Source organism: Uloborus diversus, chromosome 3 (assembly GCF_026930045.1).
Source record: "Uloborus diversus isolate 005 chromosome 3, Udiv.v.3.1, whole genome shotgun sequence".
Lineage (NCBI taxonomy): Eukaryota > Metazoa > Arthropoda > Arachnida > Araneae > Uloboridae > Uloborus > Uloborus diversus.
Window position 1 is genome coordinate 155319027 of NC_072733.1, and position 112234 is coordinate 155431260.

The window sequence follows — 112234 nt, forward strand, 5'->3', positions numbered from 1 at the left end:
GTTAATCGATCGCGTGACACCTAATGATCGAGTGCTTCATATTAATACGGTAACCGGTTGATGATAGAACGCAGCGCTTAGCAACCGGTTACTCAGTGGTCGACCGGCTAGGATCGCCGAACAAAACCAATTACAGTACATTGGCGAAATGAGAAATAAAAACGAGCGCGTTCTATTAAACAGCATGGTAACCTGGATACATTAAAGCAACCCCGAGTAAAATGTAAACAGAGCCGCCCCTTTAAATTGTGAGGTATAAATTGCAATGCGAAATATTGTTGTTTTAAGTTTTAGTTCGTTTTAATTTCACGATTTACAGTTTTTTGTGTTGTGTCTTTATTGTTAGATTTCGAACCCTTTCCCCCGACTACCAATCACTTCTGAAGTGCTCCAAATTCAGAGTTAATTACAATACAATATGAATAGCAACCCCTTCTGCAAGTTTTCCGGATTGCTTCACATGCCATGAATGTAAGGGAAAAAAACGGAAACGAACAAGTTCAAAGGGTGCAAGAATGCACTAGCCAAGTGTACTCACTTTGGCTCCCCTCCCCCCTCTAACTTAACTATCACAGGTGCTATGAATTCAAAGTCAATTATACAATATTTGCTGTAAACTCCTTTGATAGGGAACATTTTAATATAATTAAGATTTTGGTGCAATCTGCAAATTGTTATCAATTATCAGTTCATTCAGGCAAAATTAACAAGGCCAAAAAAAAAAAATTTTTTTAGAGCTCTGAATATATTATTATCATTAGCATACAAATGAACTCACACCTATTAGACTATAATGATTTAGTACAGTTAAGGAGAGACACAAGCTCGGAACATAAAACAATCGAAATGGAACAGATTGCGAGTAGTTGTTGGTAGCCAAACGTGTCATTTTAATTTTTTCTAGGAAATGGGGGGGGGGGGAGTGTGCAAAGACTGACACTGGTCGCTCAAATTCTCACGAGCCCCACAGAGTATAGGAGCAGTGACTCAACATCTTCACACCCATCCTTTCCCCTTTTTATTTTTTTTATAAAACTAAAAACTGAGACAGATGAAGGTGAAATTAAATTAAATGAAAAGGATTATATTCTTTCCTGAGATAAAATGTATTTCTTAGATCATTAAATGGTAGTATTTTTTACAGATTTTCTCACGACATTTTTATTGTTAAAAAACTTTATGAACTAACCAAAATCTTCAACGTATTGTTCAGAGAAAACCAATAAATTAAAACATCAACAACATAAGAGAAGCACATTTAGATTGTATTTCAGTTACTATTCTCAAGAATATATATATAAAAAAAAACCAACAGTCAATGAAACTCATTTTGAAACAGCATGTATTATCTACCATGTTAAAATCTGATCTGCGTCTCTTTCAATGTGAGTTTATTGCGAATGTTTATAGCCCAAGTAGCATTTTATCTTGGCTCAATATTGGCGTGAGATTGTTCACGTTGGCAATGTCTTGGCCAATATTGGCACGATTTTTGCAATGTTAAGCCAATATTGGCTTCCCATTGCATTAACAATATTGTACTTAGATTGGCAGATAATCTTGTGCCAATATTGGCATCTCATTGCATTAGCAATATTGTACTTAGATTGACATACAATCTTGTCCCAATATTGGCTTAACAATGCGCAACCATTATTGTATTTAGACTGTGAGACAATATTGGCAAAAAATTGGTCAAACTCTGGAAAGCCAATATTGGGCGGAAGATGGCTCTTTGATGTTCAACCGATTTTGAAACAAATCTGAAAAATGATTCATTTTCCTAAGTGAGCAATTAAACACTGAGCCTGATTACCTGAAGCTCCACAAACTGTTTTAGAATGCTAAAATAAATTTTGAACGTAGAGAGAGTCCTCAAAAAATGGAGCTATTTGAGTTCACTTTAAACACATTTGTATTTTTTTAAAAACCGGCGAAAAAGAAACTTCAACTTTGTCTGCACATTTTGTGTTTTGTTGCTCTTCCTCGCCGCTGCACATGGTAAATGCTTTTGTCCGAATATCGGAGATACTTTCCTTAAAATTTTATTGTTGCCTTCATTTCTTAAATGATATTTTATCATTCTCATCAGTGAATTTTTTTAACTATGTCTAATCCACTCTAAAATTTCAAAAAGCGAAAGAGAAAAGCGTTATTGGAGCAACTCAATGAGAAAGCTTTCCTTTGCAGTGATGAACTTTGTCTTCCAAAATAAAAGTAATGAAATAAGGCAAAAATTTTTTGAAGAAATATTAAATGCTGAATAAAATTCTGGGTAGATATCTAACATTGAAGAAATTGCTGAAACGATGTGAAACAGTGAAAATTTTGGATCGACATTGTGTTTTCAAAACTCGAAATCATAATCGAACAGTGACATTCTAAATTGCGTCGAACATTGAGAATTCTGAACTAACATTTGAAACTGGAGTAAATTCTGGATCGATATTTGACTTTGAAAACACTGGATCAATATATGATGAAGATTCCAGGAGTTTTATTTTCATGATTCTACATTGTGGATGTGGCAGGAACTCTAAAAAAAAATCTGGGAAAAAGTGAGAATGTATCATGAGAAAAACTTTCCGTGAAAATTCAAATTTCTACTGGAAAACTGCATTCTTTTTCACAATGCTCTATAACACCTAATTTTATTGACAATAATCAAGTAAACTTTTAGAAGTCTGAATGCAAAATCTGAAAGAAGGTTTTAGGGACTAGTTTTATGCTACCAAGTTCATTTCTCTACAATGACTTGCGTTTTGATGATCATAAGACTTTTGACTCATTACGGAATGAGAATTAAGTTCCATGGTCTATTTTCAGCTGAGCATGTACAATTAAATGGCGGTAAAGGTAGTGTAAACTATTTAGCGTCAACCATTGTTACGGAAATAATTGAAGTTCTATTGATAAAGTAGACAAGAAATGTATCCAAAGTCGAATAAAACCAAGATGCTTTGATTAACTCTGATTTTACACCAGTGTTGAATTTTTTGTGCCAAACCCTTATTTTTGACGTGACATGTCAAGAATCTCTTGAATGTATGTTCAACACCAAGAGGTTTTTCATACTTCAAGTTAGAACTTTTTTCTAGAAATTTCGTAGGTTTTTTAATTGTTTCTACATGCATAAGTATTGAGCAAAAAAAAAAAAAAATGGCTCTGTTTGTCTAGAAAATCTGAACTTTTATTGATAAATGTTGTGCAAATTCTAGGTCCAACACCGTGGAATTGTCCATTTGCTTAACAAATAATTCTATTTATACCGTTGCCTGTATCAAACTGTTCTAGTGAATGTTCCTTTTCAACCTTAAAACAAATTATAAATTGTTCCACATCATCGCTTTTGCACAAAAAAATTTAGTGTTCATACTCTTTCGTCTATTAAAAGTGATATCAAATAGATTAAAATTTAATAATGTTGAAGAATTTGGAAATTTAAAGGTGAGGGGAAAAACATGTAAAGTAAGCTGTAAGTTCTTTTGCATTATGTTTGGAATATTTATTTGTTTATAAATAAAAATAAATGTTTTTATTTTTTATAAAAACTAAGACAATACAGAGCTAAAAAGTGATGTCAAAAGTTAAGCCAAAATGCAAAGGGTTTAATAATCATTTTTAAATTTTCCTTTCATTATGGTAAGTGGAAGTATTTTTTTATGTGTTTTAGTTTTCAAACATATGTACTAGACAGCTAACTGCTTGTCCATTATTTCATTGCAATAAGTGCAACCTACATTTGCGTCAATAATAAATGATTTTCAGATTATTCTTTGTTCATTGTCACCTACATTACATCCATTTTAAAAAAGAAAAACTTAAAAACTTTATTTGCAGCACACTCAAACCTGTTTCTGTGGGATCCTTTTTCTTTGTGGTAGTACATGAAAATTTCAATCAAATTGTGACTCAATTGACTAACTTGTCTATAAAACATGTGCTCGGTAGTATTTTTAAGTGATGAATCGTTCTCTGATGTATAGTTTAAAAGCGGATTTAAATGGTTGGCGAGATTCAAAGTAGTTGCAAAAGCAGAGCTGTCTTCAGGGTCCCATCTAACTGGTTAAGCCACAAAAAGTGGTAGGTACGGGGAACTCTGAAGTGAAAAGTGTCTTGAATTTGTTTAAAGAAGAAATTCCTACAGTTGTTTCGTAAGTTTGGGTTATTTTCAAGTGAGACTGTTTTATGAAAGCATTTTATTATAGCTAATAGTGAAGTTTTGAGTGAATTTTTTTATGCGGTCCCTATCTACCACACAAAACTAGGTTTGAGTGTAGTTTGTTTCCTTATTTATTATAATGAATGCCAATTTTGTGAAATAGATCTTATTATTTTTCTTTGACAATAATTGTTAGTTCATTATTGAATACTTTTTGTTTATGTGAAAATATTAGACATATGCTGGAGTATTTGATAAAGAAATTTTAAAGATCTACTTACTTTATTTACATAAACATGGTCAAACATTTTACTGAAGGAGTTAATTCTTGCAAAATTGAGTTGCTATTTCTGAACTATCCGGGTCAAAGAAAAAGGTACTTAAAAATGATGTTCATATTTAATTTTTTTAAATAGGAATAAAAATTCCTACCATTAATTGTTCAATATTGAAAAATAACTTTACTAATCAGTTATTTCAAATTGAAAAGTTTATTATTAATTTGAATGACAATGAAAACAATCAAGCAAAGATTTTGAGCAACTTTTGCACTGTACTTCAATTACATTTACTTTCTGTGCAACCATAGAATTGCAATGAAACCAAATGTGTACAAATTTTCTATTTGTTCGTCGAGGGAGAATTAACTCTAATCTGAATTCTGCTCAGGAACTTTTGTAACTAATATTTAGCAATGTTAGTAAGTTTTGAGCAGAATTCGGAAATATCCGATATTTTCAATTAGCACAAATTAAAGTCTTTAAAATAGTAAATGCTTCCTCAAATCACTCTTTATTTTCTTATGTTATTATTACAAAATGTAGAATTAAAATTAAGTTTTCTTTTTATTATATTTCATTTTACATTTTCATCAATTTTTATGGAGTTAGCATTGACTGTTTCATTTTTCTTCTGTTAGCTACTTTTACAGTTATATGATTCAAAAATAAAATATACATTAATTGGTGCACAGTCATAAGAAATTCTCTTTTTTTCTGACCAACATTTAATAACTAGGCACTTTTGATGATGTTGTGAGATTTTGGGCTGTTCTGCTGTGGTCTGAGTATTGTTACCACAAACGTTTCAACTGCATCTGTGGCAGTCATCTTCAGTGTTTACGTGGTCGAAGCTTCCAGGAAAGCGACTTTTAATTCCTTCTTCCTTTTCGTTGAAATTGTTGGAATCCTAACAATTTCAGTCCTGGTTAAACTGTAACAGCTACCTACGCTGCTGGCCACACGAAATGCAACACCAAGAAGGATAGTAGTCAGAGTGAAATGAAATTTTATACACGTGATGGCAACCTTACTATCAGAAAGTGATTACAAAATGAGAACAAATTGATCATTTATTACTGGAAAAATCCCAAATGAATGGAGGTTTAAGTCTCCTGTCGAGCTACCTATTGCGTGAATGTATGAGGTAATACAGTCAAACATTGAAGCATATATCAGTCTTGTAGGAATCCTACTACACAGGTACTAGAAATGTGCACCTAATTCCATCAAGCTCATAGTCTACGCAATTTACCATCTCAAGTGTCCCAGATATGCTCAATTTGTGACAAAGCAGGGTGACGCACTGGACATAGAAAGTGGAAAAGGAAGTCCTCTCACACCCTTGCTGTGTGTGATCAAGCAGTGTCTTCCTGGGAGCCCCGCCATGAGTGCCAACACATGTGACTGAATAATGATATTACCGCAGGGTGACCTGTCGTAGTGCTGTGGATCAATATTAGAAGTGACTATGTTTTGTACATGATTGCAACCCATAGAGGCATCCCAGCTGTGGGTGGGGTATGCCGCTGAAAAGCAAAAGCATTATTTGGTAGTTCGCATTGTATTCTCCATAACCTTACAAAAATGTTATTTTTGCGAAATTCGATCTGGATTCAACGCTATGAGAGCAATCAGGAACCATTCGGTTGCTAGCAAATCGATTTGAACTCGAACCTACTCCAAGTGTATGCGACCCTAATAAAGCCTGCTGTTTAGGAGCACACCACATCGACAGCTGTAGTGATGCTATGGTGTGCTATATTGTGTGTGGGACAGGATCACCTCTAACATTGACTCGCTGCTCTATCACAACCTAATGATATATTTTTGTCATGTGTTGAGACTCGTGTTCAATAGGGCAATGCACCGTCACACACAGCAGGGAGGGGGGGTTCCTCTCCCACATTATCACCTTTTCTGACCTGCGTGATGTCATGATTTGTCACAAATTGAGCATATCTGAAATGACTTGGCGGTAAATTGAACAATCTATGAGTTTGATTGAATTAGTAGTGCTTTACATTAACTGATAGGAATTGACCTATTACATCATATGAGACTAGTATACCTCAATGTTCGACTGTATAGTGTTGTACATTCAAGCTAGAGTTGATTCAACAGGGTACTTAAACCTCCATTCATTTGGGATTTTTCCAGTAAGAAATGTTCTTTTTATTTTCATTTTGTAATCAATGTTGCCATCAAGTGTAAAATTTTGTATCATTCTGACTGCCCCTTCTTGATGTCGCATTTTATGTAGACAGCAGTGTATATAACAATAACAATAATGGAAGCCACTACTTAACCAATATTGGCTTAAAATCGGCATGCAATAATGGCTCAAGAGTGTGATTGCAATATTGGCCAATATTGTCAAAATGTATCCCCTCCGTGCTTCAGCCAATATTGTGAGCCACTATTTAGCCAACGTAACGCCAATATTGGCCTTAGATCGGCATGCAATAATGGCTCAAGATTGCAATATCAATATTGGCCGATATTGTCAAAATGTATCCCCTCCGTGCTTCAGCCAATATTGTGAGCCACTATTTAGCCAACGCAACGCCAATATTGGCATTAGATCGGCATGCAATAATGGCTCAAGATTGCAATAGCAATATTGGCCGATATTGTTAAAATGTATCCCCTACGAGCTTCAGCCAATATTGGGTGTAAATCGTACGCCAACATTCAGCCAACCAAGTACAATATTGCGCCAAGATTCAATGCTACTTGGGAGTAAGCAGAATTTTCCAAACATAACAACAATATAGACGTAAATTAAGATTCAGAAGAAACCCTACGAAAACGGAAATATTTCACAACACAAAAAACTGTAAATCGTGAAATTAAAACGAACTAAAACTTTAAACAGCAATATTTCGCATTGCAATTTATACCTCACAATTTAAAGGGGCGGCTCTGTTTACATTTTACTCGGGGTTGCTTTAATGCATCCAGGTTACCATGTTGTTTAATTGAACGCGCTCGTTTTTATTTTTCATTTCGCCAATGTACTGTAATTGGTTTTGTTCGGCGATCCTAGCCGTTCGACCACTGAGTAACCGGTTGCTAACCGCTGCGTTCTGTCATCAACCGGTTGCCGTATTAATATGAAGCACGTGATCATAAGATGCCACGTGATCGATTAACCGGTAGCTACCAGTTGAGCTCGGCGAACGCAAGCATTCCTTGCGTTTGATGAACCTCACCGGTCGACCGGTTACTAACCGCAGCGTTCTATGATCAACCGGTTACCATTCTAAGCAGTTGATTGGAGCACGTGATCATTAGCGGTCACGTGGTTAACTAACCGGTAGCTACCGTAACGTAAGCATTGAGAGCGTTTTAAAATTCGTCGCCGGGAACATTGGGCGCCGAGATTTTGGACGCCGGAAACATTGGGCGACGAGCATTTTAGACCCCGGGAATACTGGGCACAATATGCTCGGCGCCCAAAGTTCCCGGCGCCCAAAGTGCTCGGCGCCCAAAGTTCCCGGCGCCCAATATGCGGCGCCCAATCTTCCCATTTCGAGTAACTTCTTACTTTAATTATCATAAACAGATCATTTCTCTTCTTAAGAAGGAAGAAGATGATCATTATCAGTGGTTACATATAATTTTATGTATAAAAATAAATAAGAAACACAATCTATTCAAAAGTGTTTGATGAATAGTTAAAATGTTTCTCGTCTATCATGTGTCATTATGACACAACCCGTTTCTTGGAATCAAACTTTAGAAGCAGAATTGAGTCAAAGTTTAAAATAGAGCATGGGATTGCGCGAAACGCGCAGAAAATCGGTAAATCCTGCGCAATCCTAAGGTCCGTGCGGGATTCCCCCCCCCCCCCCCCCCATAAATTCTTAAACTCGATAATGAACTCCATTCCGAAAAAGGGGAGAAGATTAAAAAAAATTTAAAAATCCATTTTTATTTTGGAAAGAAGAATTTAATCTAGCGTCAAACAAACTGGTAGCTAATGTAGAATTAGCACTGACCAGACGAGTGACCGAACCATTGCTTCGGTCACTTGTCTGCTAGCTAGTTTCACAGCTAGTGAAACAAAATGTAAACAATATTATATAGTGAATTTCCATATATCACATCTTTTTAAACTTTTGGTCAACTTATCAAAAAATTCACGTCTTACAACTGAAAACAATCAATATAAACTGATAAAATTCTCTATTAGAATCCTATAATATGCTATGAATCAAGTCCTTCAGAGCATTTTTTAACATAGGGACTACGCGACACCAATGTCGCCTAGTGAAAAAAATCTGTCGCCTAGAAGATGCGAAATCAAACCACTGGGCGACATTGGAAAATCTAAAATTGGCTCACTCATTTTTGTAAACAGATTTCAAATCTTTGTAAAAATCTTAGGAAGACCCTAGCCTTCTTTTTTTTTTTTTTTTTTTTTGAAAAAACCGTCGACTCGTACATGACGAAAGCCTTTTTTTTTCTTCCCTGGTGGACCGGCCCACCACGCACTCGGCGCCAGATTAAGCAATCGATTAGCACCCCACCTCATTAGCCCTTTCACTGATGATAGCCGATAACCATTTCACGGCTATCTGTGTACAGGGTACAGGGACCAATACAGGAACACTACTTGGGAACGAGACGGCAAAAGCAGTTTGCGGAACAGAAACAGCTGTTTTTCATTCGAAGATGCAAAGAGAGAGGTATTTTTCCGAAAAAGCCGAAGGCTGAAGGGTCAGGATTGTTTGCTGGAATTCTTTTCAGTAATTTTTGCTTTAGGGTAACTGAAGATTATACTACACCTACTACTTCCTTTTTTATGGCTTTGTGAATAAAAGGGATTCACGCGTTGAAACTTGTAGGCACTAGCAATCTATTTATTTTTTCTCCAGTTTCGAGGCAACAGGACTGAAGAATGGTGGAGACATTTGTAACACATTTCAGTTGTAATTAAAAATCCTTTTAAAGTTATAATGAAATTGAAATTCATTTTGATGATTCAAACAAAGGATTTTGAAGGGTAAGTTTAGTTCGTAAAAAAATTTACTTATTTCTAAACTTTTACTTTAATTATCCATTACCTCTTTTCATTTGTAAAAATGTTTTTGAGACATTTGTTATTTATACTATCATTTCCAGGGCCGGATTTACATTTTAGTTGAAAGCTATTGGTTATGACGAAAAGTTGTGTGAATTGTCGTTCCTAAAAGTACATGAAAATACTTGAAAAAAAAAATCAATTTCATTTTCAAATGCTTGAAATTTTGCAAAAATGTGGCTACAAGCCTTGAATATTAAAATTTCTAACAAATTGGAATTGATAAGAAGGAGGAATACCAAAATATGTTAAATTCAGTGTGTGCTTCAATGTATGTTCGTCAAAAACCTTACCGAAGATAGTCCAGAATGCGTTTTTAAGTCTATGCATTAGAAAATTTCCTGGGATGGGCCTTTTAATCTCTCCTCCCCTTAACATCACCAAAAATCGTCTAAAACAGCCTTTTTACCTGACTACGGCAACGCCAAAAGGAAGGGTTATGATTTTAGCAGTCTATGTCTGTTTGTATTTACGATTGTTCCACCGTAGCGTCTAAACTATTCATCCGATTTTGATAAATAAGGTGTCATTCGTTTCGTAATTCTGACCCGGGTAACATAGGCTATATGTTTACAGACTTCAGCAATAGGAAAATTTGATTTTACCTTATAAAACCTGATTTTAACCAATTTCATTCCTTTCTCTTTTTAGCACGGGTTTTAAATAAATATAATAAAAACTGTATCCATACTACGGAAAAAACACTATTAGGTAAAGAACAATTTAGGTGTTGATTAGTAAGAGCAATCTTTTATAATCTAAGTTGTTTACCAGTTTTATGTAGTAACACTGTAATTTCATTTATCTTTCATGTGTTTCAAACTAAGATGCTTGCTTGCAGGTATATAGTGCTCAAGCTATTGTCTTATTCGTTTTCACCCGACTACTGCAAAGTCGTAAGAAAGGGTTATGATTTTAGCAGTCTATGTATGTTTGTATTTACGGTTGTTTCACCGTAGCGCCAAAACTATTCCTCCTATTTTGATAAATAAGGTGTCATTCGTTTGTTAATTGTAACCTGGCTAACATAGGCTACATCTGACACATACAGCCCTGAACCTTTTAAAAATATCTTCGAAAGATACGAAAATTACCCACGAAACTTGGATGACTATACTAAAAAAAAGGCCGAAGTTACTGGCTATTTCAGTGGAACGTTTCGGGATTTCACAAGTTTTTATCCACTTCCTGAGAAAATCGAGTATATTTGTCAAAAAGTTTCCTGAATAGCCAAAACCGACACGAATGCAGACTTTTCACTGTTGTGAAAAATATTTTTTCGCTACCAGTTTGAAGACTGACTGAGCTTATTTATTAAGTGTGTCGGCTTTAGCATGATTACTGTCTGTTTAGACTGACTAATGTCTCGGTAAGAGCGAATCAGTCAAGGATCGCTTCAGCTTTGCCAAGTGTATGCTTAGTTCTTACTTGCAGTTCTGTCATGTCTGCTTTAATGCTTCTGGAGCTCTGTTGGTGGAGCGGCAAGGTTCTAATTAATTAAATAAATATTGGGCAGAATGTTTGCGTTTGAACGTTTCAATTTCGAAAAACGGGCGTGGGGCGTGGAGAGGGAGTCGCACCCGAGCGCATAATATTACGAAAGACAGTTAAAATGCATTTCTAAGATTACAAATGAAGAAAAATTTCCCGGGATATGGGCCCTCAAATTTCTCCTCACTCTGACATCATCAAAAAATTCGTCTAAAACTGCATTCTTAGAGCTACAAGTTTGAAATATAGACAGGTGAGCGACACCGAACCTCTTCAATCCTAACATTAACAAAGATCGTCTAAAATGTGTTTTCAAGACTAAAAATGTCGAAAAATTTCCGAGGGAGAAACCCTCGGACCCCCTTTACTTCGGAGTTAATACTATGCTTAAGGTTTGGTTCATGTCGGCTTCCTTTTAAATCAGAAGTCCTATACAGCCGGCACATTACAAACAGTACTTAGAGAAATACCACTCTGAGGTGACGATTATGCATACATTTGTTGAGAAAAAAGCTGTAACCTTCCAATAATTTTTACTCTTATGATAAACTTGTGTCGCCTAGTGAAAAGTCCTTAAAAAATGCTCTGAAGTCCTTAAATGGTATCTTGAGAAGTTTTTTCAAAGAAATGTCGGGTTCAAAGCTATGTGGAATACCACCGAAAGGCAAGATTGTCAGATTTTGTCCACCCTGGGAAAAACCGCCCTATCCACCTTTTTTCAGTACATTAAAATTTTCAAATCTAAAACGCTGAGCTTAATAATAATTAATAAATGTGTAATCTGTGTAAATGATGAATCTGTAATGTAGCAGTTAAATTGTCAATTAATGCAATTAAAAATTAAATCATGATACAAAAAAATCATAAATTTTGGGTCCAGTATCAAAAGTTATAAAATGAATTAAAAAGTTGGTGTTGAGAAAGAAAATATTATAGCGTGGCTCTGATAAATGCAAGCTTGACCTTGACTACTTCTTTTTGGGAACTTCACTGAAAAAGGGACGTGTAATTGCTGCACGGATTTGGGTTGGAATACTTTTGAGAAACTTCTACAAAAGCAACCCAACTCAATATGGTGCCAATTACCCTTCCTTGATATCCCAAAAGAATATAAACATTATCAAGGTCAAGCTTAAACTTATCAGAGTCACAATATACATTGAAATGAAACCAGTACTTAGTATGACATTAATGTAAATTTAAAGTTAAGCTCTTTTGTTCCGGTTCAAATTTAATGCATTTTATATGTTTTCACTTTTGGTTCAATATCTGAAGCAAACTTAATGAATCATAACTTCTTGTGGTATCAGCCTAGGCTGTTTTAAAGTGAATATGGATTTAAATGGAAAAAATAAATTCATTAAATACAAACAAATATTTTTATTAAACAATACAATGATACAGACATGTACTATTTTTACGTTTGATTGCATTATGATTCATAAAAACTAATGTAATACTAGCTTTCAATAAACAGATTTCAATGAATATTTATTTTCCAATACTCATGCTATGAGAAAAACATCCTTTCTTTTTCTTGTAATAAGCAATAATATATGAGTTTTAAAATTAAGGTTGATGGTATTATCATAAGATTTAAGAAAAATATAAAAGCAACAAAATGTAACACTGCATCATGCAGAAAAATCTATTATGCCATAGACATTTTGGAAGGTTAAGTCATTATTGGATGGTGAAATTGTAGAATATAAGTAGGCTTGCCAGACGTCCTGGTTTGACCATGACTCCCAGTTTTCAAACAAAATCTCGGTGTCCTGGCTGGCTTCACGTCGCGGAAAAAGATAAATTTGATTACAGATGACCGAAAAAGTCCAAAAACTCATTTCTGTACCTCAGAGCCAGACTGACACGAGTCTATAAATTGCGATTTTCTGCATTGTATGTATAATCCTAGTCCATATCGAGTCATGCAAATGTAATTCTAAAAAAAAAAAAAAAAAAAATCCACTAATTATTTACCAGTGTTAAAAGAGCGCACCCCTTATCCTTTGCATGATCCAGAGACAAATGTTCCTTCTTTTTCCTATAAAGTAGCGATTGTGGACTTAAGTTAGTCTTGCTCTGAGGTAAAGTTGACTTGTAAAATTAATATTGGATTAGCTTGTGAGGAATTTTCACAGCGAGATTTAAAACAAAAAAGACTTTCTAAAACAGTCCTGGCCAATGCAAAGAATGCGTAAATACTGTTCAAATTTTTATTCCTCAATCAAAGTTTTCCTTCCTACTAAAGTAAATTAAAAATATTAATGTGTAGGAACTAAAATATTTAAATGTATCTGATTGTGTCATGTATTATTTATTATCCCTGATTTATCCTTAGAATTAGTAACCATTTATTCATAGCATTGAGAATGAACCACCCTCTAAAACTCTAAAAATCAACCAGGGGTGGGCAATGTCATTCTTTTTAATGATCTGTTCACACACACATCAGAGGATCGTTCATTCAACTCGTTCATTTGAACTACTTCGTACATTTGAAAAAGTTGCAGATGATCTCTCTGCACAACATATTCACTTAGACTCGAAATGTTTCATTAGATCAGTAGTATTCTTTGAAGAGAAAATAACTAAAATTATTTTAAAGTAATAAAAAATGCCTATGAAAAATTGATCAAAAATTTTTATTCAGGTTTAGATGTATAAAGCAATTATAAATTTTTTTTAGAGACGTACCGAGTACTCGGTACTCGGCCAATTTGCCGAGTACTTGGTACTCGGCCAATACCGAGTATTTGCAAAAAAATTGAATATTGTCCAAGACAGATACTAAAATTTATAAAAAAAAAGAGCAAGCACTATATTCTGCAATCATTTACAATTAAAATTTATAAGTCAAATTTAAATTTTTGAGAATAATGAAGTTTGTAATGCTTCAATGGAATAAATCTTTATTTTAATGTCTCCAAAGTTAATAAAACTTATTTATTAAAAATTATGCAAAAAAGGTAAGTATAGAAAATATGGAATTTTTAAAATAAAAATGGATTTTTGCTACAAACAAAAAATAGTTATAAAAAATATAAAAATACCTTTGCTTAAAAAATAAAAGGAAATAAAAACGTTAAAAGCACAGTGAAGAAACACTGCAGAGGACGTGTTTTGGCATTACAAGGAATTCCTTTTTCAATGCACTAAATGGGAGCTCGTGGATTTAAAGGCATCCGACAAAAGTCGGATTTTTTTGTCAAATGTCTTTACATTCTTTAGCTCACATGTTATGACTGAAAAAGACGTTCCTTGCAATGGGAGGAGGGGGGCAGAAACACGTGTCTGCAGTGTTCCTGCACATTTGTTTTATCTGCTTTTAAAATTTATTTATGTTTGGCGGACTAAAACTATAATTGATTGTTTTACAGTGAAGCCCCTCCTAACGGACACCCCCTCTTATGCGGACAATTTTCAATTTCCCAGTTCCAATGCAAATAACATTATTAAACCCCTGTCCTGCGGACACCTCTCTATTGCGGACAAAAAAAATTGTCCTGTTAATGTCTGCATTAGATGGATTTTACTGTAATTTGTTTTAATTCCAACTTGATTAATCATACCTTTTATTTATTTATTTTTAATTTTAAAAATAATATTTTGCAAAATTTTTGACACAAACAAAATTGTTTATATAATGCGTAATTAATTTTCAGCAGGAATTTAGTTTTAAAAATTATTATATGGACAAGAAGGTCTATACTACTATTCCAATAATTTCAAAATTCATCACATGTGTGTCGCTGGTTCTTCTTAAAACATAATTGGTACTTGGTAACTCGGCGGAGTAGTGAAAGGTTGAGTACTCGGTAACTCGGTACTAAGTCGTGTACTCGGTACTTGGCTACTCGGTCAAAGTGCAACTCGGTACGTCTCTATTTTTTGTAAGTCATTTCTCAGTTCCTGAAATGAAAAAAGTAACAAGAAATGCATCGGTAGCTCAGCCGCAGTACCGAAGAACTTAATTTTAAAAAAAGTTACTCACCTAAATATTAGAGAACTTCAAAATTATTCCACAGTACTGATGGGAACAGAAGAAAAAAAGGCAACACTTTTTTTAATGGGGAACTAATTATACAATCTTTATTAAAAATCCCTGGATATTGAATTTAAAATAAGCGAGTAAAAAATAAAGTAAAATCAATATAGAATGTAGTTGATAGGAATGTTATAGAAGATAAAATGATCACCAGAAAAGTGATAAAAAGTATTTTTAGAAATAACTTTGGCGACAGAAAGCGTGAGAAGGATTTTAGCAAGTGCGTGGGACAAGAAGTGGAATGTCCAAACATTTTGTTAGTAGCCCAAACCAGTTACACAAAACATTACTAATGAATACTACATTGGAAAATAGCAAATTAACTGCAATGGTTAAAGAAAAATGATGAATAACGCAGAAAATAAAAAGGTTCGAAAAGAAGATATTGTACTGCATTGAGAAAAAGGAAATTTGAAATTGATTGCCCGTTAAAAAATTAAAGATGAATGTATTTTCGCGATTAAAATGCGATTTTATCACAAATGCATCAGTAAAATTTTCCAAATGCTCACCGTTCAAAGGAATGGTTGTTCACTTTTTAGTGAACGAACGGATCTGTTCATTTTAAGAATTCATTCTTTTTGACTCGTTTGTTCATGAACAAATCCCTACCCTTTTGAATACTTGCTATGCTGAAGAGGGGGGGGGGAGTTTTTCGATGTTTCGGTTGAACAGTACAAAAATCTGGCTCGCCTAAACATAAGCCACATTAAATTCAAAAAAACTGAGGGTTCTCCGCAACAGATTGAAAATTGCTTAGCAAAAAACAGTTTGCAGAATAATGATAATGATCTGCTAGCATCATTCACTGCAGTTTGAATTTTTCAGCTATCAAGAAATAAAGTCCTTGTAACATTGGCGTAGCCAGAAAAAAATTGGAAGGGATGTCGCTGCATTTCAGTGGGGGAGGGATGAAGTTTGTTTCAGTTGTTTTGTATGGTCATAAAAGAAACATTTCTGCTTTTCCGAGGGATGGATAATCACCAAATGTCACTGTAACGTGACTGCCTAACGTCATCCATTACAAACTAGTTACAGAACAGAAAAAGTGGTTGACTTTGAAACACAAAACCAGCAGAGAAAAATAGGCAACTTGTTTATTAGTTATCCATTTCATCATAAAATCAAAATTCTTACTCTTTAATGCTTAGAATATCGTCAATAAAAAAGACACTGTTCATAGAGTAAATAAGAAACCTCATGCACTATTTACTTTTGTATATCGATTTAGAACTCTAAAAAAACATTATATTGGTTAGGAACAAAAGATCAACTATTTATTTGTGATCACATGGCAGTTCTTTTTTATTTTATAAGGATGTTTGCTTAATTAAACACTTAATATCATCTCATGATTCTTCTGTAATGTATTAAAAAAAAAAAAAAAAAGGTGCAAAATCTCAGGAAGAATAACTTTTCATTATTTCCGTTCGTAGTTCACTTAAATGCTGGTTCAAAACAAACTTTTCTTTACAAACTTCCAAGCCTTTCATTAGTTTTGCAAATCATATTCATTTCGTATGCATCGAAAAAATTTTGCTGAAGTTTTCAGAATGATCATGTATTTCTATTGATCTAAAATCTTTCAAATATTACGGCGAGACTAATAAAATGCTAGTTTTACCCAATTTTTCACTGGTGATGACAAGTAGCTGAAGCTGGATGGTCAGCAATGGCTTCCAAAACAAAGCAGCAAAATCTGCATAGATCACGTGTCCTATGCTAAAGTCACGTGTCTTATGGACAACAAAGCTGCTGTGACGTCACGTGAAAGTATCCCATTGGAGTGGGGGGGGGGTGAGAAAGGATCCCCGCACGGGGGGATCCAACGGCCAATGAAATTGAAGAAAAAAAAACTAAAAAAAAAAAAACCTAGCACTATAAGACTTATTTAACGTTCCAAATATACACTGATGGCCTCTGGTGAGGGCCATACACATTTTTGTTGCAGGGAGGCCCAAAATGTATAGATCCGAGCCTGGATAGGATACCTTGTTTTAAGCTTCTACATATTTCTAGTCAGTGGCGGATACACCCGGCGGGCAACCGGGCATTTGCCCGGTGGGCCGGTCATGTTCGGGCCGATCAGTTGCCCTGTCTACATACAGTAAAATGTAAATACCACTAAGTAAATTCTCTAGCCCATGGATGGAGGGTGCAAGGCCGTTGCTAAGGGGGCCGTGGGGCTCCCAGTTTTTCAGAAATGGGGCCGCCAATTTCATTTTAGTAATGCAATAAAAAACAAAGACAAGGACAGTATTTAAAAGTTAAAATACTTTTGTCCATTTTTCAATTTCATCTATGAATTGCAATTCACATTTACCTTACTTATGAATGGCAATTCACAATTGTTATGAATTGTAGTTCATAACAATTGCAATAAAAGTGACAAAAAGTATTTTTTCATTAAAGCTTTAACAGAAAATGCAATCTTAAAACACAGTTTGGAGCATCCAAAATTCTGTATTATAAAGATTATTTAAGTAAAAACCACCTAAATGTGCGTTTCTAACATTTTTTTTTGCGAAAAATAAAATATTCAGCTTCTCTCACTCAATATCCCTCGAAGGGTTCAAACCCACGGTTGAAGACCCTTCAGTTTAAAAGTGATTATATATATTTAAAAAAAAATGATTCCCAGGGGCCGCCGACACACCGACCTTTTCTACTTTCTACCTACTACCTACTACTTTTAGCTTACCTATTTTTTTTAATGAAGAATATCATCCTGAAAATCATAGTACAGTAAAACCTGTAAAGTTGACCACCTTTGTAAGTTGACCACCTGTCTATGTTGGCCGCTTTTGTCAGGAACGGAATTAGTCCTATCTTGTATAATGAAGGAAAACCTCTGTAACTTGACCACCTTTCTATCTTGACCACCTGTCTATCTTGACCACTAATGTACCCCAAATTTGGTTTGGAGTATTGTAAAAAAACCCTTTGTAAGTTGACCACTTGGTTTATTTTTTAAAATTTAATTTAGCAAGTTATTTTATTTTATTATTATTTTTTTATAGCTTTCCAAGAATATTTTTGATGCCACTTTTATTCTCAAAACTTGTTTTTCTTTTGTTGTTTTATTTGAGATTACCTTTTGTACTCTCTGTTCAAGTAGAAAAGTACAAAGTATTTTTTTCCAGTTGCAATATTTTGTGGCAACACTGGAATTGTGCTGTGTAAAAGTTACTTGCGTTGCAAGTATTTCTGGTGCAAGGGATTAAGAACTAGGACATTTTCATATTCAACTGCCTTTTAGAACTATGAGAGCCCAGCTTGTTGCTCTTTGCGTTATAGTTTTACATAAAATGGCTTCAAAAAGAAAGTTAGTGGAACTTGAGATTGATAAAAAGTGTGAAATATTAAAATTAATTTAAAAGGGAGAAATCCAGAGAAAATTAGCTGACACATATGGAATTTCCAAAACTAGTGTCTAATAAGTTCACCAAATTCAATAAGGAGTTATTTTGTTGAAAAGTAGATCATCATGGTTATAAATGTATTAAATGTATATGAGGAAAAAAAAAAAAGCAAAAAATTTGTTATTTTTGATTAGCTATGAATTTTTAGGAACTATTAATATCAAATAACTTTTTATAAACAATATTTTTTTTTTTGGATCAATTTGCTGAAATTTTAAATTTACATGACACATTATATGTCATTCTGAGAAAATAACCTCTAAAAATATTTGAATAACATTTTAAATTATTGTTTCAAAGTAATGTTAAACAATGAAAGTGAGTTGAACGGAACGGAAAGGTAAGTGTCAGTTAGTCAAAAAATGAATACATGGTGCAAGAAATGACAAAAAAAAAAAAAAAATCATTACTCCTTTTATAAGTTGACCACCTGTCTAAGTTGACCACCAAAGTACTGCACCGCAAGTGGTCAACTTACACAGGTTTCACTGTATATAGAAAAGTACATAGGCCCCAGAAATACGGTTTACCTAGGAGAAAAATTAAAGTTTAGCGAGAGTGTTTGAAATTAATAGTCACACCAGTAGTTCTAAGTGTTTGAATGTAAAAATCACGTACGAATCGAAAACTGAAACAAAACTTTATCAAGAGGTGAAGAAAGGAATGATATTTAAAGTAAAATAGAGTGAAAAAAAGACCAAAGATCATTAAGGTTATTTAAGGTCACCAAAGCACCAGATCAGGTCAAGAAAAGTTTTTTTACTTGGGGCAGCAGATGGCTTGCATTCCAAGCAAATAAAAATACTAGGCTGTAAATTGAAAATTTTAGTATGGAAAATTTAAATGTAAATGGTTTTTAAGGAGAGCAGTGTTTGAGGGTGTTTCATATTTTTTATCAATAAAATAACTAAAAGAAGATTGGGACGTAGCCAAGAGGTGGGGAAGAGAGGGATCCAAAAGAGCTTATATCTTCCTTTTTAGTCACCAAAGCTTGCCTAAAGTGCGTTTTTGAAACTTAGCTTTTTAAGGAATTCCTAGGAAAAACTCCCGAACCCCATTCCTTAGTTTAACGTCATTAAAGATAGCCTACAACAGCGTATTTGGTATTTCAGTTTCGAAAAACTTCGAGGAGTATATTTCCGCCACAATCGACCTAGAAACGTCCCCACCCCATCATTAAAGAGCGTCAGAAATTGGTGTCGAAAAAATTTCGGAGGCCCCTTAATAGCATCTCCTTCCCATAATATCATAGAAGATCGTCTAAAATTACCTTTTTTGGGCTTCAAAAAAAAAGTACGAAACCTCCCCTAATCCCCACTTTTCCCATAACATCATGACAGAAGATTTTTTGACCTATTCTCAAAAATTAAATTAAAACCTCAAATTTAAATCTAAACACCACACACCAAGCAATTTTTGTAACTGAATCGATCTACTTCGTTTCTCACTTTCAGATTCTGTATCATGTAAAAATTCATCATTAAATATTACCCCTCTGATTTCTCTTTCCGAAGTTTGAAAGCTCTCAATCCTCTCTTCTTAGTAACACTATGAAAGATAGTTTAAAACAGCATTTTCGAATATACAGTATCGAAAAATTTCAAAGAAAGCCCCCCCCCCTCCTTCCCCCTTCGTCATCATCAGTAAAGCACATCAGAAATCTCGTTTTTAATGCTTCAATTTCAAAAAAATTCCAAGCAGAGCATCGCCATAACTCCTCCTAAAATCATCGAAGGTCGATGAAAGTTTCGTTTTTGGAACTTAACTTTTGAATAACTGTCGATGTCCTAGTTTTTATCAAAAAAAAAAAAAAGCTTACAATTATACCTTTTTAAGATTTCAATTTCAAAAAAATTCTTGATGGATGTTGCTCGAATCTCTTCTTTCCCTAGCATCACCCAAAATCTTTTAAAACTGCGTTTTCAGAGCTAATATTTTGACATTTTCTCGGACTTCATCTTCCTAACATGATTGAAGATAACATATAAATGCAAGTTCGGAGTTTCACTTCCAAAAAAATGCCGAAAGAGGACCCTCGAACCTCCGTTCTCTCTAACTTCACCAGAGATCATCTAAAATTGCATTTTTAGTACTACAATTTGAAAATTTTTCCGGGGGAGAGTTCCCAGGACCCCATATTTCTGACTCAATGTTAAACTTACAATTAAGTTTCTAATGTTAATATTTAATAACTTCCATCCCTCGTCTCCCTAATAATCTCCCTATTCTGACTGAAGTAATGTTAGAAGAGATCATTACGGAAATAATCAATACAGCACCAGACACTTAAAAATACTTAAATAGTTTAGTACAATCACCTTTTTTTTTTTTTTACAAACAAAGGTTTAGCTTATCTTGTATCAATTGTTCACCATTAAAACACAGCAAAGAATTCCATCTGTTAAATTTTATTTAAAAGAAAGTATTTAATTTTTTTCAATAATTTCCTCATATTTAAGTGATATCGTTCCCCAATCATTTTTGTGAAAATGAGTATCTATAGGAACTATGGGGTCGCGACATCCCTTTATGCCAGGGCCGATTTCTTTCACCAATCCGCCACTGTTTCTAGTATTACTCTTTCAAACTTTCCTTTGCATATACATCGGTGACACACCCCTAACAGCACCCCACAACCCCCCCTTCCCCCCTAGGTGGGCATCCCAGGCATATATTTCCCTTCGGAATTTTTAAGCTAATGCTAAACTTTTTTTCCATTTAAATCAGATAATTGTATTTTTTTCCCCTTTATAGAAAAAAAAAAGTATGCTTTTGATATCAATATGGGAAATATTTCTATGTTCAAAAATCTTTATAACGCTTAATTTAATGAAGCAAAAACAAGCAATTTTTTATGTTCGTTATTTGTTGCTTATTTATTAATTTTCATTTTCTTAATCAGTTTTTATTGCTTCAATCATTTTGAATCAATTAAAACTATATAATTTTCGTTGTCTCTAAATCTTTTGATTAAATTAAAATTAATCGTATTAAAGAGAATAAGGTTTAAGAAAAAATCTGCTTTTAATTCTGCTAACACAGGACCATTTTGTCTTTTTTTAATGTTTGAATCAAAATCGAGCGTTTCATTTATTATTGACAGCATGCATTTTCGAATCCGCGTGCTTGCATCCTTCAGAACCCGTTTCAGCCACTCTTCCCGCTCCCGCTTGTGAGTATTTTTTTTAAAGGAAACTCGAAAGCGAACAAGGAGCCAATCTTGCAGCTCGGCGGCAACCCTATCTTCCCCTTGTAACCGGTTGCGCTTTCCGAGCGTAGCAGAGGAAATGACAAATGATTCAAGCTTCAAGTGAAACTACACAATCGCAAAAAAGACAATCGCAATCGACGAGATTTACAATCGCTGTTGGCAGTCGAATTCAAGTGAAACAATTTGGACAATCGCAAGTGAGAAGTCGGGGTAGGAGCTACTGGTCGATGATAATCGCATGTACTTGGAACGATTAACTGATGTCAACCAATGAGAGAATTAGGTTTGAGCTCCCTGGGTTTGAGATGGTTAAAATCGTGATGCAATATTTGTTTTGATATTGAATTCATGTTCGCTCGCGTAATGGATATATTCCGTGCTATTTTTTTTTTTTTTCAACTTTCAGTTCTACAGTTGGAAAAGAAAGCAAACTGGATAAAAAATGTTGCCGTTTAAGAAATGCTCTATATGTTCCACATGCACATTGTATTTGTTTTGAATAAAACGCATGATGTTTAAAGGAAAATTACGATTTGATAATCATCCGATGAGAATGAATCTGATGAGGACCAAAGATTTTCAAATAATTTTCTCACAACGACAATTGAATAATACTTAGAGAATTTTGAATTTAAACTGCCTATTGTAATATCTGTTTGATTTGAATATGTTTTTTTCCCCTACGTTGAATACATTTGCACAAGTAATAAGTAAAAATATGTTTACTTATGAAGCAAAATGAGAGTTTTTGTTAATAGTTTGGGTTATGTACAAGTTTAAATTCAAAAGTTGGAGCCAATTTCTAGAATAGTTACAAATAATCACATTGATAAGATACATCCAGTTTTGAAATGCTGATACACATTGTGCAGAGATAAGTTCTTTTTACTTCAACTAAACACATTTTTACTGTATTTTACTTATTTTAGTTCATCTAGATCATAATAGGTCTCTTTGATTTCGTTTAAACAGGTGTGATTGCAGTACATCTTCTTTGTTATTAAGGGAAGTCAGTTGTTTTTTCATCAGTAAAATGTAAACTAATTTCTTGTTACCCTGAAATAAGTGTAGCTTCAAAAAAGAAATTTTATTCAAACACAAAATTATAAAACTAATTACACCTTCATGTACTGTAATACGAACAATGAAAGAACACAGTATGACCAGGGCCGGGCCCGAATCTATAAATTTTGAGGCCCCCTGCCAAAAATCAGCACGGCGGCTAACTGCCTACTAAATTTCTATGTCACTAAGGGTCGGGGGGCACTTTCAGTGGCATGCCCCCCTCCCCACACACACTGCAGGGTCTGCGAGTATGTAGATCCGGGCCTGACCAAGGCCGCACAGAGGGTAGGAAAGCAGCGGCAGGGCCGTCCGAAGAGACTGACCATGTTATCTTTCCTTTTATTAAAAAAGACAGGAATGTGTTAGTATTTTAAATTAAATCTGTACTAATAATAAAGCTGAAAGTCCTTCTGTCTGGATCTCTGTGACTCGCATAGCACCTAGACTATTTGGCCAATTTTCATGAAATTTAGCAAAGTTTGTAGCATGAGGCAGCAAAAGACCTTTTAATTTTCTACTATGGGCAAAGCGGTGTGGGTACCACTAGTACTGAATAAAAGTAAAAAGAATACATTTTAATGAAGCTAAAGCTCAGTTTAGAGCTCGTTGTCATGTCTTCACTCCCGCCCGGTGGGGGATGCCCTGCTCATCCCTCTCTTTGGACAGCCATGTGCCAGGCAAAAACTTTGAAGCTGACTCACAAGGGGCCTGCTAGCCCTGGAAATGGACACAAAGGGGGTGTTTTTGGGCATTGTGGCATAACGAGAAATTTTTTATATGGAGGTGAAGGTTTACTTATAACCGGGGTTGCAGTATCAGGCCAATTTTAGGTTAGGAGATACGAGTTGGAAGCTTTGAAATTCTAGAATTTGGAATCTTTTTCCCTCTAGACTATAGCTGTTTCAGGGATACGGAGTAATAGTGGGAATTGGTTTGCTTTTGGGGTAAAAGCAGGGCAGCTGAGAGCCAAGGCGAACCTGTTGTTAGTTTGGTCCCCAGCCCCCACTCTCCTCATAAAACTCTGAGCTGTGACCCCTAGTTTTCGACTAGGCTGCAATGGTCTCTCGTTGGCCCTGCGTAAACAAGTCTGAGATTTAAAAATTCAAATGCATTGCTGTAATACAATTTTCCCATCACCGCCGCACGTAAAGGCATACATTGGCCTTAAAACCAGCCATGTACTTCATGTAGTATTACGGAGCTACATACTGTATAACCCGCCACAAGTCGAACCGCACCATGCTGCGGACACCCACTGGTGAGATAAATTTACTTTGTCTACCAGTTTGTTGGCGCTCTCAGCTCCAATGAGTTGATATTTGCCTCCAGCTCGGTTGTTCACACTATTCCAGACTGATGAGTTCTAATAAGAACCAAACTGCAGTCTTTGGATGTGATAACCGGACTGTCTGGTACAATTGCAGGTTATTCTCTCGTACATCAAGTGCCGGATCCAGGGCGAAGGAAGCATGTTGTAATATAACTAGATGCAAAACTCAGCTGCAGCCACCGACTATGCAAATTTTGAAGTAAATGGGCAAAAGCATAGCCAACGAGGATACAATGCTGTTTCCATCCTATCAGAGGCTACGGCAGAAGTTGTTTCTGCACATCTTGTTCGAGCACTTGTCTATTTACTAAAAGGTCTAAATTACCTATGGAACCATTTCTTGTAGTGTATCTGGTTAATACAGTCGAATTTGCTTATAACGAGCCCTGATTTAACGAGAACTTTGATTTAGCGAGGGAATCAAAAAGCTTTGGCTGGTACAATGTTAAGCCTATAAGAGCGTAACTCACCTTATCGAGCAAACCCCGCTTCAAGCGAGCAATATTTTTGTCAGTCATAAAATTTCTGTCAATTTCCACTGCAGAAAACATTATTCTATTTCTCGAAAAATTTCATTAACATTTTGAATTAAAAAAAAAGACATAAATCCTGAGAAAAAGTGACACAGCCTTTTTTTTAAAAATTTGTGGAGTTTAGGAGGATTTAGAAATTATATTTGTTGAAGCAAATGTGAAATCATTTCCGAGATATACTTCCAAGGATATTGTAGCTCTAAGCCTTAAGCCTTGAACATACTGTCAGAGCGGCTTAATCGAATATCGTCGGTTCCAAGAAATATTATTTGATTAAGCGGGGAAATTTTATTTACCTTTTTAAATTAACAACTTGTCTTAAAACATAATAAAAAAACAAGTTTTTAAGTGAAATAATTAGTGTTATTTCTTAAGTTTTAGAAATAAGCTAAATAAACAACAAAATAATTTCTTATATAAACAAGTATATTACAAGTATGTATGAAAATTATAAAAAACAGCTTACAACTTCAGTTATGAAATCTTTATTTTTGGCACTTTTTTTCAGAACAACATTGTTTTTTGAAAAATTCCATAATAGGCGATTGCTCGCTCAAGATCTTTTGGGAACACTTTCTGACACCCTTTTGCCCGTCCTTGTCTACCATATCTCACATTAAATATTTGTCAATTTATCATCGTCTAAATTGTGTACAATATTTATTTGTGTTATTTAATCAGGTTATCGACTGCGCTATTTTTCTTAATGTAAAGACAGTTGGCAATAAATATTACTTTATAGTTTAACTCGATGCTTGCTTGCGACCGGCTCAACCAGTTAACCGATCACGTGCTTTAATCAACCAATCAACAGCTCAAAATGGTAACCGAAAGATGATAGAACGTTGCGGTTAGTAACCCGTTACTCACCGGTCGACCGGTGAGGTTCGTCGAATGCAAATAATAAGTGTTCTTACTTAATTTTTTTCTAATGAATTCAAAATGTTTCTCATCAAAATTGTTTGTGAAAGCTGATTAATATTTTTCGATTATCCGGGGAAATTATTCGATTAAGCGGGGATCTTTAGTATTGCATCTATGGGGAAATATTCGGTTCCAGGAGGTTTTATTCGTATAAACGGGTTATTCGTTTATCCTTTACCCGATTAAGTGGGGCTTATAGTATTCAATAGTTTCTAAAGTGCAGAAAAAATTCGAACTATTTTAAGCCGCAGATGCCATTGGCGATGTTCTTCATATCACGAAATCCTTGAAAAAATAACAAGAAAGAGAGAAATAAGACAGTTCAAAGAAAATAGCTAACTTTGGTGTTATATTGAAATATAAAAATAACTCAGTATGTATAAATTTTCATGATTTTTTCCACAAACCCTTTTTTTACGAGCACTCTGGTATATATAACAAGCAAATGCTGCGGTCTCTTTGCGCTTGTTTTTAGTGAGATGGACTGTACTACATATATGGGAGCAAGCCCTTGCTACAGGCGGCAACTTCTGAAAAGTGGCAAAATTCACCATAATTATTTTCTTCAAATTTGTTCAAACTTGATATAAAACCTTGAAGGTAGACGGGTAAGGACTAGTGATGGGCATGATCGAATCACTCGAGAACTCTTATTGTCACGAATTCTTGGTTATTGATTGACTCAGCTGGAGGCTGGAGTTCTCGATTTCAAAAGATCTGGATTATCAATCGCTCAAGTTCTCGATTTGGAAAGATATTGATTCTCAAAAGATCTCGATAATGCCCATCACTAGTGATTGCATCAGTTTCAACATTTGCCACAGACATATAAAAATAACAGAAAAATTAAGCATCTGACACTGCTCGCTTTTCACTATCCCCCCTCCCAAACCTGTATTAAACGACTGAATTCGAAATTTGCCCCCCTTGTCTGACTACGTTTTGCATATGCACCTTTGTGAAGTACTGCCATTATTTTTTTCCTCATTGGAAAAAAAACAACGGGATTTGGATCGTCATTTATTTTTTTCATTTATTAACAGTGAAATGTTTCTGCCAATTACTTTTTTAAAATCATGTATATGCAGTACATATATGTTACTGTAAAACACCAAAATTAAAGAATGTCGACTTTTACTGGCGATTCACCAGAAATATTAAGTATATCACTGATACCTTTGGTATGTGTATGTTGATATGCACTGACTTGTGTCGACATTTACCAGATTTCAGACTTTCACAGTTTAACTTTTAACGGGAGTACAATGCATGTCATAGTAGGAACTTATGCCGGGGGCCATGTAGCTAAGTTTAATGCATTTTGTTATTGTACCATATTACGCAAGTAAATGCAATTTTGGCTAATAATTAAAAAATACTAACCTAAAATTGAGATTTTATATTAGTAAGATAGTGAACGTTAAACAAATTTACTCACTTTCAACAGTCCCTTTTCTTTTTCATTCTCAACTAGTATAGTAATAACTAGTAAAATTACAACAATAAAGAGAATTTAATTGTAATTTCTCATCACAGTCGTAATTCAACTTGTATTGTTGTTCAGCCGGAAAAAAATTCAGTTGATTTCTTCAAATACAAATACAAATACAAAAGTGACGACCAGCAACAGGCTCTGAGCCCAGCTAGATTGGTCCTAGTCAATTTACAATCCCCAGTGAAGATCATTGGCCCTCTTAAAACTGTCTACTCCTTTGCTCATTACCACCTCTTCCGGTAAGCTGTTCCAAGGTTCCACTACCCTGCTAAAATAATAATTTTTCCTAATATCCATGTTAGCCTGAGATTTAAATAGCTTAAAACAATGACCCCTTGTCCTGTTTTCAGTGCTAAACTTTAGCCCCGTAACATCTTTAGTTTTAATAAATTTAAACAGCTGAATCATGTCCCCTCGGTCTCTTCTTTGCTCAAGACTGTACATTTTTAGCCTTCTAAGCCTGGAATCATAATCTAAGTGGGAAAGTCCACTTATTAGCCTTGTAGCCCCTCTTTGAACCCTTTCCAATACATTAATGTCTTTCTTAAGATAAGGAGACCAAAACTGAACAGCATACTCCAAATGGGGTCTTACCAAACTTCTATATAAGGGCAGAAGAACTTCTTTAGATTTATTTGAAATAGATCTATTGATAAACCCAAGCATCTTATTGGCTTTGTTGCTAGCAATGCTGCACTGTTGGTTAAACTTTAAATCCTGACTTATTAGGACCCCCAGATCAGTAACTTTGTCTGCCTCACTAATGACTGAACCTTGCAAATAATAACTTGTACACTTATTTCCATGCCCTAAATGTAGCACTTGACATTTCCCAACATTAACAGCCATACCCCATTTATCAGCCCACTCCGTAATATGATCTAGATCCTCTTGCAGCTGATTTGCTTGTTCTTCATTTTCTACAGTCCCCATAACTTTGACATCACCAGCAAAACAATTCATGTTCCCAGAAATATTTTTGTGAATATCGTTCATAAAGACAATGAACAAAACAGGGCCTAACACTGATCCTTGAGGAACCCCGCTTAAGACCTCACTCCAATTAGAATAATTTCCCCTTACAACTACTCTTTGTTTCCTTCCGGTCAGCCATTTTTTTACCCAAATGAAAGTTTTCCCTCCTATTCCTATATCAGCTAATTTGCTAAGTAGAGCAACATGCGGTACCTTATCGAAAGCTTTTTGAAAATCAATATAAACAACATCTACAGGCTTCTTATTGTCCAAAGCCATGGTAACTTTGTCATAGAAATGTAATAAATTAGTTGCACAAGCTTTACCTTTCCTAAAACCGTACTGAAAACTAGTCAATAGATTATTAGTCTCTAGAAAATTTACTATCTTAATTTTCATCAATGTTTCAAAAATTTTGCAAACCACCGAAGTTAGACTCACAGGTCTATAATTTCCCGCACTCCCTTTAGACCCTTTCTTGAAGAGCGGTGTAATGTTAGCCAGCTTCCAGTCCTCTGGCACTGTCCCCGAATTATAAGAAGCATTGAAAATGTTTGCGATTACATCTGCTAATTCCTCTGCACATTCAACTAAAATTTTCGGATAAATATTATCTGGCCCCGGAGCCTTAGTCTCTTTAATTTTTTTCAAATGAAGTAAAACGTCATCCCTGGAAAATACAAAGTCCTCAAGCTGTACTATAGCTTGTGTCTTGTTGGTGTCAACTGTTGAGATACAGTTATCGTTAAAAACACTCGAAAAAAGTTATTAAGAACATTAGCAATATCGTCCTGAATTAAAATTCCGTGCTCATCAACCAGTGGCCCAATATGACTATTTCGAACTTTCCCCGAATTAGCGTATGCAAAAAACCTCTTGGGATTCCTGTTTATGTTATCTGCCAGTCTTTGCTCCAACTCTCTTTTCTGAATCCGTACCAAATACTTAAATTTACGCCTTGACTTACAATATTGGAGCCTATCTGCACTGTGACCTGTTTCTCTAAACCTATGAAAAGCAGCTTGCTTTTAATTTAGAGCGTCTTTAGTTTCCCTGGAGAACCACATTGGCCAAATTTTAGTGTTGACACCCTTTCTCCTAAAAGGAACATGATCCCTAACCGTATTCGCTAGATTTTCCTTAAACTCTGCCCACTGAAGATTCACATCGCTATTGTCCAATCCAGAAGAAAAAACTGCTTTCAAACTCTGCCGAAGTGCCACAAAGTCAGTATTTCTGAAATTGGGCACAAACCTAAAATTCTCTACTTTGTGCATATCAAATTTAATCCCAAACCTAATACTGTTGTGGTCACTATCTCCAATGTGTTCCCCTACACATAACCCCTGAACAGAGCCTTCCATGTCGCAGAAAACTAGATCTAAAATCGCGTCCTGTCGAGTACCCTGAGTTACAATTTGATCTAAGAAACAGTCACCAATTACTTTCAAAAAATCCTCTTCTCTGCTATTATTATGGAAAAAATTATTCCAATCAATTCCTGGAAAATTAAAATCTCCCATTATGATGACTGACCCCTTGCTAGAAATGTCACTAATAATACTAAACATCTGTTCGTCTTGACCCTGGCTTAAGTTGGGTGGCCTATAAATATTCCCCAAACGTAGTTTTTCGCCCTTATTACTAATCAACTCCAGCCAAATCATATCAATCTCATTAGGTTTATCATTAATTACCAATTCATTGCAAATTAAAGTGTCTCTGACATAAAATAAAACCCCACCACCTCTTTTACCTACTCTATCTTGTCTAAACAAATTATACCCAGCAATAGATAATAAATCATCATCACTTTCGGTAGCCCATGTCTCGGTAACTCCAATAATATCCAACCTCTCGTCTATAATTATGCTTTTCAATTCTTCCATCTTGTTCCTAATACTACGAGCATTTGTATAAAAAACCTTAAGTAAGTCCATCTTACTTTTATTTAATGCTGCACGATTGTTTGAATCCCAAGTGTTAAAATCTTTTCTCTTATTAGCCACCCTATTTCCGTTTCTACTAAAATCCCGATAGTTAGTACCCTTTCGAATTCTGCTCCTTAAACCATGCCACCCATTCCAACTTAGTTTTTTGATTCTGAAGCCTCTAAAACCAAACCACTAACTATTTTGAACCCTGTAGAGCTCAGATGTAGGCCATCCCTAGCAATCCAATCTCGTTTACATCTACTCCACACATCAATAAACCTGATACTACGCTTAACGCAAATTTCCTTGAGTACCAGGTTCATACACCTAGCCCGTTGGTTTAACCAACTCCTATGCACTCCATACCTGGGAAGCAAACCAACCACTTGGACATTTGCCGAACAGTTGGTTGCTTTGTCCTACAGGGAATCCCATTCCTTTGTAAACTCATCATTGTTACTATGGCCTACATCATTAGTTCCCACCCACAAAGTAACTACATCCCCTTTATTAAAAACCCCCTTCTTTTCAGCAACCCTATTTACATCTCTCACCCGAGCCCCTGGGAAACAACATCTAGCCACCTTACGTCTAACTCTGCCTGTTGAGTTTCCCACCTCACGCACCATTGAATCTCCCAAAATTATACCCTTTGTTTCCCAGTCAGTCGCCTCAGCAATAACTTTCCCCTTTACCTCTGGAATTTTCCCACTATCTAACACACAGCTAATTCCTACATCCTTTTTACTAACTTCCTCCTTTAATTCTGGAATATTCCCACTATCTAACACACAGCTAATGCCAACCTCCTTTTTGCTAACTTCCCCCTTTCCACCTGGAGTGTTTACCCCATCTACACGCCTACAGCCTAATGCTAACTCACCCTCCAAAGTAAGCATCCTAACTCTGATTTCTGAGAGTTCAACACAATTTGTGCAAATGAAATCCTTCTCAGACTCATCCTTCCCCTTAAACAAGCAGAACATCTGACATAGGTCACAAGAAATCCACTTGTCCCCTTTACCACTTTTAACCTCCTTCATTATGCATATAACTCCCATTCTGGCTCAAAATGGTACACTTAAAAAGTCAATACAAAAATACAAAATTGGAGAAATAATGCTAAATATTAGAATTAGAAAGCATTGGAAGTAAAAGATACAAATATTACTAAATCCTAAGACAAGCAGTAAATTAAAATAAACAAGTTACACCCTAAACAGAGCAGTCAGGCTTAACAAGAAATCAGCACAATTTAGGCTTAGCTACACAGAATAGAAAAACACTTTAAGAAAGCAAGTAAATCAAAAATAAGACTTAAAAGCACAAGAATACTTAATTATATGATAAAATACAATAAAAATACTGAAACTAAAGTAGTAAAATAAACAATTACAGTAAAAAATCACTTATCTCAGGAGCAGCAAAAACACTCCCCAGCAACTGTAGCGCCCTCTAGCGGCGGATCCCCAAACGACGAAGTAGTATAATGACTATGCAGAATATTATGCCATCAAGTTTTAAGTTATATTTAAAATAAGTACTGCATTTGTGGATGAAAACAATGTTAAATTGAAGAAGTATCGCATATTTTAAGTAAATAAAACCAATTATACTTCCAATGTAAAATGAAGGCTACTGCAAAAATGCTACGGTAAACAAAAAACGAGTCTTGCATTGAGTTACCAATTAAGAATTGAAAATTCTCAACAATAACATTCCATTAATTCTAAAATCAACTTTGCATTCAAAACAGACGCCATTGATGTTTTTCTGCACTTGCGAGGGATTTTCCAGACTTACAAGAGCTCGAGAGCAATTGCAAATTTTGTGAGGGAATCGGGACTGAAGACAATCGCAATGTTACACTTGAATTCAAATTGGGGAAATAGCGATCGCAGCGGTGCATTGCGATCGGCCGTGTTTCACTTGAATCCCTGTGCAAATCTCTCTACCATGTACCATTCAGTCAGGAATTCAGTTTCTGCAGCTGCACACCCGAAATACTTCTTTATCTCCGAGGGGGAAAAAGAACTTAATTTAAATCTTAAATGCACCAATGTTACAATGCATCATAATGGAGTAGTACACAATGCATGAGCTTTCACTTTTACATAAACAAATTACATTTAATTTGTCATGCATTTGTAATTAAATTATCAATTTAATAGTTACTATGACAAGCTGTTATTAATAGCTTGAAATTCTGTTTTTGTTGTCATTTACACCAGGTTTCTACTTACTCAGATGAACAATATAGCATAGAACAGCATCAAAAAGGAGAACAATTATAAAAAATTAATATGAATTAGACATTTTTCTGCCTTATGCGCTTAGGAAAAAAAAATCAAGAATACCAAATATCAAGCCAGGAAATACTTTGCACATAATGCACTTTAACCTGGAGTGCTTGCAGACATAGAAGATAAACATACCACTTGAGGTCAGATTTTAGATAGTGGCCACATCAATGTTAATATTTGAAAAAATAGGATTCTAGATCCTAGGAAAATAGGATTCCAGGTCCATTGGAAAAAATGGATTCAAAATTGCATCTAATGTGCAGGAGGTATTACCTCCTGTACGTTTTTCATTTCACCTCAATAGCGAAATATTAAATACATTTCTGAAACAATTTTGTAATGCATTAACTAGGTGCAATATTTAAATAAATATTAGATTCTATCATGTCTAAACTTTTCAATACTGTTTTTTTGGGCAGTTATCTAGTTTATTTTTGTGAAATATGAATTAAATTTAGTCATTAAAATATGCCATACCAAATTATCCTCGGGAGCCTTCCATGAAAAGAAAAAAGCCAGGAATATAATTCCAACATTACAGTGCAACATAATACACAATGAGAGTTATAAAAACATTGTTGAAAAATTATCACATGAAGCAATTTGGCATTAACCGTAGCTATTTTAATTGCGTGTTGAGCTGCAGGAGCTCTTAGCATGAAAATAGGTAGTTAATGCAATAAATGTATTATCAAACAGAAGAGCAGTTTGAATGTTGAAAATACACCAAATTGAGGTCCTAAAACCAAACATTGGCGAACTTAGAGTCATTAATGAATTGCGACACATTTTGAGCAATATATTTATTCATAACCTTATAAAACAGCTAATATATGCAATGTTACTTCTTAAAGAGGAAGCAACTTGCAAGAAAAAGCTATATATTTAATTTCGTACACGTCAGTTCGGTGTACTGATCAACACACAACTTATACTCACTTAAGATTTTCTTTCATTTGTGTTTTCTTTCCCATACACAGGTATATTTTAATTTGTAATACATCAATTCGACGTTTCCATGTTTCTAACGGGTCGAATATGAACATCACTCGTCGATTTAGCAGAATCTTGCAAATAAAATTCTCTTCTTTCGCAAGCTTTCAAATGAAGAAAACTTCGCCTATACATCAAAAGTCATTTCTCCATAATTACATTAATTAGATCATTAAAATACTACCAGTAGCGAACCCCGCGAACGTGATCGCCAAATATCGAGGACGTCTGAAATCACGCCAAGTTACTACGAAGGTTGCTAGAAAAATCGAGGAGTAGCAGACACGTCCGGTTTCGAGTGAAACACCTTGCAGTCGCAAAAAAGTGATCGCAATAAAAATATATAACAATTTCCATCGGATTAAATATCAGCTTATTATTTTCTTTTCTTCATTTTTTACCTCCTGTTAAGTGCACAAACCTTTCATTAACTTTATTATTTTATGCATCTGTTGACAAACAGATGTTATGTCGTCGTCTACAGAAGTGAACTGAAAAGAGCCACTATATTATCATGTTCAGAACAACAAAACCCATCATGGATTTAAAGTTTCGTTTTATCGGAAGTGGAGATTGAGAACTTTTGAATGATAATATGGATTTAACATAATCGTATGAATTATTCCTTGTTATTTGAGTTACAGAATTGAGTTTTAATGTTTCGTTGGATATGACATTTCAAAAGATCGTGCGATGTGATGTTTGCAGAGTTGATATTTGTTGCCTTGGCAATTTTGGGGCTCATTGTAATAGATAATTTTAGTACACCTTTAGCGGTAGTAATATGTGGGTTAGCTGTATATTGTTATCTGTATTGTTTTTCTTTTAGTCTGAACAAGCATCTAATTTTTTCTCTTGTAATTTCGAAAATATGGGGCTGTCTTGCATATGCTTATCACATCGTGAAAAAAACTTGTTGTTTTATTAAGGAATTGGTCTTTACAAAATCATCCGATGCAACAACTGAAGAGTCTAGTTTCTATTGCTGCGGAGAGACAGCAAAACTAGAGCAAGAAATAAATGTAATGGTTTTAAATATTTCTCAGTGCTACATTCATGTTTGGTATGATAAAATTAGTGACAGTGAGGAATTTGTATTATATTTAAACGGTTGCATGAGAGAAACTTTAATAAATCTATGTAAGGGTGTTTCTAAAATAGATCGAAAAAAATTTTCATTTGTAATAATGCAATTATATCTTCATTTTCTTACTCACATTGTGGATGCCAAGCAGAAATCTGGAAAATTCAAATTGGAGAATTTTCAAGTAAGTTCTATTTTGAAATTTTTTTTTGGGTCTCATAAAGTAGTTTTTCCCATTTGATGAGGTAATAGCAGATAAATATGAGATACCGTATCCCAAACGCATTCACCTCTTCCCATTGCACCCAAATAACTTTTCAAGACAAAGACATTGAAGTATAGGAGGAGATGAGGTGGGTTTGACCACGGAACACATTGGACAGGTCTCAATTATTTTAATACTATTAATGTTTTAATTTTAATTTATGACTGACAAATAGCACCTATTGTCCTTAGATGAAATCACGTGGTACAGTTATGTTGAATAAGTTTTATTCCCGAAAGTTTATTTCAGTAGGGGCTAAGTTTTTTTTCAGGAAACTGCAGCTTTATTTTTTTTTATGAGTTTCATCAAGAGTGCAGAAAAAAAAATTGAACTCCTTTATTAAAGTATGTTTGTTTTGTTTACAATCATTTGCAGTTTCTTTTTATTTTTTGCCAGAAAGAAAAAAAATAGGACATCATTTTTTCAAACCAAGAACTTGGATTACATTGGTTCACCTACTTGTGGGGCACGTTGGTTCCGACCAACCTACCCCAAGTGATAAAAAAACTTTTTTTTCTCTTCTAAGTGTTTGTATATTATACTTTCATTTCATATTATACATGTTTTGGAAATAATAATGATAAAAATTTAGGGGGAAAAGCAAAGGAATATTTCATAATTATTTAACAAAATTATACTAAGTAATTTTACCAAAAGGTTTATTTCATATCTGCACTTTTTTCGCAATTTTTATTTTCAAATATTCTTCTAAGTTTTGGCAGACAGCTGTTTTCAAAGAATAAAGTAGATAATAATACATGTAATAATAACGTTATTGATTTTTTTACATATTAATGAACAGAACAATCAGAGGGCTATGCATAATACAAATTAAAACCCAAGCTATGAGTCTATTTGTAATATTTAAAACATTAATGCCCAGAAACGTTTCGAAGAATGGAAATGTTAAAAATCCAAATATTTTATCTTGAGAAATGTTATCCCACTAGATAAAAAACAAACAACTAAAACTGAATTAGTTACTCATATTAATCAAACTAAGAACACAAATAAATAAGTTGCTGATTATAAATAGAAAATATATTTATCAAAATAAATTATATCAAAATTAAATGTCGATCTGGACTCATCCAATGATTCTTTTCAAGAGTTTTTGGTTTTACTTTTACCAACTTAGTACCAGCTTTCATATATGTTATGAACAAAGATGTTATTCTTTTGTATCAAATATTTGTAAGTTTTAAGGAGAAGCCCACAAATACCCAAGAACATCGAAAATCGCTCAGAATTGAGTTTTTATAGCTCTAATTTCGAAAAATCACTGGCCCTAATATTACAAAATATGGCCTTACAAATTTTGTTCTAAGACTTGAGTTTAAGAAAATATTCGTGCAAGAGTCCCCATGCCGCCTTTCTTTAATAGTATCACAAGCAATAGGGTTTTTAAACAACACTTACAAAAAAAAATGTGGAATAGCCCTTGAATGTAAAGCATTGCTTAAATTTTTTGAACCATAATTTTGAACAATTTTCCTGGGAAATGCTCCAGATTCTCCTATCCATTAAATCTTCAAAGTTTATCTAAAGCTGCGTTTTTGAAACTTCAAATTCGAAAGCTTGCAGGGGGAGAAGGAATTGATTTCAATCTATTAAAAAAAATATAATCGATCCAAAACAGTCGCTGAACCTCCCTTACCCTAACGTCAATAAATAGGGTCTATAATCGCGATTTCATGGCTAAAATTGCGTTTCTGAAATTAAAAGTTTCAAAATTTTGACCGGACACCTTTTAACCTTTTTTTCCTATCCAATCAAAAAAAAAAAAATCGTTTTTTTTTTCAATTTGCCCCTTAAAACTTTTTTTTCATTAAGTCACTGCACGCAGGTGTAGAATTCAAGCAAATTTGGTGAGAACTAGGCAAAGGATTCTAAACAATTATTATTCTCTGAAATTGTATCTGCTTCAATGATACAAAAGAAACTAATATTTTGGAGACTTAGAGAGAGGAATATTTTCATGCCTGGGAAAAAATAGAGAATCATTGCAATAATTTCTATTTTGTGTGCCTATGACTGTGTATCTATGATACACAAAATGAGGGGTGCCTTGCGGCGCCCCTCATTTCATGTGAATGTCGTTGGGTTCCGTCAAAATGAGGGGCGTCTCGCGGCGCCCTGGAGCGATTGCTCTGCTCGACCCCCCTTGGGACGGCCCTGTCTCAAAACAACGTTTTTTCAACTGGTGTGCCAATCATTCTGAAAATTTGTGAATATTCTTGATTCAATTATATTCTATATGAACCAAACTCTTTGATGTTATTATTAATAAAAATATTTTTTTAATGCTAGAAGTGGGAAAAAAATGGTAGAAAAACATAACATTGTAATAAAACACCTCAAAAACGTGCAGTTTTCAACTTCGTTGATCACAATTAGGTTCATATTCTAAGGAAATTTATTTTAAGGGGCTCAGATATTTTCCCCATGGCTTAGCAGGATATTTTCAACTTGGAAACCAATTTCAGTACAAATTAGAGTTCTTAAAATTTGACATTTTTCATAACTTATTCATTTATGGCTGGAAAAGAAATATTTTTACATTTTTGCAAAGAAAAAAGTGCTAAAAGCAAGAAAGTTCTAATTTCTAGTGGGAGGGGAGTTGAGCTCCCACTTGCCCCCCTATATGGACACCTATGAATTAGACATTGCAGATGACTCTAGAAATGTGTGTTGTGTCGCTCAAAATTGTCATATATCGATATGTAACCGGTTAGCGGTAACCGTAACTGTTATCTTTGTGCCTAAAAGTTTGAGTTTGGGTTCTGTTCGAGATGTATATAGTTGTGTGTTCGTGATGTGAATAATGTATAATAAAAGTATTGTGCGGTATTAAATTATGCCTCGCCTCTGCTATGTGTAAATACACACATGCCCACTCCATCTCAAAGGATAAATACATCACAGCTGGCGACGAAATGATTTGCGAACCCGTGAAGTAATGAAATTCTTCAGCGGAACTCTCGTGAAGTGTTTCGACAGAATCTAATGGATTAGGATAAAGCTCGATGCAGCCAAGGTCAAGGTAAAAGTTTTGTAATCAAATTTTCTAGTAATATTTTATCATGGACGCTCTGGTTCAAGCTTTAATTGAACAAAACAAACTTTTAATGGACAGATTGGCAGTAACGCCAGAAACGAAACCAAATGAAGGTTCAAAAGTTTTTGTTCATTTTGAAAAGTTTGAAGAACGTCAGGAAAACTTCGATTCATTTCTTGAACGCTTTAATGTATATTTAAAGGTTCAAAATGTTCCTGAAGACAAACGTGAGTTAGGTTTTATTTGAAATTTATCCCCGAAAATGTATAATTTGCTCAAGAACCTGCTAGCTCCTGATAATCCTTCAGATAAAGATTTTGATTGCTTGAAAATTACTTTAAAAGAGCATTTAAATCCGAAACCACTAATTATATCCAGTAGACATGTGTTCTTAAATCGCAAGCAGCGGGAAGGGGAAATGGTTAGTGACTATCTGGCTGAGTTAAGGTCTCTTTCAGGCCCGTGTTGCTATGGGGAAGCCATGCTCAATGTAATGCTAAGAGATGTGTTTTTTAGTGGGTTGCGGGATAAAGCTATTCTTAATAGAATTTTTGAGGAAGATGATACGAATTTAGAAGGAACGCTGAAAATTGCTTTGGCTATGGAAAAAGCTCCCAAAGGTGCATCTGAGCTTTTAGATAAAACAGTAAATGTCCATCAGATGGGAGAAGGGAAAATTGAGAGGCCAGGTGAAAAAAATAAATATAAACAAAAAAGTAAACCGAAAGGTGCATTCAAGGCTAAGAATAAATCGTGTTCACGTTGCCCTGGAACAAATCATGATCGTAACAATTGTAAATTTATAACTAGTCAGTGTCATTTCTGTCAGAAGGTTGGACACATAGAGAGAGCTTGTTATGCAAAACAAAATTCTAGAGAATGTAAACAAAGACAAGTTAGTGTCGAACTTGATTCCGAAAATGGAAACCAAAACTCGGTTCCATTACATAGCATTATTACGGAGGAGGGGAAAAGACCTCCAATAATGCTGACAGTTACAGTTGAGGGCAGCCCTATAGTGATGGAGTTAGATACTGGCGGAGCATTTTCTGTGATGAATATAAAGAAGTTTAGGGAAATTTCTAAGAAACCTTTGCAAAAGACTTTGGGTCATTCCATGTCAAGTGATCCAAAATTTTGGAAATTTTTTCCCTCACCCTTTTGTATTTCTTTGAAATTTGGCTCATCGATTGTACCCTTCAAGGTAATCAAAAGTCCAAATTTTTAGATTTTTATCTCTATTATTTTTTTATTTATGACACTTTGATTTTTCGAAAAACCCTGTTTTTTTCATGGATGCTTGAACATAAAATGGGTGATAACTCAGCACCAAATATAGATAAAAAGATTTGGTAAAAAGCATTTTAAAGTACATTTAGTGACTGTTTAATAAGATATGCAACATGACTAATTTCAGAAAAAATTTAATTTTTAAAAATTGAATTTTAAATTTGAATTTCTCAGAAAAGGTATAATGAATTTTTTTTAAAAAAATCTCAAAAATTTGTGTATATTTTATGTTTATTTGTGCAAAGTTTCAAGTTGGGATCTCAATGGGATCATATTTTTATGAATTTTTAAATAAAATTTGACTTATGAAATAATGACATTTTTTAGATTCTAGCTAGTTAAATATGAGGTTTTCTTACTAGGAATGGTCTAGTAAGTAGTAATTGATCTTGACTATGCTTGAAATGAGCTGACATGAATTTGTAGATTGGTAAGCCCCCCCCCCCCCCTCCCCGCCACCACTTTTAATCTTTTTACTTCCTTTTACAAAAAAGGAAGTATTGTATTCGCGAAAAAATTTTCACTCAAAAATCGCCCTTAATTTCCATTTTACTCACCCCCAAATGAATGTTGAGTTTTTTTTTCGATTCGACCACATGCGGAAAAGTGCCTAAGAATGTATAGACACGCGAAATATCCATTTTGACCATCACCGAGGTAATTACAACGACTTTTCTCGTGACGTCTGTATGTATGTGCGTATGTGCGTATGTATCTCGCATAACTCAAAAATGGTATGTCCTAGAAAGTTGAAATTTGGTACATAGACTCGTAGTGGGGTCTAGTTGTGCACCTCCTATTTTGGTTGCATTCGGGTGTTTCTAAAGGGGTCTTTTGCACCTTTTTGGGGGGAAATCATTGTTAATTTCGATGCAAACTCAAGTGGTGTTATAATTTGGCGGTCACTTGGCGATATATCGCCAGTCTTTTGGTTGCCAAGTTTTGTCGCCAACTTGGCGAAAAATTTGGCGATTTTTTTTTTTTTTTTAAATCTGCTTTCAATGTGGCCATTGCTAGTGATATTTAAAGAGTTAGAGAGAGAATCCCATTAAAATTGCAATAATAGGGAAATAGCATTAAATTGGTGTAAAAGGAAGTCATGTGATGCACACATCAGCTCGTTTTTTTTTTTTTTCAAAAATTTTCAAAATGTAAAAAAATAAATAAATAAACCAAAGTGAATAGTAAACTTATTAAAAGTTGGTAAATGTTCTTTTTTAAAGCAAGAAAAAGCTCCCCCCCCCCTTAGACCACTTTTATTTATTTATTTATTTATTTTCAAAACTATTTTCAAAATGTAAAAAATAAATAAATGAATAAAATAAAACAGAATGAACGGAAAACATATTAAAAGCTGGTAAATGTTCTTTTTTAAAGCAGGACGAAATACATTACCCCCCCCACCCACACATACAATTAACACTATACTAGTATAACGCCTCACCTGATGCTTTTTCTTTTTTTTTCAGACCAAGTGTTTCTTTTTCAATCCAATTTTCTCAAAGTGTACTTGATTAATTCATTATCCGATAATGAAAGTTATGATTCATTTTATCCCCTACCCCTGCACCAACTTTCAATTTTGGAGGGAGGAAAGAAATAGTTTGCCCCAAGATCACAGCAAAGTAGGAGTGTTTCTCCCCATGTTGTTCCATTCTTTTCACACTAAACTAAAAATAAATCTAAGTATCAGATCATATGTCTGTCCGCATAAAACTAACTGTCTTTCTACAATATTTGGAGTGCAGCTGTTTTTTTCTTTTCTTTAATGCTAGTTTTCTTTTTAATTTCAGTTGTAAAGGAGAGCAATGCAGCGAGATCTATTTATACATATATTAAAAGCAGTTATAGATCAAACAAATTTTACTAGTTTGAGCATAACCTTCCATGTTGTTAAGCTTCATTCCAGATTGACCCCTCCCCCTCCACCCTACCGTCACACTTTCCGGAAGAAGAAAAAAAACTGCAAATGAGTAGTTCAATTTGTTTGTTAAAGTTTTTCTGACTTTTAGTTTTTATGCCCCCCCTCCCATTTATAAGCCTTAGTCACTACTGATGTTTAGCAGTGTGCGTCCCAGTTCATTATGATTATAACTCTTACGTGCCAGCCTTTTTTTTTTTAAATACAGTTTTGGAAAAAAAAAAATGGTTTTGTGGCGGAGGGGGGGGGGGGAGGGTTACTAATCTACAAATTCATGTCAGCTCATTTCAAGCATAGTCATGATCAATTACTACTTACTAGACCATCCCCAGTAAGAGAAGCCCATATTTAACTAGCTAGAATCTGAAAAATGTCATTATTTCATAAGTCAAATTTTATTTAAAAATTCATAAAAATATGAACCCATTGAGATCCCAACTTGAAACTTTGCAAAAATAAAGATAAAATACACACAAATTTTTGAGATTTAAAAAAAAAATTCATAATACCTTTTCTGAGAAATTCAAATTTAAAATTTAAATTTCAATTTTTAAAAATTAAATTTCTTCTGAAATTAGTCATGTTGCATATCCCATTAAACAGCCACTAATGTACTTTAAAATGCTTTTTACCAAATCTTTCTATCTATATTTGATACTGAGTTATCGCCCATTTTATGTTCAAGCATCCATTAAAAAAAGGGTTTTTTTCGAAAAATCAAAGTGTCATAAATAAAAAAATAATAGCGATAAAAATCTAAAAATTTGAACTTTTGATTACCTCAAAGGGTAAAATCGATAAGCCAAATTTCAAAAAAATACAAAGAGGTGAGGGAAAAAACTTTGGATCACTTGACATGGAATGACCCAAATTGGTTTTCACTACATATAATGGGGGGAAAGTTGTACCAATGGGAGTAGTAAATGTAAATGTTGAATATAACAACCAAAAATTGAAATTAAATTTATACATTGTTAGGGAAGACTTAGACACCATTTTAGGTAGGGAATGGATTTTCAAAATCAAAATAAATTGGAATTCAATTAAATCAATTCATGCACATGGGAAATATGATCTGAGTAAACTACTTAATGAGTTTAAAGAATTTTTACACCAAAATTTTGCCGATCAAGGCCTGTTCCGTTCGCCTTAAAAGATCGTGTTGAACAAGAAATCAACTGATTAGAAAGGGAGGGAATTATAGAAAAGGTGGAAACATCTGAATGGGCAACGACAGTAGTACCAGTCGTAAAATCAGATGGATCAATACGTCTGTGTGCAGACTACTCGATAACCCTTAATCCTAGTATAATGGTACAATAACACCCTTTACCAAGGTTGGAGGAGATATTTTCTTGTCTAAATGGGGGAAAAAAATTGTCGAAATTAGATTTTAAACACATTTATTTACAATTAAAGGTTTACGAAAATAGTCAAAAACTCCTAACAATTAACGCAACAAAAGAGTTGTACAAATGCAAAAGGCTTATGTATGGGCTAAACGGGGCTCCAGTATGTTGACGGTCTGTTCCAGGGAATGGCAGGGGTTAAAGTGTTTATGGACGATGTTCGTATAACAGGACCTACTCAAGATGCACATTTTGAGGCACTGCAAACTTTTTTTCAAAAATGCAAAGAGCATGGATTAAGACTAAATTTGAGGAAAAGTAAATTTTTTGAGGAAGAGATTTATTTTTTGGGTCACAAGATTGACTCCAAGGGTTTGCATAAAACAGATGAAAAAGTCTGTGCAATAGCGAGTGCCCCTAAACCAAAAAATGTGCAAGAAGTTCAAAGTTTTCTGGGGTTAGTACAATTTTATGGGAAATTTTTTCCAAATTTAGCCGCCATTGCTAATCCGTTGAATAATTTAATGAAAAAAGAAACAAAATTCGTCTGATCGAAGGACTGTGAACAGTCATTTCATAACATTAAAAATGTGATTTGTTCCCCACAAATTCTGGTGCACTATAACCCTGCACTCCAAGTAACATTGGCAACCGACGCGAGTCCAGTAGGGTTAGGCGCGGTGCTATCCCACAAAATGTCCGACGGAACAGAAAGACCTATAGCTTTTGCATCAGGAACTCTTAACAACGCAGAGAAAAAATATTCACGAATTGATAAGGAAGCCCTTGTAATTGTGTGGGCAGTTAAGAGATTCTACCTATACCTAAAGAGAAGAAGATTCATCCTTATAACAGATCACAAGCCATTAGTTGCAATTTTTGAATCGAAGAAAGGTCTACCAATTTTGGCAGCAGCACGACCTTCTTCACTATGCTTTGACTCTTCAATCCAGGGGCGTAGCTAAGGGGGGGGGGTTGGGGGACAACCCCCCCCCCCCCGAAACGTTAGTCTCAAAAAAAAAAAAAAAGAGAATAAGAAGAGGGAAGAGAAAGAAAAAAAGAAGAAAGAGAAAAAAATCACTATGACTTTTTTCTGTGTAACAAAGGTTAAAAATTCACTTCGCTCCCCCCCCCCCCCAATGCCATTGAAAATCTGCTCCATGAGTGACCCTCAAGTATAAAGACGCCTCCCTCTGCTGCGACAATTTTTTGATAATTGAGTGAAATTTGACACTTCGCTTTAGAAATGAGATTGTTTGTTAAATCCACGTAAAGGCACCCTTTCTTTGTCATAGATTCTGCAAATTGTTAAATATGTTTAATTTTATGAGCAGCGTAGTGAGAATAATGCATACAGTCGAATCTGTATATTTCGAATTTCACATTAAAAAAAATCGAGATAATGAGGTTTTGAATTACAGAGGCTTTAAGAAACTTTTTATAGAAATTCAGGGGTCTGGCCAGAGGATATTTGGGTCCGTTAACGGACCCTTCACAAAAATCCGATCAACCAAAACGAACCTTTCACAAAATCCCGATCAAACAAAACGGACCCTTCACAAAATTCCGATCAAACAAAACGGACCCTTCACAAAACTCTGATAAACAAGATTGGATCTGTCACAAATTGTTTATTGAAAGAGCAAATCTGAAAGTAAAATAACACATATTTCTGTGTATAAACCAATAATTTTTGGAACCTTTTTTTAAGTCAAATTAGAGGAATCAGATTATACAAAATCAGCTAATTTTGAAAAAAAAAAAAAAAGATAAATAATTGCTACTGCCAAATAAATATAATGGTTGTTTGTTTTATCACAGCTAATTAGCAGCGGTGTTGTAAACTTTTCCGAAAAGGCATTGGTAAGCACTTTTCTCCGCTCATGATTTAATAAACAATAATAATATATATCTGCGAAATGAACTTAGAACTGCAAAGGAATAGTAAGGATGAGGAAAAAATATGATTGCTTCAGATAGGGTTACCAATTTCAAAATTATCACCACTTAGCGTCTGGCGTTGAACCTTTATAATAACTTGATTAGAAAATATTCTCGTCATTTTGCCAGCTTGTTAATATTTGCGTTTTTACGGTGCAGTGCGATGTTTAATTGTTATTTTGGGAGAAAATTATATGGGTTTTGATTTTTAGATGCTAACACACAAGGATGATTAACTTTAAATAAACTCTTTTAATTATCGTTTTTTTTTTCTTTAGATGTCTACATTTTGAAAAATGCAATCTTTTAACATCCGATATGAGAATCATATTTTGTTCTTTTTTCAAGCTAACTTCGCTTTCTTAGGATTCAAATAAATGAAAAGTCTCTTTATTTCTGTTAGAACTCTCATTTCAAGTTTTTAAAGCAAAATTCCATTTTCTGTTATGAGTCAAAAATGAAAATGCTGAATAGATGGTTTATTTTATTTTATTTTTTGGGTCAACTGTGTCCACAGATATTAATGGAATGTTTATCATAGGACTCTAAAATGCAATTTTAAAATAATTTTATCAAAAACATTTCTTTTACAAGCCGTTTTTATACTTTTGATGCCTTCATTTTGAGAATTGCGATCTCTTTGCATCCGCTATGGGAATCCGATTTTACGAAATTTTGATGATTATTACGCTTTGTTAAGAGGTAAACAATTGAAATATCTTTTTATTTTTGTTAAAATCACGGAATTTATAAGTTTTAAACGAAATTCTGTGCGTTTTAAGAGTGTCTTGGGTCAAAAAGTTGAATGCTGAACCCTATTCTGAATTTTATTTTATTTATTTATATTTTTGTTACAATTATTTTAAGTACTGTACAGAAATATATCTAGTATAATTTAACATAATGTAGAATGGTAGATAAATATTGATACTTGAAAGAGCAATGCCCCCCCCCCCCAAATATCAGAAAAAAATCCAGAATGATTTTCTCGACGTAGAAGAGGAAAACACTCAACTTTAAGTTTAATTGATGCCGTTTGTGCCATCTCTAAATTCTAAAATTTTGTTTTGACAAAAAAATTTTTTTTTTAAAATTATTTACAAAATTTCATTTTTCACAAAATTATTTGATTTTCACAAAAAACGGACCCTGTGAAAAATCCTGGACAGACCCCTGAAATTTGAAATATGATGGTAAAAATTTGAAATTGATACTAAAGACAATATGGGCTCTTGATTTAAAATTCCTCTTTATTAGTTTTGTTAGGTATTTATTCTATTATTACATTATTAAGTGCTTTTATTGCGAGTTTAAGGAATCATTTTGACAGTAAAAGAAACTTTAAGCATATCTTTTTTCAAGAAAAGTCTTTTATTGCTTTTTGGTCCTTGATTTTTTTTTTTTTTTTGGATTCATTATTTATCCTCGACGTTAGCAATTGCAGCAAATCTAACTTGGCCAGTAGTCTACGATTTTCCTTTTTTCATCACTTGAAGAAAAACTTATACTTTCTTTTCACTCCTATCATTTCGGTTTTCTAAGGAATCACAATTTTAAGAAAGAGAGCAACCAAAGAACAGTACTAATCCAGATAACAGAGCGAAATGGCTTTTAACTTGAATGACCTTTAACCATGAACTTTAATGTTCATCTTAACATGCCAAACCTGTGAATTTCACCCCCTTAACTCTTCTTCCAAGAAAGTGCGCGAAACGACTGTCCTTTGGTTAATCTTCCTGGAAAAGCCTATTCGTGGAATGCATTTACTGCCTCCTCAGGTCTTGAAGACAATTCCTCTGTTTCTGAGTTGAAGAAAATGTTTTTGTTTGCTGCTTTGAAGATCATTGGGCTTTGAATCCGAAAATGATAGCATAACTGGAATTCGAGACGATAGAGGTTTTTGTTGGTCTGGTCTCGTATGTGTCATAGGTCATAGTCAAAACTACCTTTGCTAACCAGAGTATCCATTGCAATCACATTGATTCTTCAGTCAGTATTTACTGCATATTCTTTTGGAAACATACAGTCTGTTTAAAGTAGTACATTCTAAGTGAAAGTTGTTGCATAATGAAACGAACAAGACCGATAACAAGCTTTTTTTCAACTCAAAGAAAAAAATTAAAATGGCGAAAAGGATTGCTCTAAAAAGAGAAAGTTAACGTCGTCTGAAGAAAACGAAGTACAGTCTGCAAAGCAGCGTTAGTCCCATCGGACCCTTCTGAAGGTAATTTTATTTTAATTCAAAAGAAAAACTGCATAGCATTACATGGATAAAATGTTTAAAAACGAGATGAATCTAGATTATTTCTATTAGCTTGGTTCGGATTAAAAAGTCGAAAATAAAAAAGACTTCTGTTTATAATACCCGAAAAATTGCTGTTGCTAGTCTGACCACCGATGAGATTGAAAGTCAAACATCCAGTTTACAGGCGGAAATGGAAGTATCTATTAGCTTTCAGGGATGCCAGCTTTTGTAGATGTGTGTTAGCCTCTAAATTAAGCAGTCACACTGAAATGAACGGAACAAGGTCATCAGATATTTGATTTCCCCCTGATTTGGATAGACTGGTTTTGACAAGACGTTGCTAGAAAATTTCACTTTAAATTAAATGGAAGGAAAAGAAAAAAAAAGTTAAACTTTCCATAACATTAAAAAAATAAAAAATTCTTTGCTTTTGTTTGGTTTGATACAAGTATGGGAATTGGGGCACCCCATTCCAAAGTATGTAAGATTCACCTCCCTCTTATTTTTTTTCACCGTTCATTTCAGTTTAAGTTTTTATCAACCGTTCATTTCAGTGTGACTGCTTAATTTAGAGGCTAACACACATCTACAAAAGCTGGCATCCCTGAAAGCTAATAGATACTTTCATTTCCGCCTGTAAACTGGATGTTTGACTTTCAATCTCATCGGTGATCAGACTAGCAACAGCAATTTTCGGGTATTATAAACAGAAGTCTTTTTTATTTTCGACTTTTTTAATCCGAACCAAGCTAATAGAAATAATCTAGATTCATCTCGTTTTTAAACATTTTATCCATGTAATGCTATGCAGTTTTTCTTTTGAATTAAAATAAAATTACCTTCAGAAGGGTCCGATGGGACTAACGCTGCTTTGCAGACTGTACTTCGTTTTCTTCAGACGACGTTAACTTTCTCTTTTTAGAGCAATCCTTTTCGCCATTTTAATTTTTTTCTTTGAGTTGAAAAAAGCTTGTTATCGGTCTTGTTCGTTTCATTATGCAACAACTTTCACTTAGAATGTACTACTTTAAACAGACTGTATGTTTCCAAAAGAATACGCAGTAAATACTGACTGAAGAATCAATGTGATTGCAATGGATACTCTGGTTAGCAAAGGTAGTTTTGACTATGACCTATGACACATACGAGACCAGACCAACAAAAACCTCTATCGTCTCGAATTCCAGTTATGCTATCATTTTCGGATTCAAAGCCCAATGATCTTCAAAGCAGCAAACAAAAACATTTTCTTCAACTCAGAAACAGAGGAATTGTCTTCAAGACCTGAGGAGGCAGTAAATGCATTCCACGAATAGGCTTTCCAGGAAGATTAACCAAAGGACAGTCGTTTCGCGTACTTTCTTGGAAGAAGAGTTAAGGGGTGAAATTCACAGGTTTGGCATGTTAAGATGAACATTAAAGTTCATGGTTAAAGGTCATTCAAGTTAAAAGCCATTTCGCTCTGTTATCTGGATTAGTACTGTTCTTTGGTTGCTCTCTTTCTTAAAATTGTGATTCCTTAGAAAACCGAAATGATAGGAGTGAAAAGAAAGTATAAGTTTTTCTTCAAGTGATGAAAAAAGGAAAATCGTAGACTACTGGCCAAGTTAGATTTGCTGCAATTGCTAACGTCGAGGATAAATAATGAATCCAAAAAAAAAAAAAAAAAAAAAAAATCAAGGATCAAAAAGCAATAAAAGACTTTTCTTGAAAAAGATATGCTTAAAGTTTCTTTTACTGTCAAAATGATTCCTTAAACTCGCAATAAAGCACTTAATAATGTAATAATAGAATAAATACCTAACAAAACTAATAAAGAGGAATTTTAATCAAGAGCCCATATTGTCTTTAGTATCAATTTCAAATTTTTACCATCATATTTCAAATTTCAGGGGTCTGTCCAGGATTTTTCACAGGGTCCGTTTTTTGTGAAAAATCAAATAATTTTGTGAAAAATGAAATTTTGTAAATAATTTAAAAAAAAATTTTTTTTTGTCAAAACAAAATTTTAGAATTTAGAGATGGCACAAACGGCATCAATTAAACTTAAAGTTGAGTGTTTTCCTCTTCTACGTCGAGAAAATCATTCTGGATTTTTTTCTGATATTTTGGGGGGGGGGGGGCATTGCTCTTTCAAGTATCAATATTTATCTACCATTCTACATTATGTTAAATTATACTAGATATATTTCTGTACAGTACTTAAAATAATTGTAACAAAAATATAAATAAATAAAATAAAATTCAGAATAGGGTTCAGCATTCAACTTTTTGACCCAAGACACTCTTAAAACGCACAGAATTTCGTTTAAAACTTATAAATTCCGTGATTTTAACAAAAATAAAAAGATATTTCAATTGTTTACCTCTTAACAAAGCGTAATAATCATCAAAATTTCGTAAAATCGGATTCCCATAGCGGATGCAAAGAGATCGCAATTCTCAAAATGAAGGCATCAAAAGTATAAAAACGGCTTGTAAAAGAAATGTTTTTGATAAAATTATTTTAAAATTGCATTTTAGAGTCCTATGATAAACATTCCATTAATATCTGTGGACACAGTTGACCCAAAAAATAAAATAAAATAAACCATCTATTCAGCATTTTCATTTTTGACTCATAACAGAAAATGGAATTTTGCTTTAAAAACTTGAAATGAGAGTTCTAACAGAAATAAAGAGACTTTTCATTTATTTGAATCCTAAGAAAGCGAAGTTAGCTTGAAAAAAGAACAAAATATGATTCTCATATCGGATGTTAAAAGATTGCATTTTTCAAAATGTAGACATCTAAAGAAAAAAAAACGATAATTAAAAGAGTTTATTTAAAGTTAATCATCCTTGTGTGTTAGCATCTAAAAATCAAAACCCATATAATTTTCTCCCAAAATAACAATTAAACATCGCACTGCACCGTAAAAACGCAAATATTAACAAGCTGGCAAAATGACGAGAATATTTTCTAATCAAGTTATTATAAAGGTTCAACGCCAGACGCTAAGTGGTGATAATTTTGAAATTGGTAACCCTATCTGAAGCAATCATATTTTTTCCTCATCTTTACTATTCCTTTGCAGTTCTAAGTTCATTTCGCAGATATATATTATTATTGTTTATTAAATCATGAGCGGAGAAAAGTGCTTACCAATGCCTTTTCGGAAAAGTTTACAACACCGCTGCTAATTAGCTGTGATAAAACAAACAACCATTATATTTATTTGGCAGTAGCAATTATTTATCTTTTTTTTTTTTTTTTCAAAATTAGCCGATTTTGTATAATCTGATTCCTCTAATTTGACTTAAAAAAAGGTTCCAAAAATTATCGGTTTATACACAGAAATATGTGTTATTTTACTTTCAGATTTGCTCTTTCAATAAACAATTTGTGACAGATCCAATCTTGTTTATCAGAGTTTTGTGAAGGGTCCGTTTTGTTTGATCGGAATTTTGTGAAGGGTCCGTTTTGTTTGATCGGGATTTTGTGAAAGGTTCGTTTTGGTTGATCGGATTTTTGTGAAGGGTCCGTTAACGGACCCAAATATCCTCTGGCCAGACCCCTGAATTTCTATAAAAAGTTTCTTAAAGCCTCTGTAATTCAAAACCTCATTATCTCGATTTTTTTTTAATGTGAAATTCGAAATATACAGATTCGACTGTATGCATTATTCTCACTACGCCGCTCATAAAATTAAACATATTTAACAATTTGCAGAATCTATGACAAAGAAAGGCTGCCTATACGTGGATTTAACAATCTCATTTCTAAAGCAAAGTGACAAATTTCACTCAATTATCAAAATATTGTCGCAGCAGAGGGAGGCGTCTTTATACTTGAGGGTCACTCATGGAGCAGATTTTCAATGGCATTGCGGGGGGGGGGGGGGGGGGAGCGAAGTGAATTTTTGACCTTTGTTACACAGAAAAAAGTCATAGTGATTTTTTTATCTTTCTTTTTTTCTTTCTCTTCCCTCTTCTTTTTCTCTTTTTTTTTTTTGAGACTAACATTTCGGAGGTGTTTTGTCCCCAACCCCCCCCCCCCCCTTAGCTACGCCCCTGCCTCTGCTTCAATCCCTCCAATTTGACATCATCTACCGTAACACCAAAGACCATGGGAATGCCGATTTTCTCTCAAGGTTACCGACTCAGTCAGAAGAACTGGAAGTCCGAGATGATGTTACGCTCTTCCAACTGCAACAGATTGAGACACTCCCAGTCACTGCCAGAGAATTAGCCAAAGGAACAGAGGAAGATGAAGAAAACAGACCACTGTTGCAGGCACTTCGAAGTGGAGAAGGTCTAAAGGGGAGGGAAGTGGAATACAGTCTCCAAGATGACTGCATCATGTACGGATCTAGAGTCATGGTTCCAAAACAATTTCTTCGCCGGGTGCTACAGGAGTTACACGAAGGGCTCTTAGGGATTGTAAAGATGAAAGCGATAGCAAGATCGTTCGTGTTTTGGAAGAACATAGACAAGGATATAGAAGAAGCAGTAAAGAATTGTTTCCACTGCGCGCAAATTAAAACAGATCCCCAAAAAGCCAAAGTCCTCCATTGGGAGTACCCAAGCAAACCTTGGGAGAGGCTTAATGTTGATTTTGCTGGACCATTGTTCAGATATATGTACCTGATCATCATGGATGCGCATTTTAAATGGCTGGAAGCATATCCAATGAAGAATACAACAACATTTAAGACGATCGATTGTCTTAGGGACTGCTTCGCAAGGTTTGGACTTTCACTGATGATAGTTAGTGACAACGGGCCACAGTTCAAGTCCGATGAATTTAAGATCTTTCTGAGCCGAAACGGGATTAAGCACAGACCTTCAACTCCATTCAAACCTTCCAGCAATGGTCAAGTTGAAAGGTATGTGTTTACTGTCAAGCAATCTCTTCGCTCCATGAAGGAGTACCCCGGTACCATCCAGCAAAAGCTCAGCACCTTCCTGATGCAGTATAGGAAGGCTCCGAACATGACCACCCTCCACAGCCCTGCAATGCTGCTGATGAAGCGTGAGATCCAGACATGTATCGACCTGGTCAAACCGGATCTGCATGCCAGGGTTCAAGACAGGATTAGGAAGGATAACTTTCAGTTCTCGGATCGTGTCTTTCGCATACGGGACAACGTGGCAGTGCGCAACTACCGTCACGGTGATAAAAGGTGGAAGTTCGGGAAAGTTGTCAGTAAAGACGGACAACTCCACTGTACCATCAACGTAAATGTGCAACTGTGGCGGCGCCACGTTGACCAAATGAGGGACAGTGGGAATCTGCAGAACCAGGAATGAGAACGAATCGGCAAGGCTCCAAATCTTGCTTCCAGGGCCCACTGTTCTACTGCGACAACAGCAGCGGATGCTACTACAAATGGGAGTTCAGCAGAGCCACCAGCTGAACCAGTCGTCTTACCGGCCAACACCAACCAGGCGGAACCAGCGACGGATGACAACACCACCGCAACCAGTCCTGTGTCGTCAACAGCAGATCCGCCTCCTCTGCGCAGATCCACTAGATCTAGAAAAGCTCCACAGAGACTGGATTTGTAAAGGGGAATGGATGTCATATATCGATATGTAACCGGTTAGCGGTAACGGTAACTGTTATCTTTGTGCGTAAAAGTTTGAGTTGGGGTTCTGTTCGAGATGTATATAGTTGTGTGTTCGTGATGTGAATAATGTATAATAAAAGTATTGTGCCATATTAAATTATGCCTTGCCTCTGCTATGTGTAAATACACACATGCCCACTCCATCTCAAAGAAAAAATACATCACAAAAATAGATTTGCTTATCTCTTATAATACGCACACCTTTGCTGCCATGGACATGTCTCCTCCCATTTATAACTTGAGTCTTATGCATAAGAAGTTTTGTTTAAGCAAGTGGGAACCTGGAATTTAGGAAAAATTACTACTTTAGTAAAGTCATGGGCACTTGGAACTGCTTACCGGAAGAGGCGCATTTCCAAGATGAGCAAGGGCGTGGATAGCTATTAGAGGGCTATTGATCTTCATTGGGGACTAGTAAAGAATAAACTGACTAGGAACAGCCTAGCTGGGTCCAGAACCTGTTGCTGGTCATCACATTTGTATTTATGAGTAATTCTATTAGGACAAAGTAAATTCAATCTATAGTGCAATCATGAGAAAAGCACTACAAGAGATGTACTTTCTTCATTGTTGTGTTGCATGTGTACACACGACAATGAAGAAAGCCATTCATGCAATGAATGCTGCAATGAATCTTTGCTTTGAAAATTCATTGTGGTTTTCTGGTTCCTCTTAATTTTATTGTTTTACCTCAATATAAAAAGATACCTTTCCGAAGAAAGAAACAGATAGTATTCTAACTACATTGAAATTCCATGTTAAAATGGAATGACTCTTTACTTTCAATCAAGTACCTGTTGAATGTTGGCAACTAAAAAGCAACTCTTGTGCAACTCTATTTGATGTATGCTCTAAGGTTATAACTGATCATTTTGCTTCTCAATCGGGCTGTACAAAGTACCCAGTAAGACTGCTTTCCCATAAATATGGACAAAAATGTGCCCTTATGCACTTTGACACCATTAAAATGATCATGTCTGCACAAATACTGGCATGTAGTAACTATCCTCAGATAAATGAAATACTGCAGGCAAGTTAAAAAATTGTACCGAAAATTTGTAAAAAATGGAATGGAAGCTGAATCATTATCCAAATCTTACAAATTCTTTAGTAAATTGCGTTTCTGAAATTTAAAGTTTCAAAATTTTGACCGGACACCTTTTAACCAATTTTCAAATTTTAAAAAATTTGGAAAAATTTCAAAAACAAAATATAAAGGGGAGATTAGTTTTGTAATATTTTTCAACACACTTGAATTGAAATCAAAGGAATGGTTGAAACTCCAGTAATGTTGAGCTTTGTGAGATTAGTTTCTGTTTTTATGTTTAACTTTTATTGGAAATAAAATCAAATTTCCAAAAACCAGAATCGAAAAAAATTAAACCACCTGGACAATTATTCAAAAAACCTTTAAATGAAACAAAAAATAAATTACTTTTAAATAAAAAAAAAAAACGCCTTCAAAAAATACCCAGGAACTAAAAAGCAAAAAATAACTGATATTACACTTAGATTCTATTTCCTACCAAACATATAAATGAAATTTATTTTACAATTCCAGTACAAAAATCAACTAAACTAAACACCGAATTATAAAATAAACACTGATATAAATAACTATACGATGAATTATTTTAAATACCTACCAAATTATATACGATCTCTGAATTTTTAATAACCTTTTGAAGTCGGGGCCTCCTATAAACAACTATATAACGTAACTGACATCCCACAGAATCCTGAATTAAACACTAATTTAACTATACGCGAAATTAGTCTTTAAAACTAAACCTACTCAGTTACGTTAGGTAGTAGTTTATAGGAAGCCCCGACTTCAAAAGGTTATTAAAAATAAATTACTTTTAAATAAAAAAAACTGCCTTCAAAAAACACAAAGGAACTAAAAAGCAAAAAATAACCTATTACACTTACATCCTATTTTCTACCCACACCTAGAAATGAAATTTATTTTACAATTCCAGTACAAAAATCAATTAAACTAATCACCTAATTATAAAATAAATACTGATTTTAATTACTATAAGATGAATTATTTTAAATACCTAACTAATTATATACAATCTCTTAATTTTTAATAACCTTTTGAAGTCGGGTTGCCTCCTATAAACTACTACCTAACCTAACTGACAACCCACTGATCCTGAATTAAACACTAATTTAACTGAACACGAAATTAGTCTTTAAAACTAAACCTGCTTAAATACATTAGGTAGTAGTTTATAGGAGGCCCCAACTTCAAAAGGTTATTAAAAATTAAGAGATCGTATATAATTAGTTAGGTATTTAAAATGATTCATCGTATAGTAATTAAAATCAGTATTTATTTTATAATTGGGTGATTAGTTTAATTGATTTTTGTATTGGAATTGTAAAATAAATTTCATTTCTGGGTGTGGATGGAAAATAGTTTGTAAGTGTAATAGGTTATTTTTTGCTTTTTAGTTCCTTTGTGTTTTTTGAAGGCGTTTTTTTTAAATTTAAAAGTAATTAATTTTTTTTCTTTTCAGTGGTGTAAATATAAAATAAGTTGGTAGGATAGAGTATGTGGTACATGACGCTGAGGCCTTTCTTTCGCACAAGTGGAGTACGAAAACGTCAAACACATGAGTCTGAAAACAACTAAGATGAGCACGATAGAGAAACAAATAGACCACAGTGTCTCAGAGACTTCCGACGACTGTGAAGAAAGGCTTTTTCAAATGCCCAACTATGTACAAAAAATGTTGTCTTCATAATTAGTTCGACTTTATCAAAGTTTGCTTTCCGAAAGCAAATGCACGAGTCACTAAAAAAACAACAGAAATTGCTTTAAGTTAAAAATTGTAAAGTTGTGAATTATATTTCACAACAATATGTATCACACAACCCTCGATACAGCTGTCATAGATTTAGGAAAAAATAGAACTTTGCAAAAGGACGAATATACATAGCTCTCAGCATTGACAAGACTTGAAGTAATAGCTCGATCTGATTTAGAACCCTTTAAACTTTTAACTAAACCTCATGATGAACGAGCATTAGCAGAAATACAACAATTGATAGATCTCATTTCTAATGAAAAATATAGACTGGATTCAGTATTTAGTTAGAACCATTTAAATGTTTACGGTCTCCCAAGCAACAAATAAACTGTAAATTGCAAGTTGTAAAATTATAAATTGTAACATGGTAAATTGTAAAATTGTAATTTATGTTTCACAAGAATGTTCAAGTTTACATGTCATGTGACTCGTGATAAAAGTCGCATGGTTCTTCAAATGCCCCCATTATAGATGAAGGGAAAACATTCCATTGGAATGAATTTTACGTTTGCTGCAGAGAATCCTTGATTCGAAATGTTCATTATGATTACTCTTAATAATAATGTTTTTTAATACTTTCTTTAACTATGGGTAAAGAAAACACATACCTTTGTTTTATGGCATTTTTTTTACAATTGGTTCTATATTTAATCGTTTGTGAGGGAAATTACATGAAATTTATTGTTTTTTTACCCATAAAATTTCTCTCTAAACAACAAATAGGGTAAATCAAAGATTTGTAACCTTAGAGTAAAGTTAGGCCACCCCCTATCCATTAACAAAAAAAAAAAAACATAAAAACCGGTTCATTGAGACAATATACAAAGTTAATGAAATACAAATCGCTTTAAATCTGAGTATAATATTTGAAGAGTTCCCTCAATTTCATCAAACCTGAACTTGATTACCATTAGACCGCCAAGGAACTATACCGTTTCAAACATAAAAAAAAAGAAAAATAAATTCCTAATCGGTACAGGCAGGGGTATGCGCAGAAATTTTGAGGCCAGTCACAATTGACTTTTCCGGGCCCCTCTCCATATTGTTTTCACTCCTATAGTTCACCCCAATTTTTAAAAATATTGGACCCCCTTCATTCTCAGGTCCAGGTCAACAGGTGTTCTTTCTCAGCCCCCCCCCCCTGTGCACGCCCCTGGGTAAAGGCGTCTTCGAGTATTTATAGAGCATTGTACAAAGAAAAAACTAATCTGACGAGTTCAGAACCTCCTCCTTTTTTTGAAGCCTGCTAATTAGAATAACTCTAATTTCAAATTAAACTGGCAGTATAAACCTTTGTTTTATGGCCTTTGTTTATCAATGGGTTTTATATTTAATCGTTTGTGAGGGAAATTGCAAGAAATTTATTGTTTTACCTTTAACTTTTCCCTAAAGAACAAATAGGGTAAATCAAAGATTTGGAACCTAAGTTAGACCACCCCTAAACAAAACCACCACTAAACAAAAAAAAAAAAAGCATAAAAACTGGTTCACTAAGTGAGACGGTATACAAAGTTAATAAAGTACAAATCGATTGAAATGTGAGTATGATATTTGAAGAGTTCCCTCAATTTCATCAAACCTGAACTTGATTAACATTAGACCGCCGAGGAACTATGCTGTTTCAAACAAAAAAAACTTTTCTTCATCAGTACAGGCAGGGGTGTGCACAGAAGTTTTGGAGTCCATCACAAATGACTTTTCCGGGCCCCTCTCCATATTGTTTATCCCTATATTTCACCGTTAGTTTCAAAAATATTGAGCCCCCTCCAGGCTCGGGCCCGGGCCAACAGGTGTCCCTCCCCACTCCCTGTGCGCGCCTCTGGGTACAGGTGTCTTCGAGTATTTATGGAACATTGTACAAAGAAAAAACAAATCCGACGAGTTCAGAACCTCCTCCTTTTTTTAAAGCCTGCTAATTTATATAGCCCTAATTTCAAATTGAACTGGCGGCATCATGAAATAGTAAATCTAGAATATGGGTCAAACTTCAGAAATCATACACAGTTATAATGTATATTATTAAAGAATATAAATTAAATCGTGGGGCAGGGGTGTTCTGTATTCGATTCCTCCTCAATTGAACGCTAATTATATTTAAAAATTAGAATATTAAATAAAGAACTTTATATTTTAGTGCCTAAATAAAGTTATTTATTAGTAAATAAAATATTAAGGTAATTGAGTCAACTATTAAAGTAGCAAATTATATATAATTTGCTGCTTTGCTACGCAGTAATAAATACATTAGTAACACCTATAATAAAAAATTACCATGCGGCGCAGTGTTGAGAAAATTAATCATCCATGTGCTGCGAGAATTAAATATCATTCAAGAGAAAGCCAAAACCTTAGGTGTGAAAATACACCGATCACAGCAACATCATGTGACCATGACGTATGAAATTTAAAGTTTCTTGGATTTCTCCGGGACCCCTTATCAGATCCAGACTAAATTACAATGGGACCATCTGGGAAGTATACCCTTCTAAACAAAAAAAAATATTTTTTTTTTAAATTGGTCCAGTAGTTTTGGAATAATTCGAAAACACACATAAAAAGCCGCAATACGAAATCATAACCTCCTTTTTTGAAGTCGGTTAATAAATAAATAAATGCTAATGTAATATTAAGACATTATAACTAGTGAATTAAAAAGTTAATTAAAAATAATAATAAATATACAGAGGATTAAATAGGCAGGGCAATCAATAACATTAAAGGAGAATCTAGCCACTAAAGACCTTCTTAGCTAAATCATGTAACACCCCCCCCCCTTCCCAAAAAAAAGGAGACCAAAATGAAAAAAAAAAAGCTTTTTGCCTCTGAGTGTTTCACAATGACCAACTATTCTATTTGCAGCTTTAAATGAAACATTTCCCATCAGCTATTACAAATGGGAACTAATTTTAATAAAATATTTTTTTTTACGTGAAACCCTTCATAAACTTAATGTAATTATTGATATATTTGCTGCACACACTCATCATATATATTATTGGGGAGCAGATGGATAGGTAGATACAGAAATATTCATTTAATTATCTTTAGTCGTAAAAATTGATCTAACTTTCAAATTTTTTGCTTGATCATGATGTAACTATCTAAGATGCTAATACAGTCGAACCCCAATTTAACGAATTCATCAAGACCGAAACTTTTATTTGTTAAATCGGGATTATTCGTAATATCGGGGTGATAAAAATTTTTTTAAAAAAATGAACTTACCTTATATAAAACCCTAATGAGCAACTGCCCGAAAATATCCATAATTAGAAAGTTTACACTTTTTATTCAGCATTCCACGACTTATTACCAGGGCCGATCCTAGCAGGTGTGCAGAGTGTGCACCGCACAAGGGGCGGCCGCAGGCCGCATCATATAGTTCTTTTAATCAAGCAAAATTCCTCAAGAATTTCTCAAAAGATAAAATAAGTCAAATAAATGTGCTGAATTTTAAATGTTCATTTATCAAAGTAAGTGCCGATTTCCCGACAACATAGCATAGTTTAAGAAAAATAGATTGTTAGGGAACATTGTGTTGGTTCATTGTCCATTAATATCTACTCTTTACACACATACTTCATTTGGTCGCAAAATTTATGACAGAACCGGTAATCAGGCCCAAACCTAATACTGTTGTGGTCACTATCTCCAATGTGTTCCCCTACACATAACCCCTGAACGGAGCCTTCCATGTCGCAGAAAACTAGATCCAAAATCGCGTCCTGTCGAGTACCCTGAGTTACAATTTGATCTAAGAAACAGTCACCAATTACTTTCAAAAATTCCTCTTCTCTGCTATTATTATGGTAAAAATTATTCCAATCAATTCCTGGAAAATTAAAATCTCCCATTATGATGACTGACCCCTTGCTAGAAATGTCACTAATAATACTAAACATCTGTTCGTCTTGACCCTGGCTTAAGTTGGGTGGCCTATAAATGTTCCCTAAACGTAGTTTTTTGCCCTTATTACTAATCAACTCCAGCCAAATCATATCAATCTCATTAGGTTTATCATTAATTACCAATTCATTGCAAATTAAAGTGTCTCTGACATAAAATAAAACCCCACCCCCTCTTTTACCTACTCTGTCTTGTCTAAACAAATTATACTCAGCAATAGATAATAAATCATCATCACTTTCGGTAGCTCATGTCTCGGTAACTCCAATAATATCCAACCTCTCGTCAATAATTATGCTTTTCAATACTTCCATCTTGTTCCTAATACTACGGGCATTTGTATAAAAAACCTTAAGTAAGCCCATCTTACTTTTATTTAATGCTGCACGATTATTTGAATCCCAACTGTTAAAATCTTTTCTCTTATTAGCCACCCTATTTCCGTTTCTACTAAAATCCCAATAGTTAGTACCCTTTCGAATTCTGCTCCTTAAACCATGCCCCCCATTCCAAATTAGTTTTTTGATTCTGAAGCCTCTAAAACCAAACCACTAACCATTTTGACCCCTGTAGAGCTCAGATGCAGGCCATCCCTAGCAATCCAATCTCGTTTACATTTACTCCACACATCAATAAACCTGATACTACGCTTATCGCAAATTTCCTTGAGTACCAGGTTCATACACCTAGCCCGTTGGTTTAACCAACTCCTATGCACTCCATACCTGGGAAGCAAACCAACCACTTGGACATTTGCCGAACAGTTGGTTGCTTTGTCCAACAGGGAATCCCATTCCTTTGTAAACTCATCGTTGTTACTATGGCCTACATCATTAGTTCCCACCCACAAAGTAACTACATCCTCTTTATTAAAACATAGCCTGAAAATGTTGACTTTAAAATCCAAGATGTGTTTTCAGAGGACAGTCCTTCTTAATGTCATCAAAAATTGCTTAAGGACATTTTTCGTATTTCTTTTTCAGAATTTTTGCGATGGAGGGCCCCGAAATCCATTCCCAAACATTACTACCAAAGATAGTCTCAATTAGTGTCTTTAGAGAAGCCCCTAATCCCACCACCTCAGTTTGAAATTGACTTGAGTTTCCAAAAACTGATCGGGAGGGCACATTGAACCCCCCCCCCCCCCGCTCTTTGTCCCATCGTTATCAAACAATGCCTTAAATACTATTTTGGGACTTCAATTTCTAAAAAATTCTGGAGGAGAACTGCCTAGCTTATGTAGTTTTTTCGGCGCTAGGGCATATACCCATCAATCGTCGAAGTGAGGTGGACAAAAGTCTATAGTTGTGCTTTTCAGATATTAATATCGAAAAATATCCGAAAGATCCGCCGAAGCTTCCCAGTTTTGTTAACGTCACCAAAGATAGCATAAAATTGCGCTTTTAGATATATCCGCTTGGGAGCCCCAAAACCCTTCCTTCCCAAACATAGCCAAAAATGGATTTTAGTTCCGAAAAATATTTTGGTTCGGAATATTTTCGCATTTCCCCAATTGTTTTCAAATACAGTAAAAAATGGGTTTTTGAAACAATAGTGTCGAGAAATTACCGGAGGAAAGCTGCCAGATCCCCTACCGTCACCAAAGACAGCCTAAATTTGTGTTTTAAACTTCAATTTCGAAAACTTTCAATTGGAGATGATTGAATCTCCCTCCATCTAGCAACGTCAACAAAGATAACACAAAACTGCTTATTTAAAATTTCAGTTTCGGAAAATTTTCGGGAAGAGTGCCGATATTTCCTAAGCTACGGTCACAAATAAAGCTTCCAAATGATTTCAATTTTGAAAGAATTTTAGAAGAGAACTCCAATATTACTTTTCCCCTGAAGTCTCGAAAAAGTTCCTAAAATAGCGATATTTGACGTCAATTTCGAAAATTTCTCCATGCACTTTGAATATACCCGAATCTTTTTTCCTTGCAACCAAACACAACCAAAGATTACTAAAACTATTTTTGCTACGCCAATTTCTATAATTTTCTGAGAGCAATCCCCCCTCCTCTGATTCCCCCTCCTCCGTCCTTTCTCTGATGTCACCGAAGGACAGACTATGAAATGCGTTTTCACGACTAGTAAATTTGGTATCTATTACTTTCTTCAAAGATATAAATTGTACCTAAGGAGTTTCTTACTACAGTAGACCCTCGTTTTACGCGGGTTTATTTTACGTGGTTTCGATTACACACGGTTTAAGATTTGACACCTTTATTTTATTTTACGCGGATGCGGCAATGCAAACAGATAAAATTTTCTCCTCTTTCAAAATTCAAACTCCTAAAGATTGCAAATTATGCGTAATCAACTGCATTTTGGCGTGTTATTAATCAAGTTTGGGCCACTGGAGGTGTTTTTAGGGGATTGGTTCCAGAGCTCTTTCCAGAAGTAAAGTTATTAAACTCACACAGTTCAGAACTCACTGGAAGAAGAGCTTTTAGGAGTGACAAAGGCGGTCAAAACCAACAAGGATACCGACATCGGTGATGCACAATCAAAATTGTTCACATTGAAAATTTTGAGCCATTCATAAACAATAGAAATGATCTGTCTGATTTGTTAGTGAAGGAAAAATTCTATTATGGAAATGACGCAAGTGGTCATGGATGCTTTAATGCTCTGCAAAGAATTACAGAGAAAAGTTCTTATTGACTGCCAAAAGACTATCATAGCCCGCTCCTCTTTATAAACAGAAAACGAAATTAATATATGTGTTCTACTTGCACGTTGTGCAAAGAAGTCGATATAAGTACACATTAAACTGATTACACAATTAGTCATCACTAGAATGAAGTATTTTGTCATTTACGGTACCAAACCCCTATTTTAGCACTAGTATTAGGTCTCAATTTACGCAGTTTCGATTTATGCGGCATTTTCATTGAACGTAACAACCACATAAAACGAGGGTCTACTGTATAAAACTTTTCTTCCTTTTTATAAGTTCATCATTCTTGTTTTTTTTTCTTTCCTTTTTTAAATTAGAACTTCATGTAGAAATTTGAAGAAATATTTATATGGACGTCAAAGATTAGTCAAAATATGCAAATTACTCTTGAGGGGCGGAACATTATGTCTTTGCACACGGGCGGCCGACACCCTAGGATCGGCTCTGCTTACTACACGCTAGTTAATATGAAATTTAAAACTACTGAGTAATAGGTGTTTGGAAAATTTCCTTGGTACTTGACTCAAAATAGTTCTCTTTTGACTTTATGGAGAGAATAAAATACTGTGTCTTTTGCGGCCTGCTGCAGGACATATGTTTTTACAGTTTCCAGGCCATGTAAAGCATTTGAAAAAGTAAGTTCTAATGGGTGTTTCACTATCGCTTTCAGCATCAGAATCTCTATTCGTTGGTTGCCCCTTCTCCCCCGCCTGTCAAAAATTGCTGATTCCAAAAAAAAGTATTTTTCTGCTTCAGACAATATGGATGTAACATTTAGAAAACAATCCAATATTTCCAACTCAAATTAAAAAAAAAAATTGTTGGCTGTTAAAATAATTCATTATTTCGGGGTTTATAATTGGGTAAATAGGGGGTTTTGCCTTCATTTAAGTCGGGGGAAAAAAGAAAAATTTGCTAAATCACAAAATTTGTTAAATAGAGGTTCGTTAAATCGGGGTCCGACTGTATCTAAATACAAAAACATTAAATGTACTTCAAAATGTTGATTTTAATAAGTCCCTCTTTTTGGAGGGCTGATTAATGCATTGTAAATCAACAAAATTTCTTATTTGCTCGTAATTTTTTATTCAGTTATTTACTATAAATTTTACATTGTGTACTTTACTTATCTTTTCATTTTTGACACACAAATATATCTTTCAGTAATTTTTGTACTTTTTTTTTACAGATGAGGCATTGGGCAATAAAAGACAGCTTGACGGAATGGTGCTACCTTCAGAGTCTTGTTAGTACATTAATAGATACTTTTGGGCCTGCGGAATATCATAGCACCTTTCATAGTAAATGTAATCCTGTCCTCCATGCAGTTGTTGTTGAAATTTTAGCTGAGAACGTCATCTATCCACTTCTAAATGTTTTATCAGATCCTGTTCGTCTAAATTCATGGATTCTTAAATTTCTATTGAACTATGTTATGAAACAAGAGCAAACTGAAGTTATTTCCATGGATGGAATTTCACATCAAAGCAGTTCTTTGAATTTAGATAGTGGCTATGGTATTAAGCCAAAGATTTTACTTCCTGCTGAAGATTCTTTTGTTGATTCTGTGTCTGAAAATATGTCTGTGAATGTTTCTGATAATACGTTAACTATTCCTCCTGATACGTATGTTGAAGGTCCATCTGAAGAATGTCATGAAGTTTTTAGAAAGTTAAGTGACATTGGAGATTTTGAAGACTTACCTAATTTTATAGGTACAGGTTTGAAATCATCAAGTAATATTAATTTGTTAAATAGTGACTTTTTAGATACAAAAGATGTTAGTTCTGAAAAAGGTTTACCTGTTTCCTGTGATACTTCTACTATAAAAAGATCGAAAAGTGCGGATTATATTCGCCAAATGCCACAATTGAAAGCACTAAATGTTAAAGAATATAGTATTGTATTGCAAAGTGAAAACAACAAAATGCTTGTCGCTCTCCGACCAGATGCAAATCCTAATAATCTTGTAGAACAGGCTGAGGAAGCTGTTGAAATTGAAGTTCCCACTTTATTTACTGATGTCAAAATAACGGACACTCAGCAACAAAGTGAGGCTGGTCTCCTTCCGTACATATTATATTGTATTCAGGTTAGCATTTACTGATCCAAAAGCAATTACATTTAAAAAAGATGTTAATCAGTTATTACACTCATTTTCATATGTATGTTTATTTTAGTATTCAGGCGTCTTCCATGACACTAGTTCTGAGACTCCTCATTTTGTGAAGCAAGTTGTAAGCATCAAAAGGCGTTTTCGGGAATTCCTTGCACTGCAGTCCAGACTAGAAGATAATCCTTCTTTGAAAAACTATTTAAAAGGTTAATACAGAACATTCTTTGGGTATACACATTGTAAAATTCTACTGTTTTTAATATTTTCTTAGTTATTGTTCAAATAGTTTAAAGCTTGAATTCACAAGCATAATTGATGTTATTTTTTTAAAAATCAATTTATTTTTTAAATTTGTTTTATTGTAATGTGTATGTTCTTGAAATAACAAATTATACTGCTAAAAATCTTATAAGTTTTCTTCCATTTTTAAATTATTCTTTTCATTTTACTCCTTACTGTGATCGCTAAATTTTTCCATACAAAATTTTCAATTGGTCAAAGCAAACCAAAAAATCATTTTTTAAAGCTTACACATCGTTTCCATCATATTTCAATGTTAATTCAAACAGGTTTGACCCTAGTTTAAAGATTTGTGATGCTTAATTTGCATTAAAACTAAAGACACCTCAAAATTTTCAAATGGCTCATCCAAGACATTGCTTTACACAAGTATACAATCCTTAAATAACAAAGTTTTAGCACTCAAATAATTATGGATATTACTAAACAAAATACTATGCAGTTATTTATTTTTTAAAATTATTTTTATATTTTTTGCTAAATAAAGCAACAAAAATTGTCAGAACAAAATGTGGATTAGTACAATAGACCCTTGTTTTACGCGGGGGTTACGTTCCAGGGAAATGCCGCGTAAATCGAAACCGCGTAAATAGAGACCTAATACTAGTGTTAAAATAAGAATTAGGTTCCCTAGATAACAAAATACTTCATTCTAGTGATGACTAATTGTATAATAATTTTAATGTGTACTTATATCGACTTTTATGCACAATACGCATGAAGAAAACATAAATTAATTTCATGTTCTGTTTATGAAGAGGAGCTGGCTATGATAGTCTTTTGGCGTTACTAAGAACTTTTCCCTGTAATTCTTTGACAAGTATCAGTGCATCCATGATCAGTTGCGTCATTTCCATGATAGAATATCCCTTCACTAACAAATCAGAAAGATCATTTTTATTGTCTAGGAATGGCTGAAAACTTTCAATGTGAATGTTTTTGGTTGTGCATCACCGATGTCGGTATACTCGTTGGTTTTGGCCTCCTTTGTCACTCCTAAAAGCTCTTCTTGCAGTGAGTTCTGAACTGTGTGAGTTTAATAACTTTACTTCTGGAAAGAGCTCTGGAACCAATCCCTTAAAAACATCTCCAGTGGCCCAAACTTGATTATTAACACGCCAAAATGCAGTTGATTACGCATAATCTGCAATCTTTAGGAGTTTGAATTTTGAAAGAGGAGAAAATTTTATCTGTTTGCATTGCCGCATCCGCATAAAACCAAAACTCATCCTCGTAAAATAAAATAAAGGGGTCATATCTTAAACCGCTTAAAATAAACCCGCGTAAAACAAGGATCCACTATACAGTTATCAGGCAATTAACTAAAACTAGTTAACATTCTGTAAAACACTACTGAATTAGTATACTTGTAGAAAGAGGTACTCAAAGGCTTGCACATAGGAGTTACTAGAAGTTTTTGGGTGTTTTTATCAGCTCATGAAAATGAACACTAATATCTAACTGGAAAAAAAATTGCATTTTCGATTTACTAATTCTATGCTGCTTTAGTTTTTCAAAATTTACCTTTAGGGACCTTTTCTACTCTCATCCTTAGAAGGGACTTGGTTGTCTAGTGCAATGATGCCCCTAATTTTTAAGTTCCAGATGTGTCTAGGGGGGTTTTACTTTTTGGATGATGTATATATTTAATTTTTAACAAATTTCTTTGAATTTTACTCTTGTCATTTTGTCTAGGAATAAAAGGACCTAGTAAAGGGTTGGCACTACCATTCTCTAATCTAGATAAAAAGAACATAGCTGAAAGAAAGTCTTTTTTGGAAAGTTATCTAAAAGAGCTATGCAGTCAAGGGCCAATTGCACAAAGTTCTGAACTTCAGCAGTTTTTAGCTTATGGTGGAGATGCACGTATAGCTTTTGTTAAGAAAGCTGTTGATATTGGTGTTCCAAGAATTGATAAGGTAGTTGCTTTTTTAAAAACTTTATATATATATATATATATAAATCTCTTCTGAGATTGTTTTTGTACCAATAATAAAACAGTGGTAGGGTGAGAAACTCTTCATGGGGGGGGGGGGGGGCACTATGTGGCTTTGCTCAAGAAGTGCCAAGATCTAATTTCTGTGAGTAATTTGATTTGTAGAATTTTTGTACCTATTGTTACACATAAGCAAATGCTCAAAAGTTGCGTCTGTCAAAAAACTGCATCCATGCCTCATCTTTCTTTTATTTCCTGTAAATCAGAATTAATTAATGCTTTCCCCCCTGTTCATCTTGAATACGCTATTACCTCAAAAATCTGCATTTATACAAATAAATACAAATGCAAACACAAAAGTGACGGCCTGCAACAGGTTCTTGCATCAGGTAGGCTGATCCTAGTAAATGTATAGTAAATGTAACAGTCTCCAATGAAGATCAAGAGCCCTTTTGAAATTATTTACCCCATTGTAAATAAGAGAAAAAAAAAGAGAAAAGCTGGAAACCTGTTAAAATCAAGCCCCTAGTTTTAGAGAAAAAATTATCCTTTTACCGTTTTTTTTCAAATAAATATTTTACAAAGATGGAAAAAAAAAAAAAAAAAAAAAAAAAAACCTTTTCTAAAAAGAATTTCAATCCAAAAAGAGCATATGGCAGGGTTCGTACGGGTCATGGAAATCCTGGAAAGTCATGGAAAAAAAATAAACAAATTTCAGACCTGGAAAAGTCATGGAAAATTATTTGAGTCATGGAAAATTATTTTTGGTCATGGAAAAATTTAAATTTCATGAAAAAAGTTCCAGATGAAATGCATTATTCATTTTATAAATTTTATTAAAAAGCGCGAAGTCAGAAGTCAGCAAGCACGCAGCAGCACAAGCATGCTGTGAATTGATCCCCCCCCCACCCCCATCTTCCATTCCCTTCCCTTCAGATAGTAGAAGTTGAAATTCTATTTTTAGCATCAGGCTTTTGGGGCCCCAGAATCCTTTGCGCGGATTTCAGAGAGTGAGGCAGGAGTGAGAGCAGGTGGGAGGTATTCGGGTCGCTGCCAGATTGGCTACTTTTTCAGTATGCTCACTTCTGAAAGGGCGCCAAGCTTAAACTCAAATCTGTACGAAAAATCGCCGATTTTTCCAAATTTTTCCTTTTTCTGAACAAAAATAACTTTCAGTTGAAGTTAAAAGAAAAATAAAATGAGCGACTTTTCTTTTCTCTCTGGCTACTTTTGGGGGCATTTTGAGCTATTTTCTCTCTTAAACTTCTGGCAACCCTTTGCCTTTAGTGAATTGAGGAATGAGGTCCTCCTATGTTTCTGTGGCTTGATTTGCATTCAATATCAAAACCGAAACCATGTGAATATGTTATATTTATCATTTAAAAAATGTGTTAGCTGAATTCTTTAATTTTTTAAATAATTTTTACATTTTATTTCATTTTTCTCTTTCCATTACTGAAGATGTCCGGTAAGGTACTTTTGTTTTTCATCAGCATAGAGCATGTTTTTGCTAGAATTTGTAAATTGAGCCAGTTTAAGTAAAAAAAGAAATATGCCTGGAAAATGTTTTTAATTACAATTGAATGATGAAGGAGGAATTTTCAGATTGGGTGCTAAATGATGAGAAGAAATTTCAAGCACAATGTTCATTGTGCAGGAAATCACTTGATATCTCAAATATGGGAGAAGCAGCTCTAACCAGTCATTCAAAATCTAAAAGACATAAAGATAATTTAAAAGCAAAAAATACACTGAATTTAAGATTGCAAAATTTTTTTCATAATGAAGCTTTAACATCTAAACAGAACAACAAAGAAATTGCTACTTGCACCAAACAGTTTTAGAAAAACAGCCAGGGAAAAAAAACAAGCCCTAGAAAATTTAGACAATGAATTGGATTTAAAAATCCAAGAATTTAAAAAAAATGTAATGAACTAACTTTTTTTTTTTAAATTAATTTTATTTCTTTTTATTTATTTATTTTTTTTATCTATTAATGTGTATAAGAAAAACTGCTGAAGAAAAAATTTATCTGGACCTTGAACAGAATTTGCAATGTCAAGAATTTTAAATGAAGAATGTTGTGAAATATATTTTATAAGATAATTACTTGCTATTCTAAAATTGAAGTGAAAATTCATGCGGAAGATACTGAAAGAAAAAAAGTGTTTTAGAAGTTAAACTGGGTGTATGGTGATTCGTCTTAAAATTTTTTTTAAAGAGCAGTGTAAGTTACATTGCATATAGTTTTCTTATAAATGATGAGTACTTGATTTCTGTATTTCATAAATATTTTATGTGTCCAATGCTTTATGTCATTGTCAAAAATATCAGTAAACGTTTTCATCAACAAGATTTCTAAATTAAAAATTTTAATTCATTTTTCTTTTTTTATTCTATTTTCTTATTATTGATATTGAATAGTACTATTCATTCAAAATGTTTTCTAAAAACATCTAATGCATGAATGTGAATAAAGACCAAAATCTAGGTTCATGTAACAAGGTCATGAAATTTTTTTTTCGGAGTCATGGAAAAGTCCTGGAAAAGTCATGGAATTTTTTTGCCTTGATAGAGTATGAACCCTGATATGGGTTTTCACAAAAAAAAAAAAAAAAAAAAGAATTTTTTTTTTTTGGATTACAATTTATGTAAGGGTTCAAATTCACTATTATGAGTTCTTTTAATTGTTAACTTTATTTAAAACTAACATCAATAAAATGTACGTTTCTGATTTTTACTTATTCCATTCTTTTTTTTTGTATACAAGCTACAAATTACATACAATCCACTATAGGCTCACCATTTCCCATCCTTTTTGTGTAATGTACTTTTATGGAATTTAAAGTTTTTAATTTTAGGTTAGATAATGCGTAATTATAATAGATTGTGTAAATATATTTTCTTATTGCTTAGTTACAAACCCAGTAGCAGAAACAGGGGTGACTTTATGACACCTGTTGCTGATTCTTGAGGAGATCAGCAGACTATTTTTGAATTGAAAAATTTTTTAAATCACTTTCAGCAAAAATCTGTCAAGTTTCAAGTTGAAAAATACAATTCAAAATGAAACAAGAAAACAAAGTTAAAAAAAAAGAAAGAATAATAAAATGAACAGAAGCAAGGCACTTAGTTAGCAGCAGTCCTCTAGTATTTGAAGTTGGTTAGCTTCCTTTATAGAATCAAGTTTAGAAATTCATACAGTACAACTTTAAAGTTTATCATTTGATTTTTAGGCATTTCTCGATGATGATTTGAAATAAGTATTATGATTAATCAAATGCTAGTTTATTTTGCAGATTATTTTTATATTCTTTACCTGTGTCGCACACTGTTGAAAGAAATTCTGCTCCTTGGGTTAAAAGAGTTAGACTAAAACTAGGGTGCTAAAATTAAAAATGAATGTAATGTGAGCATTCCGAGTCAATACTTGCAGATCCAGTCTTGGATAGTGTTTACCTAAGCCTGCTCCACCATCGTCGCTGTCTGTACTAGCACATTAGTTGTGGACCCAGTTGAAACTTCTCACACAACACCCAACTATTTAGCAGATGTAATAGTTTTTTTTTTTTTGCACCTTTGTTTTTTTCTTCTTTTTAATGGCTTTGCAAGATAGTTTTTATAGGAAATTTACTGATGTGCTTTTAAGTTCCCCATTTCATGTGAAGTCGTAGCATGAACTAGACAGACCATTCCATCAACATAGCGCCCTATTGTCGTCTATATGTTCATAATGTAACAAAAAACATGATGATACTGAGTAGGATTTGCTCTCTGCTATGCCCTCCTTGACCTTGTACGAGCTCATTTGTGTTTTGGCTGAATGTGAAAAAAATATTTTATTGGCGTGTCGCAAAAAATGAGTATTGGCAAAGCAAAGCAGTTCTCTCTACCCTTGTGTTAACAAATGAATTAGTTTATTCCCTTGTGCATTGGAAGTTATCTTATCAGAGATAGACTGTCATCAGCTGGTGCAATCCTGAAGCAAGATTAAGCAAAAAAACTCACTTTATACTAATTTAGTACTTATACACCAATTGCTGCAAATAACTCTAAACATGTATTTACAAACGAATGAGGCCTGTTTGAAAGTGCAGTATTACACTGGTATGGTGATTGGTGAGCCTACTTATTTCAAAATTCTGTGAAAGCTAATACTTTTATTTATAATTTAAATAAGGAAAAGGGCAAAGTATGATACATAATTTCATCCATTAAAAACACTGTGTGAAAGAATATAAAGCAATGTGTTCTGGTGGTTTCTAGATAAATTCTTACCTGTTGTTTTTGTTGATTTCTGCTTGCTCATTTTAAGTTTCATAAATTTTTAAAAAATGTTTAAAGTTTATTGAATGTTTTTCCAAGGAAAATGCAGTTGTGGGAACATTGTTTGTTCGTATTTATATTTTTATCACTGAAAATTAAACTTCCTATGGACAGACAAACCAACTGGTCAACACAGGGGCTGAGTGTGATAGCAAAGTTGGGGTCGGATGGGGTACGGGCCCATCATTTTAAATTCTTCTAGTGGAAGCTCATTGCAAATTTTTATCGGAAAACAACAAAAACCACGCTCACTTATGTGTAAAAACTATCATATTTCAAAGCCGGGGAGGGTTCAACTGAATAGACTGTAAATCTGCCCCTGTGTATTTGGGCGATTCCTTTTGTAATGTGTGACATTTTTACATTATTTTTTCTTTAAAAAGTTCCTTTCTATTTGCTCAGCATCAAAAAATCGAGCATCAGTTCATAAATCGTTGCCTCAGAGCAACAATAAGACATCTAATCCCAGAAATAACACTAAGATGTCCTACTGTTGCTCTAAGGTGACAAAATATTTTATTTTGCATCCTTAAAACAATTACATGCCCAATTATTCTCAGTTATTTCATAATGTATTATTAATTTCATAAAACTTGTAACGTGTGTGACAGCTGAAAACTAAAATTGTCACACATGTTACAAGTTTCATAAAACTAATAATCAAATATAGGAAACCAAGGATAATTATATTCTGCATGTAATTGTTTTATAAAAGGATGTAAAATAAGATAATATTTACCGAAGCTTGATTTTTTTTGATGCTGAGCTAATGAAAAAGAACTTTGAAAAGAAACAAATAGTGAACAAATGTTTGACACGTTATGGTAGAGTTGTTCATTTTGGGGTTACAAGTAGCACTTTTTTTGAAATTTATTTCTGAAAAGAGACAAATGTTTTGTTCTTTAATAGTCATGTTTTTCAAAAAATAATTTTTATAATACTTTGTATAAATATTAAACTGTTCATATAAATATTAAATTGTTTCTTTAATTTTGACATTTTTACAATATATTTGAATAAAAACAATTGCATGATCTAGAATTTATATAGCACTATTAAAAGTGAAAGTAGCACAGAAGTAATTTCTTTCAATGTTTAAATAGAGATTGAAATTAAAAATATTCTTGGAAAAGCCCCCCCCCCCCCCCAAGAAAAAAAAACAGTATTTGATCAAAAACACAGGTAGGGTTAGTTGTTTACTTCTGCCCCTGTTCTCCCTAAACAATGAACAACTTGGCATCTTGTAAGTTGTTCAAGTGAGTTATGACTGATATATGTATGTATCGTCGGCACAGAGCAACAGTAAGATATCTAATACAAAAAATAATGCTAAGATATCTTACTGTTGCTCTGAGGCGACGATATATGTGTGTAGGTGTATAAGTCTGAAAATATTATTGATTTCTCCTCTGCTTTACTGTAGGTGTATTAATTATTACTTTTTAATTTCAATAAACATAGATTCAAAGTGTGTCTTACATTAGTTGCTTGTTAATTTTAAATGTAAGGTTCCTTTCTTAGATGTTGGTTCGGGGTGTGAAAGGTGCAATCGATATGTTTAGAACTGCTATGCCAAATTCTCCCATTGAAGGTGGATGTTCTGATAGCAATCTGTTTCTGAATTCAAAAGCACTATATGAAGATATAAGTCCAGACTATCGATTTCAAGAGCACTTACTAGAATTTTCCAGTAAAGTAAGAATACTTGTTATTGATTATCATAAAAACTAAAGATTATACCTATATCAAACTTCCTTTTCTATTTTTTCATACATAGTGTGCCAACTAAAGTCCATTCTCACCCAAATTAATTCTGAACAGCAGGGGCTATTGACATAAAAATGGAGTCTAGGTATAATATAGTTGCCATATGCGACGCAATGAAACAGCTTACCATGCCACCTGGCAGCAAAACATTGAGTTAACCTTCTTATCTGCAAAACAGTACAAGATGTGAGAAAAAAGCTTAGAGCAGGAATTAGTAAATGGATGGAGTCCAGTCATTGGTTTAGCAAAAGCTTTGGCAAAGATCTCAAGTCACGTGACTTAACAACAAATGGTTGACACATTTTACGTTAAACTAGAGAACAGAACCTGATTTCTTCCAATGATTTGCTTTAAAATCTATCCCGTGACTTAGTGTTCTTATTTCCCAAATGAGTCTTCACTCCTTCCATTTTATCTCTTCTCAATGGAAAAAAGTCAGTTATAAAGTTTTTCAGCATTATCAAGTTAATAATAAAAAGATTCTGTACAGTAATGTAAAATAGTAGACATAAAATATTCCAGCATCAATTCATTGGGTATGGGTGTTCTGTTGAATGGTCTCTGTGTTCAGCTCACCTGAGCCTTTTGGACTTCTTTCTGTATGGATGCATCAAACAGTAAGTGCATATAACCCCTGTACCAACATTGCAGGAACTCTGAAACCATATTACAGAAGGAGAACCGGTCTTAGCAAATTCGTGGCCCAATTGGGAAAATTCTGGTGGGAATTCTTTACAGAATGATTTGTACAAATTTGAAAAATGCCATTTTCATTTTAATTTTTTAATTTTAATACTACTGTGGGAGGGGTCATTTTGAACCCAAACAAACTTCTTTTGCCAACTGCTCCTCTTTTTTTCTTAAATAGCTTATTCCTTCCTTGACTTATCCTAAATCATTGTGCTGTGTAATAATATTAAGTTAAAAAAAAAAAGGCATTTCTTTAAAACCCAAACTAAAGGGTAAACTATTTTTAAGTGTAGGAGGCAGTCATTTTGACCTTTTGAGGAAAAAAGAAATGCAAATACATTTACTTATGCTGAAACAGAGCAGAAACTCCAAAATACCTCTTAAACATATTGTTTCAATAACTTGAAGAATTCAAAATGTTTTTGTACATAAAAGGAAGCATTAGTCACTTCTTCTAGAAATGCAACTGAAACAACCCTGGTTACTTTAAAGGTATTTTATAAAAAAATTAAATTTTTCATTATTTGTCCTTAATGTTACTGCATCCTTTAAGTAAATTGTATTTATCATAAATATGTTTATTTTAAACTAATATTTAGGGTGATTTGCTAGTAATTGACCATTTAGTGGAAGTTTCTACAAGTTCTACTTATTAATTTCACCGGAAAGAAAACAGGAAAAAAATTAAATTTTTCTATGTGTCAGTAAAACTATCAGGATTACCGAGTGCTAGTCTTTTTTGTGTTTTAGTTACTGTTTTTCAAATTATTTTCAATAGTAGGTTAAAAGGGAGATTTCGCCAGTAGTTGATCACTTTTTTAAACACAGTAAAAAGTAAAATCTTTTGCATTAAAATCCGACTGTCTGTATGTAATGTTCACCTAAAGGTCACCTCTGATAGTCTGATTATAATGTTTGCATGCAATAATGACACATAAACCTCAAAACAATGCCAAACTTGGTGACATGTAACAATCTCTTTCCAAAATAAGTTGTCTAAAATGATGCCAACTTATCGATATCTCTTTAATTTCTCGCCATGCCCATTTAATCCAAACAGATATGGCGTTATTACTATGTGAGTCATCGCAGAAACCAAATCTAGAGACCATAGGTGGTAGAATAATGACTAAATGAGTGAGCGAACAAATATCGAAATTCTTTAAAAGACACCTACTTTTTTGACGCAAACTGATCAGCGTATTGAAAAACCACAAATGGCAGTAGAACAATCGGCGTGTGAAGAAATTTGCTAGGTTAGCAAATTCAAGCACACACTTAAAAAACTCTTTTCACTCTGTATTTTCAAGGTTTTTTTCTTCAAGCAAAGATTTGCACATGGTGTTTAGTGATTAGCTTTACTTCTACTGCTGTCTAACCCAGTGAGCTATTAAAAGTACATCAAAAATCCTCCTCTCTTACATTGTCTTGAGGACTGAAAATTCTGATATTTGCAACGCTTCAAGCCTGCAGTGTTTGTCCCACTCCACTCCTTCCAACACCTCATTCGAGGTTTTTTTAATACACAGATCAATTTGCGCAAAAATGTAGGTGCTGCAATTTAAAATTTTATTACTGTAACCTTAACCATGCATACTGTGCTGTTTAAAATCATCACAGTAACTAGTACATGTGTTCAAATACCATATCCCAAAATGTTTGTTCAATTGGTTCGGCGGATTGCCGCTAGTACTTCGTATGTAGGAAAGTTCCCTTTTTAGCATCCTGTATGTATGTATATGTACAAAACATTCACTATTATTTCATCTGTATAATATTTAACAGTCTTAATGCACATATCAGTTTTAGCTACTGGAATTTACACTATTCCAATTCCGTGCCGAGCCTCTCCATTGGCATGGCCCTAGTTACTGGTAAAAATACATTTTCTCTGGATCAAAAATCTATTATATTTTACCTTAAGTATAAGGATGTTTGTAATAACTTTGGTTTTGAAAAAAAATAGTTTAAAACCATTTATGTTTATTACTTTACCGCTCTGGTCAACTACTGGCATCGATAGCATTTTGGACAACTAATAATTGATTACCCCTTAATCCCAGCATAAATGGTTGATTATTAAATGCATTTTTTATTTACTTAGAGCACACATGAGTGATCAGCATATCCTAGTAAATGAATCTGTAGAATTAAATTTAACTTCGAGAAATGCGATTAAACATTTCATCTCATGATACCACTAGCAAGAAAAGTGACTTTCTTGAATTTTTCCACATGTCTTTGTAAGTACCATCCTAACCTCCAATTAATACTTGAGTTGTAACTATAAATTACAACCGAGTATTTCATGGGATGCTAGAAATTAGTTCCAGAAATCAAATTAAAAAAAATATTTACTTATTTATTCTTGTTTTGTACATATTAGTGCTCAAGTGGTCAACTACTGGCTGGTGGTCAACCACTGGCAAATCACCCTACAAATAAATAATAATATGTAAAAAACTATGCCAATATTTTCTCAGAGGATCAAAATGACCTCTGCCGTAATTCTAGGTAGACCAAGACCATAGTAGACTGGTGCTAAGGGCTAAGTAGACCTAATAAAAGACCACATAATCAAATTTGAACAAAATAGAAGTACGAAATATAATTTTATGCAACACATAGCTTTCAAGTTTTGTTAAATATATTTACAAAACATAATATTGCACAAGAATTTTTTTTTTTCAGTGGAAATAACAAGAAATTCCCCTTTTGGCATGCGATTTGACCCTGTAAAATTTCTAGTCAAGTATAACTTAAATTGTTTCTTATTATATGTAAATAAAAATTCATTCTTTCTGCTTTAAAATAAGCCATATTTGATCTTCCTGCTGATCTAAATAAATTTACTATTGCTCTTAGAAAAAGGGTCAAAATGTCAAATTGTGCTCAACTGCAAAACAAAAAAGAGTTATATCTTAGGGAAAAAATTGTTTCAGGAAATAATTAAACAGTTTTGGTGTACAAAACATTACTTATGACCCACCAAATTTCATCAAAATAAAAAATGTTACAGCAATGTCCCATTTGTTGATTTAAGAGAATGACCCATTTAAGGCCTTTTTTTCTTCATTTTGTTAGTAAGTGATTAATTTTTTTTATTGATTTGTGTTAAATCTTCTTCATTACATTACAAATACCTCGCTATAGAAAAACTGGAAGCATTCCATGAAGTTCAATCATTTTTAGTTACAAAACCCCCTCTTTTTTTTGTCTGTTTTTAATTATTTATTGATTGAGTCATAACTGGTTAAAATTATTTTTTAAAAATATTACTTGTCCCTTTTTTATTACTTGAATTATGTGTAGGAAATTTCTTGTAAGCATAATAATTGTTAATCTTTTAGGTTTTTGATTGCGTATCATGCATGTCCATTTTATTATTATTATTTATTTTTACTTATTTTTTATATGAACAATGAAATAAAATATGATTTAATTTGAAATTATACTAAGAATAACAAGTCAACTTTGAACCTTCTTTATTGCATTTGAGAATGTTACCTTTGCGGATTAAATTTTCAAATGTCCTCTAAAATTTTTATCTGTTTCAGAGCATTAGGACTTGCCTAACTTATTCTTTCAAAATGTTATATGGACATTGGATTCTAAATTTAGCTTGTGATAGAGGAAATATCAAAATTTATATTTTGTATGTAAATTACGAGTGATAATTGTTTTTGGTATCTGATAATTTTGTATTTGAGATATGTGAAATCCTGCATTGTTTTTAAGCTTGTAAATGTGCTCATGTTATCCAATGAAGATTAGTTTTTGAACTTAAAGGGTATTGTAGTCTAGAAATTCAAAAAAAAAAAAAAAAAAAGATTTTTTTTTTCTTTTCATGTTTTCAAAGTTTAGACCTTTAAGAATAACCCTCTAAGAAGATTTTTGGAAATTCAAATTATTTTCAGAGTTATAGTTAATTTTATTAAAATTAATTCTTTTTTCTCAACAGATACCTGACAAACAACCATCAAGCCATGTTGATGTGCGTGTACTGTGTATTTTTTCAGTGTTAAATTCAGATTTTAAATATAAAATAGATGAAAAAGTCAAAGAGGAAGTTATTTACGTCTAGATAGACAAGGAAAAAGCCATCAAACGAGATCAACAGCGTATCAAACACTCTAAAGTACAAGCTTCCAAAGCTTCAAAAGAAGGCAAAACTGCTCTTATGGTTGAAAGATCTGCGAAATATGTAGCTTTTGAGGTATAGCAAGGAGCAATGAGAAAATCAGGGATGGCGATTTGAAAAAAATTAAGTATAGCATACCATTAAATCACTCAGGCTGCCCAAAATGAGAGTGCAAACTTTAAACACGTTTTATTTTTGAACCTACTCTTTTCAATCTGATTGACAAGATATCTCAAGTTCTAATGCACCAATTTTTTTGAAATTCGAAACATGCTTTCTTAATCAAAGTTATCTGCACGTAGAAATTTCTGCATTTTTGTTTTTTAACTATTTTTAAAAAAACTACCAAAGTTGAAAAAAGAAGCCAAAAATGACCTTTTTCATTTTGTGCAAATTTTTTTAAATCCAAATCAGCTACATCCAGATACTTGTACATTCTTGTTTAAAAGGAGTTAGCCTTAATTTTATGTTTCAGATCAGCAGGAGGATTAAAATATTGTCAACCAGTTGACCCATTTTTTATCTGAGTCCAATTTGCCAGCCTCTACTAATTTCAATTCGGAATTTTTTTCCCACTATTATACATTTTTATACTTCTCAAGTATAAGTTAAACATGAATTAAAAATTGATCATAAAAATGATTGCTATTTTTTTTTTATTAAGCCCGCAAAATCTCCTCAAAAACAAGCCTCTAGACTAGAATACTCCCTTAAGCTAATACATTTACCCTATTTAGCAGTTTATACATGAAAGATTTAAGTTCATATTGAGATTGTCACAATTTATTCAGTTTTTAAAATGCCATCCAATAGCTTTTGCATTTTGTATTTGAGTGTTTTTCATAAAAGCTATATGTGCTTTACCTTAATTAATTTCAGGAACCAGAGATAAAAGAAAGTGTGGTATCATTTTTAGAAAATTTCAGTAAGAAATTTTCTTCTAGAAATGTATTTGATACTTTAAAAAGATCCGATTCCAATGGAAAAAGATCCTCGTTACTGCATTCTCGATGCAGTCTAAATATTGATGAAAGCTGCATGTGCATTGAAACTGCAAATGTGAGAGGTAAATAGTATCTGTTGGTGATTTTTCTTGATTTTTTCATTTATGTAATATATATATATATATATATATATATATATATATATATATATATATATATATATATATATATATATATATTAGGGTGGTCCTTATTTTTGAAGTTGCAGATATTTTACGCGACGCCCCCTCAACTTTTTCCATTGTACAAATAAATGATCCTTGCAAAATTTAAAGTCAATCCATGAATATTAACACGTGCCCCTAGGGCCCCCTTTTTTGAGTTTCGAAGAAAAAATTGCGGATTTTCTCATTTTTTGGTAAAAATATTCTAACGTTTTATACTTAAAATAATTTTGAAAGTCAATAGGTGCTGCTACTTCCAGACTGACCATTCTCTCACCTTCATTCTGTAAAATTTAACATGTTACAGAGAATAAAATGTACACCAATGGCCTTGGGTCAAGCATACCGCTCTTCTGCGCTTGTTCCAACCAAGCGGCAGGGGAACGTTTCTTCCCATCAAGATGGACACAAGGGATTCTATAGTCTGTTAATGAATGACCTAGGCCATTAATGAACGATCTTTGACAACAACAAATTGCCTCCTCCAGGCTTTGGAGGTGTTGATTTACAAAATTCCCTGTGTATGTAATAGGTGTGTCAAATAGAGGTGCAAGGTTTCAATGCTATAAATATAAGTAATTGCAATTATATTTTAATTCGCTGTTCTTTACTTATAAACATACCTAATTGCTTATGCAAATTTCAATTTTTAAAATATAAATTTCGAAAAATCCTCGATTACTGCTAACATAAAAATATACTGCTTTTTTCCATAGCTAAAATATAAATTAAAAAAAATATCCAGATTGGAATAATGTAGAAATTTATACTTTAAATTAATTTTCTTCTATTTCAGTACATAGTCCTTTATTATCATCAAATTCTTGCGATTCACAAGATTTAGAAACCAAAATGGGTATCTATCCTAACCTGTTGAACTTTTGTTTTCCACAACTGGTCTACCACAATGCAAAAAAGGTTGACAACAATTGATATCTGCTCCCCTTTCAACACTGTTAGACAAATGCCATAGTAGGGATAAAGATGCTGTTCATTTATTAACAGTCTATGTAGATGTAGTTAATTTAAATCCAAATGACCTTGTGATCAATGGTTCATCTCTTAAGAGAGCAAGAGAAAATCTTCGAGAGGTAAAATCAAATTTCATGAATTTAAATTGAGATTTTGTAGTTATTCACTGGGATACAAAGCTATATCCGGATGTAACTGGAAAAAGAACGCCGACAGGATTACTGTGATAGCTGCAGAGGTCCCAACGTTGAATATCTACTCGGAATTCCTTAGATATTTCTTCAGAAAGGATGGGAGATTCGTGAGCGCCTCCAAAAATCTCCTTTTAAAGCTATCATCACGGTATAAACTAGGGAGGGAGGGGGTCCTATCAAAAATCGTTTGTAATTGAAGTCCCAAAAAATTTCATTTAAGTTGCTTTTAAGCAAGTTAAGTGATAAGGGCTGGATAAGCTAGTTTCCTTTGACATTTTTTCCAAATAAAAGACTTAAAATGCAATTTTTTGCTACATATCAAAGCATTTGTGAAAGAGCATGGGGAAAGGGGGGTTCACCCCCTAGTTTCGAAATTAAAGCCATAAAAACGAAAATTTAGGCCCTCTTGTGAACAATATACTCTGAGAACAGCAGAACTTAAAGATCGTCCAAGTGTCTGTAGTTGAAATGGAGAAATGATGTAAAAGATGGAGAAAAATTTTGGAAATAAATGTTTTGTTTTCAGGATAGGGATATAATTTATCTCCCAGTTAAGGCCTATACTTCTTTTTCAGCAAAACACATGTGTTAAATTTTGATAGCTTCAGGTCCTAATACTGAACAGCTACTCGGAATTCCTTAGATATTTTTTCAGTTGTATATGATATCTTAGATGATAGCTCTTTATTGCTAACTGCTCTAGCTGTAGTGTTTGATACAACGACTTGCAATGCCAACCATATAAATTGTACTTGCAATTTTAAGAGCAAAAACTGAACGATGATCTATTACATTTGGATTGCCATCATCATGCACTTGAAATCGTACTGCAGAGTGTGTCCTTAAAGAAGTTCTTGCCTTTCTTAGTTCTAGATCAGATACTCAATTATTGGGTTGTTCGGAAAGTCATTTCGTTTTTTTTTGGGGAACATGAAAGACAGTTTTCGTATAATGAATAAATATTTTATTAAATTATATATTGGCCATTCTGGTCCAACACCTTTTGCCATCTTTCTGGCAGTAACATAATTCCCCTCTCATAAAAGTTTTGGTCCTTGCTGGCAAAAAACTGGTTCAGGTGGTTTTTGACATCTTCATTTGAGGTAAAGGTTTCGCCATCCAAAAAATTTTGCAGGGACCGGAACAAATAGTAGTCGGAAGGCGCCAGATCTGGAGAATATGGTGGATGTTGCAGTACGTCCCATTCAAGCTGTAAAAGTTTTTGGCGAGTGACCAAACTTGTGTGAGGTCTCGCATTATCCTGGTGGAACACTACACCCTTCCTGTTGATTAATTCGGGCCTCTTCTCTTTAAGTGAATCATTCAATTTGTCCAGCTGATGACAATAGACTTCTGAATTAATCGTTGTACTGTCCGGCAAAAGCTCAAAAATAACGATTCCTTTGACATCCCACCAAACGGAGAGCATCACCTTTTTTTGGTGAATGTTGGCTTTTGACACGCTTTGAGCCGGTTCATCTTTTCTGCTCCATGACCTCTTGCGTTTAACATTGTTGTATACAACCCATTTTTCGTTCCTAGTAATAATCCGCTTCAAAAATGGATCATTTTCTTGACGTTTGAGGAGCGAATCACACGCGTCAACGCGACGACACAAATTTCGCTCCATAAGGACATGGGGCACCCACACTAGGGTGGGCCGAAATAAGCCGAAAAAATTTTTTTTTCGAAATCAATTTTTGGATAGTGCGCAAAAGTTGGCTGATGAGCTAGTTAGCACTCACAAAAAATTTCTTGGATATTAAAAAATATCTAGCCGGCGCTATTCGACACTAAAAAACCGAAAAAAAATGAGAAAAATGCATTTTTGTCGAAATTTTTTTTAAAAAACTAAATTTCATATATTTTGATGGAATGCACCGAAAATGTTATATAATGAGCCAGTTCGAGCCCATAAAATGTTTCATTGATTTTAATGAGCATTTAACCGCTCCTTTCGGACATCAAAAAATTGGAGAAAAATGAAAAAATATTGAATTTTTTTAAAAACCATTGTGAAAATTATTTTTCAAAATTAAATCATAGACTAATTAATTAAATAGCACTATTAACCATAGTAATTATTATCACGCAATAATATCATACATTTCCTAGAATTACATATAAAGATAGTAAAATTTTGAAAAAGAAATATCCAAATTTGATTTATAATACCTCATGCATAATGAATATTATTTTTTGGAATAATATTGTCCCTTGTTATCAAATGATGGAAGCTCTTTCCTAGCTTGAAGTTTGGCAGGAATGTATCCATCTTGTGCAGTTTCACCACGAACTTATATTGCAGCATCGTTTATTAGTTTCACACAACGTTTCACAGCTTCCGTGTGACAGGGAAATTTCTCGAAACAGCTGTAGGCTGTTCTTTGTACATTTCTTTCAATTGTTGGTCTTTTAGATGCATTGTAAGAGGTGGCTCTGCTGCAGCACAGTTTGCCCAATGGACTAAATCAGCATAATCAATGACTTCAAAATTGAGTTTAGGACGCTTAAAAAATCGTAACCATCCGAGCTCTTCGTCTTCTTATTTCTAGAGTTCAGAATGCACCTAACAGCTAATTCCCGAATGTATTTTCTTGAGTCAAACAACATTGTCAACAGTAGCTGTTCAGGATGAGCGAAGTATGCATTATTTGTTACCTTATCCACTTTTCCAATAGCCATTTTTCTTACTGTCCTTTGATCAATTAGAAATTGTTTTTCTCTATCAGGGACTTTTGCTTTTTTTCTGCAATTACACGAAAATAAATCTGCGCATTTGCAGGCACAAATGTCAAACAAAGTCGTTTCCTCTGCTTTAAATTTGCCTAGCTTTGATTGTAAAAGTTGCGTCTTTATATTTTTAGCATTTTTTGTTGCGCTATTATGTTTAGAATAATAAGATAAAATCATGGCAATCACTCTTCTTATCAAAACAAGGGGAAGGGAAGCACGCCCCCAAATATCAATAACTTTTTTTGCAACTACAGCGGCCACACTTGCTGAAGATGGTTGCTTACTTCCTTCTCCCTTTATTTGCATCTTAGTGATTTGATAACATCTGATAATGTCCTCATATGTTGGAAGAAATAAAGCATCGGAAGGAGACAAATCTCTTCCAGGTCCAAATAGAAGACTACTTGTGCTTGCTCGCAATACTTTCTTTTTCGCTCGTTTCTACATAACAGTCGTGTTGTATACCAAAACAAAGATAATAATGCAATGACATTCGAAATGTCAGGCTCCCGTTTAAAAGACTTCCGAGGATTCACATTTTTTTAATACTCAAGGGCTCTATTTGTCAAACATATATAAAATAGTTATAACATAATCTTAGCAATAATAGAAGCAGTTGAGCGCCGTTTCTTATCCAGGAGAAACAATTGGAACCGAAGATTAAAAAATTAGCATCTTATGTAACTATTTTTTATTTGAGTGTATGCATTTTTTAAAATTGGCGAACAAATGTCGCATAAAATTGATTGAATTTTCACTGTTTTTTCTAAGTAACGTATTGCGTAACATTTCAGTATTTACTTATTTTGAAACTACTTTTAAAAAAAAAATTTTTTTTTTTTTTCATTTTTCCCATGTGTCAGTCTTAAAGGAGCGTAGCTAAATATTCAACGAAATGTATAAAAGTCTTTGAGGTTTTCAACTAATTCACTGACAGATGCTTCTAATGTTTGCTGAAAGTAGCTTCAAGTTTGTATTTTTAACCCCCCTCCCCCCATTTTTTTTTTTTTTTTTTTTTGAAAAAAGTGCATTTTTGCCCTTTTTTCAGTTTTTCAAGGTCAAATAGCGCCGGCTAAATATTAAACAAATTTAGCGAAATTTTTTATGGGTAATAACGGGCCCATATAACAACTTTTCCGCACTATCCAAAACCAGATTTCCAAAAAAAGTTTTTTCGGCCCACCCTAACCCACACATCGAGCTTCGAGGTTAAGCCCATGCCTTTCAAATGGCCATAAACAGTCGAATTCGACAAATTTAATCTCTCACCGATCTCTCGTGTGGTTATTCGCCGATTTGCATCAACTAATGCCTTTATCACATCTTTGTCAGCTTCGACCGGCCTTCCAGACCGTGGTGCATCTTCGATATCAAAATTGCCGGATCGAAATTTTGCAAACCAGTTCTGGCACTGGCGTACTGTTAACACGCCTTCTCCATACACATCCGTCAATTTTTTTCTCGCTTGGACAGCATTTTTACCTTTTCTGAAGTAAAAAAGTAAAATATGACGAAAATGCTGCTTATTGCTCTCCATATTTAAAAGGGCACCAACCAAAAACTACTGCGTAGAATTAATAGAACTTTTTCACACACAAGCCTTGCAATATCAGCTCTCAAGACATATAATGGTTATGCGGCTTAAGTGTGAAGTTGGTTTCGAAAAAACGTAATTAATTCCTCTGACGGGAAAAAACGAAATTACTTTCCGAACAACCCAATATTTAAGCGCTTCAAAATTTTGTGGAAAGATCTCCATCATTCGGTACTTATAACGTTTCCATTAAGTACACATGCCACTTAAATCCTAAAAGACGAAGTGGATGACATATTATTGTTCGTAAAAAGTGGAATTGAGAAAGATTACAGAGAATTCTCATAGCTTGTAATAATATTTCCTAGTGAATTTCCTCCAACTGTGATATGTTTTCGGCAACCTGGAGCTTATCCCTCAGTCACATGGGTGGCAAAAGGAATTTTTGTTTGAAAATTTTTGTATTTAGGAAACAATTTAAATTGACCTTACATGAAAAGAAAGCCCTTCAATGCTGTTTTACAAAGCTGTTTTACAATTAAATGCTGTATGAAGATATGGTTTTTCGCAGCAACCCAATCGAGGCTCCTTTGAATAATATAATATGCCTGAAAAACTAGCAGCGAACAAAATGACGACAAACATGCAGCAGAAGCAGTGATTGGAAAATTCATAAATCACTTCTGGTATTTAGGGGATAAACTAGTAGCTTTGTCCGTATTGGATGTAGGAATTAACTTTGAAGATAGAAAAAGACTAGTCCAAAAACTGCTTGTGATAAGGAAGACGTGTCTGATGACTGTTTAACAAATTTCAGATAACAGTAGATGATTTAGAATATTTTCTTAGTAAAGATCTTCCTCTTTATAGAACCAATTATGAGTCAATAAAATTGGTTGATAAGTTGCAAATACTAAAAGATTTTTTCCTATTTGATCCTGAATCACGGCAAAATATTTAAGCTATTTAAAGGGAAGAGAGATTGTTAAAATACTGATAATTGTGAATGATACAACTGAAAGAGGAGCACAATATTAATCGAAGAATTTCACAACTAATTTACCAAATATGAGTCACAAAGCAATTTATTTTACAGACCGTCCAAGACTATCGGAAAAAAATACACACTATCGAGATACATTGAGAAAAGCGTACGATTAAGGAAGTTTTTAAAGCATTGTTTCATTCTTATTCAAAGTAAAATCTTTAGATGATATAAAGTAATTAAAAAGGTTAATTTTAGTGCTACCTCACTGTAAAAATATTTTGCAAACCTAGGAAAAACGATGTACTGGGTCTGAAGTAAAAACTCAGAAGATATGTGGGAAAATTATCAAAAGTGTTAAAGTTCAACGGCCTAGGGGCACGTGTTATTATTGACCGATCGAGTTCAAATTTTGCACACGTTACTTTTTATTATAGTGTCACAAAACTAGGGGGCGTCACTTGTTGAATTCCATAAAAAAAATTTTCCCATATAAATAAGGACCACCCTAATATATATATATAAAGTGGCGAGGCATAACATCTTGTGGCAGTCATCACTAACTTACAGGAGTGTAATCTAATATTGCCAGACCATATGCTTCACTAACACATAAAAATGTTCAGAATTCATTTGCGTAAAATTATTACACATTCAATCTAGTTTTTTGAAATAAACATTTTCATATTTTAAATTTAATAAATATTTAAAAAATCATATTTGAAAATTGAATTAAAAAACCAAAAACAATATTAAATGTCTCAAATTTTGCATCAAGTATTTGTATGGGCAATCAAGTATTTGAGTCCTTACAGCAAAATTGTCTATAAATTTATAATAGTAATCTTCTTTTTCTCTCAAGTATGCTAATAATTATTTTTTGGTAGACAGTAACAAAAGGTTATTTAAGTGATTTTTCATTTTGAGTTGATCATTTATGTCTCAAGATTGTTTTGAGGCCTGTAAACCTTCACTTCTCTGATGCTGTCATTGCAGGTGTGTTTGATATCAATGTTGCTAGTCAAAAACTTCCTTAAAAGCCTTCCCTGAGTTTTCTTTACTAATGAACTCGACTACTTTGTTGGCCAATTAGCCATAAAGCACGGTTGTTCTAAAAAATACTATAAATCAATTTTTCAACCTCACAAATTGAAAATATTTGGGTTAATTCTTCCTAAACCTTTTAAAAGAGACACAGGAGAACTTCTTGTGTGAGTATATTACAAATTTCCTGGGCTTCAGTAGTAGTTAGCAGAATATCAGCCATTAAAAATAGAATCAAAATATTTTTATTTTGAAATTACCTGTCCTTGTAAATAAAGCAAACGTTAAAACTTGTTGCACAGTTATAAAGGGAAAAATGTGGAGTAAGAACAAAATGTTGTAAGTAGTGTTTTAATATCCAGAAGAAATCAGGTGACCTCAAACACAGAACAGCAGGACAGGTTGACAAGTGAAAATTTATGAAATTAACCAAATGGCTGCTTGAAGTTAGCCAAAACTAGCCAGCCTATATGAAAATTACTTCTCTATTTGGACATTTTGGAAATCTGGAAATTGCAATCATATTTAAATTAGACCTCTCCAGTGTTTCTATGCAAAATTTGTTACTGATTCTACATTTACTACTTCAAAATTTCTTAAGTCTACTGTCTAAATAAATGCTTTAACATTCTTTTTGCATCACATTTTTTTATTCATATTTTGATTTTAAGCTATTTCTAGTCCATCTGTATCGTTGAGAAACTAATTAGTCAGAAATGCTTGCAGAATAAAGCTAGAAAGAGCAAGCTGAAAAACAGTAATTATAACAAATGCTTGTTTCCTTAAAACGAAACTTCTTTTTTGTAACAAAAAAAAAAAAAAAATATTTGTCCATTTTGACAATCAATTTAAGAAAAGTTTCAGCTATGAAGCTATTTGGTGAAACTAGCAACCAAAAATATGAGATTTTTATTTGATCTTTTTTACTTACAGTCTCAGGTCACTCGTTTTTTCAAAATAAAATATAGATGAGCAATTTAAAAATTTTGTGGTGCTGTTCGCTAAATTTTGATTGATTCGCTAAATTTTGTAGCATCTGTGTAATATGTCTCTATTTTTACTCAAAAGATAGCAACACAAGTATCAAATGATATTGGAGAAATAATTGTGTTCAAACTATTTTTGGGGAAAAAACAGGTAAAACGCTATAATTCTGCTAGCAATAAACAAGTACTTTTCTTCCTAGTCAGCACATCAATTGATGACTTGATGCCTCGCCACAGATACTTACAGGATGACAAGAAAATTAACTTGTACACATAATATACCATAATTTTAATGCTAATGAAAGTATTAGGACCAAACTACAATATAAATATGAATACATTATTTTGTCTAATATATTTACAAATTTTAAAAGTGGCTACCTTTAGGGTTAATACAGAGCTTTAAATGTGTCACAAAATTTTCGGCTCTGGACCGCAACTCACTAACTGATATTTTATCCTATCCCATGCATAAGGTTTTCTTTAGGGATGTCCAAAGCTTTAGGAAGTTTAGCACACAACCTTGTGGCCAGGAACTTCTTGCACTGTTGAACTGCATAAATGACCTTAATCTAATGGTTTGGGGTGGGATATGTGCTAGTGGGAAGATATCATTTGTTTTTGTTGATCAGGGGATTAAATTAGTCAAGAAACATATTGCAAACGCATTTTGGAAGATGTTGTCTTACCTTGGTCACAAAAGTTCTTTGGAAACAAAAGATGGACCTTCCAACAAGATTCCACACCTGCACACAAAGCTAATGGCACTCAAGACTGGTGCAAGACACATTTTCCGTACTTCATTGGAGCTCAAGAATGGCCACCGTATTCTTCAGATTTAAATCCAATGGATTATTCTGTTTGATCCATCGTGAGGACAAGGTTGTGTGCTAAACCTCATAAAACTTTGGCATCCCAAAAGAAATCCTTATGCAAGGCATAGGATAAAATATCAGTAAGTGAGTTGCGGCACAGAGCCAAAAAATTTGTGGCACGGTTAAAGCTCTGTATTAATTCTAAAGGTAGCCACTTTGAAAATTTGCACATATATTAGAAGTTTGGTCGTAATATTTTCATTAGTATTAAAATTATGGTGCATTATGTGCGATTAAGTTATTTCTTGTCACCCTGTATATATATTGCATGTGTGTACATGGTCCGTCTGGAAAGAAATGTCAGCGAGTCGATTACAGGGCATCTGATCCAACTGTTAAAATGTATATAAAAGTTTCAAAATAGAGTAATAGTGTCATGTTTTTTATGTCAGAAGTGTCAAAATTTTCCATATTAATGAGAGCCTTTGATAATAATTCTTTAACAAAAGTGTTAGTCTTCCTTTCCGCTGCAATGGGTTTGAAAGGAATCAAGCTGTTTTTGAAAGCTGTGAATAGGTCAGCGATGAATCCCGATCAACAACCACTACAGACAAATATGTGTGACTGAAACCATGAGCTCATAGTGTCTGTTATATGTTGGTACAGACGTTAAATGTTCCAAAAAGTACTGTTCAAGATATTTTGATGGATTATCTATAGGTGTGAAAATTTTTCTGAAGCTAGTCACTAGCCTCTTGGCCAGTATTCAAAAGTGTTAACTATTCCTCTGCCACCCTACAGTCTGGCATGACTCTTCTCTGTTTATTATTGTCCCCCTACTTGAAAACGATCATGAAACATCATCATTTTGATCATTTTGAGACGTTTGACTAAGTCGAAGTGACTTACACCAAGACTCTGAAGGACAGTCGCTACTCTATCAATGTCCGGAAATCTTGCTGAAATCACTATACTGACTTGGAAAGAGTCTATTTTTAAAGCTTTATCTACATTTTAACTATCAGAACAGTAAATGTCTTGTAATTGACTTGCTGACACTATTTTCTAGACAAACCATGTATTACGAAAATTAATTTTGAGTTTACCTATAAAATACATAATTTATGTTTAGAAATTTTTATGCTGGAAGAAAATCCATTTGGAGATACTGTGTTTCAACTTTTAATGGAAGCTGTTAAGTTAAATAATTTGAATAAAGCTTGCATTCTCTCTATTGGAAAGCTGCTGTATTCTTCATGCATTGATAGGTAAGAAGACGTTATCTAATAAATAAAATAAACTTTTCTCTTGAGTTTTATGAGATGTTTAACCCTACTGTTGGCAAAACCTGAGTATATTCTGGCTGGTCTATGGAGTTGAGGGCATAGTCCTACCATTAGGAGGTTTAAAGGCAAGACTTCCAAATTGTTGTGGACATATGATCAGCACCATGCTTAATTAACGATTGTGAAAATTAGCACTTTTCCGGATAACCAAAACAATTTTTCTTCACCTGACGTCTATAGTTATTTTCAATGTTTTAATTTTATAGATAACGTCAAGTGTAAAACTATCCTTTGAAGTAGGTATAACCAGTAGGTAGCCCTGTTTGAGTACTACAACAAACCATGAAATTTAAAAATGAGATTCGGGATTTTTCACATTTATTATTTTCCCACGGTGCTGACGATAAGTGCATTAGGGTTGTGACTAAAATTTTTTTTAGCCTGTAGTAGAATTTAATGCACTTTTTGATACAAAAAATCAGAAATGAAATTAATGCAAAATTGTAATGTTTTGAATTATCAGCTACAAATCTTAAAAAGTTGGAAAAGGAAAGTTAAAGAAAATAAAAATAATGTTTCAAAATCTGGCTGCAATCTGTGATTTCAAAAACTTTTAGTTTCAATCAGAAACAAATGCTTTTTTTAAAAATCTTCTCTCTGTGCATTTCATTGTGCTGCAATATTTTAATTCATGCTTATTCTAATAAAATTACAGAACTCATGTATTACTTTCAGTGATCATACAAATTTATTGTTTCTTGTTGGCCTTTGTTTTGAAAGCAATTGTTTATAAACAGCTTTTAACTTCACAGCTGAGCTAAATAATGTTGATAGTGCTGGGATTAAAATATCTTTTTATGAGTAGACAGGTCTTTGCTGCACTTTCTTTATTATTTTGTTGTGTCCTGATAATGTCCTTTTTTTCACTGAAGTTTTTTTTTTTGATAGTTTATTGAAGCCTTCTGAATGACAAAACTCTTGAAATTTATGATTAATGTATAAAATCCATAGTTTAATGCTGAGTATGAAGTGTGTACATAAATATGAAAAATGCAGAGAAACAAGTATAGGTTATAAGTAAAATCTTAAAAAATATTTCTTTCTTCACAAAATAGGTACTGTAGCTCTTCTAATGGCTGTGAAAGTGAAGAACGTTGCAAAAGTTGCATATTTTGTTTGAAAAAGGATGTTATCCCTTTGATTTGCATAGCTGTTATCCATTTTTATTTTTGTCCCATACATTAATGATTTTTATGAAATGGCAATCCAACAGTTTTCACTTTGTTATTTAAAATATTCAGTTCATACATAAGCATCAGACCAGTTGTCTACAGAACGTACTGCTGGTTATCCCATAAATATTTGGTCGCCACTTTAGTTACCACTTTGATAGGTTGCGTGAGTACACTATTTTTGGTCGGGGAACACTTCTTAAAAGACAACGAAACATTCTTGATGAAAAAACACTAAAAAACTTATTTAGTAATAACAGGTAAATGCTGAAAACATTGAGAACACTTAAAATGTAGCCGCGAACATCACGAATCAACACGTCACTCCGTATGAGCGGCGGAGGCGCAACGAAAAAAAAATGTGCGAGGAGGAACTGGCTGACAATTCAATGGCGGCTGTTTATCTGCCACATTGCTTAGTGGAAGTGGAAGTTAAAGTTCATATTTCTGCAGAAAGTTAAAGTTTATCATTTTGAGTCCACCAGAGTACTCCCCCCAATTGCCAAGGGCACTGAGGTCTACGAATATCTTGGATTGAATCTCACTCATTGTCCAGAGCGAGTTATTGTAATAGGAGCTTCAGGTTGTTGGAAGGGTTGAACAGACTGATGAACTGGATCTGGTGGTGGATGGTCTGGTTCATGGTTGAGAAGAAAGGCAAGCTTGAGTCTGTCGATATTGATTACGGAAGGTTTACTGTTGATGTTTAGGATGAAGGTCTTGTCTGTACGTTGCATTACCAAGTAGGGTCCATTATATTGAGGTTGAAGTGATTTTTTAACACCGTCGAAACGCGCAAAGACATGGGTGACTTTACTTATAGAAGAATTTATGAAAATTGATCTTTTCTCGTGGGAAGCAGTAGGAGTAGGTTTTAACGACTGCATGTATTGACGAAACTGTTGTAAAAAGTCAAGGGATTTAATATTAATTGTTGGTTCCTCTAAGTACTCTGCTGGTAATCGGAGAGGCACACCATAAACCAGCTCTACACAGGTGCACTGAAGATCTTCCTTTACTGTTGCTCGCATTCGTAATAGAACCAGGGGCAGAGCGCAAGTTCATTTGGTTTTATAGCAGCGGAGTCCTAGTTTCAGGGTTTTGCGGAAGCGCTCAATTGACCCATTCTCAGAAGGGTGCTACAGTGATGTGCACGTCTGTTGATCTCCCAGGATCTTGTTAAGTACGGAGAACAAGTTGCTCTGGAACTGCCAGCCTTGATCAGTTGTCACCATGGAGAGAAAAATTGATTTTCTGTGCAAGCTTTGAGTACAGTCCTGAATGTGAGGAACAGGATATTGATCTGGTACTGTTATAGAATTAAGACGACGGTAGTCACCACAGGGAGGATACTCGCCATTTGTTTTTTTTACAACATGCAAGGGGCTTGTCCAAGGGCTTTTAGATGGACCGATTATGCCCTGGGAAAACAAATACTCAAATTCTTGTTTAACAGCTTTGAGAATATTAGGAGCTAGTCTTCTTGGCTTTGAATATACTGGCGGACCTTTGGTTTCGATAAAATGATACACTTAATGGTAATCAGAGGTATTTACAGGTTGTGATGGGTTTATGAGTTCAGGGTAATCATTAAGAATTTTGTCAAAATAACCATTCCCAATAAGTATTGAAAGACTTGATTCTGGGGAAGTAAGCATAAAAATTCTACCATTTGACGTAATTTTTGTATTAGGGTCTATAACTCTATGATGTTTGGCATTGACAAGCAAGTTAAAATATTTGAGAAAATCTACTCCCATCATAGGTTGTTTAACTTCAGCAACAACATAGGACCATGTAAATTTGCATGGTAAATTCAGATCGAGTACCATACGTTTAATTCCGCAAGTCGTGATTTTCGTGCCGTTGGCAGCATATAATGTTAAATCCTGTTGTGGTTCAGAGTTTGGAGTATACAACTTGGGAAGAACTGAAATACCTGCACCAGTATCAATTTTTATAGTTTTGATTTAGAATCGGCCATCAAAATTTGATTTATTTGGCGATAGACATTTTGGCCAGCAGGCCACCACCCTAGGAGTTTGCCTGATCGCAAAATGAGAAAGGAAGATTACACTTTCTAGCCTTATCACCAAAATTCACTTGAGAAAAGCAAATACCATTTTCAGGCACCTTGTAGGACCGATTTCATGAGCTACTACAACAGCGGTAATTTTCACGATTCCTAGGGTATCTGTTATGCTCACTATCTCTTTGCGTCATCCTCTCATTAACTACGGAAGTCAGCTGTTGAACTTGTTGAGTTAGCTGATCAACTTGCACTTGAAGTGCAATATTCTGTGGAGTTAAGGACACATGCGTCGCACTAATTGATGCTTGTGGTGTTAAATCATGAATTTTATCAGCAATGGATGCAAGTTGAGTCAAATCCTGTTTTAAAGCAGCCGATATTGATTGCGTACCGCTAGCCAATCTTCCTAACCAAAGGGATTTTAGTAACGGTTTTCCTACTGAATCGCCACCAAGAGTACGCATACCTAGAAGCAATTGTGACGGACGCTGATCCCCCAGTTCTAATCCTTGCAATAGTGTTCTTATTTTTGAAAACTCACTTTCTGAATGCAAGTCAATTAACCGTTTTTTAAGACGTCATATCTATTGGTAGCTGGTGGTCTTGCAAGTATGTCACTAACAGAACTTAGAATATCTGAGTCTATAGCTGCCACAACATAATTGAATTTTGTTTTGTTCGCGGTAACATGAGCTAAAGCAAATTGAGCTTCTAAACGAAGAAATCATAGATTTGAGTTATTTTTCTAAAAAGGTGGAGGTTTTATAGACACATGAGAAATTTGACTTTTCGCATTCAAATTATCGTTTACTGTAGTAGTTGTCATTTTAAACATGAATTAGCAATAGCACACAACATTTTAAGTTCAAATACATCAAACGATAAAATTTTATACACTAAGCACTAAAATTTACCATTAATCACACAATAATATTAAAATATAAAACAGTATCTAAAGAAATTGCATTACACCTAAATACAATAGACAATTTCTAAAACCAGCAAACCAAGCAAAACTTGAACATTAGTCCTTCTGAAGGCAGTATACGATATCGCAGAAATTAAAGACCATTTCATTTAAAACACGAAAATGTTGTGGAAAACCTACACAGCTCAGACATCGTTGACATAGCACGTTTCACGAACTGCGGGTCACCACTTTGGTCGCCACTTTAGGTACCACTTTGATAGGTTGCATGAGTATACTATTTTTGGTTGGGGAACACTTCTTAAAAAACGACGAAACATTCTTGATGAGAAAAAAATTTGACAATGAAAATATTGAATAAAAAAAAATTTATTTAGTAAGAACAGGTAAATGCTAAAAACATTGAGAACACTTAAAATGTAGCTGCGAATATCACGAATCAACATGCCGAAAGCATGACCAACGAACAAAACCTGTGAGGAGGAACTAACTGACAATTCAATGGCTGCTGTTTATCTGCGGCATTGGTTAATGGAAAAAGTTCGTATTCTTGGTAGAAGTTAAAGTTCATATTTCTGCAGAAGTAATATAATATTGAATCCACCACAAATATTTATTTTATTTAATCCTGTTAAAATTAGTATTTTTGTTTTAAGATATTTGACAGCATATATGCTGCTTGTTTTAGGTTTATTATTAGCAAAATTGATAAGATATCCGAAGAACAGTTTGCTGTGTGTCTACACTTGCTTCATAAAGCTTTATGGCCAGATGAAAAAAGTCAAGATGAAAACAAGACAAAACCAGACAGTGCATCCCAAATTAAAAAAATAATAGAATGTTTAGAAAGTAAGTTCTTCTTTAATTAGATGGACTTAAGATAGTATTTGTATTTTGATAAAATTCCTTATGCGTTTTATTATTGTTTGAAATTAATTAGAACTCTATGTGATGATTGGTTATTTAAATTTTTTTTAGCTTTTTTAGCCAAAAACTATATGTCTTTGAATATGAGCTATACTCTAAGGAAGTTTGTTTTGAGTAAAATACATTTGTTCCTGTCATCAGTTCAACATCAAGAATCAAATAGGTCTGTATTTGAGTCACTTATGTTCTATAGTATTGCTGCTAGGGTACATAGCTACTGTAAATATTCTATTTGTTACAACAATTTTAAGGACGTTTAAAGAGTTATGGCTTGTAAAAATTGCATTTTGTATTTTCAAGTGCTTTAGTAATTTTACTATGGATCAAAAAAATTCCAAACATTACCAGCATGGTTAGTACACTTTTAAAAAACTATGAAATTGCTTGAAATAAAATGAGAGCTCTCTTCTCCATAAATAGTCATGCAGCAAGTTCAAAATCAGACTGGTCTGAGCCATTGCGCTGAGAGCATGTATTTGGCTCTGTGTGGTTTAGCCTTTGCGCTGTGTTTTTGCATATTTTGAAGTAAATACGTGTGTGACCGTTGAGTTTACAGTGCTTAATTAATATTTGCTTAATTGCTGATGATTGATTTAGCAGTTGTAAGTACATTTCCTGTACATAGCTGTAAATGAATCTCCTGTGTTTTCTCAAGAACTGTGTCATCATTTAAAGAAAGTTTGAAGCTGCACAGAACTCGTAACAATTAGTTTATTTTTTCAAGTGCTTGAAATCCTTGATAAACGTTAAAATGTATCTTTAGTCCTTGAATTTTGTGATTTATTTTTTTAAAAAAAGATTTAAAGTCTTATTTGTAAAATTTTTGCCGCTGTTTTTGTGGAATTTCTCCAATTTTAACTATTTTATTTCAGAAAAATCCCAGTATTTTGGGAAGCTTAAAAAAAGTTATCAAATTTAGTGCATTTAAGGAATTGCCTAATTTAAGACTTCCACTTAAGGGAAGTCAGTACCCCCTATACCATCAATGTTAATTTGAGCAGGTTCATGTACCTTTTTCTAAAAATGTATTAAAGATACAACTGTGATTTTTTTTCTGTGCCTCAAGTAGACTCTTTTCTCTATGCTGAAGTAAAATTTTGCAGAAAGAAAGCTTAGTTTTTTTTTTTTTTTTTTTTTAAAATCTGATATGTAAGTCACTGTATTTTTTTCAAACAAAAAAGCCATTTTGCAACACGAAATCGTCTCTATAAACAAATATTTTTGGAATATGAGAAATTTTACTTCAGTATATCAGGGTGGCGACAGATCAGGGAAATCAGGGAGATCAGGGAAAAGTCAGGGAACTTTATCACTCAGGGAAAAATCAGGGAAATATCAGGGAATATTGAAAAAATAACAAAAATTCAGTGAAAATTGATCAAATGAAGAAAAAATTCTTTTTTTTCTTTGCAAAATGAAGTACTTTAGTTCCTTACAAATTTTTCACCAATTATTTGTTGTATTAAAATTGAATTTTGACTGAAAATCAAAATTGTTTTTTTGCCATGGTATTATTCGCTGTCACTTCAAATTACACGCAGGTTTTTTTTTTTTTTTTTCCAGACTTGAAAACTCTTTTATTTTAAAACCATATACATATATATTTTGAAACTATTATTAATTGTTTTTTTTTTTCATTTCAATGTTGTTTGTTACTAAAGAAATCTATGATTTTTTTTCGACAATTAATGAAATCATTTGAAATTGAGTTGTGTAAATAAGTAAATATATTTTTATTGTTTTTTAATAGTTAAAATTCTGTATCCATTCATTAAAACCTAAGTTCTTGGTTAGGGAATAGCTCAATATGACTGGTTGTTGGAAGATTTCAATTTGTTTTACATAAATATGTCTATTCTGCCTTGTGCAGGTTAAGGGTAGTAACAGCAGTTTTTTTACATTTTTGTCATTCTATGGTACGCTTTCTTTACTGTACATACTCACTTATTTGGTTTACGCTGAGAAAGAGGCGCAAAAAAAGTCTTAATTCTAACATTTTCCTATTGTTAGTACTGAATCCACCACACATTTCTTCAAATATCTCGAAAACTAATCTCTGCAGATACTACTGTTTACCTGCAGAGTGCAGACGACAGTATTATTACAGTCCCACTACATTACTTCTATACTTTAACTATCACTTGTTGTTCTTGCAGCAACACTTATACTGCTTGAAATTTCAGTTCAAGATTATTTCCATTTAAATTTTTTAGTTTTATCATGATTAGATATGTCTTCAAGAGTGGTCTTAATAATTTCTTAGAATTCTTATGTTAACTGGTTCCTGGAAGTAAAGTATTTGTTTTAGATTTCCTACAATATTTCTCTGCCGATAATTTTTAATACACTATTTTTACCAAAAAAAAAAGGGAAGCATCTTATCAAAATATATTTTTAATTAACAGCATAAATCGTTCTAAACACTGCATTTTATTTAATATGCAATGCTTTTCAGGTAGGGCAAAGAAAGGAAACCATTATTATAAGTAACGTAAATCAGGGAAATTTGGTGAACTTAATCAGGAAAATCAGGGAAAAGTCAGGGAACTTTTTTTTCCAGTTCCTGTCGCCACCCTGTATATGCAATCAGATGTATGGAATTGGTGGTAAAAATTTCAAAACGTAACACAATTTAGTGTCTGAGAAAAAGGAACATTTAGTTCCAAAAATACCATTTCGGAAAATCATACCTAATTAAAATGGGTTTACATTTTTTTTTAAAGCTTATTTTAACTTCCTTCTAATATGAGCACAATCAAGAACTTAATCATTAAAAAGGTATTGAAATGGAGTTTCAAACTATATCAAAATCAAAAAATCGAATTTTTGAAAGTATTTAGGGTACTGACTCCCCTTAATTGAATTTTAATAATTAATAACTCATTTAATAAAAATCTTATTTGTGGAAGCTCCTGTTTTGCCGAAAACTGTATGAAGTGTTTGAGATTCCAATCCTTTTGCATATTGTAAATTCTTTAATTATTTTAGAAGTTGGAAGCTATTTCAATGTTTAATATTTTAAATTAAGTTTTTAAAAAAAGACCACAGCAATCAGCACCATTATTTTCCAAATCTACTGCTTGAAATAGTGGGACTTTCGAATAACGTGTGGCTAACAACGGTGTATTATTAGATATGCCGAACTTGTGCATACATTAAAGGCTCAAACATTGTGGCTTGTGTTTAGCCAACAAGCATTTGAAATTTTTTTTATCAATTTTTCATCGTTTCCTGATAGTGCCATCACAGCACAATGTTAAAATGAATTTTGAAATTAGCTTTGATTTTTTTTTCAAATTACCGATTATACTACATTAATCTTAATTTTTTAAACATTATCACTTAATTGTTATTTAAGGTCAATGGTAGTCAATTTGAATCTTACTTACTGCCCACTATTCAAGATTGATTTTGAAGCTTTTATAGTATGTTGTAAAAGGTTTTCTCTAAAACAGAAACTTTTATGTGAACTGAAACTGAGTCAGCACTAGTTATTTTGTTTTAAAAAAAGTTCATGCTTTCAAATACTCCTAACTAGTGCTTGAGTTTTCCTTGAAAAAAAAATCATATTTTGATGCAAACTATGATCAGGGTATCTACAGGTCTCAAAAGTTGGGAATTTGAAAATCGGTCACAGAAACGCTACAAATCACCAAAAAAGTCACAAAATAGTTCCGTTTATGTTTTGAGAAAAGAAAAAATAATTCCTCCCCTAATTTCTTTATTTCAATCTGAATCTTTCCCTTTTTTTCCTCATTCTCACTCTCAACAAAGTAAATTCAAAGACCTAAGTGCAATGAGGGCTAGCGGAAATATCTTTCTCCCTATGTTTTTTCCTTTTTTAACTATAGTAAACTCATGATTAATGGTGGAATAGGCATTCTCAGTAATGAGGAATCTTTTCGTAGCTTTTGCGAGCATTTTTACATACACTGTTGTTTTTAGCTATAGTTTTAATGCCAGAGAGTCTTATTGATATTTTAACCTTTGGCATACAATACTCTCTTTTTTACCCAGTTTTTGGATTATCCGTGAATATATATATATATATATATATATATATATATATATATATATATATATATATATATATATACATATATATATAAACACACAGGCACAGGGTGAGTCTAAACTCTTGGGCAAAACTTTAAGGGGTATTAAAGGGGAGGATAAGAATCAGGAATCATATCAGAACATATGATTGCAAACACAATGTTAGTGCACTACATGCACACAAAGCCAGAAACTGATGGATGCACAACAAATCACAAATTTATTACACTAAGATGATTTCACACAACATTTTAGTTTTTAAGATAGGTTTAAAGCAGTTGTTGAAATTAGGAGCTTGCGGCTGTATTACATGCATCATAGTTACAAAGCACTGATTGTCGCAATAATGAGCCACTCTGACAAACTGTCATTAATCATTGCAATGCGTATTTTAGAGCTACCACACGCTGTAACTTTTAACAACTGCTTTAAATCTTAAAAACTAAAATGTTGTGCAAAATCATTTTTGTGTAAAAAATTTGTGACCTGTTTTGCATCCATCATTTTCTGGCTTTGTGTGCATTTAGCATATTAGCATTGCGTTTTTCACGATGTGTTCCCATAATTCTTGCTTCCTATGGTCCCCTATAACACCCCTTAAAGTTTTGCCCAAGAGTTTAGACTCACCCTGTATATAGGCAGTTCTTTAGAAAGGCGTAATTTCTAGTCCTTGGCTCATAGCAACCGTAGAAAAGTGTTTTCCACTTCTTTCAACAATATTATTTATTTTTTCACCTCAAAAAAGTGCTAAATATTTATCTGGAGGCTCAATATTAGCACTAAAAGATCATTATCATCCACTCTCCCTAGACCGAATTTGTCTTTATTGGTTCACAGAGACAGAAAAAAAAACTAAAATGAATCTTCAAAAAAAATTTTGAAAAAAAAAAAAATAGAACCGACTTCAAAATTGCTCTAAAAAGTTAAAAATAATTTTATTCTTTAAACACCATCGATAATGCTTTTAAACGTAATTTTTGAAGTTGGCGCAAAAACAAAACGTAAAATCCAGTGTAACCATGCTTTGTTCATATTTTTTTCAGAAAAGCATCCAAAGTTACGAACGAAACATTTATATCGTTATTCAAATATGTTGTCATCAATACATAATTTAAGTGATAGTGAAGAAAAGAGGCCTGGTTAAATTTATAGTTGTAGTTGAGTTATGACTGTGAATGATTTTATCTATCGTTTTTGCGCCAACTTCAAAAATTATGTTTAAAAGCATTATCGATGGTGTTTAAAGAATAAAATTATTTTTAACTTTTTAGAGCAATTTTGAAGTCGGTTCTATTTTGTTTTTCAAAATTTTTTTATTTCATTCTTTTTAGTGTAAATGTAGATATTTCAGTAAAAGTAAGAAGTTACCTAGTAAGAAGTTCGGCTCTATATCGCTGTATTGCTTTAGAAAAGCCTTTATTCAAAATTATCATTACAATTACTATTATATGGCACCAAACTTTTATAACAATGAGTTTCATATTGTCGAGATAGCGAAGACAATGTGAAAGCCAAATGAAGCGAATACTCGTTAGTCTCAACTCGAGATCTTTATTCAGAACCACGAATGCACGTTACATCTCCTTATATACAACTTGGGAAAGTGCTGGAACTTTCCAGACTTGGAAAGATACAGAAATTAATAGAATATTCGAGAAAGTACGGGAAACAGTAGAAACAAAATTTTAGTAAAATTCACTTTGTCCTAGTCGGGATTTGAACCCGAGTCGCTCGTGTGGGAGGCGAGAATTCTACCATTGAGCCACCGTTATCCACGGATGAAAAGTGCGTACTTCGCTATAATATCATTTTAATCATTTAATAGGGAAATTGCATAAAATGTACTGTTTTTTGCCCATAACTTTTTTTCTAAAGAACAAATATGGTCAAACAAACTAATGGGACCTAAGTTGAGCCATCCCCTATCCATTAAAAAAAGAATCATCAAAATCGGTTCACTAGGTGAGACGCTATGAGTGGACAAACAAAAAAAAACATACATACGGTATGAACTGATAACCGCCTCCTTTTTGAAGTCGGTTAAAAATAGATTTTTACACTGCTTCAAGTATTTTAATTTGAAATCATTTTTTTTACTTGATTGCATTCATTAATATATTTCTTGTATGGTTAAAACTTGTCCCCAGCATTTTCCGTCATTGCTATCCAACAGATTTTACAGGCTTTCGTGATCACTAAGGTGCAACTGGCAGGTCAAACAATGTTCAGTTTTATTAGCAGCCATCATGACCTTGTTAATAAAATAAAAAATTTGTGTGTAGAAATTTCTCTGCTTCCTGATTAGGTGCATGTAATATCAAAGTAGAAATTTTTATGGCTGTCATTACTATCCGTACTCAAAATGAGTTATATTTAACATTATTGTGCAATTTTCTTCTTTTTATGCATATCTTAAGTGAACCTTTATTCAAAATGTGTAAAATTGCAATGTAGGTAACCATATTTTATGTCTTGTCAGGTAAAATAGGTTAAAATGTCATTACCATCAAGTTGAAAACTTATAAATAAGTGGGTTGTAAAGATAGACAAAGGATAAGATGATCCTAAGTGTATTATTTCTAATACTTTAGATGTTTGATTTTTTTTTAAAACTTTGGTTGTTATATTCCATTAGTTAAATCGAAACTCAATCATAAACTTAGTTGATAGATATTTTAAAAGTTTTCAGGACTTTGGCCAAATTTGTATTAGATTTGCTTTGATTTTAGATAGGAAATGTAATGAAGTATTAATTAATCAATTGATTCCCCCCCTCCCATGAATCCAAATCAACAGAAATTAAGAAAAAAATTGCATTCATAAAAATTTCTCAAATTTAACCTTTAATATCTGTAAAATAAATGAAAATATTTTGTGAACTTCTGATGTTTAACAAAAACACATATTTTGTCATTTTTGTCTAAATACTAACACATATCTAAAATGTCAAACTGCACCTCTTGTGAAAAGTTGAAGAATTGGAGTGCAAAATAACACTTTTCTAGAGAATTGCCCATATACATATAACATACTGAAAGGTTCCACTCCACCACTTAATGAGTTGATGATGTGCACATTTTATTTTTCTCTTTTCATTATGAACTGATGTTAGATTTGCTTTGTAAAACACAATATAACATAGTCAAATGGGAGAAAATGATTTTCTTCTGTCTTTCATGTTTGAATAGTGCACACTCATATTTTCTTCATTATACGAAAAAGAATCTGATTTTATCTTGATTGTTAAATGTAATGATGGAAAAATAAATTGTAACATTTTTGCATCATACTCTTGAAACTTAAACCTCACAATTCTACCAGACAATTTATTGTAAATCATACAAGTTGATGCACTTTTTTTTTTCAAAAACATATATATTAAGATACTTAGTTGAAAATTCTAAAAAGCAGTATAAGAATTGTACCCCTATTTACTCTAATAGATTTTTTGCAAATGAAATGCTAAATCTGATTTCACTTTTGCAGGTGTTTATTGTTCCATATTTTTGATGTTGTAATTGAAACCTTGTGCTCAAAAGAAGAATAGACATAGTGCCTGTTAATAAAATTTTGTTGTGTCATATATATGTTGTTATATATTTATAGACATTATGGTGAGTTTTTCGAGAATTCCATTGGATTACCCATGGGATATATTTTTGGAATATCATGCTCTTGTACATTCCATTTGCAAGAAATATAGAATTGACTGTAATTTTTTTAAATAAATTTCATATAATCTTTTTAAAAACAAGTTTACATTTGTTTGTAAATTTATTTTTATGTACTATGTATTATAAGTTCAGAATGAAATTAAGTTTCTATACTTTTGTGGTAATATCGAAAATACATGCTCTGTGAGAACTGATTTTACATGTTTTGTTATATTTCAAATAGCTTTATAATTTTTCTATTATATCCTTCATAATTTCATTGCTGAAATTATACAAGAAAAAGTATTTTTACCTATTAGTCTGTTTTCCTTGACGATGTAAAAAATGCCTTGTTAGAAATAATTTATTTTTAATGTAAAAATGAAACTAACAATAAAAAGGCATAAAATTTGTAAGAAAAAATCTTGACACATTTGTAGAAAGACATCCAACAAAAGCCAAAACCTTTTGTTTGATGTTTTTCCATTCATTTGCTCATTTCTTATCATTGAAAAAATACGTATGTATCTATGAAAACACAATATACATGGTGTTTCTGAACTCTTGGGCAAAACTTTAAGGGGTGATATTACATATTAAGACAAACAATATAAAGCCAACGTTTAGGGTTCCTAACGTCTTCCGAAGGAGATAGGTGCCATTGAAGGTTAGAGTCCAAAATTTCAAATAATCATAAAAAACGGGAAAATTGGTGACTTCGTTTGCGGTTTTCCCTAAAATTATTCTTTTTATCAGTATTCTCTTGAAAATAAATTTTCAAGATGTAGTTTGAAAAATGCTGATAGAGGGCGCTTTAGACTTTGGAGTAACAAACAACTATTTTTTTTATCGATATTTTTGAATCTCATTGAATGTTTTCTAATGCTTGGACTTAAATTTTGAGCTTAAAATCTGAATTGTTGGGAGTTAAGTAGCAAAATCTGAACTGCCTTCAAATTCTTGAAATAGGCTTTGTCACAAAAAATTGTAAGCATCAAGAAGAAATTGAGCTGCAACCAACAAGCTCAGTAAAGTATGATTTTAATTTCATTGCCAGTAAGGAAGAGATAAGCAGGTTATGCGCATGCAAGATGCGCAGATAGGTACTATTGAAAGAAGGGAAGCTTGTGTCAAAGGGCGCTTCAAATGAAACTGTCAAGTTGTAAGGACGCTATTGTGACTAAGACGACCTTTAAGAGGTATACGAATAAGTGTTGGACTTTTTAAAGGGACGTACAGTAGGTCTCGGAGAAGCAGGTTGGTTGTATGGGCGTATCTACCGCCACCTCAGTTGGAGCGATATGGTAGTAGGCGAAAATAAATGAATTACTCCATTGCAGTCAGTTAAGGCATTCTAGAAACAGAAATGAGCATGAAGATCACACATCATAAGAGCGACCACTAACGTATCAACGAGGTCGCTGACATTAGTTGCTTGCTGTTTAACACCATCCAAAAAACTGATGGTATCAAGAAAAACAATCTGGAGTAGACTGGAAGACCCTTGTATCTTGACCTGGCGTCCATTGCGATGGATTGGATTTTTGCTGCACTTGATTAGCTGGGTTATGACAGACAGGAGGCATGTCATCTTCAACGATGAATCCCAATTTAGTCCCAGTGGTCATAGGTAACCTATTTCACTCCATAATATGCCGTGTTTTGTCTTGAACAGCTGCTAGAGAGGGATATACTACCTACAAATTTGTAACTTTTATTGTGTTGTAACTTCTTAATAAAACAAACTTTTATTCCGAATTTCTAATCATTTCCTTATCTTCCTTAGGCCACGTGCATTTTAAGTTTTGTGAAGATAACTCGTTCCCTTCTGGGTAAATGCATTTTTTTTTTTTTTGTGACAGTGTACAGTGGGTGGCCAAATTATTAGGGACACAGCTCAAATTTTCGTATTTTCAAATTCACGCTCATTTTTTTTAAAGAAATAAACCTCAAAGTACATTATTGTAAAACTCTGCATAGCAGCTGGTATCATTACTATTGTTTTTTAGAAGTGGCAACAATACCTGACGTTGTCAGTTTACAAACATGTGAAGTTATTCCAGTTTTAGTCTTTAGTGAGAAAAAACTGCTGTGTGTGTGTGTAGTTGTGAGGTAATCTAAAGTATTCTAAAATCATTTCTTCAAAAGTTTTGGGGTCTGCTATAGTTAATATGTAAGTAACACTTATTAATAAAGAAATGTTGCTACATTTTGCGATTAAGTTTCAATATTTGATTTATATTATTGTTTGATATTGTAAAAACTTTAAAGAATGGGCAAGGCTTCAGACACGTCCTCTAGAAAATGTAGAGAAATAAAAGCATTACTACTTCCCACCTTACATTTCTAGAAAGCTATTGCAAATTTAACAGGTGTTTCTGAGTCAGTAGTTGCATGCATCAAAAGCTTAAAATTGACCAAAACAAGTCACTAAAAGCAGATCGCATAGCCAAATGTGACAGAAAACACATCACTGCTCCTTGTACCAGACATAGAATTAAGGATATGTTCTTTTTCGGCTATTTAACACTCTCTACAAAACATTCTTGATAAAATAGCTCCCCCAGGTGGAGTCGCACGCCGGCTAAGGGGCACTGGTAAAAGAATCTTTTCTCGACCTAAATGCTAAAAGTGTAGTTGTCGGAGAAGCGTGCCTATAAAACATTAAACTAATCAAAATAATTACATTATTTGTTAACAGTACTACTTACAAATAGTACTTACATGATTCCAGTAATCAACAGTCTTTTTTTTTTTGGTTGATTTGCCCACCGTATAAGATTTTTCTCAGTCTCTGTGCAACGTTTTTTTTTTACTCTTCGACCAGTCGCTTCGGACAATCCTGGTGAAAGCTTGAATGCGGTGTTCATTCATAAGTAAGACGGACTACACTCTTTTTGCAATTTTTGAGGGAAATACCACTATCTGTGGCTGGTACCAGCATTGATGATGTACTTTCCTGTCACATTTTCCTAAGTGATCCACTTCTAGTGGCGTGTTATGGGCAATTTTAATTTTGATATATCCAACTATTGAGCTAAAAACACCTGTTATACTTGCAATAACTCTCTGGGTATGTATGGAGGGAAGTAGCAATGCTTGTTTTTCCCTACACTTTCTAGGAGACACGTTTGAAGCCTTGCCCATTCTTAAAACAGCAGTTTTGACAATATCAAGCAACAAAATAAATCAAATATTGAAATTTAATTGCAAACTGTAGTAACATTGCTTTATTAATTAGTGTTTATTAACTATAACAGACACTAAAACTTTTGAAGAAATAATTCTAGCATACTTAATATAATCTCACGAGAAGAACAGTTTTTTCTCACTCTAGAGACTAAAACTAGAATAACCTCAAATATTTGTAAAATCATGCAGCCAAGTAGTGTTGCCACTTCTAAAAAAACAATGATACCAGCAGCAATTCAGAATGAAGAAAAATTGTGGTTTGTTGTTTATTTCTTGAAAAAGTGAGCCTAAACTTGAAAATAAGAGAATTTGAGAAGTGTCCCTAATAATTTGGCCACCTACTGTATTTCAACTTCTGAACACAGTACAGTTTGAGCAACACTTAATCACTACCAATGATTCTGATTTTGAGCTGAAAATTTTAAGTCCAAGCATTAGAAAACATTTAATGAGATTCAAAAACAGTGGTAAAAAATAGTTGTTCGTTACTCAAAAGTCTAAAGCGTCCTCTATTGGCATTTTCCAAACTACATCTTCAAAATTTATTTTCAAGAAAATTCTGATTAAAAAAAAAAAAAAAAAAAATTAGCGAAAATCACAAATGAATCTACCAATTTTTCTATTTTTTATGATCATTTGGAATTTTTGACCCTAAACTTTCAATGGCGTCTATTTCCTCCGGAAAACGCTAGAAACCCTTATTTTTGACATATTGTTTGTCCTAGTTTGTACTATCAGCCCTTGAAGTTTTGCCCAAGTTCAGTAACACCTTGTATGTTTCTGCAATATTTGCAAATTTTGTGCTTTTTTTTTTAGCTTAAAGGTATTAATTTATTCCTTGTTTTTAATGTATGTAAATAGCACATCTTCGTATTCTTAAATTTGTGATAAATGGACTTTTTATAACTTTCTATAGTAATGAAATTACTTTTTAAGTGTTTCTTTCAATATTTGTTACTTACTCAAATTAAGCTGATTGTTTCAAACTGTAAAAGTTATACATTGCTACATGGTTTTGTTGAAATGACATTATACATATTAAAATTTCATGAACTCGCAATCAATCAATTATAATTCAAACTCTGTAATTCTAAACTCTTTATTAAAACACATGATTTCAATAGAAACTAATTACAAGCATTTCAGTAGCTTAAGAAGTTCTGAATGTTGACCCCTTGATCTTGTGATGATGTAGCATTTATCCCAGAAGTTCTTGTACTCTAAGAATGGTTGAAATGCTGTTTCTCCCTTTAACCTGAAAATTTCTGGTAAATTCTGATAAATTCCCTATTTTAGGAACAATTGCTGAATTTTATAGAACCCCAATTTTTTAACTACAAAATGCTTCTAACTGAAATAACGTATCACCCAAGCTCAAAAGTACAAAAATAGTTTTTTAATGTCTAACCAAATCGTTAAAATTTATTATTAAATGATTTTAATACTTGACTCAGCAGGTTGGAACATTTACTTCATGTTCTTTTTGGTTTCACATCATACATTTTTCTCGTTAAAATCTTTTATTTAAGGACATATTTTTTAAAATCATTTTACATTCATACTTTTAAGCAGTCATTGGTAATTTGAGCATAAAAATGAATTTCTTTGGAAAATGTTTTAAGTTAAGTCAGGTTTCAAACTTATTTTTCATAGCTCGCGAAAAAATAAATAAATAAATAAAAAAATAAACTAAATAAATAAATATAAAATAAAGGTTTCAAAGATATACATTAAAGTTTTTTTTTTTTTTTGATATAAATATATACACCCATGTTCGTGAAAATTGCAACAACATATGAATGAATCATTGGAAAGAAATAAAATTTATTGCACATATTACTCATAGTGCTACAAATAACCCATAAAAATTACAGATCAATGAAATAAAAATAACAGGTGTAAATTTATATCTAATGTAACTGTACCGCGCAGCTAAGCGAGTCTGACCCATTTTGGCATCGAATCATAAAGATATACCGATTGCCGAACAAGACACATGGCCGAGTCTCCGACCAACGCAGTTTGAGACATGCTCGATAGGCGTCATATCTGATGAACAGGCAGGCCAAGGAAGTAGCGTAACCTGTCATGCCCCAAAGAGTACTTTTACGTTGTGTGACATGTGAACGTGCATTGTCCTGCTGAAACACTCCACCAGGAATACTCTGAAGAAACGGTAGTACCTCTGGCTTCAGTGTTCTTGAAGAAGCGCTCACTGTAGAGGTTACCCATAATTCAGACTAGATTGGACTGCCCTCGATATTCAATAGCGCTCCAGAACATGGCGACTGGCATAATGCTGGTATGATGTTGGATGACACACTCTGCGAGGTGACATTCCCATGTATAATGTCTGATAAGTAGCCGTCCACTTGTTATAGTGCAGATTAAAACTGGACTCATCCGAAAAGTCAACCTATTGCTAGTCTGCACGACATTGGGCATGTTGGTGGACCCCATTGAAGCCAGAAGTAAGGATGGTTAAGGGGTAAGGCAATTTTGTACAGGAGAATCCTTGCATGCAGGCCCTGGCACAGCAGACGTTGACAAAATGTGAATGCAGAAAGTGACACCTGTAGCCATACTCCAATGTTGTGCTTGCATATGACGAGAGCGTCATACGATCCATCACAGCTAAGGGGGTGAGGTGTCGATAATCCTTGGGCGTTGTTCGGTTGCATGGGCTGGGGTGAGTCCTTCGACTAATTTCAACATTCTTTGTCCACCTTTTACAAATACACATCTGAGTTGAGGTAATACACCCCGTGCGGGCACTGATGTCTCTATACGGAAGTTCACCCCTCACGCATGCCGATCATGCGGTTCCATTTGAACTCCGTTACTCATTCGTATGACACTCAGCGCTTTGAACGAGTCAAATTGAGTACTATAGAAACATCTACCATTGGCAGATAATCGTACAATGATTTCGAAAAACCATTACAGCCCTTAATAAAAAGTCTGCGCCCCAGTTCAGAGGGAGTTTTCTTGTTCCATGCTTGAGCGACATCTCTCTAATTCTAATTAATCATTTGCATATCTTATCCGGCCATCCACTTCCTGTGATTTTTGGTTCATTTGCATATTTCCTTCTTGGTGTTGCAATTTTCAAACATGAGTGTATATTGATTATGATTAGTTTTTAAAAATGTATGCTATATTACATTTCTTTCTTTTTTTTTTTTTTGGTTTGAAATTTGCAAGTTTTGAAATTCAGTAGAGACTTACATGCTTATTAATTAAAATTTTACAACATTCCAAGTGTAAAATATCTTGGTTTCACAATTAGAACATTTTCTACATTTGAAATGAAAATCTCGTATTTGAATATAAGGATAATGTGTTTTCTTTTTTTAAAAAGTTAGCCGCCGATTTAGGAAATACAAGAGATTAACAGTTTTCTTTGATACGTTATTGTAAAATATATGACTCCGTAATATTTAATGCTTTGAGAGATTTTTTTTCAACCCTGCATAAATAAGTGGTCAACATCTATTTGCCTTTGTCTGATATGATGCTGTATCAAATTAAACATTGAATAGCCAAATAAACAATCAGAAGCATGTGTACTTTAAGAATCTTTCACAATTAATAAATATGTCATTATGTATGTGTTCTCCCTGTAATAAATTTTTGCTAGTTAAAAGTTGTATCTTATTTCGATGTATAAGCTCATATACTCTTTGTATTGTTTTAATTCTTCCCCTTGAAATATAATTGAAAAAGCAAAATTGGTGGCTATTATTTTAATTTTTTTCTTTTCAGATGTATAAACATTCTATCTTGGAATATTAATTGCATTGCTTCCTAGAGCCCAAGTATTAAATTCAAAGCTGGGCCGGGGGGGGGGGGGGACTCTCGAGACAAAACATGTGCTAAAAATACTAGTACTTGTTTTTTTCTCTTTATATGCACTTTTTCCATAAATAAATGTTACCAGTGTTAACTTCAGACACTTTTCAAATGATGGCTCTATTCTTGTAAAAAAATACAATTTTATGAAAATATAAAATTCTACATTTTGTGACCTTTGGGGTAGTTACGACAAAAAACATCAGGAAAATGTTAGGCGAACAAAAACTTTTAAAAAATGTAAATTTTTGAAAATTTGCATCAGCTGATCTTTTTGTTCAACAAATCACCAACATGCATCGATATAGAGGAAGAGCAAGGAAGGAGAACTATAACGCGCTTTCTCACATTTGCTATTAGTCTAGTTAGTTTTTGATCATCCTTAACCCACTGACAAACACAATAAAATGTAAAGTGATCAATACAGTCAACTGCCCATACTTGGGACGCTATCCTAATTTGGGACATTTTGCTGAATTTAGTTTTGAGGACTGGTACACTTGTCAGTATTTCACCAGAAGAAATAAATGGTGTTTCAGAATAAATGAATAGTTATCTTTTGAGGCCATGTGCGTTACACATTGTTGCTTTAGCTTTATGGGGTAATTTAATGATTTTGAAAATTTCGAAAAAATATGATATGAGTTTGGCATCCCCCCCTCAATTTCCTGAATTTGTTAGAAATTTTAAAATTCAAGGTTTAAACTACATCTTTTCAGGGTTTCAAATTGGAAAACATTATCTGGTTTTAGAAATTACTTGGAAAATGTCGCTGATAATTTTTTAAAATGTTAAAAATTCATAATATATTTCAACAAAATATGTGCCTAGTTGGGCTCATTTTATTAAAAAAAAAAACACTAATTAAATCTATATCTATGGGGCCGTGGTAAGCCCGATCGGTAGAGTGTCGGATTCGGGGCCGGAGGGTCCCGAGTTCGAACCTCGATGGTTGAAGACCCACCGTCGTCATTAAAGGGGACTGGGGCGACGTTAAATATGCTCGTAGTCCCAATGTCCTCCAAGTGAAACGATACCTCTGGGGGGTGCTAGCACCAGGTAGCTATTAGCAACTGGACTAGTTCTAAATTCTCATTAACTGTTTCGATCCGGTGATGGTGCTGCCATCTATCGGTATATAAAATAATGGAGTCAAGGCACTTAGTATGCAGTCCTCGACATAAATACAGTTTGCAGTCAGTTGCGACTCTGAATAGGAAATCTATATCTATAGAATCGAATGTATAACTGCTTAAATGCTACATAATGTAACTCATCAGCTTTGTCTGATTTGAACAAGTTCTCTGGCAAAATTCAACTATCCTCTGGATGAAAATTTTGGCAAGGTTTCTTTCAAAAAGTTGAATTAATTCTTTATTTACATTTATAAAATTCTTTTGATGGTATGAAATAGAATAAAATTTCTTATCTTATTCATTTCTAATCATTTCTAATTACCATTTCAAAATCTGGAAGAAATACTGTTAACCCTTTGAAGCACTGTGGCTTCCTTTGATGAAACCAATATATTTACTACCCGACTGAGCGTGCGTGACGCAAAGGGAGGGTAATGTGTTTATAAGTCTATGTATGTATGTCTGTTCCTATGTGGCGTTCTGCAGGCTGAACGCCTTGGCCAATTTTGGTAATTCTTACGTCAATCGATTTGTCTTAACCCTTTGGAGTGTCACTAAACACATGACAGTAATCAAAATTCACAATATCAACATCCAGTTTTCATATTTTGTCAGTTTGGGATCGGCGCACCTTGGGTGTTGCACACTGTGTGTAGTTTTCGCTGCCTGAAATTTTTTGTTTACTAAGTCTACTAATCGGGGTGTCATTGGCCGAGTGGTCCAAACGATTGCTTCTCCCACTTGAGATGGTGGATCAAGACACCCTCACTCCGGATGTACTTTCCCCTCTTTCTGATGTAAATTCTTTCATGTGTTCTTTATATATTCTGTACTGTAATAAAAAATATATTATGCGTTACGAAGGCAAGACACTCAGATTGTAGTCCTCATCAAAATAATCCATTGCAATAAGCACTAGAGGTGCGACATCGATGGCAAAACATCGATGTTTCAAAACATCAATGTTAGAAATTAAAGCATCGATGTTTCCAAACATCAATCTTTTTATTAATGTATAACATACATTTTTGAATATACAACACTAATTTAAGCAACACAAAAGAATACGTATCCGACGAGTATATTGAAAATACTCAACCTCAAATCATGAATATAATTTAATAATAATTTCGCAACATCTTGGTATTATAGTAGGGCAAACATTGATAAGACAAGCACTGATTAATACAACTAGTTATAGTAATAAGGAAATATTTTCAGAATGAAACTAAAAGCAAATTTACATCAAAAAAGAATCTAAGAAAATTGTATCAAAGCACTACAGTCAGTTTAATGATGAGAAAAAGTTGTGCTAATTATTTTAAAAATACAAAATGAATTCTAACAATTATTTTTAAGAGCAAGAAATATGTCTTGTACTGTTACTTAATAATTAAACACAAATTGTAAGTAATAGAGGGATGACTTGTTGGGAGAAGTTAAGTAACTCCGAATTTTGGTGTTGACAGTTTGGAGAAAAAGAAGTTTGATTACTTTGTCCCCCAGAAGCGCATTTCTCTCTTCGCTGACTATCCCACCAGTCAGAGAAACATCTCTTTCCGATGGAACAGAAATTGCCATCACTATCAAATACTTTAAAGCAACTTTTACCAACTCTCTCTTACCAATTATAATTTTCACCCTAGTAACGTATAGGATATCCCTTTAGTTTAAGAACTTGGGCCTTGAAATAGACTGCAAGTTCTGGCACCAGACTACCAGTGTTAGGTTCTTCTAATAGCTTTGACCTCTTCTTCACTCTCTAATTAATCTTTTACTATCTTGTAGTAATCTTCCCAAAAATAATCCTCTACGCAGAAAAATTGATCTTATAAAATGGATGCAAAAAATGATTTTTTTGGCAACTCCTTAAGTAAACTTAATTACCTAGCGAGAAAATTGGAGCAAATTTTATGATAATTTTCAATTAAAATGCAAAAACATCAACATCGAAAAAACATCAAAACATCGATGGTCAAAAAACTTTGAAAGTAAAACATTGATGTTAAAAATATCAATGTTTTAACAAAAACCAATGTTTCCAAAACATCGACATCGCACCCTAATAAGCACCAAAAGAGAGTCTACTAATTCGATTTTCATCTCTAACATATTGCATTTGTTTTTTGCCTTGATTCAAGGGACCGAGTTTCGCGACATGTACTTTCTTGAGATGCTATTTTAGTTTTGCGAGAAATATTTGACTGACGACGTTTCCCATTTTGCGTCATCATGAGTTATACAGGCTGTTTATATAACTGTGCTGTGGTTGACTTAAGTTCGCGCATTTTTGGCCGAAGGTCAAGCACATGTAGCTTATTCCGAGTTAGGTCCCTAGAGGGACTAATTATCAGTAGCTTAGACCACCACAAGTTACTTAATAAACCTCACGATAGAAACAAACTATCCCAATGAAATGACAAGGTTGCGAAATGTACCATCTTATAATCATAAGTCAATGAAAAAATGAAAATTAACTAAGAAGTGTAAAACAAAAAATTAAATAAAAACAAAAAACCCGACTGCGTAAAAACCAAAAAAAAAAAACTAAAAAGAAAAACTTATAAGCCCAGTAGTTTAGAATGTTATTAAGTACTACTGAATAACTACACCGCTGAAATAGTTTTATAACCGTACACAGATAAGACAAATCAGAATAGAAGGATTAACAGTCGGGGCCCATTCAAATTTTACGGGATTCTTTGAATCGGAAAGGAATGGGCCTCGAATTTTGAGCCTTTTATTCTGCTTTTGAATTTATGATTTGTCTTATCCGTGTACGGTTATAAAACTATTTTAATG

At 33.6% G+C, this 112234-nt stretch overlaps 1 protein-coding gene across 1 annotated transcript; it reads left to right on the forward strand.

The window, feature by feature from the left end:
* Positions 1 to 34037: 34037 nt before the first annotated feature.
* LOC129219006 (sorting nexin-19-like) lies at positions 34038 to 101272 on the forward strand. The gene is made up of 11 exons (XM_054853326.1): positions 34038 to 34043; positions 34183 to 34521; positions 62618 to 63520; positions 63609 to 63750; positions 65540 to 65763; positions 71628 to 71801; positions 77584 to 77770; positions 88271 to 88406; positions 93305 to 93465; positions 93595 to 93706; positions 101086 to 101272. The coding sequence occupies exons 1-11, from the start codon at positions 34038 to 34040 to the stop codon at positions 101144 to 101146; spliced, it is 2445 nt and encodes an 814-aa protein (XP_054709301.1). The 3' UTR covers positions 101147 to 101272.
* The last annotated feature ends 10962 nt before the right edge of the window (positions 101273 to 112234 follow it).

Coding starts and splice junctions, on each gene's coding strand:
- LOC129219006 (XM_054853326.1), top strand. Junction 63,521..63,608: donor ACATATTATATTGTATTCAG/GTTAGCATTTAC, acceptor TGTTTATTTTAG/TATTCAGGCGTCTTCCATGA. Junction 63,751..65,539: donor TTTGAAAAACTATTTAAAAG/GTTAATACAGAA, acceptor CATTTTGTCTAG/GAATAAAAGGACCTAGTAAA.